The sequence below is a fragment of the Salvelinus namaycush genome, chromosome 7, assembly GCF_016432855.1.
Source record: "Salvelinus namaycush isolate Seneca chromosome 7, SaNama_1.0, whole genome shotgun sequence".
Classification (NCBI taxonomy): domain Eukaryota; kingdom Metazoa; phylum Chordata; class Actinopteri; order Salmoniformes; family Salmonidae; genus Salvelinus; species Salvelinus namaycush.
The window spans coordinates 42,523,004-42,642,769 of record NC_052313.1 but is presented as its reverse complement, the minus strand read 5'-3'; the positions used below and the strand labels follow the sequence as shown (position 1 = coordinate 42,642,769).

The 119,766-nt window shown below is 43.1% G+C and overlaps 6 protein-coding genes and 1 long non-coding RNA gene across 13 annotated transcripts; 1 reads left to right on the top strand and 6 right to left on the bottom strand.

Moving 5' to 3' along the window:
- Nucleotides 1–5,627: 5,627 nt before the first annotated feature.
- LOC120051254 (CCR4-NOT transcription complex subunit 9) lies at nt 5,628–10,169 on the bottom strand. 3 transcript variants are annotated; one of them, XM_038998018.1, is made up of 8 exons: nt 10,011–10,169; nt 8,372–8,551; nt 8,139–8,254; nt 7,896–8,005; nt 7,607–7,716; nt 6,726–6,824; nt 6,542–6,633; nt 5,628–6,292 (listed from the first exon to the last, which is right to left on the bottom strand). In XM_038998018.1, exons 1-8 carry the CDS (start codon nt 10,032–10,034, stop codon nt 6,124–6,126), a joined length of 900 nt encoding a protein of 299 aa, XP_038853946.1. In that variant the 5' UTR covers nt 10,035–10,169; the 3' UTR covers nt 5,628–6,123. The 3 variants fall into 3 exon arrangements, with proteins under 3 accessions (XP_038853946.1, XP_038853948.1, XP_038853947.1); XM_038998020.1 differs by lacking the exon at nt 10,011–10,169 and adding an exon at nt 9,534–9,788; XM_038998019.1 differs by lacking the exon at nt 10,011–10,169 and adding an exon at nt 9,110–9,464.
- Nucleotides 10,170–11,424: 1,255 nt separating this feature from the next.
- Nucleotides 11,425–17,267, top strand: LOC120051253 (formimidoyltransferase-cyclodeaminase-like). 3 transcript variants are annotated; one of them, XM_038998016.1, is made up of 13 exons: nt 11,427–11,621; nt 11,996–12,179; nt 12,554–12,682; nt 12,983–13,071; nt 13,402–13,581; nt 13,796–13,933; nt 14,095–14,288; nt 14,378–14,507; nt 14,639–14,800; nt 15,502–15,545; nt 16,281–16,419; nt 16,753–16,848; nt 17,046–17,267. In XM_038998016.1, exons 1-13 carry the CDS (start codon nt 11,568–11,570, stop codon nt 17,127–17,129), a joined length of 1,623 nt encoding a protein of 540 aa, XP_038853944.1. In that variant the 5' UTR covers nt 11,427–11,567; the 3' UTR covers nt 17,130–17,267. The 3 variants fall into 3 exon arrangements, with proteins under 3 accessions (XP_038853945.1, XP_038853944.1, XP_038853943.1); XM_038998015.1 differs by having other exon boundaries at nt 12,938–13,071; XM_038998017.1 differs by lacking the exons at nt 15,502–15,545; nt 16,281–16,419; nt 16,753–16,848; nt 17,046–17,267 and adding an exon at nt 15,073–15,494 and having other exon boundaries at nt 11,425–11,621; nt 12,938–13,071.
- A 7,286-nt stretch (nt 17,268–24,553) lies between these two features.
- Nucleotides 24,554–43,829, bottom strand: LOC120051252 (signal transducer and activator of transcription 1-alpha/beta-like). Of its 2 annotated transcripts, XM_038998013.1 has the most exons (24): nt 43,636–43,829; nt 39,285–39,412; nt 38,939–39,083; nt 38,676–38,771; nt 38,426–38,512; nt 38,229–38,307; nt 38,036–38,127; nt 36,981–37,132; nt 36,702–36,860; nt 35,037–35,129; nt 34,872–34,931; nt 34,645–34,756; nt 34,482–34,523; nt 34,058–34,141; nt 29,278–29,376; nt 28,954–29,089; nt 28,779–28,834; nt 28,584–28,675; nt 26,712–26,851; nt 26,431–26,619; nt 25,921–25,996; nt 25,653–25,773; nt 25,465–25,503; nt 24,554–25,106 (listed from the first exon to the last, which is right to left on the bottom strand). In XM_038998013.1, the coding sequence occupies exons 2-24, from the start codon at nt 39,410–39,412 to the stop codon at nt 25,071–25,073; spliced, it is 2,313 nt and encodes a 770-aa protein (XP_038853941.1). In that variant the 5' UTR covers nt 43,636–43,829; the 3' UTR covers nt 24,554–25,070. The 2 variants fall into 2 exon arrangements, with proteins under 2 accessions (XP_038853941.1, XP_038853942.1); XM_038998014.1 differs by lacking the exon at nt 25,465–25,503.
- A 9,939-nt stretch (nt 43,830–53,768) lies between these two features.
- LOC120050728 (growth/differentiation factor 8-like) lies at nt 53,769–61,709 on the bottom strand. The gene is made up of 2 exons (XM_038997292.1): nt 61,674–61,709; nt 53,769–54,155 (listed from the first exon to the last, which is right to left on the bottom strand). The coding sequence occupies exons 1-2, from the start codon at nt 61,707–61,709 to the stop codon at nt 53,769–53,771; spliced, it is 423 nt and encodes a 140-aa protein (XP_038853220.1).
- A 1,514-nt stretch (nt 61,710–63,223) lies between these two features.
- LOC120050727 (glutaminase kidney isoform, mitochondrial-like) lies at nt 63,224–84,008 on the bottom strand. Its single transcript, XM_038997291.1, has 17 exons — nt 83,605–84,008; nt 78,809–78,905; nt 78,222–78,340; nt 75,506–75,635; nt 75,310–75,389; nt 74,822–74,985; nt 73,367–73,425; nt 70,201–70,233; nt 70,027–70,085; nt 69,488–69,554; nt 69,311–69,361; nt 67,895–68,071; nt 67,409–67,540; nt 67,198–67,290; nt 66,901–66,962; nt 66,528–66,668; nt 63,224–65,439 (listed from the first exon to the last, which is right to left on the bottom strand). Exons 1-17 carry the CDS (start codon nt 83,925–83,927, stop codon nt 65,283–65,285), a joined length of 1,944 nt encoding a protein of 647 aa, XP_038853219.1. The 5' UTR covers nt 83,928–84,008; the 3' UTR covers nt 63,224–65,282.
- Nucleotides 84,009–98,330: 14,322 nt separating this feature from the next.
- Nucleotides 98,331–107,490, bottom strand: LOC120050462. 2 transcript variants are annotated; one of them, XR_005477202.1, is made up of 5 exons: nt 107,206–107,490; nt 101,696–101,791; nt 101,205–101,345; nt 100,594–100,943; nt 98,331–98,813 (listed from the first exon to the last, which is right to left on the bottom strand). It is a non-coding gene; the product is annotated as an uncharacterized LOC120050462 (long non-coding RNA). The 2 variants fall into 2 exon arrangements; XR_005477201.1 differs by having other exon boundaries at nt 101,238–101,345.
- Nucleotides 107,491–112,457: 4,967 nt separating this feature from the next.
- On the bottom strand, nt 112,458–119,465 carry LOC120051251 (NGFI-A-binding protein 1-like). The gene is made up of 7 exons (XM_038998012.1): nt 119,182–119,465; nt 117,388–118,205; nt 116,984–117,117; nt 116,488–116,659; nt 115,890–116,058; nt 115,020–115,157; nt 112,458–114,812 (listed from the first exon to the last, which is right to left on the bottom strand). The coding sequence occupies exons 2-7, from the start codon at nt 118,201–118,203 to the stop codon at nt 114,736–114,738; spliced, it is 1,506 nt and encodes a 501-aa protein (XP_038853940.1). The 5' UTR covers nt 118,204–118,205; nt 119,182–119,465; the 3' UTR covers nt 112,458–114,735.
- Nucleotides 119,466–119,766: the final 301 nt, after the last annotated feature.

Below are 119,766 nucleotides of genomic sequence, written 5' to 3'. Positions count from 1 at the left end.
AAACTGGTTTCATGAGACTCACCCCAATGCTGCACAGCACAGCACTTTTTAAGTCCAGGATCAGCAGCCTCTTTGTCCAACCCTCATCGTCCAAACTTCCTCCATTTAGCCTGTACCAGCCAGGTGGAAAGCACCAGCTCTGTTTTGCTGTGTCATGTTTTCACTGAGTAGTCAGTCTATGACTTTGTCCTCTTCTTGTTTTGAGGGGAGGAATTCTGAGGGCAGCAGACACACATGTTTTTTCATCTCTGCCATTGTTTGGAATGGCATTCCATTCACTCATTTTAGCAATCCTATCTAGGTAGATTGATGAACAATGTATAAAAATAGTTTATAATCCGCTTATCAACCTTTGCAGTGGTATTCAAACCCATCTAAAATAATGTCTGGTGGGACAAGAGTTTAATCCCTGTCCCAGGAAATGATCTCACACCTGGCCACGTTTATGACTGATAACATCATCACACCCCAAAACAAATGGAAACACTTCTGATAGCATTCTCACTGAGAAACTTTCGTTGTACAATGTGCAGTATATGGTTGGTTTGCATATTAACACACCTATCAAACCTTTGAGCTTCCAGAGCCAAAAGCAATACAAAGTTCATGTAAAGCTATTCCATTTGCTTAATCTCATTTGAATGATTCATTGTAAAACTGCGTTATTGTGATCAATAACACACCTGCCATCACAACACTCAAGCATCACTTATGCTATGCTGTTCTATTTGCAGTATGTTTAGCAATTGAGTTTCATTATTCATGTCCCCTGTTGCTAATACCTTTTTTAAGTCTTCCGGTCCTCTTCTCATACTGACACCAGTTATACACAAGTATAACATACTGTGTGTGTATATACAATACCAGTTAAAAGTTTGGACACACCTACTCATTCAAGGGTTTTTCTTAATTTGTACTATTTTCTACATTGTAGAATAATAGTGAAGACATCAAAACTATGAAATAACACATATGGAATCATGTAGTAACCAAAAAAGTGTTAAACAAATCAAGATATATATAATATTTGAGATTCTTCAAAGTAACCACCCTTTGCCTTGACAGCTTTGCACACTCTTGGGATTCTCTCAACCAACTTCATGAGGAACGCTTTCCAACAGTCTTGAAGGAGTTCCCACATATGCTGAGCATGACCTCAAACCATCTCAATTGGGTTGAGGTCGGGTGATTGTGGAGGCCAGATCATCTGATGAAGGACTCCATCACTCTCCTTCTTTGTCAAATAGCCCTTAGACAGTGTGTGTTGAGTCATTGTCCTGTTGAAAAACAAATGATAGTCCCATTGCTGCAGAATGCTCTGGTAGCCATGCTGGTTAAGTGTGGCTTGAATTCTAAATAAATCACAGACCGTGTCACCAGCAAAGCATCCCCACACTACCTCCTCCATGCTTCACGGTGGGAACCACACATGCGGAGATCATCCATTTACCTACTCTGCGTCTCACAAAGACACGCAGTTGTAACCAAAAATCTCAGATTTGGACTCATTAGATCAAAGGAGAGATTTCCACCGGTCTAATGTCCATTGCTTGTGTTTCTTGGCCCAAGCAAGTCTCTTCTTCTTATTCGTGTCCTTTAGTAGTGGTTTCTTTTCAGCAACTCGACCATGAAGGCCTGATTCACGCAGTCTCCTCTGAACGGTTTATGTTGAGAGGTGTTTGTTGCTTGAACTCTATGAAGCATTTATTTGGGCTGCAATTTATGAGGCTGGTAACTCAAATGAACTTATCCTCTGCAGCAGATGTGACTGTGGGACGGCCCTCATGAGAGCCAGTTTCATAATAGCGCTTGATGGTTTTTGCGACTGCACTTGAAGAAACTTTCAAAGTTCTTTAAATTTGTTGTAAAGTAATAATGACCTGTCGTTTCTCTTTCCTTATTTGAGCTGTTCTTGCCATAATATGGACCTTGGTCTTTTACCAAATAGGGCTTTCTTCTGTATAACACCCCTACCTTTTTCACAACACAACAGATTGGCTCAAACACATTAAGGAAAAAGATTCCACAATTTAACAAGGCCCACCTGTTAATTGAAATGCATTCCAGGTGACTACCTCATGAAGCTGGTTGAGAGAATGCCAAGAGTGTGCAAAGCTGTCATCAAGGCAAAGGGTGGCTACTTTGAAGAGTCTCAAATATAAAATATATTTTGATTTTTTTAACACTTTTTTGGTTACTACATGATTCCATGTTTTATTTCATAGTTTTGATGTCTTCACTATTCTACGATGTATTTAAAAATATATATATATACAGTTGAATTCGGAAGTTTACATGCACTTAGGTTGGAGTCATTACAACTCGTTTTTCAATCACTCCACAAATTTCTTGTTAACAAACTATAGTTTTGGCAAGTCGGTTAGGACATCTACTTTGTGCATGACACAAGTAATTTTTTCAACAATTGTTTTCAGACAGATTATTTCACTTATAACTCACTGTATCACAATTCCAGTGGGTCAGAAGTTTACATTCACTAAGTTGACTGTGCCTTTAAACAGCTTGGAAAATTCCAGAAAATGATGTCCTGACTTTAGAAGCTTCTGATAGGCTAATTGACATCATTTGAGTCAATTGGAGGTGTACATGTTGATGTATTTCAAGGCCTACCTTCAAACTCAGTCCATCTTTTGCTTGACATCATGGGAAAACCAAAAGAAATCAGCCAAGACCTCAAAAAAATATTGTAGACCTCCACAAGTCTGGCTCATCCTTGGGAGCAATTTCCAAACGCCTGAAGGTACCACGTTCATCTGTACAAACAATACTACGCAAGTATAAACATCATGGTACCACGCAGCCGTCATACCGCTCAGGAAGGAGACGTCTTCTGCCTCCTAGAGATGAACGTACTGTGGTGCGAAAAGTGCAAATGAATCCCAGAACAACAGCAAAAGACCTTGTGAAGATGCTGGAGGAAACAGGTACAAAAGTATCTATATCCACAGTAAAACTAGTCCTATGTCGACATAACCTGAAAGGGAGCTCAGCAAGGAAGAAGCCACTGCTCCGAAACTGCAATAAAAAAGCCAGACTACGGTTTGCAACTGCACATGGGGGGCAAAGATTGTAATTTTGGGAGAAATGTCCTCTGGTCTGATGAAACAAAAATAGAACTGTTTGGCCATAATGACCATTGTTATGTTTGGAGGAAAAAGGGGAGGCTTGCAAGCCGAAGAACACCATCTCAACCGTGAAGCACGGGGCTGGCAGCATCATGTTGTGGGGGTGCTTTGCTGCAGGAGGGACTGGTGTGGATATATTGAAGCAACATCTCAAGACATCAGTCAGGAAGTTAAAGCTTGGTCGCAAATGGGTCTTCCAAATGGACAATGACCCCAAGCACACTTCCAAAGTTGCGGCAAACTGGCTTAAGGACAACAAAGTCAAGGTATTGGAGTGGCCATCACAAAGCTCTGACCTCAATCCCATAGAAAATGTGGGCAGAACTGAAAAAGCATGTGCGAGCAAGGTCTACAAACCTGACTCAGTTACACCAGCTCTGTCAGGAGGAATGGACCAAAATTCACCCAACTTATTGTGGGAAGCTTGTGGAAGGCTATCCGAAACGTTTATAAATCAATAAATCATTCTCTCTACTATTATTCTGACATTTCACATTCTTAAAATAGGGAATTTTTACTAAGATTAAATGTCAGTAATTGTGAAAAACTGAGTTTAAATGTATTTGGCTAAGTTGTATGTAAACTTCCGACTTCAACTGTATATTTAACTATGTAAGTCAGTTAAGACAAAATCGTATTTACAATGACGGCCTACCCTGTAGAAAATGTAGAAAAAAGTAAAAATAAAGAAAAACCCTTGAATGAGTAGGTGTGTCCAAACTTTTGACTGGTACTGTGTGTATATATATATACACACATACATGTTGTTGTCCAAACTATCCTCTCCACTGATTCTATTTCTTCTACGTCTTCTAAATCTCTCTGTCATACCGTCTGACCACATCATTTCACTGGGTTCAGAAAAACTAAAACAAAACCATTTCTTACAAATAATTGAATTCATCCTCACCAAGAACCCTGCAACACATTTAAATAATGTTACTAATTGAGGCTTATATTACAGTCAAGTTTTTCTCTACATACAACAGTAAGTAGGCTAGCAAACATGGCGGAATGAATGTATTTACAGACATAAAATGAAGAGACAGCAGGTAGAGAGAGGATAGCTACTGACTCACCCGATGGAGGGGCATCTCAGCTGGGTCCAGGTGGGTGCTGTGCCTGTTGTGGTTCTGGAGCTTGAGACAGGGAGGGGAGCTGGCCCTGTCCCTCTGGGTCAGCTCTGACTCTGCATGCTGCTGTGGAGCGCTGAGAGAGGCAGGCAGGGATAGCTGATCCTTACTGAGTCAACACAGCGGTCAGACACACCCTCTATCCCTCCCTCCATTCATCCAACCTCATCTTTGTTTAGTTTTTTTTCCATTCAAAGGGTCCTCTTTAGTGTTAAATGGCCAGTCAGTTTGAAATGTAATGAGATGTACAAAGATCAAGTACCTGAGCCAACAGCCCAGATGTTATTACTTTAAGCTTCAGCTACACATTTTAGGTCTTCTTTTGATACATAAAAAAGGCACTATTCATTCATAAATGAGGTGAAAGGTTATGTAGGCACCCCAAACTGAACAACTGGGGTCATACTTTTCCATAAATGACTATCCCCATGTTACCAACATTACTCTACTGTATATACAGCATATCACACATCATTGTGCTTATTTTGTATACACACTGTTTAAGGACTTTTAAAGCAGAACTTAACCATGTTAACGCATTGAAATTATTTGAGATTTGTTCAAGACAAAGACAACTAAACCTGCTGCAATGAGCCCAAGTGAACCCACATGAAGAAGCTTCAAGCTACCAACAGACAGGGGGCAAGTACATCATCAAAGATGCAGTACCCTCACACTTGGCACATCAGGTCATTGTTTTTAGAACAATGCATAAGCCAGCCTAGGGGTCAGAGGAGAGTTTAAAGAGCAAAGACGCATTACTCAATGTTTTTTTTAACCTTTATTTAACTAGGCAAGTCAGTAAAGAACAAATTCTTATTTACAATGACGACCTACCGGGAACAGTGGGTTAACTGTTCAGGGGCAGAACGACAGATTTTTACCTTGTCAGCTCGGGGATTCGATCCAGCAACCTTTCGGTTACTGGCCCAACGCTCTAACTAGGCTACCTGCCACCCCAAGTTCACATGCTTTGCCACTGACAGAGAACAAGGTTGTGTTGAGCACTGAGAATATTAACTTATCTTTCTGTGACCGAGTCTCCACTCAGGTTCCAGAGCATCAATAATACACTGCAGCAGCTCAGGTTTCACATAGATGGACAGGGCCAAGGCTCAAATGGGGGGGGGGTCCCTTAATCTGTCAACACTGAAGCACACCAACACGTTTACTTGCAACCTCTAATGTACACAATACAGAAGCAGCTTGATTTCAGTTCATTTCCATACGCTAGCCTATTTGAGATGTATAAATCAATTACACATCCATGTAACTACAAAGCAGTTACTTTGTAATATGATATTACAATTAATTATTACACAAGAGAAAGTATGCCACATAAACAGTATCGCACATGTCAAGGTGTAACATTTTATTGTGCCGTCTACTTCAATTTCAGAACACTCAGTGAAGTGAAGACTCCAAATGTCCTTGAGAAAAAAAATATATATATAACTAATAGTTTGAGACCAAGTGAAAACCCATTCATACACTTCTGGAGATAGGGCAGGCGGTTTGATCTGAATGAAAGATACTGTAAGAAAACGGCTGAGTACAGGGCTTTCATTCAATAGTCTTTCTTCACAAAATAAGTGCCCCTTTGTGAGTCCGTCCGTCATTCAAACTGGTGGCTTTTTCCTGTTTCTGGAAGCTGGGTCCTTGCTGGTGGGTGTCACTCAGTGCAGCTGCATGGTAAGTGGGGTTGCAAAATTCCAGTAACTTTTGCAAAATTCCCAGGTTTTAAATAAATCTCATTTGGAAAATTCCCTGGAAAGTCTTGGTAAACGTGGGAATCATGGGAAAGTTACCATAATTGTGCAACCCTGCTGAAAAGGTAAGGGGAGCTACTGTGTGGGCAGAGGGATGCCCCTGGGGTCTGTGACTTGGCCTTCCTGTAGGTTCTTCACCAGCTGTGCCAACCAGCGTTTGGTGGTGGTGTCGTCCTTCAGGACCTGGGCAAACGTGGTGTCTTTAAGCTGGTCTGGTAGACACTGACGGAGGGCCTCTCGGGCTCTGGTGTGGGGGCAGAGGTGAGAAAAACAAAGTCATGTTAGTTATGATAGTGAGTAAGCCACTTTCAGCAGAATCTATTATCTATCAAGATAAGACCATGAACACATCCACTGTTTTCAGAGTTCCCAACATCATTTCCTCAATATGTTTTTTTGTTGTAATTCCTGGAAAATTGCTTCAAAACACTGAAGGATTGAACACAGACTAAATGAGACAAGCAACAGCAGGTCGAAGAGTTGATTTCAATACCTGGAGTTGTCTGACAGGCGTAGGTAACAGCGGACAACATGTTTCAAAAGACGAGCGGAGGGCTCTTTGGAGAGCTGAAGAACCATTTTGCCCTGAAAAAGACAGTTGTATAAAAAATTATTTAGGAGGCAACCAATGTCTAGAAAAGTATAATATTTAGAATATTGGTTAACCTTGAACTTACAAGTATCATGGCCACATGGGAGAAGCGTTCATATGTTTGGCAAATGTATGCCAGCCCTGTGTCATCAAGGAGTATTTTCTGTAGTATAAAAGTTGCTACCTGTGGAACAAAAAATGAGGGTTGAAATACATGTATCTTTAGAGATACAGAGAGCGAGATACAGAGAGCGCGAGAGAGATGCAGAGAGCGCGAGAGAGATGCAGAGAGCGCGAGAGAGATGCAGAGAGCGCGAGAGAGATGCAGAGAGCGCGAGAGAGATGCAGAGAGAGAGGGAGAGATGCAGAGAGCGAGATGCAGAGAGCGCGAGAGAGATGCAGAGAGAGAGGGAGAGATGCAGAGAGAGAGGGAGAGATGCAGAGAGCGAGAGAGAGATGCAGAGAGCGAGAGAGAGAGGCAGAGAGCGAGAGGCAGAGAGCGAGAGGCAGAGAGCGAGAGGCAGAGAGCGAGAGGCAGAGAGCGAGAGGCAGAGAGCGAGAGGCAGAGAGCGAGAGGCAGAGAGCGAGAGGCAGAGAGCGAGATGCAGAGAGCGAGATGCAGAGAGCGCGATGCAGAGAGAGCGATGCAGAGAGAGCGATGCAGAGAGAGCGATGCAGAGAGAGCGATGCAGAGAGCGAGATGCAGAGAGAGATGCAGAGAGCGAGATGCAGAGAGCGAGATGCAGAGAGCGAGATGCAGAGAGCGAGATGCAGAGAGCGAGATGCAGAGAGCGAGAGCGAGATGCAGAGAGCGAGAGAGAGATGCAGAGAGCGAGAGAGAGATGCAGAGAGCGAGAGAGAGATGCAGAGAGCGAGAGAGAGATACAGAGAGCGAGAGAGAGATACAGAGAGCGAGAGAGAGATACAGAGAGCGAGAGAGAGATACAGAGAGCGAGAGATATGTACCGTTTTGGAAAGCTCACTGCCAGACTCCATTATGCGAAGGCACAGAGGAATAATTTCTGTTGTCAACAGGAAGTTGATCACTTCCTGCTCATCTGTTTTGACCAAGGCACCTGCCAATCAAACAGAAACAAGTTATAGAGAAACATACATGACACATACTGTATTGTCAACGTAATTGGATCATTTCATTACTTAGGCAATGACAACATCAGAGAGTGAGATTGAGAGAGAAGAAAAGACAGAGAAGGCATAGCAATAGAACCACAAAAATGATATAAAGGATATTTACCGATGACTCCTAGGCTGGTGAGTCGGAGGTACTCAAATGGTCGTGTTTTGCTGACAGTGTGTAAGAAGGGGTACAGGAATAGAGGAATGTGTGCTGCCAGAAATGCCGATCTGTGAAAGACAACAGTAAATAAGTTAGACATTTCACATCATATAGAACACATCATATAGAAGAAAACACAGACTGTTTTTGTTAATCGCACTGTACAATTCAATCATGATGATAGAAAATCAAGTGACCCACCTTGTCTCTGGATGAGAGGCTACACACTGCAGAAGTGCTAATGCGTTGCATACTCTGTTGGACTGGTGAGCGGTGAGGGTCGGGGGGTTTATTGAAGGGTAGATGTTGACAATTTCCTATTTATGAAAGCGTAAGAAGAGGGTCATCATCACGTTTAGAGCCACACTCACAGAAAGGAAAATCATGCTACATCCTGCTAGAGACTAGCCAGTGAGTGATGTCCACAATCTTACCTGCAGGAGAGCAGCTATAGTTCCACAGGAGTGCCATAGCATTGGAGCCAAATCTGGCACGGACTCCCGTTTTTTACTGAGCTCAAGCAGGGCATTCTCGCGGGTCTCTGGGCTGGACAGCTCGTTGATCCACTGGTAGATCTTTTCCCTATCCACTTGGGCCAGAGCCGTGGTTACAGCCTGTTTTACAGGAGAGGTGGACACCGTGAGCTAAACTGACATTGTGTTGGAATTATTCCGTAAACAACAGGGTTAACAATGGTGTTTCTTGTCACCTCAATGAATGAATGAGTTAGCTAGTGCTAGGTAGCTAGTGCTAGGTAGCTAGTGCTAGGTAGCTAACGTTAGGTAGCTAACGTTAGGTAGCTAGCGTTAGGTAGCTAACGTTAGGTAGCTAGCGTTAGGTAGCTAGTGCTAGCTGTCTACCTAAACGGTAGCTAACAGTCAACAACATGTACATTAACGTTACATTCATGGATACGGTAACTTTCCCACAAATAGAAGTTAGCTACCATAGCTAATAGCTGGCTCATTCAAATGTGAATATTATCCAAACAGTTTGCCACATGAGGGGTTCAAAACAGCTCTGTAACAAGTTTAGCATTACAGCCAGCTAGCAACTGTACTGCTGGCCAAATTCAGGCCAGGGATTGGCCTTGTGCTAGCAAAAACAAAAGCCTTGTACTAACTATTGTTAACCTAGCTAGCTAACGTTAGCAACATATTTCGTGTACTTACTGCTCCTGTAGCCAGCATTCTATGCAGCGCTTGGATATTTTCGAAAAACGTCTAGTAAAATCTGAAAATGTGTTATGTTGTGAAAACAGAGAACGAAGCTCGCGAGAGCGCCACTGCGTTCAACCTTTCAACTCAGACGTGCCTCATGTGAAACGCCGGGAAAGTGACGTGACTATTTCCGTCTTTTTCTGTTTTTGACCACTTCAATATTATGCACATTGCAGCGGACCGACTGACAGATCTACAAATAATTTAGCACCATAAATAACTACTCATTATTATTTGTAGATAATTCAGTCAGTCACCATTTACCTACAATGCGTCATGGATTTGATGCTCTCCAACACGGCCAACATAATCCAATTCATGAAAAAACGATATATGCTATATGCATAATTATATAGGTATTTGTGGAATAATTTACCTCTACTGGTGTATTTCATGAAGGCATTCGTTGTCGTTTTTGCGTTATCGTTTTTGTCAATTTTGAGTTTGAGGTCCATTAAAAAATCGAGGGCGTTGATCCACAAACTCGCAATTGAGCTATAATATCCCATTACTACATGCCTAAATATAAACCTTAGCTACATAGATTTTTTTTAAATGTAACATTTATTTATCTAGGCATGTCAGTTAAGAACAAATTCTTATTTGCAATGACAGCCTACACCGGCCAAACTCAGACGACGCTGGAGCAATTGTGCGCCCTGCCTTATGGACTCCCAATCACAGCCGGTTGTGATACTGTCTGGATTCAAACCAGGTTGTCTGTAGTGACAGTAGCACTGTAGTAGCACTGAGATGCAGTGTCTTAGACCACTGCACCACTTGGGAGCCCCAAAATAATAACAATAATGTCAGAGTGGTAATCTTTGATAATATTCAATTTTATTATACTCACATTTGTGATGTGTGTACATAACATGAAAACCCTTTTCTGATGATCTGCATCCCACACATTGAGCAACTAAAGATTGGGTTGAGCACAAAGTGAAACAAGGAGTTAGACTTTTTCATTTTATTTAAACGATTATCTGATTTTATTCATAGGCATTGAAGTTAACGTCATGTATAGTACCAATGTATGTCAATAGGACCAGGTAGTAGGAGGAGTATTCCACTGCACCAATAAGCGCTCAAAGATTTGTCTGTTAGTGCCCAGTTCTATAAATGCTTCTCGATCCATCCAGATCCCCTCTGTAGCATTACTCATTAACCAGTCCAGCCAGCCGACTGTGTTTGTTTTGTTTTGGGGGGATGATGTGATGCAACCATAGATGGGTGTTCATTAATTGATGTTAGTTAATCCTTCAACAGTTGGCTAGAACAGTCTCTAGCACAGAAAAAGTTTCAGAAACACTGGGCTAGATAGCACAGCCTACAGCCTCAGTGGTTGCATCTTCAGTGTATCAAGACCAAAGTAGTAGGCTACATCTTGTATAAATCTAACTGATCGATCTGTCAATGTGGATCTGTCAATTGGCAGGCCGTCATTGTAAATAAGAATTTGTTCTTAACTGACTTGCCTAGTTAAATAAAGGTTAAATAAAAAAATAAACATAATAAGAATTGGCCTGCTTGATTGCTACTTAGCTGAGTAATGCTTTGATCACCTAGCTCAATGCTGATTGCTGAGGATGTTTGACCATTCGAGACTGTTTAATCCTTTGGGACAAATGTCACAGAGGCTATAATAGAGCCACTACTGCCATAGCTAATAATAACCAACATGAAGCTCTTTGATTCAGATTTAAGAAATCCTATTGGTGATGGTGCATATTATGTGTACTATTTAGGAAACGGTGTTACTGGTACCAAAATGTTCAGAAACTCTGCGTACCATAAATACAAGACATGAATACACAATGAATGCAATATGATAATGCAGCGGTGGGTCTAGATCTGTGCACCACTTCACATTTCAATCATAATTATTGGAATTCTCATCCTCTGATCCTGAGATATCATCCAATAGGACTTAGCCAAGCGTTTACTATAGCTGTGGTGAGAAAGCAGAGGTAACAGCTAGAGTGGAGAGTTCACCAGCTATCTGTCTGTCAGCCTGGATACCTCCTTTGATCATACTGGATTTATTCCTTCACCATTCGCATCCGGTGCTCCAGTATTTAAGTCTAACCTATGGGGAATCAGGGATTAGTGTCTGCGAATGTTTCATGTGAGGCTGGCACCATCCGCGCCAGGTCCTGGTAAATATTAGACTAGAGCAGCCTGGGAATCAATGCCAGCTGACCTAGATAAGAGGACAGTGGAGCAAGTTAATGATTCAACCAGCATTACAGAGGGACAGACTGCTTAAATGTCCCGTTTGGGGATGAAGAGACAGACTGGATGGGTTGGTGTGTGCTCGTGGAGCAGAGAGAAAGGGGGAATACACTTCTGCCTTAAATTGGTCTGAGTCCTTGTCTCGGACGACCCAACTCTGTGATTAGTACGCATCATGGCTAAGCTGGTGGAGTGTGTGCCCAACTTCTCCGAGGGCCGGAACAAAAAGGTGAGTGGGCATGGGAGATACAGAAAGTGGGTTACCTGTTGGCACAGCAGAAGAAAGCTGTTAGTTATAGTCTGTGGTGTGATTAACACAATGCACATGATAGCTTTATATTGGTCATGTAAGAAGACTTTCTGTCTGAAACATCGATCTTGATTACCAATAACATTCTTTTTATTTGACATTTTTCTATATTTTATGAGATCAGTGTGTCTGGAATCAAGGGGGGCTCATGGAGACTGTGAATACCTAAGCAAACAACCAATTTTACAGTATAATCCTGAATATGATCTCGAGATACCAACAAAATGTTTTCTGAATAACTGTATGTGGACGAAACAAGTTATAAGAGTCAATGTGACTTGCTCCCATTCCAGGTGATTGATGCCATAGCAGAGGCCATCTCTAGCACGGAGGGATGCAGTCTGCTCGACGTGGACCCTGGATCCTCCACCAACCGTACAGTCTACACCTTCGTAGGCTCGCCACAGGCTGTGGTGGAGGGTGCACTGAACGCTGCACGCACTGCCTTCCCACTCATTGATATGACCAAACACTCAGGTAGGAGATAGAGAGAGAGAGAGCTAAAAAGAGAGACTCTCACATGACTTAGTCAAACAGTTATGTTCAAAGATATCACACAACTCCTCTCCACCTTTTATTTTATACCTTTATTTAACTAGGCAAGTCAGTTAAGAACAAATTCTTATTTTCAATGACGGCCTAGGAACAGTGGGTTAACTGCCTTGCTCAGGGGCAGAACGACATATTTTTACCTTGTCAGCTCGGGGATTCGATCTTGCAGCAAGTCCAACGCTCTAACCACTAGGCTACCTGCCGCCCCGCCTCACTTTTAAGTGCAAATAAAGGGTGGCTAAGTACTGTTGGTAAGTTGTTTAGTGTGTTTAGTGGAATAATATGTACGTTTGTTGTAGGGGAGCATCCACGGATTGGCGCCATGGACGTGTGTCCCTTCATCCCTGTCCAGAATGTCACTATGGAGGACTGTGTCAACTGTGCCAACATTTTTGCCCAGCACTTAACAGATGTGCTGCATGTACCTGGTAGGTTTTCCTCTCTGACCTATTGACCTATAGTTAACATATTGTCCATTTGCTTAGCTGTAGACAAAGCCATAGGGTCAGTTTCAGTGCAGTGCACCTTGACTCTGTGTATTCTTTCTCATATGGTAATCATCCCCAGCTTACAATTGGCTCATTCATCCCCCTCCTCTCCCGTAACTATTTCCCAGGTCGCTGCTGTAAATGAGAATGTGTTCTCAGTCAACTTACCTGGTAAAATAATGGTATTGTTCTCAGAAAGCCACACAAAGGTGAATAAGACACATTGTCGTTTCTCCAAAGTGTATCTTTATGGAGAAGCAGCGAGGAAGGAGAACAAGAGATCTCTTCCCTCTGTCCGGGCAGGGGAGTATGAGGCCTTGTCTGAGAAAGTGAGTTTGACCTAACTTCATTGTATTCGTACCCTATGGGCAACATTTCCCTCATTGTAAAAGAGCATAGATCTGTGAAAAATAAGCTAAAAATGAAAAGCAGTACTTTACTTTACAGACGTTTTTTTTGTGTGAGAAGAACCATTTTCGGGATCCGCCCTTGTCTCACTAACACTGCTCTAGTTAAACTCCTAGGCTAGTGATTGGCATCGGCTGATGCAGAAGAAATAGACGAATCCAATGTAAAAAAACAAAGTCTGTAGCTCAAACACACAATGTTTAAGAGGGGTTGGAAGCACTAAATTATACCGTTGTGTCTATTGTCCTCAGTTGAAGAGGACAGAGTGGGCTCCTGACTATGGCCCTGCCGCCTTCGTGCCCTCCTGGGGAGCTACAGTAGCAGGCGCTCGCAAATTCCTGGTTGCCTACAACATAAACCTCCTCAGCACCAAGGAACAAGCCCATCGGATCGCACTAGATATCCGGGAACAGGGCAGAAGCAAAGACCAGGTAGGGTAGGCTCGCTACTGTACATCTTGATCGCCCAATGTCAGAGATGAAGGACACACAGCTACTTTGGCTTCGGAAGAGATTCCACTCATTTTTCGGAGACATCATTGTCTTCCTCTTCTTTATAACTGATGCTGATCTAATAAAGGCCTATTTTTGAGTCATATGCCTTGTCTGCTTCCAAAGAGAGTAACATGATCGATTTGTATTGTAGCCGGGTCGGCTGAAGAAGGTGCAGGGAATGGGCTGGTACCTGGAAGAGGCGAACATAGCCCAGGTGTCCACCAACATCCTGGACTTTGAGCTGACGCCCGTCCACGCTGTTTACGAAGAGGTCTGCAGTGCTGCCAAGGTACAACAACACAACAACAGCCACAGCTGCAAACAGTACAGCATTATTGTACAAAACCCTCTCACTGAGCTGCTGGTTTGAACCATTGACATAAGGACAACTAATAATGTCAAAATGTTCAGCCAGTTTGACACCTCTCCTCCCTTCCTTCTCCTCCCCAGGACCTGAACCTGCCAGTGGTGGGCTCTCAGATTGTAGGCATCATGCCTCTGAGAGCCGTGCTGGACTGTGCTGACTTCTACATCCAGAGAGACAGGCTCTTCATTGTGGAGGAGGAGCACAAGGTCCGTCTGGTCATCAGTAAACTTGGGCTTGATTCACTTGGGCCTTTCGTCGCCAAAGAGAAAATCATAGAGTGAGTACCAATGAGTGCACTATTATCATGGTCTAAGGGACTTTTCCCATTCTAGGTATTCAAATCTATTTCTATGGTTGTGACTCTAGGTACATGGTGGAGAGGACTGAGGAGGACAAGCGTCTGGTGTCTCTGTCTCTGCAGCAGTTTGTCCGCAGCGTGGGAGCCAGAACCGCTGCTCCAGGAGGAGGGTCAGTCTCTGCTGCCGTCGCTGCAATGGTACAACCATCATTAATATCATGTAGATGACTATATTCCCCTTATGACCTTGCCCAGCACATAGGAATAAACCAATATAAAGTATGTACAATACAAGGAGTCAAAGGTGTGTGTGTGTGTGTGCGTTTCAGGGGGCTGCTCTGGGAGCCATGGTGGGTCAGATGACCTACGGGAAGAGGCAGTTTGACAGCCTGGACAGCATCATGAGGAGACTCATCCCTCCCTTCCATCAGGCCATGAATGAACTGCTGGTCATGGTAGACGCAGACTCCAAGGCATTCAGTCGCTACATGGTGAGAGGAAAACATATCATGGAAACCTTCAGTCTGGGTTAACCGGGCTAGGGAAAGCAGGAACTATACAGGGAAAAGCTAGACTGAAATCCTAACTGAATATTTTTCACTATTGTTTCACTTTATTCCGTTTCAGAGCATATTCAGATTGGATTCCAAGCTAAGAAAAAAAATACTTAGCTAAACTTATGCCTTGAGAAAAAAGAAACAAAAAAGAAATGTTTTATTGTCACGTACACCGGATAGGTGCAGTGAAATGTGTTGTTTTACAGGGTCAGCCATAGTAGTACGGAGCCCCTGGAACAAATTAGGTTTAAGTGCCCTTGCTCAAGGGCACATCGACAGATTTTTTTCACCTTGTCGGCTCGGGCATTCAAACCAGCGACCTTTCGGATACTGCCCCAATGAGCTAACCGCTGGGCTACCTGCCGCTCGATGCGACCCCACCCGACGCGACCCTGCCCTGCCTTTTAGCGAAGCAGAGAGTCGTACAAAATATGATGAATATTTCTTCTGATGATAAAAGTTCAGGTGAAGAGCGAGTGATAAAAACTATGTTTTTGTTCCTTGTAAATGCTTACTTTGAAGGTTCGACCCAAGGTAAGATCTTGATGTTTGCTGTATTGTGACTTTGCTATGAAAATGTAGTGGAATGTAATCTTTTACTCCTGTTTTATAAGGTTTAACTTTCTCGTTTTCAGGCTGCATTGAAGATGCCAAGAAACACATCAGATGAAGACAAAAGGTGATTGCCATGCTACCAACATATGGCAGTTCTGTCGAATCCAAGATGTCAGAGAAGCATGTCATTAAAGTAGATTAATTAAGCACACACACACACACACACACACACACACACACACACACACACACACACACACACACACACACACACACACACACACACACACACACACACACACACACACACACACACACACACACACACACACACACACACACCTCTAAACAGCACAGCACGTTGGAACTGTTTCAAACCATCTTTACTTCAGATTGACATCTATGGAAACTCATTACATTTACATTTAAGTCATTTAGCAGACGCTCTTATCCAGAGCGACTTACAAGTACATACATTCATGCTTTTTTTGTACCGTACATTCTCCTGTATCCCGCCCTCACCTGTCACCTCACATCATTTTACCTGGCAAGCAACCTGGCCTATCCCTGTAAACATGTAAAGCAGGCTTTCCCAAAGAAGACGGGTTTACTGTAGTTCATTTACTGCCAGCTCACCTGTACTAACTGTACGTAAGGTGTAGTTTTGTAGTCATGGTGTAGTCTTGTCATGCTCCAAATCGATCTAATTTCTCTACTCTTCCTCTTTCCTATACCTTATACCTATCCCCACCCCTAATCCTGCTTCTACCCCTACCCTGGTCTTGCTTCTGACCTGCCTCTTCCCCTATCCCTACGTAATTCTGCCTTACCATTACCCCTATCCCTGTTCCTGCCCCAGGAGGGAAGATGCCATGCAGGAGGGTCTGAAGCAAGCCGTGGCGGTCCCACTGTCTCTGGCGGAACGAGTCAACCTGCTGTGGCCTTGTCTAAAGGAAATGGTGCTCTACGGAAACGTGGCCTGCAAGTCTGACCTCCAGGTACCGTGACTGAAACCGTAGAGAAATTGGAACTTTGCAAGCACACCTGAGTGGCTTCTATGCAGTCGTTTATTTGCTTGAGGGCAGATACCGACATGCTTTAATGACCTAACTGTGGACCATTTTGTTTCGTGCCAACTGCTTATCTACACATACCATCTTACTGGCATACCGTAAAACAGCATCTCAAAACACCAGGGCACCCATAAGTGTCTCTATTGAGTCTGGTTGCAAAACATTTTCTGACAGATGCCCCAGAGCTATGACATGCATTGTACTGTAGACAGCCTACAAAGCATCTTCCTTATATGGTTTTTATTTGTGGTGTTGCAGGTAGCAGCTAAAGCCCTGGAAACGGCAGTGTTTGGAGCCTACTACAACGTTGCGATCAACCTCAAGGGTATCGCAGATGAGTCCTTCAAAGTGTCTGTAAGTTACAATGTAGCCTATAGGTCTTTCTCGCTCCAAAATGATGTAGCCTAGGTTACAACGTAGGTAATCTATCAGTACTGGAAAATGAATCAAAACAAAAAAAGGCTCGATTTTGGTGAGAGCCAGTGGATTATTACATTGTTATACAGTTATTTCATAGTTACACTTATACACTCGTGTTTTGTGTTTTGCAGACTCAACAGAGAGCATCAGCTCTGCTTACTGAGGCCAGGGAGAGTGCTAATGCAGTCCTGGATGCTGCAGAGAGAAAAGAGTGAAGAAGTTACCACATTACTAAAGCATCACCCACTGCCTGCCTAAGCCTCAAACCAGGCTTTCAAAACCATCAATTCTCATAACACTTTACAAAATAAAATGGGTTCACATCAATAAATGCTCGATCAACTACTCCTCAATGGTACTCCTTTGCTTTATTAGGAATTCAAGAAATACTTGCGTCATGTACTGTATAGCAGCAGCCTACACCAAGCCAAGATATCACAGTCAAAGGTGTTCTAAATCACATTAAATGGAATAGTACCACAATGTTTCTTCTTCTCTCTTCCATGTGAAGCTATGCTGATAGAGTAGTATTATTTGCTTCTGAATGACAAAGTGATGCAAGGTGTGTTTCGGGACATGAACCCCGTCCATACCTCCAACTGTGTAGTACAATAACCAGGATGACATGACGGGAATAAAAGGGTGTAGTCTATCCAGTTTGTTTAAGTAAGAGAACATCCTTCACACAAGACAAGGGACAGAATCGAGAGCTGCTTGCGTACCAGTTACGGGCGTGTACACTCTTCATTTAATCTGGGTTCTATGTTCAAAATGTAAAATATATGCACTATTTATTTTAGCTTTCTGGCACATATTCAGTATTTGCATATCTCAAATGAGTATTCATTATTCTTTTGATTACATGTAATGTCTTGGAATACCTTCAGATTTTGAACAAGGAACTTTTGGGCAGGTCAATCTGTTTTATAGCCTTACATTAATATTAATATGATAAAACAGTGATTAAAAAACGTAATCCTTTGTTGCAATTTTCTTATCAAAGTAACATATTTAATCGCCGGAAATGTTTGACAGCAGCTCAGGTAAAATACCCTCATTGTTTTGTCTGCTCGACATATAACATTTCATGAACATATTTTGCCTAGCCGTGTTTTATTGATCATTTTCTTTTTGACTGCTTGTCTCTTCTAGGGGGTCGTCACCCCTCGGGGTATGACTTAGATCAGCAGAAACAGCCTCATGGTGGCCCAGGGGGACCGGGGGGCTGTCCTCCTGGGGATAAGGACCACCACTCTGGGGGGAAGAGACCATGGTCCTCCAGAGGGTTGCTACCCCCCCAGACCGCAGAGGCAGTGGTGACCATGGAGGCAGACACAGCCCTGGTGGCAGAGGTGGTGGGGATCACCACGGTTGCCATGGTGGTCACCGCGGTTGCCATGGAGATCATGGCGGTAAACACGGTAACCCTGGTCGTAGAGACCATCACAGTCATGGTAGTGGTAGGGAAAAGTGATAGCGATGGTGGTCATGGTCACGGTTGTTGAGGAGGCCATGGGCGTCGCCACAAGAGGCACCGAAGAGTAATATAGTAAAACACTTTATAAGTGAAATTCAGCCATGATTTTCTGAATTACCTTGACCCAATAACACTATACATCATCCATGTACCCATTGTATAAACTTGCTTTCAATTGTATTTGAATAATCTTCAAAACTAATAATAAACCATTGAAGCAAACTGTTTTGAAAATTGAGTTTTCCTTTGAAGATTTACAAAAATTATTGTAACAACACAAGGAACTTTATCTAATGGTTAAAATATTGTGTGCTACCCTTATTTACTCAGTAGCCATGGAGCTAACACTGACATAACCCACGGTCCAAAATAACATGATGCAGTCACCACCATGCTTGAAAATATGAAGAGTGGTACTCAGTGATGTGTTGTGTTGGATTTGACCCAAACATAACACTTTGTATTCAGGTCATAAAGTTACTTACATTTATTTGCCATATTTTCTGCATGTTTTAGAATATTTTTTATTCTGTACGGGCTTCCTTCTTTTGACTGTCGTTTAGATTAGTATAGTGGAGTAACTACAATGTTGTTGATCCATCCTCAGTTTTCTCCTATGACAGCCATTAAACTCTGTTTTAAAATCACCATTGGCCTCATGATGAAATCCCTAAGCGGTTTCCTTCCTCTCCGGCAACTAAGTTAGGAAGGACATCTGTATCTTTGTAGTGACTGGGTGTATTGATACGCCATCCAAAGTGTAATTAATAACTGCACCATGCTCAAAGGGATATTCAATGTCATTGTTTTTTTAACCCATCTACCAATAGGTTGCCCTTCTTTGCGAGGCATTGGTAAACCTCCCTGGTCTTTGTGATTGAATCTGTGTTTGATATTCACTACTAGACTGAAGGACCTTACAGATAATTGTATGTGTGGGGTACAGACATGAGGTAGTCATTCAATATTCATGTTTAACACTATTATTGCACACAGATTGAGTCCATGCAAGTCATTATGCGACTTGTTATGCACAGATTTACTCCGGAGCTTATTTAGGCTTGCCAAAACAAAGTGGTTGAATGCTTATTGACTCGAGACACTTCAGCTTTTCATTTTTAATTCATTTGTAAACATTTCTAAAAACATAATTCCACTTTGACATTATGGACTATTGCGTGTAAGCCAGTGACACAAAATCTCAATTTAATCAATTTTATATTCAGGCTGTAACACAACACGTGGAAAAACTAAACTATAGTTAAGTGCTTTATGTTTATACACATTATCGCCAAATTATGAATTGTTTCCACTTCAGTAAAGTGAGTGTACTATAGAATGTATATTTCTACTGTAATTGTATATCTTTCAAATTGACTCTATACAACAAAAAAAGTCGACAGTGCATTTGGAAGGTATTCAGACCCCTTGACTTTTTCCCACATTTTGTTACGTTAGTTTTATTCTAAAACTGATTTTCTGTTGGATTGAATTCCATTCAAAAGCTGTGTTCATGCTGGCCTGGCTGACACACAACATGACTCCTGCTGAGACTACGCCACCCATTATGGATGAATCCTGTATTAATCCACTGGCATCAAAGCAGGTTTTATCACTTCAGATATTCAGATATATCCTATTCACAGCATTTTGAATGAGGTTTCTGGACAGGGTCGTGCTTTAGGGGTAGGGGCACTTGGTACCGCAGAGAATGTGTGACTTCTGTTTGATCCATTGATGATCTAGCCATGTTTCTTTGAGTTTTACTCTTTCAAGCATCCCTTTTGTTCTGACCCATTCAACATTCAGATAAGCCGGTTCTTGCAAATGCTGTCTGAATCAGTGTCTGAGATCAACAGCACAATACAGCACTACTGAATAGGAGCCTTCTACACTAATAACGACATCCATGTTTGTATCCCTGTAACAGAAGTGTCAATGTCCTTTGAGAGTGGCTCCTCGGTGACCCTTACCTTCCAGATGCCTTTTCCAGTCATGCACAACAGAGACAGAGGTAGCCAGTCATCTAGCAGTCAGCCAATCCATAGCCAGTCCTCAGCCATCTATGCCCACAACGGCGAGTCCAGAGAAAACATTGCCTTCAGCTATCTGACGACCCACACCCCTGCCATGTTACTCTGTGTCAGCACCTACCATCAACAGTACTTGGCTATCATCCTCGCTAACAATGGTTGCTATCTTTTTCTATCTCCATCCATTATTCTCTGTCTTCATCTCTCAACAACATTGTAAGATTAGAAGCTTTTTCAGACTTTCTTAACTTTTGTAGGGAGTCTGCAGATCTGGTACCGTCTGAACAGAGAGAAGAGAGCCGAGATCTTTACTCCAAAAGTCTCCAGCCTAGCCGATGGGCAGCTCCACCGTGTCCAAGTACACCTGGAAGGCAAAGACCTTTATGTCCAGGTCAGTGATCTCTATCTGAATCTATTTCAACATAGCAAAGCATTATGCTTACAGCATAGACAGTCAGCCCACCTTGATGGCATGTTCAAGTGTATTTGGAAATGTTTGCTTTTTTCTTAAACCAGATTGACAAAGACATCGACCAAAAATACAACCTTTCTTCTGGCATGAAGATGAACACACTACGATCTCTGACTTTAGGTAAAGTCACAGGTACATCAGCAGGACATGCTGGTTTGGATGAGGAAGTGCTTAGGGCAGGATCCAAGGGTTTCATTGGCTGCCTGTCATCTGTCCAGTTCAATCATTTGACACCGCTGAAGACAGCCATTCTGAGTCGTGGAAGCTCATTGGTCCATGTTCTTGGCAATCTAGTTGAATCGAACTGTGGAGCCGTGGCTGATAGTACAACTTCACAATCAGCATCTGGTGAGTTTAATAGCATTGATGTGAATCATGTTCAGCTTCACAATATGGATTTTATTTATGTAATTTTATTAGCATACAGTGCATTCGGAAAGTATTGAGTTTTTCCAAATTTTGTTACATTACAGCCTTATTCGAAGATGGATTAAATTGTTTTTTCCCCTTCATCAATCTACACACAATACCCCATAATGACAAGGTGAAAACAGGTTTTTAGAAATTGTTGCAAATTTATAATAATAAAAAATAAATTTACATAAGTATTCAGACGCTTTGCTATGAGACTCGAAATTGAGCTCAGGTGCATCCTGTTTCCATTGATCATCCTTCAGACCTTGCTACAACTTGATTGGAGTCCACCTGTGGTAAATTCAATTGATTGGACATGACTTGGAAAGGCACACACCTGTCTATATAAGGTCCCACAGTTGACAGTGCATGTCAGAGCAAAAATCAAGCCATGAGGTCGAAGGAATTGTCCGTAAAGCTCAGAGACAGGATTGTGTTGAGGCACAGATCTGGGGAAGGGTACCAAAACATTTCTGCAGTATTGGACTCCATCACCTGCCTGATTACCTTCCCTATATACAATATGTCACTCCCTTTGGTTCCTACCCCAGGCGTTATTGTTTCTGTTTCAGATTCATGTCTGTGCGTTGTTCGTGTTTCTTGTTTTGTATTATGTTTTGTTTATTTATTAAATTATTCACTCCCTGAACTTTCTTCCCGACTCCCAGCGCACACATTAGACGGACTCCTCAGTAAAAGGCACATGACAGCCCGCTTGGAATTTGCCAAAAGGCACCTAAAGGACTCTCGGACCATGAGACACAAGATTCTCTGGTCTGATGAAACCAAGATTGAACTCTTTGGCCTGAATGCGAAGCGTCACATCTGGAGGAAACCTGGCACCATCCCTACGGTGAAGCATGGTGGTGGCAGCATCATGCTGTGGTGATGTGGTGGCAGCAGGGACTGGGAGACTAGTCAGGATCGAGGGAAAGATTAAATGGAGCAGAGTACAGAGATCCTTGATGAAAACCTGCTCCAGAGCGCTCAGGAACTCAGACTGGGGCGATGAAAAAGATATGAGAAAAGTGAGGTCGCAAGCCACCGACTAAGTCTGTCTGAGGGCCCAAACATGAAAGATTGGAGTTTATTGGTTTGAGGAAAATGAATGAATATGATATTGCTCGTGAATAACTAATCTCAAGTGTTAGTGTTGCTTTCATTGGATTTGACTGACTTTGTATTCCCAGTCCCTGCTGCACAATAAGCATTGTGTGTTTGTTGTTCATCTGTATAGGTGCAGGTGAACATCAACATTAGCTAATTATTTTGAATGTACCACAGGTGTATACTGATGTCATCAGTTTGTTTGTTTTCATTCAAGTATATCCACTTCAGCTGACTGTTGCAGGCAATGGTGATATACAGTACCAGTCAAAAGTTAGCAATTGTAGAATAATAGTGAAGATGTCAAAGCTATGTTAGCCATTGTAGAATAATAGTGAAGATGTCAAAGCTATGAAATAACACATATGGAATCATGTAGTAACCAAAAAAAGTGTTAAACAAATCCAAATCTATTTAATATTTTAAATTCTTCAAAGTAGCCACGCTGTGCCTTGATGACAGCTTTGCACTCTTGACATTCTCTCAACCAGCTTCACCTGGAATGCTTTTCCACCAGTCTTGAAGGAGTTCCCACATATGTGAGCACTTGTTGGCTGCTTTTCCTTTACTCTGAGGTCCAACTTATCCCAAACCATCTCAATTGTGTTGAGGGAGGGTCATTGTGGAGGCCAGGGCATCTGATGCAGCACTTCATCACTCTTCTTCTTGGTCAAATAGCCTTTACACAGGCTGAGGTGTGTTGGGCCATTATCCAGTTGAAAAACAAATGATAGTCACACTAAGCGCAAACCAGATGGGATGGCGTATCGCTGCAGAATGCTGTGGTAGCCATGCTGGTTAAGTGTGCCTTGAATTCTAAATACATCACTGACAGTGTCACCAGCAAAGCACCCCCACACCATCACACCTCCTCCTCCATGCTTCACGTTGGGAACCACACATGCGAAGACCATCCGTTGACCTACTCTGCATCTCACAAAGACACGGTGGTTGGAACCAAAAATCTCACATTTGGACTCAACAGACCAAAGGACAGATTTCCACAGGTAAAATGTCCATTGCTTGTGTTTCTTGGCCCAAGCAAGTCTCTTTTTCTTATTGGTGTCCTTTAGTAGTGGTTTCTTTGCAGCAATTCGACCATGAAGGCCTGAATCACGCAGTGTCCCCTGAGCAGTTGATGTTGAGATGTGTCTGCTACTTGAACTCATTGAAGCATTTAATTTGGGCTGCAATTTGAGGCTGGTAACTCTAAAAGAACTTGTCCTCTGCAGCAGAGGTAACTCTGGGACTTCCATTCCTGTGGCGGTCCTCATGAGAGCCAGTAACATCATAGCACTTGATGATTTTTGCGACTGCACTTGAAGAAACTTTCAAAGTTCTTGAAATTTTCTGAATTGACTGACTTTCATGTCTTAAAGTAACGATGGACGGTCGTTTCTCAAATCAAATAAAATTGTATTAGTCACATGCACCGAATACTACAGGTGTAGACCTTACATTGAAATGCTTACTTACGAGCCCCAAAAATGCTTACTTACGAGCCCCTAACCAACAATGCAGTTAAAAAAATACCGATAAGAATAAGAAATAAAAGTAATAAGTAATTAAAGAGCAGCAGTAAAATAACAATAGCGAGACTATATACAGGGGTGTACCGGTACAGAGTTAACGTGCGGGGGCACCGGTTAGTTGAGGTAATATGTACATGTAGGTAATATGTACATGTAGGTAAAATGTACATGTAGGTAGAGTTAGAGTTCTCTTTGCTTATTTGAGCTTTTCTTGCCATAATATGGACTTGGTCTTTTACCAGATAGGGCTACCTTCTGTATACCACCCCTACCTTTTCACAACACAACTGATTGGCTCAAAAGCATTAAGGAAAGTAATTCCACAAAGGAACTTTTAACAAGGTACACCTGTTAATTGAAATGCATTCCAGGTGACTACCTCATGAAGCTGGTTGAGAGAATGCCAAGAATGTGCAAAGCTGTCCTCAAGGCAAAGGGTGTTTACTTTGAAGAATCTCAAATTTAAAATATATTTTGATTTGTTAAACACTTTTTTGGTTACCTCATAATTCCATGTGTGTTATTTCATAGTTTGTCTTCACTATTATTCTACAATGTAGAAAATAGTAAAAAATAAAGAAAAACCCTGGAATGAGTAGGTATGTCCAATCCTTTTGACTGTATTTATTTCAATGATCAAACAATAAAGATATCATTTTAAAGATGGATGGTATCTCCCTTTATTCATTTTTTGGGGTCATTTAGTAGACACTCTTATCCAGAGTGACTTACAGTAGTGAGTGCATACATTTCCACACTTTTAACTGGTCCCCCTTGAGAATCGATCCCACAACCCTGGCGTCGCAAGTTAACCACACGGGACTGTATATAGTTGAATATTGGCATGGAAAGACATAGGAGTCCCTATTCATTCATTATACAAATGTTACAGTAGTTAGCTAAGTCTTTTATGTTCATGCACATTACCACCAAATTATTAATTGTGTAATGCATATAATAATATATAAGTGTAATGTATATTTCTAAACTGACTCGGTACCAAAAAAAAAAGTTATTTGTTCTGGAACGTGACTACTGAAGTTCAAGGAGAGTAAAGGACGGAAATGGGCTTCAGTATAAAACTAGAAAACTAAAAGATCAGGTTCCACATGTCTGTTGGCTCAGTTGCAGTCCAAGTCAGGTGTGTTCTGAAACATCTACAGAGGGATGGATAAAATGTCAACATGAGCAAAGTGTCTTTATGGATGCAAAACTACCATTGGTCAGAGGGACAAAATAAATGGCATCATGATGGCATTGAATATGCAACACGCACATTCATTCCAATCAAGAGATTGAGGCATTTTTAGAGGACGTTGCGTACTGGTTAGGTAATGGAGCAGACTACAGACAATCATGCATACGTGAGCCTCATGCTGAAAACACAAAACAAGTGTACTGCAGGTTACTACAGTAGGTACTAGTGATTATTTGGCACTATTGAAACATCGCCCACAGCCTATTATTACTAGCGAAGACATGCTTATTCGGAGAAAACGGTACCGTTCACAATACCTGAAAGTCTTCAGCTAAAAACTCTCCGAGATCAGACGCCTGAGGCGAGTAGTATGATAAAGAACAACAATGGACGAGAAATGCAAGGGACATATACGAAAATGAATGCATTGTTCAATTCTTAGGGTTTGGCATCAGACTGCAATTGAATTGAATTGAATAAACACCAGAGGGGAAGTTTAACTCACCACAGCATCAATTTCCTTTGGACCAGTCCAACACTGGAACACTGGTGCAACGCTCCTCTTCAGCTCACCGAACACGTCTGGCGACATGGGCATCATGTTGTCTTGCAGTCTAGATGGGTGACTAAAACCCATTGTGAAAATAACAGTTAAATCGGATTATAAAATCATACTCAAACCAGACTATTGCAACTACAACTAAAGTATTTTATAGCATCTTCACCTTTCACAAAATGAATATGGAGTATTATGAAGGATACTCTAGACCTACACTTCTGACACCGATATGAGTTCTGTCTTCATGTATCCTGTGCTGCTGGAACTCTCCACATCCATAGGCTCCGATGCTGAAAGATGAAAAACGGTGGACCAGCGATATAAGACCACTTGTCCCAGATCTGTCTGTGATCTATAGCCAACTCCTATGGTCATTCAATGCTATACAGAGAAAATTGATTGATCGAGAGGTTGGTCATAAAACACGACCCCGATGGTCTACCAAACAGACATCCGGGTCCTTACAGGGGCTTTGTGTACATCAAAAATAACACTATTGCTACCAAGGTGAATGATTGAGGAGCAAACTGAAGAGAGAAGAATTTTCAGCCACTCTTTGTGGGACAATGGAAGTAGATTTCAGTAATGCTTCTTTATTCTGGGACCACCCATACGTAAAATGTATGACTAAGTCGCTTTGGATAAAAAGTGTCTGCTAAATGGCATATATTATTTATTATAATATTCACAGGATTGAAAAACAAAGAGGTCACTGGCTGCTTACCCTCTGAGGCCCTAGCGTAGTACTTTCCGAAGGACTTGTCTTTGGGGATGTCTGGGTAGAGGAAGCGGAGTGGGTTCTCTGGGATGTTCTCAGCTGCCATCACCTTGTAGGTGCGGATGATGTCAGGCAGAGAGACAGCAGACAGCTCCTTCTTGGTGTAGGGCTCCACTGCATGGAATACAGGCTTATCTGCGAAACACACACATCGAAATATATCAACCTTTTAATTGTAATTGGCTAAAGGGGCGCTGTGTGTGTGGTGTGTGTTTTCACAGACTCACCGTATTGGTCGTGTTCCACCCAAGTGAATGTGATGGCTCCGTCTCTGCTACTCTCACTGAAGCGTAGCAAGAACGTGCCTGGACACTTCCCAGTCAGCAGGGCCTTCTCCCTCTCCTTACTCACAAAGCCCAGGATGCAACTGTGTGGGTGAGAAAAAGAAAATAAACAACATTTCTTAACCTCTATGTTTATTTGACAGGGGAAATTCACATTGTTCAACAATTCTGTAAATGTACAGTGCATTTGGAAAGTGTTCAGACCCCTTGACTTTTCCACACTTTGTTACGTTAAAACTTCATTCTTAAAGGGATTCAATAGTTTTTTTACTCATCAGTCTATCAGTGTTACTTGCCTCGAAGCAAGCATATAAGTTATTTAGCTAGTCTGGTAGGCTCGTGTCACTGGGCAGCTCTCGGCTGTGCTTCCCTTTGTAGTCTGTAATAGTTTGCAAGCCCTGCCACATCCGACGAGCATCGGAGCCGGTGTAGTACGATTGGATCTTAGTTCTGTATTGACACTTCGCCTGTTTGATGGTTCGTTGGAGGGCATAGCGGGATATCTTATAAGCTTCCGGGTTAGAGTCCCGCTCCTTGAAAGTGGCAGCTCTACCCTTCAGCTTAGTACGGATGTTGCCTGTAATCCATGGCTTCTGGTTGGGGTATGTACATACAGTTAATGTGGGGACTACGTCATCAATGCACTTATTGATGAAGCCAGTGACTGATGTGGTGTACTCCTCAATGCCATCGGAAGAATCCCGGGAACATATTCCAGTCTGTGTTAACAAAACAGTCCTGTAGTTTAGCATCTGCTTCATCTGACCACTTTTTTAATTGATTGAGTCACTGGTGCTTCCTGCTTTTCATTTTTGCTTGTAAGCAGGAATCAGGATATAATTATCGTCACATTTGCCAAATGGAGGGCGAGGGAGAGCTTTGTACGCATCTGTGTGTGAAGTAAAGGTGGTCTAAAGTTCTTTTCCCCTCTGGTTGCACATTTAACATGGTGAAAGAAATGAGGTAAAACTGATTTAAGTTTCCCTGCATTAAAGTCCCCGGCTACTAGGAGCACCGCCTCTGGATGAGCATTTTCCTGTTTGCTTATGGCGGTACACAGCTCATTGCGTCGGTCTGTGGTGGTATGTAGACAGCTACAAAAAATACAAATAAACTCTCTAGGTAGATAATGTGGTCTACAGCTTATCATGAGATACTCTACCTCAGGCGAGGAAAACCTTGAGACTTCTTTAGATACCGTGCACCAGCTGTTGTTTACAAGTATACATAGACCACCACCCCTTGTCTTACCAGATGCTGCTGTTCTATCCTGCCGATAGAGTGTATAACCCGTGAGCTGTATGTTATTAATGTCGTCATTCAACCACAACACGGTGAAACATAAGATATTACAGTTTATAACGTCCCATTGGTAGAATATACGTGCTTTTATTTTGTCCCATTTATTTTCCAAAGATTGTACGTTGGCTAACAGTACGGATGGCAAGGGCAGATTAGCCACTCGTTGCCTGATCCTCACAAGGCACCCGATCTCCTTCCGCGAAATCTCTGTCTCTTTCTCCTGCAAATTACGGGGATGAGGGCCTGTTCGGGTGTTTGGAGTAAATCCTTCTCGTCCAACTCATGAATGAAAAATTATTAGTCCAATTCAAGGTAAGTAATCGCTGTTCTGATTTCAGAACCAGTTATCAAAACAACTCTGCCTCGATATAAGAGAACCGAATTGAGCGTTCCTCAGCTAATTGCAGAAATTGTAATTAACAGTATGAAGTCTGTTGTGGCAAGCTATAGACACCCTTCTGCTAACTCTGAGATAATGATAATGTTCAACCGACTGATAAAGAACTAACTCACCCATCGTTCCACAGGGACAGCAGATGTCTCTTGATGAGGTCCAGGATAGCTTCGATCCACAGCCAGAAGGGAAAGCTCTTCTCACTGAGACTCTACAGTAGACAATGTGTCTTCAGATGTCTAGATGGATTACTAGGTCCTTCTATATTACAACTGTAAAGATGTTTTATTCTGTATATTGTAGTCATGACCTACCTTACAGAACTTGGTCCAGGGGATAAGGCCCTCAGGATTCCTCTGTGCTTTCTGGCCTGTTAGAAAATGTATCTAGATTAACCTCATCATGAAGTATCGGGAGTTTGTAAATCAACCAACAACGTTATTAGAAGTATGGTAACATAACAAAAGCCAATCCCCCATCGTGACTCACCCAGGAGTTTGTCGGCCAGCATGCCTAGCTGCTCTTCATTGAGTCCCCTCTTGGTGACAGAGGAGAACTGCCAGCTCAGCACCTCAGACAGCTGTCCCCAGGACGCTGCAGGAGGGCTCAGGAAGAACTTCAGGTTCTAGGACAGACCAGGGAAACGAGCGAGACAGAAAAGGAGAGCGGTGCGTTTGTGTCCTGTCCATTTCTTATCTGATTTAGACTGGCTGACGCGCGGGCCTTCTGAAAAGGTCTCTCTTGCAATGAGATTTGATCTCAACACAAATAACATGTATGAAAAGGTTCAATCGAATGAATGCACTGTACTACCTTGTGCTCGCTGGTCAGCATGTTGTACCACAGGATGGAGGCCCAGCCACTGGGCAACTGGCTGACGTTGGAGATGACCACGATGGGCAGGGAGATGGTCTAAGAAGGACCAGAGGCCAGAGAAAGTCAAAGTCAAATGAAATAAGGTCAGAGTGCTGTTGGACCTTATGAAAATGGGAGTGTAGACCTAATATAAATAGATAATAAATAGCCAGTTCAGATAGGGAACCTGAGTCCCCGCCTCAGCTGTAATTGCTAGTATGCGTTTGCTTCTTTTGCTGCATTGACGCTGCTGCTGTAACTAGCCGTTTCTCACTATGCTGCGTTTTTCTGATCTGTATTTTCTTTGCGAATGCTTGCTAGCTGTGGTTGAACCTCATTCCACATGCTCATGTGGCATGTCTGGCTGCTGAGGGGATGTCATTGACTGCGAGGATCAATCCACGTCGCTGCTCTGCTGTTGTCAATAGCGGCTACAACTAGCTAGCGAGTAGATTTGTCTCGGGAGAATTGTATACTTGGTTTGTTTGTTTCCAATGCCAGTATCGGGCAGAGTCCGTGCGCTCGGGTAACACACCCCATCACAGAGAAATCGACTCGCCTATACAGGAGGAAGTAGCCTACACTAGCCTTTATGCGTCGATATACAGCGAGTACCAATGTTTTCTTGATGACACGAGCAGGTTGGCGATTTGATAGTATTTGCGGCCGCTAATTTGTTTAGTGCAGCAATCAATCTAGATAGTAGCCTATTATGTGTCGCACGGGACACCAGACCGCTGCAAAACACTATAGTACCAGCTATACATTTACGGTGTATTCCAGTCACATTAGCTAGTGTGACTTGCACCGGCAGTCACACTTACAATTTCGTACATATTCTGACTGAAGGTGTATCATTCTGGAACCTTCCCTTATACATTTAGCTAAAAACACTCAATTTAAAGTGCAGGTCTGAAATAGTGTGCAATTACAGCTATACTTGCCGCTTCTGTTCTGAGCTAACTAATATGCAGGCATATTTCAGTATCTATTTGGTCTATTTCTTCTTGTTATCAGGTCATCATCTATCTTCTCTCAGGGCTTACCGGCTAGACAGCTCAGCTCAGGTAGACTATATTGTCGACCTATGGTTTTAGATGATCATGTCACTCTCCCTCTGCACACTCGTGCATGCACCTGCATGTTGTTTTATGCTACGTGCGTAGCCTAATCAGGATCAACCTTTCCGCTACGCTCATGGACTACGGAAAAGCCTCTCTCTCCTCTCTCAGTAGCACAAGTTTGAGTCCAAGTTAAGGCGAAGGTGTTGTAGTTGCATTGCACTTTTCTAGAGGCGGGGTCCGTATGATGGCTTTATGGGTTCTTCAGTCTGAAATACACTAAGTGCTCCTTCGCTTTAATCTTGCATGATCTCTTAAGTACTGTTTGCATTATGGACACTCACTTTTTATGGACATTTACTTTTTTCACATTGTTACGTTAGTCTTATTCTAAAATTGATGAAAAACTTTTTTCCTCTCATCAAACTACAGCCAATACCTCATAATGACAAAAAATAACCCCCCCCCCCCCTGCAAATGTATTAAACATAAAAACAGAAATCCCTTATTTACAGAAGTATTCAGACGCTTTGCTATGAGATTCAAAATTGAGTTCAGGTGCATCCTGTCTCCATTGATCATCCTTGAGATGTTTCTACAACTTGACCAAAACATTTCTGCAGCATTGAAGGTCCCCAAGAACACAGTGGTCTCCATCATTCTTAAATGGAAGAAGTTTGGAACCACCAAGACTCTTCCTAGAGCTGTTCGCCCGGCCAAACTGAGCAATCAGGGGAGAAAGGCTTTGGTCAGGGAGGTGACCAAGAATATGATGGTCACTCTGACAGAGCTCTAGAGTTCCTGTGTAGAGCTAGGGGAAACTTCCAGAAGAACAATCATCTCTGCAGCACTCCACCATCTCTGCAGCACTCCACCAATCAGCCTTTTATAGTAGAGTGGCCAGACGGAAGCCACTCCTCGGTAAAAGGCACATGACAGCCCGCTTGGAGTTTTCCAAAAGGCAAACAAGATTCTCTGGTCTGATGAAACTAAGATTGAACTCTTTGGCCTGAATGCCAAGCGTCACGTCTGGAAGAAAACTGGCACCATCCCTACGGTGAAGCATGGTGGTGGCAGCATCATGCTGTGGGGATGTTTTTCAGCGGCAGGGACTGGGAGACAAGTCAGGATCGAGGCAAAGATGAACAGAGCAAAGTACAGAGAGATCCTTGATGAAAACCTGCTCCAGAGCACTCAGGACCTCAGACTGGGGCAAAGGTTAACATTCCAACAGGACAACGACCCTAAGCACACAGACAAGACAACGAATATACTAAGATAACAGCTCATCTTGCCTCAAGCTAGGGTACCCAGTGTCATATGAGAACTACAGTGGCATGCGAAATTATTCCCCCCCCCCAGCATTTTTCCTATTTTGTTGCCTTACAACCTGGAATTAAAATGGATTTTTGGGGGGTTTGTATCATTTGATTTACACAACATGCATACCACTTGGAAGATGCAAAATATTTTTTATTGTGAAACAAACAAGAAATAAGACAAAAAAAACAGAAAAAACTTGAGCGTGCATAACAATTCACCCCCCCAAAGTCAATACTTTGTAGAGCCACCTTTTGCAGCAATTACAGCTGCAAGTCTCTTGGAGTATGTCTCTATACGCTTGGCACATCTAGCCACTGGGATTTTTTCCCATTCTTCAAGGCAAAGCTGCTCCAGCTCCTTCGAGTAGGATGGGTTCCGCTGGTGTACAGCAATCTTTAAGTCATACCACAGATTCTCAATTGGATTGAGGTCTGGGCTTTGACCAGGCCATTCCAAGACATGTAAATGTTTCCCCTTAAACCACTCGAGTGTTGCTTTAGCAGTGTCGTGCTGGAAGGTGAACCTCTGTCCCAGTCTCAAATCTCTGGAAGACTGAAACAAGTTTCCCTCAAGAATTTCCCTGTATTTAGCGCCATCCATTATTCCTTCAATTCTGACCAGTTTCCCAGTCCCTGCCGATGAAAGACATCCTCACAGCATGATGCTGCCACCACCATGCTTCACTGTGGGGGTGGTGTTCTCGGGGTAATGAGAGGTGTTGGGTTTGCGCCAGACATAGCGTTTTCCTTGATGGCCAAAAAGCTCAATTTTAGTCTCATCTGACCAGAGTACCTTCTTCCATATGTTTGGGGAGTCTCCCACATGCCTTTTGGCGAACACCAAACGTGTTTGCTTATTTTTTTCTTTAAGCAATGTCTTTTTTTCTGGCCACTCTTCGGTAAAGCCCAGCTCTGTGGAGTGTACGGCTTAAAGTGGTCCTATGGACAGATACTCCAATCTCCGCTGTGGAGCTTCGCAGCTCCTTCAGGGTTATCTTTTGTCTCTTTTTTGCCTCTCTGATTAATGCCCTCCTTGCCTGGTCTGTAAGTTTTGGTGGGCGGCCCCCTCTTGGCAGGTTTGTTATTCTTTCCATTTTTTAATAACGGATTTAATGGAGTTCCGTGGGATGTTCAAAAGTTTCTGATATTTTTTTATAACCCAACCCTGATCTGTACTTCTCCACAACTTTGTCCCTGACCTGTTTGGAGAGCTCCTTGGTCTTCATGGTGCCGTTTGCTTGGTGGTGACCCTTGCTTAGTGCTGTTGCAGACTCTTGGGGCCTTTCAGAACAGGTGTATATATACTGAGATCATGACAGATCATGTGACACTTAAATAAAGTCCACCTATGTGCAATCTAACTAATTATGTGACTTCTCAAGGTAATTGGTTGCACCAGATCTTATTTAGGGGCTTCATAGCAAAGGGGGTGAATACATATGCATGCACCACTTTTCAGTTTTTTATTTTGTATAATTTCTTGAAACATGTTATTTTTTTCATTTCACTTCACCAATTTTGACTATTTTGTTTATGTCCATTACATGAAATCCAAATAAAAATCTATTTAAATTACAGCTTGTAATGCAACAAAATAGGAAAAACGCCAACGGGGATAAATGCTTTTGCAAGGCACTGTATAAGACATACGTTGCAAAGCGCATTCTACACATGGTTCATATACACACATAGTATAGTCTTGTAATGGTAGGATGACCTAGCTGGTCTATTTGATCATGTCTCAACGGCACTTTCTGCAGTAGCGACACACAGTCGTCTGGTGTATGGTTCTGCTGTTTTGGGGGATTGGTATAGCTTGTAGGTAATTTCATATATTGACGCTTTGCTTGGGCAGTGAGCTCCCCTGATGTAACAGAGCCTATATCGCCAAGATTTGAAATATGAATTATTTAATAAATGGTTAAACATATTTCTATGTGGTGTTTGTTTTCTGAAATAAAGTGAAGCCAGTTCAGAAAAGGAACCCGAGTGCCCGCTTCAGCATCAGCTGAGATGGCACCAATTAGATGCTAGTAACGATCCCCTTTACCTTATTTGGCGTTCTATTTAAGATGACTGATTCTGCTAACACATCCTGCTGCCGCTTGCTGCTACTGCTAGTATCAGTTTGCTTCTTTAATCCCACCACCACCCCAGCCTCCACCTGTTAGGTTCTGTTTTCCTGCTTGTAGGTCATTTTATATATTGACGCTTTGCATGGCCAGTGAGCTACCCTGAAGGAGCAGAGCCTATATCGCCACGACTTGCATTATTCATTCTTAAATAAATTGTAAAAAAAAAAAAAACGTTTTCTACTTGGTGTTTCCTTTCTAAACTATATTTCAGACCACTTACCTCTAGCTTGAGCTCCAGACCTGACTGGTTGAGTTCAGATTCAAAGCAGATACAGTGCAGCTCCTCTGTCACAATGAGAGGCCCCTGGAATAACATGGTCAGACAGTAACACATTAGGGCTATGTACCAATTGTCTTGCCTTCCTCCAAAAGTCTGCACTTGTTCACTTCCCCGATTTGAAAGGAAATGACTGGTATAAGAAATATGATGGAAACTCCCTCCGAACCATACCAATTCAATGCTTTTAGATATGTGGGAAGTAGTGAACGAGTGCACTCTCAGGAGAAAATAGATATTATTGTGACGCACCCTAGGACTCAGTACCACGCTGTACTTAGTACTTCTCATATCTATCGGAATTAATTGACTGTAACTGATTACCTTGTCATTATGGGACAGTCATATAACCCAGATAGTCTCTCACCTCATTTGTTCTGTTGCCGGCTACTTTCTGCTCTTTCAGTTGCTGTGTTGAAACCAGAGAATAAACTGTAAGGAGTGATGACAGTGCAGGTCCAAACGGACAATCGGGACAACCTATTCAGATGTAATGCCCTGTATGCTATTTGTAAATTGTGCCAGCTTACCAAATGGCGAAACTCTGCAGCCAAGCTTCCATTTGACTCCTCCATATTCATAACTTTTGTGTTGGTACCCAATATGTTGAACTTACGAAACCCTTTCTTTTCTGTAACGTCCCTGGAGAGAAAATGCAATGTGCATTCCTTCTTTAGTTATGTATTCACATCACAAATTCAAGAGCAGGGCATAACAATGCACAAACACATATATTCTACCACACTCATCCACTTACTTGTCAAACAAAGCTTTCACTTTGAGTTGATAGTTGAATTCCTGGAGCTTCACAAGAAATCTAGAGAGAAAATACAAATCAAAACTCAACCAGGTCTGGACGGATTCATAGGAACTACTGACGGGAGGAACTACAGACGGGAGGTGCTGTTGTGTTTGTGCTTACCTGAGCTTGACAGTGAACTGCACCTGTGTCTTCAGCACCAGAGGTCTCTGTGGATGTGTGGGCATACAGGGCTGTCTCTCCACCACCAAGGCACTGAGAAACACCACAGACACAAGGAATTTAGAGGGGATATACTGTATAGAGGCATTTAGATATTCTTAGAGAACAAATGGGTAGAAAATACAGTATATATACACTACCGTTCAAAAGTTTGGGGTCACTTAGAAATGTCCTTGTTTTTGAAAGAAAAGCTAATTTTTTGTCCATTAAAATAACATCAAATTGATCAGAAATAAAGTGCAGACATTGTTAATGTTATAAATGTCTGTTGGAGCTGGAAACGGCAGATTTTTTATGGAATATCTACATAGGCATACAGAAGCCCATTATCAGCAACCATCACTCCTGTGTTCCAATGGCACGTTGTGTTAGCTAATCCAAGTTTATCATTTTAAAAGGCTAATTTCTCATTCGAAAACCATTTTGCAATTATGTTAGCACGGCTGAAAACTGTTGTCCTGATTAAAAGAAGCAATAAAACTGGCCTTCTTTAGACTAGTTGAGTATCTGGAGCATCAGCATTTGTGGGTTCGATTACAGGCTCACAATGGCCAGAAACAAAGAACTTTCTTCTGAAACTCGTCAGTCTATTCTTGTTCTGAGAAATGAAGGCTATTCCAATGCGAGAAATTGCCAAGAAACTGAAGATCTCGTACAACGCTGTGTACTACTCCCTTCACAGAACAGTGCAAACTGTCTCTAACCAGAATAGAAAGAGAAGTGGGAGGCCCCGGTGCACAACTGAGCAAGAGGACAAGTACATTAGAGTATCTAGCTTGAGAAAAAGACACCTCACAAGTCCTCAACTGGCAACTTCATTAAATAGTACCCGTAAAACACCAGTCTCAACGTCAACAGTGAAGAGGCGACTCCGGGACGCTGGCCTTCTAGGCAGATTTGCAAAGAAAAAGACATATCTCAGACTGGCCAATAAAAATAAAAGTTTAAGATGGTCAAAAGAACACAGACACTGGACAGAGGAACTCTGCCTAGAAGGCCAGCATCCGGAGTTGCCTCTTCACTGTTGACGTTGAGACTGGTGTTTTCCATAAATGTGGAAAAAGTCAAGGGGTCTGAATACTTTCAGCGGTCTAAGGCACTGCTTCGCAGTGCTAGAGGCGCCACTATAGACCCGAGTTCGATCTCGGGCTGTGTCACAGCCGGCTGAGACCCATGCGGCGGCGCACAATTGGCCCAGTGTCCTCCGGGTTAGGGGAGGGTTTGGCCTGCCGGGATGTCCTTGTCCCATCACTGTCTAGCGATTCCTTGTTGCGGCCGGAGGCATGCACGCTGACTGCGATCGCCAGTTGTACGGTGTTTCCTCCAACACATTGGTGCGGCTGGCTTCTGGGTTAAGCAAGCAGTGTGTCAAGAAGCAGTGCGCCTTGGCAAGGTCGTGTTTCAGAGGATGCATGGCTCTCGACCTTCGCCTCTCCCGAGTCCGTACGGGAGTTGCAGCGACGGGACAAGACTGTAAACTACCAATTGGATACCACAAAATTGGGGAGAAAAACAAAACAAAAAAAACTATAAAATAATCAAAAACACCAGCGAAAAACACAGAATGGGCCTTTAACATTGGAATACAAATGTGGTGTCACTCACTGTTCTAGGAGGTTCCGGAACAGTGACAGGGCCCGCCCCTCCAGGAAGCCTTTCTGCTGTTTGATTGGGTCGTTGTCGTATGTGTACTTCTGCTCTAGTTCCTGGAGCTTCTTCAGCTGCTGCCTCACCTGCTGCAGGCTTTCCGCCACCGCTGTGAACCTACAGGGGAAGAAGAAGATGAAGCAGAATAAGATTAATACTTTATTTGTTGGGTTCCTAAATTCATATTTTTGCGCGATCAGACAAGAGATGCCCAAAAGAATGAACTAGCCTCCTCACCAGTTCTGCAGTTGGTCCAGACATGCGTTGGGTGGTCCTCCGATACAGGAGATCTGCTGCCTCTTCTTCCACTCCGCCATCTCCTCTGAGATCAAGTCTAACTGGACCGCGTCGGCCATGTTGAGCACCTCCGCCAACTGGCCAACCACTTCCTGTGGAGGAAATTAAATAAAGTCCATGCACACAAAGAACAGTTATTATCTACTCTTCAATGTGAGCAGGCTGGTTATTGCTGGATAATACACTCTAAGGGCGTTTTCACATATAGTTTTGAGATATAGTTCTAATCTATTTGTTACATTGTCTTTTCCCCCTATTTGATCCGATTGGTTTGACATTTCCAAATGAAAAGAATTCCTCAGCAAAACCATGTGTCCATAAAAGTCATTTGTTTAAATGCTCACGTTAAATCCATTTATGATTATTATAAAGCATCACTTGTGTGTCCCGATCTTCCTATTACCTTCGCTTTGGTCTTCCAACAACATGCGGGAGGAAACGGAGCGCAATAGCTGCTCTAACTGCAACGTAAATAGGCTATATTCAGCTATATCCCCCGGTATAGACCCCCGGCTCCCCTAACCTGCATTGGATGCGCTGCTATTCTCAAAATGTTTCAGAGATCTCAAGTGATGATGCTGCGTGCATGAATTAAAATGCTGTCAAACAACCAAAAATAATGACAACCTCTTTTCCTGTGTTTTGGCTGACTGCATTCTCACCTGCAGCGAACCGCACCAGTGTGCGAATTGAATTGGACCGAGACCACCCTTTTTGAGTGAACCACTGTGCATTGTTTAGTGCCCTCCCAAGTGCGGATATAATGTTCACACCAGTCCAAAGAACCAAACTAAGGGGGTAAACACACCAGAGTTTGGAAAAAACGCACCAAACCAATTTGGTGTGAAAGCCCCCTTAGTCGCAACTCACATGTTCTGAATGACTAAAATACATGTCGTTTTAGTGGTAATTGAGGCGTAAACAAATCGGTTAATATTCACAGTACAATGTGATGATAAAACGTCACCGTTTAACCTCATCCTGACCCCTCTTACCACTCTCTGGAACTTCAGCTTGAAACACATCTCTGCAATCAGCAGCTTCTCGTGTTCCAGCTGTTTCGGTGTCAGCCCGTTCATTTCATGTTCTAAAGTGGGAGAAGGAAAAACATTATCTTACTGACTATACTTGAAACACAGCTTCCTGTAAATAGATGATCTACTACAGATAGAGAATAAAACACCTCACCTCTGTTCTTAAGGTTATTTTCCTTAAAGTCATGCTCGTCTTGAAGGTATTCCAGAGACTTTACATTCTGATCCACTTCCTAGCAAGTGAGATAAACACTTTGGATCAGATAGATGGCAAAACCTGACATGCATGAACATGTACTGCAAATCACTGACGGAATCAACATATAGTATATGACGGAAATGATCCCTCACCTGAACCCTGTTTTTCATGTCTTTGACTTTGTTGTCCAGTTTTTGTTTCTCCAGAACCATGCTAGTCTGTGTGTTTTCTCTGTCGGTCTGAGAAGAAAATACTGTTCATTTAACGCCACAGTTAAAGCATGTAAAACACTCCAATATACAGTTATGTATCACCTACAATATCTGACAGCATGGATAGAGAAAGACGTGTGGTGATTTTGTAAAAATACAATGCATGTCAATAAAAGTCTGTGTAAGGCACCTCTATGCTTTTGGCAGCAGCCAGAATCTTCTGCTCCTCCTTCAGGTTTCTGGAGATGATCATGGCCATGTGAACGGGGTCCTCCTGAAAGTGGTCCTGTGAAAGTGTGTACTTTATTACTATAAATCCCCAAAACCATTCAGACACTGGGGTCATAACCAGAATAAAACAAAAAAATAGTTATTATAGATCATTACTGTAACATCCAAACTCTATTGCTTGTAAAGGCCACTGGCACAGACGCGACTGAGCTCATACTACACCTGGAGGTTTCGCTTGATCTTGCGGATGTTGTGTTGTAGCAGGAAGTTGTTTTCCAGGGCGAAGCGGCTGTGTTGATCATCCAGCTGGGCTAGGAGGTCATGGAAACGTACTGTTGCTAAGGAGTCCTGAACAGCCACATTTTCCCTACAGTGTTTCAATCACAGGGGAAGAGATCGGATGAAGGATATGAATAGATAACAGTAGAGAGATTAGAGCTTTATTTATCCATTATACAGCAGCTTCTCAGCATCACTAAAATAGAATGGCATAGATCCGAATATAGTAGAATAGAATCTTTATTTATCTATTAAATACAGCAGACTCTCTCCTCGCATTACTGCTTACCAGTCGATGCTCTCAATCCACTTGCTGAGGTACTGTCTGATGTCCATGGGGAAGGAGTCATCGTAGAGCTGGTCGACCTGCTCCAGGTATTTAGACTCCAGTAGTTGCAGCTGGCACCACTGGGCCATCTGATCAAGGAGGAGTAACAGTGAGTTATGAAATGAGGCAATGAAATAAATTAAGATATTCATATTGTTTAAGATTGAGACAGGAACTACTATAACATGGATCAATGCACCTGGTAGCAATAACCATTAGATTTGAGACGTGTATTTGGTTACAATATGGCCTGTATCAGCTTGCTGTTCTAGGTAAAGGTCCTTCCGGACCCCTTTAGGTTATGGCCCGTAGCAAGCGACAGGATCTGTTTAAGTATTCGAGATGATCGATCTCTGTCGAGGGAGGAGCTGGTTTTTACATAGTGTGTATTTATTTCTTCTGAACACAAACATTTAAATACATGCTTTTATGTTCGCTAGAGTACAAAACTCAAAACGTGTGTACTATTCATGGTACTCTCTCTGCTGATCACGTCTGCCAGTCACGGTGTCCGTATCTAAGGTAGTAGACAGCTGGTGACATCTCGAGAGCGATCTTCGTCCGACAAACTGCTATCAGGTATCAAGTCTATTTATTTTGAACTATTTAGTTATAGAAACATGATAGCGTCAACGCAAGCTGTAAAACGACTCCCAACCTAGAACACAGCAACCTTAGTAATGTAGCTAGCTTGCTAATAAGAAGATATGTTGCTAGCTAGCAGGAGCAGGTAATGTAGGTTTATCACTAGCTAGCATGTCATTCCGGGAGTAATAATTCAAAGTAATAATTTAAGACCACAAAAATCTATTGGACAAGTAGTGTACATCTAATACAGTCATCAAGGAAGGACCCACATACGAAACGCCGCATTATCCCTGTCAATAGCTGGACTAGGATGATTGCAGAGCACCCTGCCACAGACTGTCAGAATGTTCATTTTCTAGCTCACAAATTACATTCCTTTGCTGTGATGATTTATTTGATTCATTCTGGTCTCTCACTTGATCAATTCAGCTCTCATGTGTCCTGCTCCCAGAGATCAACAAGTGCTAATCATGGGCTGATTCACAGACCTGTGAGGAGAACCCTGCTACTGCAGTTTGAACTAGCCCTGCTGTCACTATTTAGACATTGGGACCACATATACATTTGCCTGTTGTCTTTTCTTTGTGGATTTTGTCTTGGACAGTCTAGGGCATTTTAGAGTTGAAGAACACCCACTACAGATACACATGGTTGTTTGTACATTTCGAAGACTAAATTCAATGTAGAATCAGTTTAACACATGACAAAACAGATACTTTTACTATTGTAACATGCAGTGGGGAGAATTATATTGTTGTCGTCAGCAGCCCAGGCTTTTGCCATAGATGGTAGAGCTGTCGTCTCTAGACCACACAAGCTTTAGATTGCATTCTGCTAAGGTACTTGTCTCTCTCTACATCGGTTAGCTACATTAGTGACCAGGGTGGGATCTTTGATACGCCTATGGGGCCTGGGCACACAAATGCTCCTAGAGAGAAGGGGGAATACCGAATCATGCGTTGACGACAGTTCTAGTCTCTAGCAGAGGCTCGGGCTTCTGGCATAGATGGTAAAGCTCTCATGCTCTCATGATTGTTCCCTCCACAGTACTTAATATAGACTACATTGATTGGTCGGTTACACTATATTTAGATACTTCAAATACTCCCTAAGCCACCTTCGCTACTTGTCTCCATAGTCAATAAATGGTGAAAAACTATTTGTGATGATGTGCTTTGTTCAAATGTATATGCATGAAACGAACATTACCGGAAACATGTCTCACACTAGATTTTGGCACCGTCAACTTTTAGAAGGTTAGTGGGAAAGTTAATAATTTAAACAACCTAAATATTATATTCCAATGCATCCAACATTATGCAGCTCAGCATTCAACAGTGCCCTCAAAGCTCATCACTAAGCTAAGGACCCTGGGACTAAACACCTCCCTCTGCAACTGGATCCTGGACATCCTGATAGGCCGCCCCCAGGTGGTAAGGGTAGGTAACAACACATCTACCACACTGATCCTCAACACAGGGGCACCTCAGGGGTGCGTGCATAGTCCCCTCCTGTACTCCTTGTTCACTCATGACTGCATGGCCAAGCACGACTCCAACACCATCAAGTTTGCCAACGACACAATTGTGGTAGGCCTGATCACCGACACGACACAGTTACGAAAACTTAGGACACTAAAGAGGCCTTTCCACTGACTCTGAAAAACACCAAAATAAACATGTCAAAGGTCCCTGCTCATCGGCGTGAATGTGCCTTAGGCATGCTGCGAGGCATGAGGACTGCAGATGTGGCCAGGGCAATAAATTGCAATGTCCATGCTGTGAGACGCCTAAGACAGCGCTACAAGGAAACAGGACGGACAGCTGTGCCAGACCACATGTAACAACACCTGCACAGGATCAGTACATCCGAACATCACAACTGCGGGACAGATACAGGATGGCAACAACAACTGCCCGAGTTACACCAGGAACGCACAATCATTCCATCAGTACTCAGACTGTCCGCAATAGGCTGAGAGAGGCTGGACTGAGGGCTCGTAGGCCTGTTGTAAGGCAGGTCCTCACCAGACATCACCGGCAACAACGTCGCCTATGAGCACAAACCCACTGTCGCTGGACCAGACAGGACTGGCAAAAAGTGCTCTTCATTGACGGGTCGCGGTTTTGTCTCACCAGGGGTGATGGTCGGATTCACGTTTATCGTCGAAGGAATGAGCGTTACACCGAGGCCTGTACTCCGGAGCGGGATCGATATGGAAGTGGAGGGTCCGTCATGGTCTGGGGCGGTGTGTCACAGCATCAGCTTGTTGACTGAGCTTGTTGTCATTGTAGGCAATCTCAACGCTGTGCGTTACAGGGAAGACATCCTCCTTCCTCATGTGGTACCCTTCCTGCAAGTGTAACGGATGTGAAATGGCTAGCTAGTTAGCGGGTACGCGCTAGTAGCGTTTCAATCAGTTACGTCACTTGCTCTGAAACCTAGATGTAGGGTTTCCCCTTGCTCTGCAAGGGCCGTGGCTTTTGTGGAGCGATGGGTAACGACGCTTCGTGGGTGACTGTTGTTGATGTGTGCAGAGGGTCCCTGGTTCGCGCCCGAGGTCGGGGCGAGGGGACGTACTAAAGTTATACTGTTACACAGGCTCATCCAGACATGACCCTCCAGCATGACAATGACAATGCCACCAGCCACACTGCTCGTCACCATAGCAGCACCCACCAGTAGCACACGCTCCAGCAGGTATATCTCTCTGGTCACCCCCAAAACCAATTCCTCCTTTGGCTGCCTCTCCTTCCAGTTCTCTGCTGCCAATGACTGGAATGAACTACAAAAATCTCTGAAACTGGAAACACTTATCTCCCTCACTAGCTTTAAGCACCAGCTGTCAGAGCAGCTCACAGATTACTGCACCTGTACATAGCCCATCTATAATTTAGCCCAAACAACTACCTCTCCCCCTACTGTATTTATTTATTCTGCTCATTTGCACCCCATTATTTCTATCTCTACTTTGCACATTCTTCCACTGCAAATCAACCATTCCAGTGTTTTACTTGCTATATTGTATTTACTTCGCCACCATGGCCTTTTTTTTGCCTTTACCTCCCTTATCTCACCTCATTTGCTCACATTGTATATAGACTTATTTTTCTACTGTATTATTGACTGTATATATTTTTTCTCCATGTGTAACTCTGTGTTGTTGTATGTGTCGAACTGCTTTGCTTTATCTTGGCCAGGTCGCAATTGTAAATGAGAACTTGTTCTCAACTTGCCTACCTGGTTAAATAAAGGTCAAATAAATATATATATCTGTTCCAGGCAGCAGCTTGCGGTTGGCGCAAGAGGCTGTGTTTACATCGAAGATAGAAGCAGGCCATTGGCTGCCTTCATCACGAGGGGTATGTACGGGAGTTGTGATTCCAAGTTTAGCAGTTAAGCAAATTTGCCTGCGCAGACTGTTGAAATATAGTTTTTTTATGCGAAATGTGCAAGAATGGAAGGTGCCAACACATTGTATTGTCACCATAAGCATGTTTTACCGTCATATACAAAACATCAGCTCCTCCCTCGACAGGGATCGAGCAACTTCACGTTTTTCAGCTTCAGACCACAACCTAATTTCCCCGTTCTCAACACAAAAGGTCCTTCCTCGTTTCCAAACACAGACTGCAAGTGCTTTGAAGTAGTTGATTTCCTTCTCCTTTCTAACGAGCTGATATAGAGGCTGTCATCAACACTTATAAATTATAGATCGCCTTACCTTTTACTTTGACTATGGACAACAAATCACGAACGAAATACTTGAAGAAATTATGGTTTCCTGTTGTAGATCCGCTGCAAAAGTACAGTCAGGTCACTTACAACATCAAACAACGTAACCAAATATATATTTTAAAACGAATCTTATGGTTCTATCTGTAGCATAACAGCCTGATGACGCCCACATGCAGAATAATGTCTTCTCCAATAGGAGTTTCGCATATGATCAGGGTTACTCAGACTCTTTTTCGATAGCCAATCAAGACGCAGAGTTTGCTGCCAGACAAAACCGTACAGGGCTGTTCTGATAGATAAACAACCTCCCTTGATATTCTTCGCCGTCCATTTGAAGTATTTTCGTGGATATTAGAAGACAATGGTAAAATTCAGTTTTCATTAACTGTAATCAAAGATAGATTATGTGTTTGTATTTGTTGACCACATCGCAAATTTCCCCAAAACATGAGCAAACCATCTAAAGCAAATTCTTTATTATCTGCTGGTTCAGAAACAGAAAGGAAAACACACATCAGAACAGCCAAGGGTTTACCACGTGTTTTCAGGGAAAGTGAAAGTAGCTATAGCCTCTGCTGAAACTGGGGAAAAGGGCAGGGCCCGAGTTATAAATCATAGTTTATATACAGTATATATATAATATTTGTCTACTTTGACACTGACGAACTGAGATAAATACAAACGATTTGGTCTGAATTCAAAGAATAGCCCAGCCCAATGAAGCGAGAACACATATTGTACAATATTTGGAGGAAATATATATACTGAACAAAAATATAAACGCAACATTTTCAAAGATTTTACTGAGTTTCACTTCATCTGTCAATGTAAAAAATCTGTCAATTTAAATAAATAAATTAGGCCCTAATCTATGAATTTCTCATGACTGGGCAGGGGCGCAGCCATGGGTGGGCATAGGCCCACACACTTGGGAGCCAGGTCCACATACTGGGGAGCCAGGTCCAGCCAATCCGAAATGAATTTTTCCACACAAAAGGGCTTTACTAAAGACAGAAATACTCCTCAGTTTTTGAGAGAAATAAGCTTTTTGGAAAATGTATGGACAATTTTTGGAATCTTTTATTGCAGCTCATGAAAAATGCGACCAACACTTTACACGTTGCATTCATATTTTTGTTCAGTATATATATTGTAGCGACCCGCACAGACAGCTGTGTGTTATGTGTTAGGCTAGTAGGTGGTTGTGTTGTACTGACCAGTACCCAGTGTTCGCGGGGTCCGACATGTCAATCAACCTGCTATCTGCCAATCACGGGAATGCCTGGAATGTTCTGATGCCGGGCATCCTGGCGGTTGGCGGAGTGGCGTGGAGGGGGGTTGGGCAGGGAGATGGAGCATTGGAAGTTAAGACCAGGTTTAGCCTTTGTTCTCTCTCTTACGTCTGGGCTTCACAAGAGAAGGTCACGATTGGCTTGTGGGTTATCTGTCATTTATTTGGCGTGGGCTACGGCCAAACAGTAGCCTGTGTAAAGTTGGTTTAATAAACCGTCAATTCGCAAACTCAATCCTCTGTCTGGACGATTGTTAATTTATGATCTAGTCAGGTCATTACAATATTATAGGTTACAGTAGGGTACTAAATAAACTTTCCAGTGGCACACTGACTCACCCAATGATGAAGATACTGTAAGTAGGCCTATACAGTGCTGCTGTTGGGATTTGTGAGAGAAAAATAAGTTTTTCCCGCAATTGTATTCAGAAATTTGTAAAAGGCAAACTGACAGCGGCAACAAACCATATAAATATAATCCATAGATGACAGTTCCCATTCAAGTCAGGACTGGCAGCTATTACTAGCGTACCCATGAGTTTAACAGTCAAATTGCCATGGTAAGAGGTTCCAAAACCCTTCTATAGGTTATATGGCAATGCAACACGCTGTTCTATATTAGGCTAGCATGCTTCCCAAATTGCAACTGTTGGAATACCGGTAACTACCAAAATAAAGGAAACACTTGAGTAAATGAGGCATAGAAACTATTTGTTTTGGTGTGGGGTGCATCTTCCTGGCATGGTTTAGGTCCACTTGTAGAATATATGCCAAGGCGCATTGAAGCTGTTCTGGTAGCTCGTGGTGGCCCAACACCCTATTAAGATCCTTTATGTTGGTGTTTCCTTTATTCTGGCAGTTACATGTATGTGCTTTTGATCAAATAATCCACAGTTATTCTTTAGAAACGAGTGATCATCTGTGGGGAAATTATGCTCTCTGGTGTATTTTGAACATTGAGAGCGGGCTCCTATGTTTTTTTTTGTTCTGTTTTGCCTTTCGGGCCCCCTACGGGCTTGGGCCCAGGGGCTTTAGAGCGTTGGGCCAGTAACCGAAAGGTTGAATCCCCGAGCTGACAAGGTACAAATCTGTCGTTCTAATAATGATAACAAAATCCTCCGAATATTGATATAGCAATAAGCGCATCGACAATGTCATCCCCACAGTGACTATACTAACATAGCTTGTCCAAACCAAAAACCATGGATTACAGGCAATATCCACGCTGGGCTAAATGCTAGAGCTACCACCTACAAGGAACGGGACACACATGGACGCATACAAGAAAGCATGCTACGACCTCCGACAAGACGTCAAACATGTAAAAGGACAAGGAGGGAGGTGGAATCCTATTACACTGGCTCCGACGCTCGTCGCACGTGGCAGACCTTGCAGACAATAATGGATTACAAAGGGAAACCCAGCTGAGTTGCCCAGCAATGCAGAACTCCAAAACGAGCTAAATGCCTGTTTTCGAGGAATATAAGACTGTGCCTTGTGTGAAAGCCCCTGTTTTTCCAGATGACTGTGAGATCTTTCTTTCCATGGCCGATGTGAGCAAAACGTTTAACAGGTTATTAATCAACAAGGCAGCCGGACCAGACAGAATACCAGGGTGCTTTCTCAAAGTATGCGCAGACCAGCTGGCAAGTATTTTCACTGACATTTTCAAACTCTCCTTGTCCCAGTCTGCATAGCCGCAGGAAGTAGTTTGGGGGTGGTGCTGCGATTAAAAATAATAATAATTCCGCCAACCGGGTGTAATAAAAAAAAATATTTTTTTTTTTTTCATTCAGATGTTTCAGGGGATGCTGCAGCACCCCTACTTCCCGCGGCTATGCCAGTCTGTAATCCAAACATGTTTCAAGCCGACCACCATTGTCCCTGTTCCCAAAAGATCTAAGCTAACCTGCCTAAATTACTATTGCCCTGTAGCCCTCACATGTGTAATTATGAAGTGCTTTGAAAGGCTGGACATGACACACATCAACACCATTATCCCAGAAACACTAGACCAACTCCAATTTGCATACCGTCCCAACAGATCCACAGATGACACAATCTCAATTGCACTTCACACTGCCCTTTCACACCTGGACAAAAGGAACACCTATGTGAGAATGCTATTCATGGGTTACAGCTCCGCATTCAACACCGTAGTGTCCTTAAAGCGCATCACTTAGCTAAGGACCCTGGGCCTAAACACCTCCCTCTGCAACTAGATCCTGGACTTCCTGACGGGCCGCCCCCAGGTGGTAAGGGTAGGTAACAACACACTCCATGCTGATCCTCAACACAGGGGCCCCTCAGGGGTGTGTGCTCAGTCCCCTCCTGTACTCCCTGTTCACTCATGACTGCATGGCCAGGCACAACTCCAACACCATCATTAAGTTTGCAGATGACACAACAGTGGTAGGCCTGATCATCAACAATGACGAGACAGCATAAGGGGATGAGACAGCATATGGGGAGGAGGTCAGAGACCTGGCCGTGTGGTGCCAGGACAACAACCCCTCCCTCAACGTGATCAAGACTAAGGAGATGATTGTGGACTACAGGAAAAGGACGCCCCCATTCTCATCGACGGGGCTGTAGTGGAGCAGGTTGAGAGCTTCAAGTTCCTTGGTGTCCACATCACCAACAAACTAACATGGTCCAAGCACACCAAGACAGCCGTGAAGAGGCCACAACAAAACCTATGCCCCCTCAGGAGACTGAAAAGATTTGGCATGGGTCCTCAGATCCTCAAAAGGTTCTACAGCATCCTGACGGGTTGCATCACTGCCTGGTATGGCAACTGCTCAGCCTCCAACCACAAGGCACTACAGAGGATAGTGCGTACTGCCCAGTACATCACTGGGGCCAAGCTTCCTGCCATCCAGGACCTTGATACCAGATGGTGTCAGAGGAAGGCCCTACAAAATGTCGAAGACTCCAGCCACCCTAGTCATAGACTGTTCTCTCTGCTACCGCACGGCAAGTGGTAGCGGAGCGCCAAGTCTACTTCCAAGATGTTTCTAAACAGCTTCTACCCCCGAGCCATAAGACTACTGAACATTTAATCAAATGGCTACCCACACTATTTGCATTGACCACCCCCCCCCCCTTTTTTACGCTGATGCTACTCTCTGTTATTATCTATGCATAAGTCACTTTAATAACTCTATCTACATGTAAATATTAACTCAATTACCTCAACTAACCGGTGCTCCCGCACATTGACTCTGTACCGGTACCCCTATATAAAGCCTAGCTACTGTTATTTTACTGCTGCTGTTTAATTATTTGTTACTTTTATTTATATTTTTTGGTTAAGGGCTTGTAGGTAAGCATTTCATTGCAAGGTCTACACCAGTTGTATTCAGCGCATGTGACAAATACAATTTGATTTGATTTAAATAGTCAATTAATGGTACCCAAACTATCTGCACTGACCCTAGCTTGCATTGACCCTATGCATACTCACTTGACTATATATACACACCATATACTCACTCACACACAATACATTGACACTCCCACACAAAACCCATACACATAAACATTCACTACATATGCACACACACCAAAACAACACAAACACACAAACATTATTATCTATCCTGATGCCTAGTCACTTTACCCTGCCTTCATGTACATATCTACCTGAAATACTTTGTACCTCTGCACATTAATCTGGTACTGGTACTCCCTGTATATACAGTTGAAGTCGGAAGTTTACATCCACTTAGGTTGGAGTCATTAAAACTTGTTTTTCAACCACTCCACAAATTTCTTGTTAACAAATTACAGTTTTGGCAAGTCGGTTAGGACATCTACTTTGTGCATGACACGAGTAATTTTCCCAACAATTGTTTAGACAGATTATTTCACTTATAATTCACTGAATCACAAGTCCAGTGAGTCAGAAGTTTACATACACTAAGTTGACTGTGCCTTTAAACAGCTTGGAAAATTCCAGAAAATGATGTCATGGCTTTAGAGGCTTCTGATAGGGTAATTGACATCATTTGAGTGAATTGGAGGTGTACATGTGGATGTATTTCAAGGCCTACCTTCAAACTCAGTGTCTCTTTGCTTGACATCATGGGAAAATAAAAAGAAATCAGCCAAGACCTCAGTTTTTTTTTTTAGACCTCCACAAGTCTGGTTCATCCTTGGGAGCAATTTCCAAACGCCTGAAGGTACCACGTTCATCTGTACATACAATAGTACGCAAGTATAAACACCATGGGACCACGCAGCTGTCATACCGCTCAGGAAGGAGACGCGTTCTGTCTCCTAGAGACGAACATACTTTGGTGCGAAAAGTGCAAATCAATCCCAGAACAACAGCAAAGGACCTTGTGAAGATGCTGGAGGAAACAGGTACAAAAGTATCTATATCCACAGTAAAACGAGTCCTATATCGACATAACCTTAAAGGCCGCTCAGCAAGAAATCAGCCACTGCTCCAAAACCGCCATAAAAAAGCCAGACTACGGTTTGCAACTGCACATTGGGACTAAAATCTTACTTTTTGGAGAAATGTCCTCTGGTTCACAAAATAGATGGCTTCATGAGGAAGGAAAATTATGTGGATATATTGAAGCAACATCTCAAGACATCAGTCAGGAAGTTAAAGCTTGGTCGCAAATGGGTCTTCCAAATGGACAATGACCCCAAGCATACTTCCAAAGTTGTGGCAAAATGGCTTAAGGACAACAAAGTCAAGGTATTAGAGTGGCCATCACAAAGCCCTGACCTCAATCCCTATAGAAAATGTGTGGGTAGAACTGAAAAAAGTTTGTGAGCAAGGAGGCCTACACACCTGACTGAGTTACACCAGCTCTGTCAGGAGGAATGGGCCAAAATTCACCCAACTTATTGTGGGAAGCTTGTGGAAGGCTACCCGAAACATTTGATCCAAGTTAAACAATTTACAGGCAATGCTACCAAATACTAATTGAGTGTATGTAAACTTCTGACCCACTGGGAATGTGATGAAAGAAATAAAAGCTGAAATAAACCATTCTCTCTACTATTATTCTGACATTTCACATTCTTAAAATAAAGTGGTGATCCTAACTGACCTGACAGGGCATTTTTACTCTGATTAAATGTCAGGAATTGTGAAAACTGAGTTTAAATGTATTTGGCTAAGGTGTATGTAAACTTCAACTGTACCTCCATTCTTGTGTATTTTATTTCTTGTGTTACTATTTAATTTTTATTATTATTTGGAAACTCATGCATCGTTGGGAAGGGCTCGTAAGCAAGCATTTCACGTTAAAGTTTACACCAGTAGTAAATAAAATAAATACATAAACCAGTAGTAAATAAACCAGTAGTAAATAAAATAAATACAATTATTGGTAGGGTTGGAGTCAAAGGGTCAGAACATTTCTGGGAAGTTAAACCCTAGAATTTGGGGAATTTTGCTTAAATTCATCAAAAAAGTTAGCTTATCAATGTGAACCTTTTTTGTGGGATACACATAAGGCAATTCTCGGTCTTGTGACATATTTTGGTTAAGCTATCACCAATTCAATGGAATTGCAACCCTCTGAATGCACAGTGCACTCTTCTATCACATGTACAGCTGATTCTCAAGATCTTGCACACTAATGAGATGCTATTGAGCACACACTACTACACTGTCTGAGCCAAGGACTACATGCTTTCTGGTAAGTTTTGATTACAATACTGGGTGGGGTGAATATATTTGACATGAAATACATTATTTTTTGTTAACTAGTATATAGTAACCTACAGCAAAGTGTGATAAAATAATTTCTAACCTGTTAACAGTTTCTGCTAGTTAGTTTTTGCTACCATGTGGGTTTTAGCTTGCTTGAGCCTACTAACTGAGGAGTGTTAATTCACCTGTTTCCATACATGTTTAATTTTAAAACATTTATCTTACAAAGGAGTTGTTTAATCTAACTGCTTAACTATTTATCTGTACATGGAAATGTATTTTTATTTTCTTTACACATTTTTGTCTAATCTTTACAAGAATATGCCACTGGCACTATCTGATGTGTGGAGACATTTCACTGCAGCTAACGTAGAAGGAAAAGCTGTGCACATTTGCAAATACTGCAACAAAGATGCAGAATCATCTGGCCAAGTGCATAAAGTTCCCTCAGCATTCACAACCTCTGACAAAAGTCCCTCTACTTCTATTCGAGGTGAAAATGATGAACCAGACACCTTATCGATAGCAACAGCTCATGGTCCTCCTGGAATCAGAAGTTTCTTTGACTCAATGGAGGAACGTAGTCAGAAAAATGCTGATGAATGTCTTGCTCGAGCTGTGTATGCAACTGGTTCACTTCTGATGCTCACAGGCAATGTGTATTGGAAGAGATTTCTGAATGTTCTTCACCTAGCATACACCCCTCCAACCAGACATGCTTTATCTATTCATTTGCTAGATGCGGAGTTCAACAGTTCAAGTGAAGGTCAAGCAAATCCTAGAGAAAGCAGACTGTATTGCATTCATCTCTGATTGGTGGTCGAATGTTCGTGGGAAAGGAATAATTAACTACATCATGTCCACCCCTCAACCAGTATTCTACAAGAGCACAGACACAAGGGACAACAGACACACCGGTAGGTACATTGCAGATGAGCTGAAGGCATTCATCAATGACCTTGGACCACAGAAGGTATTTGCACTGATGACAGACAATGCTGCAAACATGAAGGCTGCTTGTTCTAAAGTGGAGCAGTCCTACCCTCACACCACACCCATTGGCTGTGCTGCTCATGCATTGAATCTGCTCGTCAAGGACATCATGGCACTGAAAACAATGGATATACTCTACAAGAGAGCCAAGGAAATGGTTAGGTATGTGAAGGGTCATCAAGTTATAGCAGCAATCTATCTCAGCAAGCAAAATGAGAAGAATAAGAGCACCACATTGAAGCTGCCAGCAACACCCGTTGGGGTGGTGTTGTCATCATGTTTATGAGTCTCCTGGAGGGGGAGGACTCTCTCTAAGAAATGGCCATATCAGTCTGCCGATATGGACAGCCCCATCAAGAGGATCCTCCTGGGTGATGTACTTTGGGAGAGAGTGGTAAGCAGCCTGAAACCTATAGCAGTAGCCATTGCACGGATTGAGGGAGGCAATGCTATCCTGTCTGATGTTCAGACTCTGCTTGCAGATGTAAGAAAATACATTTGTACTGCCCTGCCCACTTCACTGTTGCTCCAAGCGGAGGAAACTGCAGTTCTGAAATCCATCAAAAAGCGTGCAGACTTCTGCCTGAAAACCATACACGCCGCAGCGTACATGTTGGACCCCAAGTATGCTGGCAAGAGCATCCTGTCTGGTGCAGAGATCAACAAGGCCTATGGTGTCATCACTACTGTGTCTCGCCACCTTGGCCTGGATGAGGGCAAAGTTCTTGGCAGTCTAGCGAAGTACACTTCCAAGCAAGGGCTTTGGGATGGAGATGCAATATGGCAGTCGTGCCAACATATCTCATTAGCCACCTGGTGGAAGGGACCTTGTGAGGCTCTTTCCCCTGTTGCATCCATCATCCTCCAAATCCCACCTACATCAGCCGCCTCAGAGCACAATTGGTCCTTGTTTGGGAACACACACATACCAAAGCACGCAACAGGCTGACCAATACAAGGGTTGAAAAATTGGTGGCCATCCAGGCAAATTTGAGGCAACGAGCAATCCTCAACAAGGTTGGAAAGTGACAGTGAAGATGAGGCCTCAGAGTCTGATGCTCAAGAGGTGGACATTGAGGAGGTCCAGGGAGAAGACATGGAAGCCTGAGAGGAAGACAACCAAAGCTTTAGTTTCTAGACTAACGTTTTTGGGAGATGTGATGGATCATTGGAGATCATTCAATATTCCCTTTCTTTTGTTGTTCAGTGAAATCATCCCACGTGAAGAGTCAACTCATTTAATTAAAGTTACATTTGTAACTAAATAGTTTAAAAAATTTCTATTGGAAGGATTTCATCATTTGCAATTAACTCTACTCATGATAAGGTAAAATGTTTATGTTTCTTTCTCCATATGATATGGTAAATATATCCAATGCAAAAAATCTCCCTTTAAATGGTATTCATATTCATTTGAATATATTTCTGTTAATTCCCATATATTTCTGTTAATTCCCATATATTCCCGTTAATTCCCACAGAAAGTTTCCACCTCTGAATAATCCCCAAAATGTGCAACCTTAATTATTGGTCACATACACATATTTAGCAGATGTTATTGCAGGTCTGGCGAAATGCTTGTTTTCCTAGCTCCAACAGTGCAATAATATTCGACCATGTGCCAAATATAAATTCATTTGAGTTGATATGGTACTAGGAAAGCTCTAATGCCAAACATAATATGCCTAGCATAATCTGTAGGCTAAACTGATCACAATATAATATGATTTATAGGCCTGAAACATTTAGCTACATAAGGAACATACCATTTTTGGTTTCAATTCATGTAGGCTAATAGAATAGCTCTGTATGTGACACTGTGTTCTGAGGACCACCAAGCTGTTCCAAAATCCTGTGATCCACAATATCGGGGACATCTGTTTCAGTGCAGATTTTGCACTCCCATGACAATTGTGTTATGTGTCCTTAAATATATCTAGCAGTTCCAGCCACATTGCGGAACGAACCTCAGGGGGGAGAGTATGAGCAGTTCATGTCCTCACTCAGAGCAAAGGGCTCATGTTTTTCAAACTCCACATGTCTCTTGTAGCCTTTTATGCAAAAATATAATGGATTCTTATAAGAGGGTTCACTTTGGGATAACTTATTAACTCATTACACAACACAATGTGCGTGTGCGTTTTGTCCTGTCCTCTCATCCTCCCTCCCAGGAGCAGCCACAGTGGTCCACCACCATAGATGGTATCTTCCCATAAATGATCTGCTCCATGCGGTTGAAGTAGAGCATGGGGGACATCTTAGTTGGAGTACAACAGGGCCCTGTGGTACCCCGGGCATTAGCCTTGTTCACCAGGTGAGTGTGGGGGTACTTCTGGAGGTGCATGTACTCACACTCTCCAGAACAGTAGTTGGCCTTGTAGCGTTTGGGGGCAATGATCCAGTCCCAGCCAAAGGCCTCAAAGTCGACGGTGAGGGGGTAGCGGCAACACAGCGTCTCTGAGGACTCCTCATCACAGTCCAGGGCTGAGTCCCTCTGGGAACGCTTTAGGTTCTCCAATATCTTCACCTCCATGAAGGGTTGCTGTGAATGGAATGACAATAAGAATGAAATCCAAAACAAAACAGCACTGCAAACATCTGTCATGCCCTAACCATAGAGAGCCCTCTGGATTCTCTATGGTGTATAGGTCAGAGCGTGACTAGGGGGGTTTCTAGTTTGTATTTCTATGTTGGTGGTTTGTATGGTTCCGAATTAGAGGCAGCTGGTAATCATTACCTCTAATTGGGGATCAATTCTGGAGAAACAAAAGCTGGACAACAAAGTCAAAGACATGAAAAACAAGGTTCAGGTGAGTGATCATTTTTATCATATACTATATGTTGATTGTTTCCTGGTAGAACAATTTCATCAGTGATTTGCAGTACATGTTCATGCATGTCAGGTTTGCCATCTATCTGATCCAACACGTTTATCTCACTTGCTAGTGACATGACTTTGGAACACCTCTCGTAACCTGGGGCCTAAAGGGGAAAACTGGGTGAAAGCATGAGGAAGCTTTTTAGAGCTTTCATTTTTGTGGAACCCAGCAGGAAAGTATCCGGGAGGCATTGAGTCGGGTGAAGAGAGAGTGGGAATTGTCAGGGTCTCAGACTTTGGTTTTCATGCATGTATAAATATGCATAGCTTATCACATTGTTAATACTGTTATGTTTTTTGTTGTTGTTGCTTTCCAAGTCTTGTGCTATTACTCTCTTGGGAACCAGAAGGGGGAAGTGGAGAAACTAAAAGCTGCTCCATCTGGCAAAGAACGAGACAGCAGATTCAGCTGGAATGGCATTTTGTTGTGTGATGATAGATGGAAATCACATTGTGTGATCATAGTACAGAGGCCATAAGTCTCTGAATTTGTAAACCTCGCAGTAAATTTTTGTTAATTGTTTGTTCCATTTGTTAGTTTTTTTATTCATGTTTTATTATCATTGTTGATCCATTTATTAGTAATTTCCAAGTTTATATAAATTGAACATTAGGATGCTCTTGTTCAAGAGCAGGGACTGTTGGATTCGACATTTTGAACATTGAGATATTAAAGACGTGATAGATCAGACGCATAGTATATTAAGGAGTGAGATCTGTAGAAAGACAGAGGCTGTGGAATGTGCTGGGTGGACGGGAGGAGCTCAAAGGATTGATATAGGGAGACAGATGGACATCTGTGGACTAGGCGAAGGAGGGGTTGAGGTCAGATCCCCTGATGGGAGTAATAAGGGTTTAGTATCCTGTTGCTCTTTTCCTGTAGAACCATAAGATGTAAGGATTGGAGAGAAGGAGGAGTGTCTTAATTGGGATATATATATATCTGTGATGGGAGAAATGTTGAGTTGTCTGAATTACAGCTGTAAAGACCCTTTGGGCAGAATTAAACTTGGTTAAAGCTTCTCTAGAGTCTGAGTTATTTACTCTGAAAAATAAGAACCTAACCCTAGGAAGCGGATCAGAATATACAGTCTCTGGACTACCTTCAAGACAAGAATGACATTAAATTAAATACTCTTTGTAACTCTGGCTGCTCCGGACAGGAGGGCGACTCTGGCTGCTCCGGACAGGAGGGCGACTCTGGCTGCTCCGGACAGGAGGGCGACTCTGGCTGCTCCGGACAGGAGGGCGACTCTGGCTGCTCCGGACAGGAGGGCGACTCTGGCTGCTCCGGACAGGAGGGCGACTCTGGCTGCTCCGGACAGGAGGGCTGCTCCGGACAGGAGGGCTGCTCCGGACAGGAGGGCTGCTCCGGACAGGAGGGCTGCTCCGGACAGGAGGGCGACTCTGGCTGCTCCGGACAGGAGGGCGATGCGGGAGGCTTCGTGCCATGGATCGACGCGGGAGGCTTCGTGCCATGGATCGACGCTGGAGGCTTCGTGCCATGGATCGACGCTGGAGGCTTCGTGCCATGGATCGACGCTGGAGGCTTCGTGCCATGGATCGTCGCTGGAGGCTTCGTGCCATGGATCGTCGCTGGAGGCTTCGTGCCATGGATCGTCGCTGGAGGCTTCGTGCCATGGATCGTCGCTGGAGGCTTCGTGCCATGGATCGTCGCTGGAGGCTTCGTGCCATGGATCGTCGCTGGAGGCTTCGTGCCATGGATCGTCACTGGAGTGGATAGACACACAGGAGGCCTGGCTCTGGGAGAAGGCACAGGACTCACCATGCTGGGGAGACATGCAGGAGGGTTAGGGCTTGGCCGAGGCACCGGATGCACTGGGCCGTGGAGGCGCACAACCCGTCCTGGCTGGATGGTGACTTTGGCCCGGCACGTACAGTGCAGACGCACTGGAGACACAGTGCGCAGAGCCGGCGCAGGATATCCTGGGCCGTAGAGACGTCCTGGAGGTCTGGAAAGCAAGACTGGCACAATCCCTCCTGGCTCGATGCCCACTCTAGCCAGGCCGATGCGAGGAGCTGGGATATAGCGCACCGGGCTAAGGACACGTACTGGAGACACCGTGCGCTCCACCGCATAACACGGTGCCTGACCAGTACGACGCCCCACCCGGTAAGCACGGGGAGTTGGCTCAGGTCTCCTACCTGACTCCACCAATCTCCCCCCCAAAATTTTGGGGGGCTGCCTCTCGGGCTTCCTTGCCAGCCGTGTTCCCTCGTACCGCTGGTTCCCTTCTCCTGCTGCCTCCGCTCTCCTGGCTGCCTCCACCTGTTCCCATGGGAAGTGATCCCTTCCAGCCAGGATCTCCTCCCATGTGTAGGATCCCTTCCCGTCCAGAATGTCCATTCCTCCTTTTTTCCACGCTGCTTGGTCCGTTGGTGGTGGGTCGTTCTGTAAAGGCTGTTGGAAGGAGAGGACCAAGGTGCAGCGTGGTACGTGTCCATATTTATTAAATGAACACTGAAATAACAAAAATAACAAAGAATAATGACCGAAACTGTTCTGGCTGGTGCAGACACACAACAGGAAACAACAACCCACAAAACACAGGTGGGATGAGGCCACCTAAGTATGGTTCTCAATCAGAGACAATGATAGACAGCTGCCTCTGATTGAGAACCACACTCGGCCAAACACATAGAAATATAAAACATAGAACAAAAACATAGAATGCCCACCCCAACTCACGCCCTGACCAAACCAAAATAGAGACATAACAAAGGAACTAAGGTCAGGGCGTGACACTCTTAAACAGAGGTGAGGTGTTTTATTCTCAATCTGTAATAGATAATCTATTTACAGGTCTGTGTTTCAAGTATAGTCAGTAAGTGAATGTTTTTCCTTCTCCCACTTTAGAACATGAAATGAGCGGTCTGACACCGAAAACAGCTGGAACACAACAAGCTGCTGATTGTAGAGATGTGTTTCAAGCTGAAGTTCAAGAGAAGGGTAAGAGGGGTCATGATTGGTCACGATGAGGTTAAACAGTGACATTTGACCATGACATTGTACTGTGAATAAAAAAATGCAATGATCATTTAAATGAATTGTATACAGCACTAGTCAAAAGTTTGGACACGCCTACTCATTCAAGGGTTTTTCTTTATTTTGACTATTTTCTACATTGTAGTACAATAGTGAAGACATCACAAATATGGAATCGTGTTAACCAAAAAATATATTTTATATTTTCTAAATATATTTTAGATTTGAGATTCTTCAAAGTAACCCCCCTTTGCCTTGATGACAGCTTTGCTCACTCTTGGCATTCTCTCAACTAGCTTCATGAGGAATACTTTTCCAACGGTCTTGAAGGAGTTCCCACATATGCTGAGCACTTGTTGGCTGGTTTTCCATTGCACTGCAGTACACCTCATCACAAACCATCTCAATTGGGTTGAGGTCAGGTGATTGTGGAGGCCAGGTCATCTGATGCAGCACACCATCACTCTCCTTCTTGGTCAAATAGCCCTTACACAGCCTGGGGGTGTGTTTCAAATCAAATCAAACTGTATTTGTCACATGCGACGAATACATTCTAAGACCCATCAATGCATATGCCGAAGCACAGCATCTAGGAAACACTCCCTAGAAGTCATAAACCTAGGATTAAAACTAGGGAGGAACCATGCTCCGAGGGCTGTACTTAGTGGACATTTAAGAGTACACGTGCCCCTTATTGTTGTTCATGTAACGGTCGTCTTTCGGTGAGAGAGTAGACCAAGGCGCAGCGGGTGATGAATACATAATGCTTTATTAGACACGACGAACACTGACACGAACTATACTTGAATATTTACAAAATAACAAACAAACAACGTAGACTGACCTGAACATGCAAACTACATATAACGAAGCACGCATGAACAGGAACGAACGAACGAGACGAGACAGTACCGTGTGGTGCAATAAACACAGACACAGCGACAATCACCCACAAACAAACAGTGAGAACAACCTACCTTAATATGACTCTCAATCAGAGGAAACGTCAAACACCTGCCTCTAATTGAGAGCCATACCAGGCAACCCAAAACCAACATAGAAACAGAAAACATAGACTGCCCACCCAAAACTCACGCCCTGACCAATAAACACATACCAAACAACAGAAAACAGGTCAGGAACGTGACAGAACCCCCCCCCTCAAGGTGCGAACTCCGGGCGCACCCCTACAACTCAAGGGGAGGGTCTGGGTGGGCATCTGTCCGCGGTGGCGGCTCCGGCGGCGGACGAGGACACCACTCCATCACTGTCTTTGTCCCCCTCCTTAGCGTCCTTTGAGTGGCGACCCTCGCCCCCGACCATGGTCCAGGAACCTTCACTAAGGCCCCTCCTACATAGAGGAGACAGCTCAGGACAGAGAGGTAGCTCAGGACAGAGAGGTAGCTCCGGACAGAGAGGTAGCTCCGGACAGAGAGGTAGCTTAGGACAGAGGGACAACTCTGTACTAATGGCAGCTCCGGACTGAGTGGCAGCTCCGGACTGGGTGGCAGCTCCGGACTGGGCGGCAGCTCCGGACTGGGCGGCAGCTCCGGACTGAGCGGCAGCTCCGGACTGAGTGGCAGCTCATGACTGGAGGGCAGCTCATGACTGGAGGGCAGCTCATGACTGGAGGGCAGCTCATGACTGGAGGGCAGCTCATGACTGGAGGGCAGCTCATGACTGTAGGGCAGCTCATGACTGTAGGGCAGCTCATGACTGTAGGGCAGCTCTGGCAGCTCCTGACTGGCTGGCGGCTCTGGCAGCTCCTGACTGGCTGGCGGCTCTGGCAGCTCCTGACTGGCTGGCGGCTCTGGCAGCTCCTGACTGGCTGGCGGCTCTGGCAGCTCCTGACTGGCTGGCGGCTCTGGCAGCTCCTGACTGGCTGGCGGCTCTGGCAGCTCCTGACTGGCTGGCGGCTCTGGCAGCTCCTGACTGGCTGGCGGCTCTGGCAGCTCCTGACTGGCTGGCGGCTCTGGCAGCTCCTGACTGGCTGGCGGCTCTGGCAGCTCCTGACTGGCTGGCGGCTCTGGCAGCTCCTGACTGGCTGGCGGCTCTGGCAGCTCCTGACTGGCTGGCGGCTCTGGCAGCTCCTGACTGGCTGGCGGCTCTGGCGGCTCCTGACTGGCTGGCGGCTTTGGCGGCTCCTGACTGGCTGGCGGCTCTGGCGGCTCCTGACTGACGGACGGCTCTAGCGGCTCCTGACTGACGGACGGCTCTAATGGCTCGGGACAGACGGGCGGCTCTAATGGCTCGTGGCAGACGGATGGCTCAGAAGGCGCTGGGCAGACGGATGGCTCAGAAGGCGCTGGGCAGACGGATGGCTCAGAAGGCGCTGGGCAGACGGATGGCTCCAAAGGCGCTGGGCAGACGGATGGCTCAGAAGGCGCTGGGCAGACAGGCAGTGCAGAAGGCGTTGGGCAGACGGCCGACTCTGACCCGCTGAGGCGCACAGTAGGCCTGGTGCGTGGTGCCGGAACTGGAGGTACCGGGCTGAGGGCACGCACCTCAGGGCGAGTGCGGGGAGAAGGAACAGTGCGTACAGGGCTCTGGAGACGCACAGGAGGCTTGCTGCGTGGTGCAGGCACTGGTGGTACTGAGCTGGGGCGGGAAGGTGGCGCCGGATATACCGGACCGTGCAAGCGTACTGGCTCCCTTGAGCACTGAGCCTGCCCAACCTTACCTGGTTGCATGCTCCCCGTAGCCCGTCCAGTGCGGGGAGGTGGAATAACCCGCACTGGGCTGTGTTGGCGAACCGGAGACACCATGCGTAAGGCTGGTGCCATGTAAGCCGGCCCGAGGAGACGTACTGGTGGCCAGATATGTAGGGCCGGCTTCATGACATTTGGCTCAATGCCCAATCTAGCCCTACCAGTGCGGGGAGGTGGAATAACCCGCACCGGGCTATGAACACGTACAGGAGACACCGTGCGCTCTACTGCGTAACACGGTGTCTGCCCGTACTCCCGCTCTCCACGGTTAGCCTGGGAAGTGGGCGCAGGTCTCCTACCTGCCCTCGGCCCACTACCTCTTAGCCCCCCCCCAAGAAATTTTTGGGTAGTACTCACGGGCTTTTCGGGCTTCCGTGCTAGACGCGTCCCCTCATAACGCCGGTTCCTCTCTCCAGTTTCCTCCGCTCTCCGAGCTGCCTCCAGCTGTTCCCATGGGAGGCGATCCTTTCCAGCCAGGATCTCCTCCCATGTGTAGCAACCCTTACCGTCCAAAACATTCTCCCATGTCCATTCCTCCTTCTTGCGCTGTCGTTGCTGTCCGTTAACCCGCTGCTTGATCTGGGTTTGGTGGGTGATTCTGTAACGGTCGTCTTTCGGTGAGAGAGTAGACCAAGGCGCAGCGGGTGATGAATACATAATGCTTTATTAGACACGACGAACACTGACACGAACTATACTTGAATATTTACAAAATAACAAACAAACAACGTAGACTGACCTGAACATGCAAACTACATATAACGAAGCACGCATGAACAGGAACGAACGAACGAGACGAGACAGTACCGTGTGGTGCAATAAACACAGACACAGCGACAATCACCCACAAACAAACAGTGAGAACAACCTACCTTAATATGACTCTCAATCAGAGGAAACGTCAAACACCTGCCTCTAATTGAGAGCCATACCAGGCAACCCAAAACCAACATAGAAACAGAAAACATAGACTGCCCACCCAAAACTCACGCCCTGACCAATAAACACATACCAAACAACAGAAAACAGGTCAGGAACGTGACAGTTCAAGATGTTCCAACCTTCGTAGATGACCATCAGGGTCATATAATAACCAGGGTGGCTATAGACGGGGTAAAGTTCAACACTAAGGAGTCAATGTCATATCTTTTTCATAGCCTGAGAGAGAGAGAGAGAGAGCCTGATATTTCATTCAATGTAAATTACATTTCTTAAATCTTTAGTACTGAAATGCATACATATTACACATTATTATTGAACAATCCTACATATACATGTTTTATAAGAAATTATTTTCTTAGAGAAAAAGGCATTGGGAATTATCTATTGTAAACCACCACCACCATACATCTCTAAATCCCCATCGTCAAGATGGGACCGGTTCAGACACTGTCTCTTCCCCCCTTGATCTCCAGCGCCTTCCTTGTTTCGAATGTTTTCTTTTCCATGATATATCAACCTTCTTGCCTTTAGGCCCATGTTCTTGAAGACAGAAGCGCCCATCGACGCAAATGTTCACGATGTTGGAAAAGAGTTTCCACATGTTTGATCATTTCAAGGACTTTAAAGTAATCTCCCCACCTAAAGCTAAAGACAGGCCCAAAATAGTTGACCTCTGTGCAGGCTTTTGAAAATACATACGAACTAACTGATTTGGTGGCATTTAAACTATTGAATTCGGCACAACCTAAAATTGTCACTTTGGAGTCCGGACTATATGCCACTGAAGAGATTCTTAGGGCTTTCAAATCATCTCGCCCGCAGACTTCCTCTTCCAATGCGTACCCAGGCAGGGATGTTCCACGGAGGGCCTGTTCGATCTGACATAGAGCAAGTCTTATCTTAAGCCATTCTCTCATCCGCAACGCAGGAGAAAAACTCCCTGTTTTTGGTTGAAAATGGGTGTTGAGGCAGCCGTTTGTGAAAATCTTCACCGTTGAAAAATGTAACCCATATGTCCGTCACTGATATCCACCCCACCATTAAAACAATCAGGGGCCTCACAAAGAATGGCTTCGATGGTTTTGCCATTGTGGACACAATACACCGATAATTAGTCATGTTTTATTTCTTTCTTCTTTAGAGTCTTCTGTGGTTTATCTCTCGAGGTTTCTTGTCGCTCGTAGTGTTCACAGCTCTTTACTTATACTGACCAATACCTACCCCCCCGGAAATGACTGTTTCATATTCAAGATCACTAAACAGCAGAGACATAAGCTCACTACAACATTGCCCTACTCTTTCAAATGTTCAAACACATTCCACAGTTCAACAAGGTCACTACACATCAATCACCAGGACAGCTTCAGTGCAAACACATGTTTAACCCTAAACAGATGCACTATCAGGTTACATAAGCACTCACTCGATAGCGTGAGAACATCAGGACCGGATGTACATAAATGGGCATAACCACGTGACACATAAAATAGGTCATCAATCCCTTTTGAACACAAACCGTCGACTGTATTCTCTTTGAGGTTCATAAACTCATTCCAAGCTTGGTGAAAACTCTCTGAAAAGGGTGTTCCCGTTCAGTCATTGTATACTGCTACACAAACAAGTCCTATAAGCATGATTTACATTATTGATTATTAACACTGGTTCCTGCATGTGACTGACGAGGGTTCTTCCCTCAAAGCTGGGACCTTGAAACCCAGATCAATGTTCTGGGTGTACTGCCAATTGGTCTGAGGAGGTCACAGCCACATGCAAGAACCAAGATAGAGTGAGAGGAGATGCTGTGTACAATTCAAGGCTATCTCTTCAGACAATACAATTCTCTCACACACAAGTTTTAAATATATGAAATTATAAACTGCCACTGCAAATAAAATTACAGGAGGAATAATCGTGTAGTACTCACTGTGCTGGAAACAATTCATACTTTGGTGTTAATTTGTAACATTCATGGAATTAATTAATGAAGATAGCCAAGTCTTCACATGCCTATATTCAAGAATATAGAGTGGGAGTAAAGGGAGATATCCATATTTGAAGTTATATCATTATTTATTGTTTGATCATTGAAATGAATATTTCTCCATTGCCTGCAACACACAGCTGAAGCAGACATACATTAATGAAAACAAACAAACTGATGACATCAGTATACACCTGTGGTACATTCAAAATAATTAGCTAATGTTGAAGATGACTTGCACCTACACAGGGGAACAATAAACACTCATACGTACGAGGCTTCTTGTGCAACGGGGAAGACCAAGTCAAGTCAAATCCAATGAAAGCAACACGGAACACTTGAGATGAGTTATTCAATAAAAATATATACATTCATCAACTCACAACTTGCCTTAGTACTTTTAGCACAATAGTGTAGGGCTTGAGATTTTGATGGCAATGTCCTCTGTCATTACCAGATTTAGAGTCGCTGTCCCTCCCATAGTCAATGACACAAATACAGACTAGTTCTCACCAAACTAACCTGACTTTTCAAGTATACCCTTATGTTATTTTACACTTTTACACTCTAAACAGTTAAACAATCAATATGCCTATCTCTGCATTAAAAGTGCTCCATTAGTTGTGTGTAGGATTGTCTTAGTGTTCTGCTTTCATATAGGCCCATGAGGATAACTATTGTATCTCTACCCAAAAGAGGCATTTGGGTGAGTATGGCGAGATTTAAAGTCCACCTTTGTGGAGTTGTTCTAAACTAAAAACATTCATTAAAGTGTAACGCACTGTCTATAACTGTCTATAACTGATGATGAAATCTATGTAAAAAAATACATCTGACAAATAAGTCAACTTGTGTGACAAATCATAATAGTAACACCATTGACACTGCTGTATCCATGAAGTGATAAATCAATGTTTCGAAGGGTTTTATGTTTTGCCCTAAAATTTGACTTCGCATAGGTGGGAAACCTGTCTGTAAAGAGCACATGGCTGCTGGTTGAATTGCATTGTATTGTATTGTATTGTATTGTATTGTATTGTATTGTATTGTATTGCTCCTGAGGCGGCTCGCGTGTCATATCCTCTTTTTTAAGTCACCGACTCGACTTTATTATCAGGTGGAGCAAACGTACAGAAAAGCTTTGGCTGACACCTAAATAAATACCCCCCTTTCTACTCTAAATTAAAATAAGATTATAGAACAATCAATAAAAAAAAAATGTTTTTGTTATTTTGGAGAAAAAGATGCAAAAATGTCTAGCTATCGAATAGCAAACCAACAAAACTGAACTCATTCCACATAATGCCATACTTTCAATTCATATGAAGCTCCTGGACCTAAATCAAAAGACCAGAGGTCTTAAATCATAGACAACCTGTTCCCAGATCTGTCTGGCCTGTATAGCCAACTGTCATATACAGCACAAACAGATTTGCAACCAGGCTACCTAGAGTGAACATGTGGAATAGTTTATGTCATGCATTCTGCCTCATCAATAGAGACAAACTTAAGCCTAATGCACAGTTTATGGACTTTACCCATTTACTTCAAAAGCTGTGCCAGTGAGAGTCACTTGATTTCATTACAGATAAAATAGTATTTACACTAAATCATCTACCTCTGATATTATATTAATTTCAGGGATATACACACATTACATAAATGTACACGTTATCTTTTACACACGGTTGTACATAAAGAGAAATGTTTTGTGCACTTAAATGTAGAAAATACATTCCACATAGTGCCGACACACACTGAGAGAGTTGCGCAGTACAACATAAAAAAGCGAAGCGAAAGGAAACAGCAACCCAAAAAACTAAAAACATCTGGGAAAAAGTCAAAGGTCAATATATATATATATTTTAAACACATTGTCGTCTTTCAAATGACAGAAATACAATACTTTTATACAAAATCAACAATACAGTATTATCAACAGTATACGTGACCTACCACTGACGTGACAAATAGACCACACACTTACAGTAAGTCTTCCAGATAGTTAATGGGGCCATAGAAATAGAATGACTGGAAAGAAACAAGCCTCTCAGATCACGTAATAATAATAATAATAATAATAATAATAATTTCAATGGGAACGTCCGTTCTAGTTATTTTATTTCTATGGAAAGATAAGAGTCTTAGTTGGTTCATAGTAGGCCGTCAATGTTCTTCTCCGCTGTCTCTTTCTCTTTGTCCTCAGTGGCGCCCCCCGGTGGACTGTACTTGTTGTTGTAGTCCTGGAGCATGGTCACAACGTCGTGGTGTCCAAAGTGAACTGCCTCTTCCATAGGTGTGTTACCCCACCTTGATGGAACAGACAAGAGACATTGTAAACACTGCTCTTAAATGGACACGTTTTACATTAGCTAAGTTTCCATCCAATTGGCAACAGATTTTCATACAAATATTCTCAAATCTGCATAAATAAAATGTGTGCATTTTGCCACCTGAGACGTGTTTCCATGAAATGGACTTGTTGCAGATAAAAGGCTGTGCATGATGACGTAGTGGACATAAAAATAACTTTTGCTGTTCAATTCCCAGTACTGAATAAAAAATACAAGTTCAACTGGTTTCCATCGCATTTTCAACTCTACTGATGGTTTTGTTAGTAAATATGTTGCGTTATATAGCCAATGTGCCCGCTCTGGTTGCAGATACAGTGTTGGCATAGCCTACATGATGAGATTATTATGGACATAAAAAAAAGCAATATATATTTTTTGTCAAACGGCAGCCAAGCACCGGTCATCATGTCACCAGAATAAGACCCTGGATATTTATTGGAAAGGAGTATCAAATCAAATCAAATGTTATTTGTCACATGCGCTGAATACTACAGGTGCAGACTTTACAGTGAAACGCTTACTTACAAGCCCTTAACCAACAATGCAGTTTTAAGAAAAATACAACAAAGAAACAACAAAAAAAGTAACAATAATTAAAGCACAGCAGTAAAATAACAAAAGCAAGTCTATATACAGGGGTACCGGTACAGAGTCAATGCGCGGGGGCACCGGTTAGTTGAGGTAATTGAGGTAATATATACATGTAGGTCAAGCTCATCAACATGCACCTGTAGCCTAATAAACTGCATGCTTTCCCAAGTCGTAACGGGAGGACCACACAACATATCCTTGTGTGACTCCAAGTTTCCCATCTTGTATTTGGTTTGTTGACATTTGGAAAGCTTACTGACAAATTTGCTGTTTTCATTCGGCCTGTCGTGACATTTCTGATCCGACATGTACTCTCACAAAAAAGTGGGATGGAAAACTGGTTACAGACAAGACACTGGTTGAAAAGATGTCTTCTCGTCCACTGAAGACATAGGATCTTAGCTCCATTGACAGACACTGGGTGGTCTTTGGGGCCATTGAATCTAAACTCACCTGTCTTTGGGAACAGGGTTGACCCTGCATGCCTCCAACAGGAACTTGACCACCTCCACATGTCCTTCTGCTGCAGCCACATGGAGGGCTGTCCTGGAGTCATAGTCCCTCTGCTCCATGTCCATGGAAGACAGAGCAAACCTGGACACATTCCACAGAAGGACAGTGATGAGTACAGTACAGCAGCCAAAATAGCACACACCACCTCTAGTCCCACATGTAGACACACAGGGAAAACATACAAGGTCTCTGTCTAACACAGGGACAGATTTGGAATTTACTCTCCAAAGATGTCAAAATATGACATATTTCCTTTCATAGCTTATTTTCAAAGCCTTATTGGCCAACATGGAGATAATGCAGTGTTGTGTACCTCCTCAGTGCAGACACATCGCCAGTGTACGCAGCGAAGAGAAGATTGATGACCGACTTCACCTGAAAGACAACAGAGGCACTTGGCGTCAGTTTGCACGTCAACCACTTTCCTTTAGCACTATCAGCATCTTCCAGCGGATGGCACTGTTGCTTTAAAAAAACAAACACTCAGTCCAACGACAGCCTTTTCAAGGGAATACGTCGACTACATGTACATGGAGGCACCTTGGTGAACGTGGGGAAGTAGAAAAAGAGAGGAGAAGGAGCGAGAGGCTCCCAGTAAAACTCGACTCACCCTCTGGTCTCCGCCCTCCCTGCGAGGATCCAGCTTCTTGACAAAGTGCTTCAGGTTGTCGTAGTTGTGGAAGTTGCAAAGGGACACCAGATCCTGGAAAAGAGCAATCCCTGTCAGGCTTTCTGCTGGTTTTCTAATCATCAATCAATCAATAAATGAATTAGATCACTGACAGAGAGACAACAGAGTGAAAACTATCAGTTTCTCGTACCGTGCAGAACTGGATTCCTCGTACACTGTTACCCAGCTTGTCCAGTGGCGGGGACCAGCACATGATACCCATGACGTTGGGCACCACCAGCAAGATGCCCCCTGCCACGCCTGACTTAGCTGGAAGTCCAACCTGCCAGACAGCATAGAGGATGCGGTTAACAGGGAGTGCAGACAACAGTGTCAAAACATTACAGCAATAAATGAACAGCAGTGGATGGACAAAACATCATGGAGTAAGAAGACTTACTGCAGTGTAATGTGTAATGCTTAAACGGTGGCAGATTGGAGACACAGTGGGAACAACGACAAAGAGCAGCAGGCCAAACAGACAGTAGGAAACAATGCTTAACTAGGGGGGGGGGCTAGGAAAATAAGGGGACTGGAAATTAGAATTGTAACTCAAATCTGGTGCAAAGTCTGTTGTACATGGTCCCTGTCAAATCAACAAATACAAGTATTGAAGGAAGGAACTTGGGAGACTCACGTGGAAAGCGAACTGTCCCGAGAAGTCGTACATGCCGCATGAGTGCATGAGGCTCAGGGTGTTCCGTACCGCCTCCGGGCCCAGCACGCGCTCGCCTGTGATTGGACAGAAGCCGCCGTTGGCCAGGGTGGCCGCCATGACGCTAGCGCTTTCACAGGTCACCTCGATGGAGCACAGCTAGAGTAGAATAGAAAACTGTTCATATACCATCGGGAATAACAGCTGACAGAGAGAGAAAAACACAAACAGGATGTTTCTCCACAAAGCCCATTGAAAAGATATAGCTTCAAACTTGAACCATGTTCAGAAAAAAATGCTCACTCGATTCCCACACCAATTCACCATATATACATACACTGTCATCACAACCAGTGTGCCTATGTATTCAGATGACTCAACACTATACACGTCAGCTACTAAAGCGAGTGAAATCACTGCAACACTTAAAGAAGAGCTGCAGTTAGTTTCAGAATGGGTTGCAAGGAATAAGTTAGACCTAAACATTTCAAAAACTATAAGCATTGTATTTGGGACAAATCATTCACTAAACCCTAAATCTTGTAACGAATAATGTGGAAACTGAAAAAGTTGAGGTGACTAAACTGCTTGGAGTTACCCTGGATTGTAAAACTGTCATGGTCAAAACATGTTGATACAACAGTAGCTAAGATGGGGAGAAGTCTGTCCATAATAAAGCACTACTCTGCCTTCTTAATAACATTATCAACAAGGCAGGTCCTACAGGCACCTGGACTACCTTTCAGTCGTGTGGTCAGGTGCCACAAATAGGGATTTAAGAAAATTACAATTGGCTCAGAACAGGGCAGAACGGCTGGCCTTTAAATGTACACAGACAGCTAACATCAACATGTAAATCTCTCATGGCTCAAAGTGGAGGAGAGACTGACTTCATCACTACTTGTTTTTGTAAGAAGTGTTGACAAGCTGAATGCACCGAGGTGTCTGTTTAAACTACTAGCGCACAGCTCTGACACCTATGCATACCCCACAAGACATGCCACCAGAGGTCTCTTCACAATCCCCAAGTCCAGAACAGACTATGGGAGGCGTACAGTACTACATAGAGCCACGACTACATGGAACTCTATTCCACATCAGCTAACTGATGCAAGCAGTAGAATCAGATTTAAAACCAGGTAAAAATACACCTTATGGAACAGCGGGGACTGTGAAGAGACACACACACAGGTACAGACCCGCATACGCACAAACGCTGGCACACACGCACATTATAATATTGTTGCATGGTGGTATTGGACATTTTGTATTGTACATATGTAGTGGTGTAATAATGTTATATGATTACTGTTTTATCTTTTGTTTTGTGTGTGATGTAAGTGCCTTAACGTGTTTGGACCCCAGGAAGAGTAGCTGCTGCCAAATACAAATACTCACCTGGAAGTAGAGGTCTAAAATGGAGGTCATGTCTGTCCCCTCTGGAAAGCACTAGAAAGAAACAACAGTGATTTGATTTGACAGTCAGACAATGCCTAGTAAAAATGTCTTCAGTGATCCAGGAAAGGTACATTTGATTGATGTAAAACGTGTGCGATTGTTTCAGCTGTCGCCAACCTTCTTCTCCTTCAGGTAGTAGCCAATAGCAAAGTTCCGATCTCCAGACTCCCTCTCTGACTGGAATCTGGGCGCAGAGAGAGTTGTGTTGTTAGTTAACGGGAACATTCGGAGTTCTGTTTCAACTAAGTTCAATTCCAATTTGGTTCCAATTCTACTTCCCAAACCAGTAAAGCTATTTGTGTTGTTTGGGGGTGGGGGGCGGCGGTGCAAAAAGAAAAGCGCTGGCTATATCGGTCTGCTAACACAGGACTAGTAAAGGCCCAGTACACTACTTTTGTGAATTGTATGAATTCAGCACCCCTACTTCCCCTATGGTTTTTGATGTTGTCCAGATCAAGATGTATCTCTATGGTTGTTGTTTTTGTGGTGTTATTCTAAAGCAGAATAAAGTACTGACTGAAACTGATTATCGTACTAAAAATGCTAGTGATGAAAACGACACTGATGAATAACTAAGGCATGGCACCTGGCCAATGGTGGTGAGCCAAGGTGCTTGAACCAAACCACAACCCCAGTTCTTCGTCTTGAGAACTCACGTGGCATTGCTGAAACCCACATACTCGTTTCCTGCCAGCTTGTTCATGAAGTTCATGACCTGCAATGCAAAGTCCAAAAGGTCACAAAGTGTACCCATCATAACAAAGACGATCATCGCAAACAGTCAGCGCAGCGTCGGGCTAAACATAAAAGAACTGGGTAGCGTTACTTACATAATCAAATTTCTCAGCGTTGCTTGCCCCTTGCTAAAAGAGAAACAGAAGATCACATAAGTATGAATGACTACATACTGTATATCAAATTATATTTACAGTATATTATATATTGCCTAGCTAGCGGGAATACCTTATGACAAATTTAAATTATTCCCAGATCAAATTACCAATATGATAAAAAAATCTAGCAATAATTCTTATTAAAAAAACAGTATGTACCTTAAAGAAAATAAGTTTAGTCCTAATATTACAAATATTTAGGATTACTGGGCAATTAGCTAGATGGAGGTGAAGGAGATGAAATGAATCACTAATTCAAGAGTCAAGGGTTTTCAAATGAGAAAATAATCTACCAAAAGACAATCGGCAAAAACAATGTGTAGGCCATTCAACCAGACTGTTATGGGGATAAACCGCACCACAGGTAAATGCAATTCCTTATATCTGCAATTCTGCATAGACAGGTAGACGTGAAGTTAATCTGCAGTAGTGCAAGTAGCCCATGTACTGTAGGGGTGTCTGAGTGTCTGTTGAAAGTTAGTGATGTGATGTTTGCTCGTGTGTGGCTGATCCTGTGTGTTGTAGAAGTTTATGGATCTATATGTGCAGATTAATTAGTGATGTCCTCCCTTAATATTGTGGAACACACTGACTTCTGGGATATGTAGTGTAAGCTGAGGAGAGGAGGTACTACAGAAAGGAAACTTTATATTTAACTCTAATAATACAAATAGCACAAATATACCAGTTAAATACATTCAAACAATAAGACACAAATAATCAATAATCTAAAAACAAAATGGCATGTGTGTACTATTGTGATTTTCCCCAAAAAGTTTTTTTTACCTTTCTGTTTATTATCCAGGTTATAAGCAGTTTGTAAACCGTTTGTAAAATGCAGGTGACAAATAGCAACTACTACAACTGTAGCTTATTATATCAAATCCAGATGTTGTTCAATGGGGAAAATAATTTAAGTAAAAAATTTACCAACATCATTGACCTGTGGCAGTGGTCATAATTTCCCACAGATCTTAATGCTGTAAAATATGCAACAACAAATAAACCACAAACGAGGCTTCAAAAATACTTTACAACGTTCCCATAGTTTAGTCCCCGATTTACCATACGGGAACCACATTTTGAGAGACAGATCTGGTCTATATTACTGAATACATTAGATTAGAATGTGGGGGCATCCAATCAGTGGATTGATTATTGAGCTCACCATTAGCAACCTATACAGTGATTGGTTTAAGGTTATAATGAAGATTTAAATAGAAAGATACCACATCATTACCCTGTCAAGTCAAATGACTGCCATCCAAATAACCAAATTACTAATAGGCTACAGATGTAGGATCTTACTTTTATCACTCACAGCAGGAAAAATGCAAACTTGTAGTGTATTAAACGTTTAAAAAGGTGTCTAGGGGTTCACTTTCGGGTTCATCTCCACTTTAAAATGTCAAGACTTGATTTGTCAGAACAAAAAATGTATCAACCCCTACAAAAAATGTCCATTAATTATAATTCACATAATAATTCACATTTCCTGTCGCTGCAGGATTATTTTCCTGCTGTAGCAAACTGGCTCAAATTAAGATCCTACATCTGTATACCACTAGGTGTAATATTTTGTGTACTGTACTATATACCATATTGAGTACTTAGTGTACAGTCTGATACAAGTATCAATCAAATAAATCGTTAACACTAATTACTATAGAGTTGTTATTCCTTATAGGTGTTACTCCTATAAACTCTTAGACAGGATAATCATAGGGCACCTTTCCATCAGAGTTCAACCCCAAATCAAACCAGACAGGAAAACTCGAGGCTTCATTCAGTCACTCGGCTTGGTTGCGGTTGAGATTGAGGAGTAGCCAGGCCTCATCTATCTGGGTCCGTGTGCCATGTTACGTTGAAATATGGAGCAGAGTGCTAGTCTTGTTTTGAAGGTGTTAAGCTAGTGTCTACAACTGTCTTCATCTAAGACAGACAGTTGTGCTGTAGAATTAGCCCCTGGAGCCATAGATATGGGCTTTGGCTACATGCAGTAAGAGAAAAAGGCATCTGCGGTAGGTTGCAGCCACTAACTATTGGAGATGAAACCTCGTTTCTGCAGAGAAAGAAGAAAGAAAATCTAAAAGTAGTATTTCTCTGAATACAATGAAGGTGAAAGAGAAGTCATTTGGACAGAGTTTGTACCCGAAGCTTAGTTTAACGGCATGTGACTGTTGAAAGTTTAGTATGAAACCAACGTAGCTCCTCACGTTGATATGATAAATGGCCTGCTGCTGGGTTATGTAGTAACAACACTACAGAAGACTCATGCGCACGACGTACATGTATGTGTCACCTCTTGGTTCTAGTCGTCAGCGAGGCACCTACAATGCGTTGGAGGTGAACGCGTTTTACCCTACAATATCTCATAATGAACACACAGAGAATTGATCACAGTTTCAGCAGCAGAGGGTGCACTGCTCCCGTACAGTAAGCTATTTCTAACATCACTTCCTGACTAATAGCCAATAGCAAAGATGTTCTACTCCTCTCAGCCAATAGCCAGCCAGGTTAGCTTTGCCTCTGCCTGGTCAAAGACATACGATTTAAGCAGGCGATGGACGCACAGAACACACCCACATATTGATCTTTCCTTCATATACCAAAGCAGTTTTACCCATGATTAAAATGTACGACTTTATCTATATGGCTGGGCTGGTTAGACCAATCTGAGGCCTGTTGCCTGACACGCTAGTGCTGTCTCACACAAAGTCAGCCTTGTGTGTACTGTATGGGCTATGTGCATAACTGAGAGGCAGGCAGCTCACTGATGCTTTCAGCAAACAAATCCCCTTTCAGCGGGATGATATATAGTCTTAACCTCTCCATATACAGTACAGTGGAAGCTGGTAATCTGGCAAAAGCAATGAAGTTCCCCCTGTTACTTACTGTATTTAAAATGTAATTCAATGCAACTTTGTCACTCCAGAGGTAACAAGGTACGTACAGAATTGACTTAATGTATTATGTAGCCTAGTGTTGGTACGACTACCCACTGTACTGAACAAAGGCATGGGTCGACGTTTCTTTTTTTAAACAGATGTTTCCCCCTCCAAAAAAAACATACATTATTATCTGAATTTCAAATGTTATTTACCTTTAGGAGGGACGTGCACACAATAGCGCCGGCGTTAACCATAGGGTTATGTGGTTTATCTGTGGAAATCAGTGTATATTACATTACAACATGTTTACAAATGCAGTGGACAGAGTACACGTTCATACACAGCGAGGTTACATTTTCTTCACAATCACCACACACTACTCAACACATTCAATGTTAGAGGCAAATATGCCCAAAGATCACGTAACTTTGATGTAACTTTGAACTTGACGTGAGGAAATTAGCAGAATAACAATCAGATGGATAATGAATGAATGCGGATAGGACCACAGCTGCCTTTGTAGTCTAGAGACCATACTAGTGATATTGAGGTACATAGCCATGAACTCACAGCTCAGTACTAACTGTAGTGTAGGTCTCTTGTGTTATGCCACTTCCCCTAAACCATTTAATCTTCTTATGCAATCACACACAAAAAACAGGATGAAACAACATTCCTACCACTGGTAGCAGTTTGCATAAACGGATTAGATAACATGACCAATGGGAGAGAGTGCATCAAAACCAAAACCGACCTGGGATTTACTGAAAGCCTGTACTAAACCCGAGTCACAATCTACAGAGCTCAGACAGCATCCTTTGCCAACCAACACAGCAATCAGAGCAATGAGTTACACTGCCTCGATTTGATTTGAAACAGATAAGGCTTGATTTGAGAGAGCTTGACAACTGCTGCTCTCCATATAGCTTCTGCATGTGCTTCATACTTGAAGCCGAAATCCACAGGAAGCGAAACCTTGACGCTGTTCATGCCAGCACAGTTGCTATTGCTTTTGTTTCGTTGATGAAACGGAGTGGTAAAAAAACATCACACTGCATACGATGACAGAGGGAATGAAAACTGTGTTCGTTGTTTGAAGTGACTTCTCTGTTGTTGTTATATCGCAAGCGGACGTGGCCGTTTCACCGAGTACGGATTCCAGCTTTAATTCTAGGATCTTATCAAAGATATGATACATGAGGTTGGTGTTATTCTCCAGGTCTATGTAGACTATTGCAGATTGAGTAGAGCGTGTGGACATTGTACTGATTCTGTACCGATTCCATCCGGGCTGCACCAACACCTCTCATTAAGATTACATAACAGTACCATGGCAACAGACTGCACCACAGGCTGGATCACCTTGCATTGAATCACATGACAACCCACCCAGAGGGACTACTTTCTCTCAATCAACCAGGACAACTGCCTTGTCTAATGTATGTATACAAGATATAAATGATTCTATGACAGGACAAAATCTTTTCACAGGGTATGCTAGGTTTGAAGTAAAATAGGACCACCTGAGCAGCACTGCATTGTAACTAACACCTCTGTTGTCAGTTCTGCCTGCGACCATAGAATTACAGAATCTCATTCTGGAGCTCTGTAGGTTTTACGACACCAGCCACTCTAGTATTATATATCTTTATACGTGTGACCCTCACCTTCCTCGTTGAGGAAAAGTTTGTTGAAGCGCAGACCGCTGGGCTCTTTGCCGATGAAACGGTGCACATACTCTGTCCCGTGGTCGTTCACGGCGATGGCGTACTTCAGAGGCTTTACACACGACTGCAGGCAGAACGGGACTTTGGTGTCACCCGCTGTGTGCCTAAAGAAGGGATAGAGAGAGAGAGAGAGGAAGGGATGGAGAGAGAGAGGAAGGGATGGAGAGAGGGGATGAGTGGGGGAGAGGACCAGGAGATAAAGGCAATAAGCAAAGGAAAATGTAAACAATACGAATGAATGTCTCATTATGTAGGGTAACTAATTAGCTACTTTACAGTGTATACATTGTCAACATGCAGCTGTAAGCAGTTTGACAGGAACACTATACTGTACGCCCAAATGGAAAGTGTTCCATCTTAACTGTAGAAACACAAATGTAGGCTACTACATGTTTACTGCATGTTAAACATGATTATAGCTGCTGTACCTTTGTCCATCCACAGTGCATATGGACACGGCCCAGAGGTCCGGGCTGAACCTTGCCAGCTGGGGAATGTAGTCAGCCACCTACGCAACAAAACAGAAGGCAACATATCACTTACATAACACTTACCATTTCCATTCCCATCATCACCACCATCACCATGCAGTCTCACTGTCCCCGGGGCATCTCCCTCACCCACCTGTCCCCCTCCCAGGTTTTTGGCATTCTCATAGAGCGCGTCGATTTCGGAGGCGAAGGACACAAAGTCGGGGATAACAAACTTCTTCCTGAAGGCCTGGGTGAGCAGCACGATGTTGCTCTGGACACACCTGGGAGAGAAAAGGAGACAGTGGTGTTTATGTTAGGTACCAGAGTCTCCTTATGACTAGTGTAACACACAGAGTCCTGTGTGCTTCAGTTGGAAGAGCATGGCACTAGCAACGCCAGGGTCACGGGTTCAATACCCGCTGGGGCCACCAATAAGAAACTCTATGAATGCAAGTCGCTTTGGATCAAAGCGTCTGCTAAATGGAATATATTACTACATTGTTATTGTACATATGATACAGGGAATAGATAACTGTGAGGAATTAGCTCATAGATTTGTATAAGATGTTATATGACATCAGATATCTATTTACCCTGTCCTATCACCTGCTACTGTATGAAATCAGATATCTATTTACCCTGTCCTATCACCTGCTACTGTATGAAATCAGATATCTATTTACCCTGTCCTATCACCTGCTACTGTATAAAATCAGTTATCTATTTACCCTGTCCTATCCCTGCTACTGTATAAAATCAGAGATCTTTTTACCCTGTCCTATCCCTGCTACTGTATGAAATCAGATATCTATTTACCCTGTCCTATCCCTACTACTGTATAAAATCAGATATCTATTTACCCTGTTCTATCCCTGCTACTGTATAAAATCAGATATCTATTTACCCTGTCCTATCCCTGCTACTGTATAAAATCAGAGATATTTACCCTGTCCTATCCCTGCTACTGTATAAAATCAGATATCTATTTACCCTGTTCTATCCCTGCTACTGTATAAAATCAGATATCTATTTACCCTGTCCTATCCCTGCTACTGTATAAAATCAGAGATATTTACCCTGTCCTATCCCTGCTACTGTATGAAATCAGATATCTATTTACCCTGTTCTATCCCTGCTACTGTATAAAATCAGATATCTATTTACCCTGTCCTATCCCTGCTACTGTATAAAATCAGAGATATTTACCCTGTCCTATCCCTGCTACTGTATGAAATCAGATATCTATTTACCCTGTCCTATCCCTGCTACTGTATAAAATCAGAGATCTTTTTACCCTGTCCTATCCCTACTACTGTATAAAATCAGATATCTATTTACCCTGTTCTATCCCTGCTACTGTATAAAATCAGATATCTATTTACCCTGTCCTATCCCTGCTACTGTATAAAATCAGAGATATTTACCCTGTCCTATCCCTGCTACTGTATGAAATCAGATATCTATTTACCCTGTCCTATCCCTGCTACTATATAAAATCAGATATCTATTTACCCTGTCCTATCCCTGCTACTGTATGAAATCAGATATCTATTTACCCTGTCCTATTCCTGCTACTGTATGAAATCAGATATCTATTTACCCTGTCATATCACCTGCTACTGTATAAAATCAGATATCTATGTACCCTGTCCTATCCCTGCTACTGTATGAAATCAGATATCTATTTACCCTGTCCTATCACCTGCTACTGTATGAAATCAGATATCTATTTACCCTGTCCTATCCCTGCTATTGTATGAAATCAGATATCTATTTACCCTGTCCTATCACCTGCTACTGTATGAAATCAGATATCTATTTACCCTGTCCTATCACCTGCTACTGTATGAAATCAGATATCTATTTACCCTGTCCTATCCCTGCTATTGTATGAAATCAGATATCTATTTACCCTGTCCTATCACCTGCTACTGTATGAAATCAGATATCTATTTACCCTGTCCTATCACCTGCTACTGTATGAAATCAGATATCTATTTACCCTGTCCTATCACCTGCTACTGTATGAAATCAGATATCTATTTACCCTGTCCTATCACCTGCTACTGTATGAAATCAGATATCTATTTACCCTGTCCTATCACCTGCTACTGTATAAAATCAGATATCTATTTACCCTGTCCTATCCCTGCTACTGTGTGCGCCCACTGGTGTGTTTACTGTATAGGCTTCTCTTGCCTATAAATAGCTGCTTCCCAGATGGCTTCCAGTCAAAGCTACTGCAGCTCCTCCATGTTTGTGTAGCTCCTAGTGTGTTGTCTTGTGATCTGTATCCTGCAGGGTGGCTTGCCTACAGAGTGGTTTCTCAAGCGGTCACTGGGCTATGTGTGCTATGTCACATGGTATGTCCTAGGGTTGTAAACAGGAACAATCTTTTTAAAGCAAATATCAGCTGATCTGGAAAGGACAGTTCTAGTGATCGTAGAGATGAGTCTCTTGACAAATTGCCATTCATTATTTTTGTAACAAGGATATTTTAAAATGAATGGGATTGATATGACCTTGACAATCTGAAAGGACTAGGCTATGACATGCTTCCTTATAAAGCCTGAACTATTATGAATCATTCATGACTTGAAATGCATTGAGCAAATACTTCTAAGGAACCTGAATAAGTTATGGCCTGAACTGTGCTCAAATAAAGGAGGCACACAAATGACTAAATGATGACCAGTGCTTGACATATCAAAAGACCACTAAAGCCTTCTATTCTAGGTCTAGTGTCTAGAGTGTTCTGGAACTAACTTGTTATAGAACCCAGCTCTAGAGTGTCTAACTTCTTGAAGAAGTCTAGATAAACATTACTTCTAGCGTCTGTTCTACATCCCAGTTCTAGACTGTCTTACTTCTTGAAGAGGTGTCGGTCCAGGTTTCCGTCTGACGTGGTCTTCATGATGACTTTCAGGTTCTCCATACACTCCTTCAGCCGGGGGTCTCCGGTCCGGAGCCCTGTGGCTTTCAGCGCCTGCAGAAAGCACGGCTCGTGTCAGGGGGCTGACGATTATCATGTTAATTACATGTTTACCACACATTTATTATGTTTGTCATGCTTATAAACAAGGTTATAACTTGACAATTTAATGGCATATTACGCTATATTTCTTGAAGGATCCAATGTAAATATCAAGACTAATAAGGCCCATTGAATAAACTGCTCTTCCGTGACAGATAGTGGGAGATCAACATTTCACCATAGAAATAGAATGAATTCTAATCTAACAAGAATCTAATTCTATAAATGTCACCCCAAGCAAGGGGCCATACATGAGTGAGCTATTGCTTCCTGGTACAGCCAGAGTAGTAACAAGCCTTATATTCAGATATACAGTATAAGGCTGTGGCAGTAACCATGACACAGCAGGCACCATTGCTATACTACCATCCAACTGGCCCAACCATGTGGCTGCCTGCTTGGCTCTGGCCTGACACTCACTGTGGTGAATTTGTGAGCCGGGATTTTTTCAGCGCCCCCGGCGATGGTGTAGAAGAGCAGATCCTCCAGACTGGGCAGGATGCCTGCCTGCCTTCTCCTGACACACACACACACACACACACACACACACAGAGAGACACACACACACACAGAGACACACACACACACACAGAGTGAGGAACGGCCAGGGTTCTCTAAAGGCAATGGGGAACAGCAGCAGGGGGCCGGGATGAACTAGCTATAATACTGTAAAGGAGAGGTGGTGAGTATTTCACGTTACAGCCCCAGCTTTAAGGAAAGGGTTTGAACACTGCTTCCAAAATACCAGTCTGATAGTTCAAGGAGAGTTTAGAGATTTTATGATAGACAATATCTTGTTTGCATGGATCTTCAATCATAAATAAGGTAGACTTTGTTGGTTTTATTACAATTTAAATACACGCATATCAGTTACAAATTATAGTGTCAAGTTTTAGCTAATGCTCGGGGGCTTGACGTGAGTCATTAGCCTATTTACTGACTGGTATTATGCATAGCAGCTCCAAATCCGTTCCACTCACTCTGGGAGAGGAGAGTTAGTACAGCATGTTGGAGGTAGATAGATAGGTGGAATACTGTAGTTAGGCCTAAACGAGGTGTATGTACTTCATCATGATCCACCATACACCAAATAGGATCTCTGAGGGAGGTGGGTGGGAGCTCAGGCTCAGTCAGTCCCGCAATGCATCATGGGACAGACAGGCAATAGAGCTATAGTAACCCAGCTCCGTAGCCTGCCCTAGCGATTAAGAAGACGTCACAACGTATTAAAAATGATAAAAGGACTTTGGTAGAGGTAGAGGGTCAAATCCCCTCATCAGCTACCCAGGAATGACTCAGACTCCGGACACTGCACTGTATCTTTCAGTTTGTTGTTGTTTAAAAGGATCTCTTCCAGTTTGGAGGTTGTTTAAGCCGTATTTGTCTGTTTTGAGTCCTACTCTTAAATGATTATGATCCTGCATCATTTCCATGACAACTGTTTTGATAGGGCCTATTTGATTGTGGTCCTTGGTCATATTCCTGGAGTCATTTCTGGATGCCTGCCGGAGAGGAAAGCTGGAACAAACAGGTCCGTGGGACGGCTGGGGAAGTCAAGCGCGGTCGCTTGTAGAGGCTGAGGACACTTCGAGGTAGAGAATTGAAGAGCGAGCACTCAGCAGCCGCAAGGCTTAGCCTGGAAACACCACAGTACATCTACACGAGAATGAATGTATAAATTGAGACGTATACTTACACACCGAGGCAAAGCAAGCGGATCAAACGAAAAGGGAGAGAAAATACGCAGAGTAAGTGAGTGGCATTAGAACAAACTCAGTGACGTTGTGCGTCATCATCATCATCACGCAGATAGCCCTACTGACCAAGACACACAGATTCATGGATTAACATACGCGTTCAATACTTAGGACGCATCCAACACTGTAGAACAAAAGTGAAAACCATGGCATGGCAGAACCTGAAAAAAGAAATCATTATACCCTTCCAGCAAAGCACAGTGTAAAACAAAACATTAGACTGAGGACGTGTTTTGTGTTCAAAACTGCCCATATGGACATCACCCTCTCTGCTTCATGTCTCCAAGCCCTTGCCCTCACCCCAGGACAGTAGGAAGTCCAAACAGACAGGCTATTAGGAGGTGTGACACATCTGGACTGGTGCTGATGATGCTCCGTTAATTCATCTTCACCCAGCCTTAGCTGGTCTTCCTCCCTCCCTCCCCTCTCTTCCCCCTTCCACTGCCTCACCCCATATCTCCATGCAGCTTCGTGAGGTCAACTGTGTGCAGCATGTAGAGAGTGTGCCTCATCTGAAGCCCTGCACGGAGCCCGCCATATAGCCTAGCCCTCGGCCTCCAACAGCACGCTGCCTGCCCCACTTTTGGGGCTCTCCTGCAAAGAGAGCTTGGTATCCCTGGCCGTAGTTTCTGGAGACCAGAGGCTATGACTTGGTGTCACTGATCCTCATCATGTGTTACATCTACTGTGCTATTTATGAACTGGAGTTCAATAAGCAAAAACAAGGCAGTGTGACTACTTCAACTGTGACCAAATTAAATGAACAATATTTGCAAAATATAATTATTTAATTCATGTGTGGGCTAGCCTGTAATTCTTGAGATGACAGTAATAACATGGTCATAGGCCTAAATGCTTGCAACTTCAAGGCAGAGCTCTGGTGAATATGTTTGCGCCTGACACAAACATTAACCACCTTGATGGAGTCATTTTGGCTACCATTTTTATTTGACCCAATTTATCATCAGCCCGGTTTCACTACCTCCAAGATGCCACTGGTAAATTGGTCCGAAGTGCATTGATCATCGTCTGTTGACAGGAAGGAACCACAAAACTCAATCTGAGTCAGGGCAGAGTCCGAAGGACTCAATCTCTATTCACTCACAATATGCTGCATGCTGCACAATGCACAACACGTTAACAACGCACAATGCACAACACGCTAACACAATGCAAACCAGGGAAAAACCTTTAAATTGACCAGACTGTGTATTGATAATTCTGCTCTAGGCACAAAGCTATAGGCCTACCTTGGCTACCTTCCAGCAGAGGACCCATTTGGACAGACTAGGCCTAATGTTTGTGTTTCTGTGACTGAACCTAAGCTGACCGGGGGATGTTGTTGTTGGCAATAATGTACTATAGCTGGTTTGACACCAGCGAAAGCATATTGACTATGGATAAAACAAGAAGGGTGCCTGCTAAGCTGTGGGCAATGAGGCATATCATTACCAGTAGATGCATTTGTTTTCTGTGAAAAAGCAAACTGACTGGATGTGACGAGCCTATTCCTGGCACCATTAATAGCCCATGCCGACTCTACGCCTATCTGCAGTAAAATGCATGAGTAAACTCAGGAGTTCCTGTCCCCATTATCATGTGACTATTTTGTTTTTCTCATAAGAGGGACTCCATTCACAGCACACAGTTGACTGAGTAGGATTAGGATAGGATCCCTCTAACCCTCTGTGGGAGATTGAATCAAATTGAGCCATCAAATGCTATGTATGATTAGAAACTGGGTCTAGAGCGAGAACTCTCTTATCGTGTTCCTCTCTGGGGCTACAGTATTACTGTTCGCTGTACCAGCTCTCCCAGGGTCAAAGAGTTATTGGTGACAATGTCATGATGCTCAAATTAAAGCCACCAACTTGGGCGATAGTAGCAATGGCCAAGTGTGACAGATGCACAAGGGGATGGGAATGCTTTGGCAGCAGGGAATTGTTAGGTGAGTCATGTTTTTGCAGTGAGAAATTATGCAATAAACGGACATTACCCCAATCAGACTAGTTGGTATGGCCTAATGATTTCACATCTAAGTTGGGTGTGAGATCCCTCCATTCCTAAGATCCCACCAAGCATATTAAAGCTAGGCCTAAATGCTAGGAAACTGATCCATTGTCAACGAGACGGTCATCAGGATAATACACTGTAGCCTATGTAACGCCACATCCATTATAATTCCAAAATGGTAGCCCCCTAGATGATCCAAAATGGTAGCCCCCCTAGATGATCCAAAATGGTAGCCCCCTAGATGATCCAAAATGGTAGCCCCCTAGATGATCCAAAATGGTAGCCCCCTAGATGATCCAAAATGCCATTCTAGCAGCAAGCACCATTCGGGCCCAGTCTGCAGTGGAAGATTTGAGACTGTCTCCATGGTAATAGACTTCCAGGATTCTAAAGTGACTGACTCTGCAAGATTGGCTGAGAGGAGATTTGATCAAATTATTGGCTCATAATGGTCATTCAATAGCCTACCCTTAACACAGGTCTTTCTAAATAGCAAAGTGGTCCCTGCCACCATGGACAGCACTAATATTGAACAATTGCCTTTGGCAGAGGAGGGCAGTAAATAAATAGCCTGCCTTATCAGCTGGCCTAACACGAACAAGAACAAATACTCACTATCTGATAATATACTCATGAGATGCCAACTCAAATGGAGATGTCCAATGTAGCGATGTGTCCAGAACATACAAGTTGTTGAAACACCCAACAATTGTTATTATCATGCCATTATTACTATGCTATATAGCCTGCAAGAAACTATAGAATGACATAGGCTGTTCTGTATTCATGTAGAATGACACTCACAACAGAGAGAACAGACGGAGAGAGCTTTCTCTAGAGTTGCAGCAAACAGCTTGATGACCGACCTCCAGGTGTCACTGATGAAAAAATGAAAACCCCTTTCGGATATAGGCGAAGGCCTGAAGGAGCGTACCTGGCTTTACAATTATTCCTGCCAGAGATGAACCGTTCTAAAGTCATGTTATTCTAGGCTATTACTGTTATAATACCATTATAACGGTGCTGTTTCATAGACAATATCGTTTCATAACATCCCAAATGAATGCATAACCTTCTAAATGAATCGAGTGCATAACCTTCTGCGTGATGAATTTTATGAGGTGCGAGGCCTATCTATGCATGCATCCTCCTAGCTGTATCAGCACCACAAGCAAAAGACGCGGTATGAGGCCAGCACAGTGCAGGACTGATGTAATATGGGTCTCTTTGACTCTTCAGTTCTGAAACTGTCAGTACACACAGGTCAGGTTAACAACATCTCTAGACAAATAAGGACTGCATAATTTATTGCAGCTCATTAGAAACCAATCTAGCTTGCTAGACTCAGTCCATGTGATTATTCTGCATCGAACGTAAAGAACCTCCCCACCGGTAAGTATAATTTCATAGCTTTATCAGCGGTACCGGCTAGCTAACGGTACTCACTTCTCGGCAGCTGCCTCCTTGGTGGCGGTTTCATTGCTGGTGGCGGTGTCATTTTTGGTGTCCGTTGGCGGTGACGCCGAACCGTCATCGCTCTTGGTGGAGAGCTTCCGAGTTCCGTGGCCGTTGGTAGTGTATGGCGTAGCTCTCCATCCAACCGCATGCTGGAGACACTTTACTTTGGGCACAGATCTGACATCTGTACAGGCGGTGCTAAAGCAATACGCGACTGATGGTGATGTCTTTCTGGCTATACCTGTCAAAGGGCGCTTCAGGTTGGATTGAAACAACTCCTTGAGCACTACCGAAGACCGAAAATGTAGCATTTCAACCCTATCAAGCTAAATAGTGGAACGGTTTATAACTCAGCTAAATAAATATGAATAAATATGAAGCAATATATCCAAAATGCGTTGGGTCTTAGTCGTGAAGAATGGTCCAGTCAGGGAGTCACGATTCTGAAATGTTTTCTAGTGGACAAAAACATCTCATTCACGCCCAAATCTACTCCTATTGGCTCCTGTTAGCACGTAAATCATCCTCAGATTGGCTGGTCTTGTTGGCTGTCATTCATGCTAATTTCCCGTGTATCATGGCTTCAAATGTACCGGGTGAATGTGACCGAAGATTATGAATATACTGAGAAGATACATGTCTCTCCGCTGCCCTGACAATGGGAGTCGTTGTCCAGAAATCGGCATGGCGGGCTGTCTAGCTCCCGCCTATCCTTTCTTTGGAAAAACGGAGGGAGACAGATTTTCCGGCGAGTTGGGCTCTCTCTTCCTCTTTTCCTCTCTGATGTGACAGACATCTAGTGCTGAGCAATTAGTGCTTTTTGATGTCGCTTTGGTTTTGTTTCGATAAAAAAAATCACGGTTTTCGATTATTTATTTATTTTACATTAAAAACATTAGGAAATATGACATTACAATGATTAGAGATTTTTAATTCAATTTCCAAAGGCAAAATATTGAACATTCAATTGTCAAAACATTGAAAATTTTCCATTCTCTCTGTCAGGTCCACATAAAAAATAGGAAATAGGAAATCACTATGAAGATTCTCTGAAGCAGGATGTTCAAGGGAACATGCAAAGTTTCAAAACACTTAAATAAACTAACCATCATCTAGTCATAACCTACAGTTGAAGTCGGAAGATTACATACACTTAGGTTGGAGTCATTAAAACTCGTTTTTCAACCACTCCACAATTTTCTTGTTAACCAACTATAGTTTTGGCAAGTCGGTTAGGCCATCTACTTTGTGTATAACACAAGTAATTTTTCCAACAAATGTTTACAGACTGAATATTTCACTGTATCACAATTCCAGTGGGTCAGAAGTTTACATACACTAAGTTGACTGTGCCTTTAACGATGGTCATTATGGGAAATTCCAGAAAATTATGCCATGGCTTTAGAAGCTCCTAATAAGCTAATTGACATAATTTGAGTCAATTGGAGGTGTACTTGTGAATGTATTTCAAGGCCTACCTCCAAACTCAGTGCCTCTTTGCTTGACATCATGGGAAAATCAAAATAAATCAGCCAAGAACTCCCAAAAGAATTCTAGACCTCCACAAGACTGGCTCATCCTTGGGAGCAATTTCCAAACGCCTGAAGGTACCACGTTCATCTGTACAAACAATAGTACGCAAGTATAAACACCATGGGACCACGCAGCCGTCATACCGCTCAGGAAGGAGACGCGTTCTGTCTCCTAGAGATGAATGTACTTTGGTGCGAAAAGTGCAAATCAATCCCAGAACAACAGCAAAGGACCTTGTGAAGATGCTGGAGGAAACAGGTACAAAAGTATCTATATCCACAGTAAAACGAGTCCTATATCGACATAACCTGAAAGGCTGCTCAGCAAGGAAGAAGCCACTGCTCCAAAACCGCCATAAAAAAGCCAGACTACGGTTTGCAACTCCACATGGGGACAAAGATCGTACTTTTTGGAGAAATGTCCTCTGATTTGATGAAACAAAAATAGAACTGTTTGGCCATAATGACCATCGTTATGTTTGTAGGAAAAAGGGGGAGGCTTGCAAGCCGAAGAACACCATCCCAACCGTGAAGCACGGGGGTGGAAGCATCATGTTGTGGGGGTGCTTTGCTGCAGGAGGGACTGGTGCACTTCACAAAATAGATGGCATCATGAGGGAGGAAAATGATGTGGATATATTGAAGCAACATCTCAAGACATCAGTCAGGAAGTTAAAGCTTGGTCGCAAATGGGTCTTCCAAATGGACAATGACCCCAAGCATACTTCCAAAGTTGTGGCAAAATGGCTTAAGGACAACAAAGTCAAGGTATTGGAGTGGCCATCACAAAGCTCTGACCTCAATACTATAGAAAATGTGTGGTCAGAACTGAAAAAGCGTGTGCGAGCAAGGCCTACAAACCTGACTCAGTTACACCAGCTCTGTCAGGAGGAATGGGCCAAAATTCACCCAACTTATTGTGGGAAGTTTGTGGAAGGCTACCCGAAATGTTTGACCCAAGTCAAACAATTTAAAGGCAATGCTACCAAATACAAATTGAGTGTATGTAAACTTCTGACCCACTGGGAATGTGATGAAAGAAAGAAATTCTGAAATAAACCATTCTCTCTCCAATTATTCTGCCATTTCACATTCTTAAAATAAAGCGGTGATCCTAACTGACCTAAGACAGGGAATTTTTACTTGGATTAAATGTCAGGAATTGTGAAAAACTGAATTTAAATGTATTTGGCAAAGGTGTATGTTAACTTCTGACTTCAGCTGTACACACATACAGTGGGGAGAACAAGTATTTGATACACTGCCAATTTTGCAGGTTTTCCTACTTACAAAGCATGTAGAGGTCTGTCATTTTTATCATAGGTACACTTCAACTGTGAGAAACGGAATCTAAAGAAAATCCAGAAAATCACATTGTATGATTTTTAAGTAATTAATTTGCATTTTATTGCATGACATAAGTATTTGATAACCTACCAACCAGTAAGAATTCCGGCTCTCACAGACCTGTTAGGTTTTCTTTAAGAAGCCCTCCTGTTCTCCACTCATTACCTGTATTAACTACACCTGTTTGAACTTGTTACCTGTATAAAAGACACCTGTCCACACACTCAATCAAACAGACTCCAACCTCTCCACAATGGCCAAGACCAGAGAGCTGTGTAAGGACATCAGGGATAAAATTGTAGACCTGCACAAGGCTGGGATGAGCTACAGGACAATAGGCAAGCAGCTTGGTGAGAAGGCAACAACTGTTGGCGCAATTATTAGAAAATGGAAGAAGTTAGAGATGACGGTCAATCACCCTCGGTCTGGGGCTCCATGCAAGATCTCACCTCGTGGGGCATCAATGATCATGAGGAAGGTGAGGGATCAGCCCAGAACTACACGGCAGGACCTGGTCAATGACCTGAAGAGAGCTGGGACCACAGTCTCAAAGAAAACCATTAGTAACACATTACGCCGTCATGGATTAAAATCCTACAGCGCACGCAAGGTCCCCCTGCTCAAGCCAGCGCATGTCCAGGCCCGTCTGAAGTTTGCCAATGACCATTTTGATGATCCAAAGGAGGAATGGGAGAAGGTCATGTGGTCTGATGAGACAAAAATAGAGCTTTTTGGTCTAAACTCCACTCGCCGTGTTTGGAGGAAGAAGAAGGATGAGTACAACCCCAAGAACACCATCCCAACCGTGAAGCATGGAGGTGGAAACATCATTCTTTGGGGATGCTTTTCTGCAAAGGGGACAGGACGACTGCACCGTATTGAGGGGAGGAAGGATGGGGCCATGTATCGCGAGATCTTGGCCAACAACCTCCTTCCCTCAGTAAGAGCATTGAAGATGGGTCGTGGCTGGGTCTTCCAGCATGACAACGACCCGAAACACACAGCCAGGGCAACTAAGGAGTGGCTCCGTAAGAAGCATCTCAAGGTCCTGGAGTGGCCTAGCCAGTCTCCAGACCTGAACCCAATAGAAAATCTTTGGAGGGAGCTGAAAGTCCGTATTGCCCAGCGACAGCCCCGAAACCTGAAGGATCTGGAGAAGGTCTGTATGGAGGAGTGGGCCAAAATCCCTGCTGCAGTGTGTGCAAACCTGGTCAAGAACTACAGGAAACGTATGATCTCTGTAATTGCAAACAAAGGTTTCTGTACCAAATATTAAGTTCTGCTTTTTTGATGTATCAAATACTTATGTCATGCAATAAAATGCAAATTAATTACTTAAAAATCATACAATGTGATTTTCTGGATTTTTGTTTTAGATTCCGTCTCTCACAGTTGAAGTGTACCTATGATAAAAATGACAGACCTCTACATGCTTTGTAAGTAGGAAAACCTGCAAAATCGGCAGTGTGTCAAATACTTGTTCTCCCCACTGTATATACAGTACCAGTCCAAAGTCATTTTTTACTGTTTTCTACATTGTAGAATAATAGTGAAAACATCAAAACTATGAAATAACACATATGGAATCATGTAGTAAGCAAAAAAGTGTTAAACAAATCAAAATATATTTTATATTTTTGACTGTTCAAAGTAACCATCCTTTGCCATTCTCTCAACCAGCTTCACTAGATAGTCACCTGGAATAATTTTTCAACAGTCTTGAAGGAGTTCCCACATATGCTGAGAACTTGTTGGCTGCTTTTCATTCACTCTGTGGTCCAACTCACCCTAAACCATCTCAATTGGGTTGAGATTGGGTGATTGTGGAGGCCAGGTCATCTGATGCAGGACTCCATCACTCTCCTTCTTGGTCAAATAGCCCTTACACAGCCTGGAGGTGTGTTTTGGGTCATTGTCCTGTTGAAAAAAAAAAATATCCCACTAAGCGCAAACCACATGGGATGGCGCATCACTGCAGAACGCTGTGGTAGCCATGCTGGTTAAGTGTGCCTTGAATTCTAAATAAATCACTGACAGTGTCACCAACAAAGCAACCCCACATCATCACACCTCTTCCTCCATGTTTCACATTGGGAACCAAAAATGAAGAGATCATCCGTTCACCTACTCTGCGTCTCACAAAATCTCAAATTTGGACTCATCAGACCAAAGGACAGATTTCTAGCAGTCCAATGCCCATTTCTTGTGTTTCTTGCAAATGCACTTGAAGAAACTTTCAAAGTTCTTGAAATGTTCCAGATTGACTGACCTTCATGTCTTAAAGCAGTGGTTCCCAAACGTTTTATTATCCCGTACCCCTTCAAACATTAAACCTCCAGCTGCGTACCCTCTCTAGCACCAGGGTCAGCGCACTCTCAAATGTTGTTTTTACCAATCATTGTAAGCCTGGAAAAACACTATACGATACATTTATTAAACTTAAGAATGAGTGTGAGTTTTTGTCACAACCTCGTGGGATGTGACAAAGAGGTCTTATAGGACCACGGCACAAATAATAAAATAACAATAATCAATAATGTTGCTCTTTATTTAGCCATCTTACATATAAAACCTTATTTGTTCATCAAAAATTGTGAATAACTCACCACAGGTTAATGAGAAGTGTGTGCTTGAAAGGATGCACATAACTCTGCAATGTTGGGTTGTATTGGAGAGTCCCAGTCTTAAATCATTTTCCACACAGTCTGTGCCTGTATTTAGTTTTCATGCTGGTGAGGGCCGAGAATCCACTCTCACATAGGTACGTGGTTGCAAAGGGCATCAGCGTCTTAACAGCTCAATTTGCCAAGGCAAGAAACTCTGAGCGCAGCCCTATCCAGAAATCTGTCAGTGGCTTCTGATTAAATTCAATTTTCACAGAACCGCTTGTTGCAATTTCGATGAGGCTCTCTTGTTCAGATATCGGTAAATGGACTGGAGGCAGGGCATGAAAGGAATAATGAATCCAGTTGTTTGTATCGTCCGTTTCCGGAAAGTACCTGCGTAATTGCGCACCCAGCTCACTCAGGTGCTTCGCTATATCACATTTGACATTGTCCGTAAGCTTGAGTTCATTTGCACACAAAAAATCATATAATGATGGAAAGACCTGTGTGTTGTCCTTGTTAATGCAGACTGAAAAGAGCTCCAACTTCTTAATCATAGCCTCAATTTTGTCCAGCACATGGAATATAGTTGCAGAGAGACCCTGTAATCCTAGACTCAGATCAATAAAGTGAGAAAAAACATCACCCAGATAGGCCAGTCGTGTGAGAAACTCGTCATCATGCAAGCGGTCAGACAAGTGAAAATTGGTCAGTAAAGAAAACTTTAAACTCGTCTCTCAATTCAAAAAAACGTGTCAATACTTTGCCTCTTGATAACCAGCGCACTTCTGTATGTTGTAAAAGTGTTACATGGTCGCTGCCCATATCATTGCATAATGCAGAAAATACACAAGAGTTCAGGGTCCCTGCTTTAACAAAGTTAACCATTTTTACTGTGGTGTCCAAAACGTCTTTCAAGCTGTCAGGCATTCCCTTGGCAGCAAGAGCCTCTCGGTGGATGCTGCAGTGTACCCAAGTGGCATCAGGAGCAACTGCTTGCACGTGCATTACCACTCCACTATGTCTCCCTGTCATGGCTTTTGTGCCATCAGTACAGATACCAACACATCAAGACCACCAAAGTCCATTTGATGTCACAAAACTTTAAAAATATCCTCTCATGTTGTCCTGGTTTCCAGTGGTTTGCAGAAGAGGATGTCTTCCTTAATTGACCACCCATAAACGTAACGGACATATACCAGGAGCTGTGCAAGGCCCGCCACGTCTGTTGACTCATCCAGCTGTAACGCATAGAATTCACTGGCTTGTATGCAAAACAGTAATTGTTTCAAAACATCTCCTGCCATGTGTGAAGGATGGTTTTGTTCTCTTTTTAACATAAATATATGCCTTATAACAATAGGACATGTTAATCACAAAACATAGCGTGACTGCAGAAAAGCTGTTGCTAATCTAGGGTGTCGACTGTGCAAACCACAAGGTTGAGACAAGATGGAAAAATGCTGAATAACAAGAAAACAGGAACTGAGGAATGTGTAGGAAAAATGCTGAATAACAAGAAAACAGGAACTGAGGAATGTGTAGGAAAAATGCTGAATAACAAGAAAACAGGAACTGAGGAATGTGTAGAAACCGACAACTCAGCTCAATCTTCACAAACACCATTCCGGACATCTGAATCCTGAGTGCTGTGGGGCTGGGACCAGCCTGGGCACCACCGATAGGCTAGCAAGTTTAAACCACGCTAAGCCTCTACTGTGACAGGCCAACTCTAAAGTTGGAACTACCTCTGTCACAGTATAAAAGAAGATGTCTGTACTATTTCAGTCAGTTTTCTGCTTTACCCTGCGTGGTGATACAGTGAACCCGTAAATATGAAAATTGCATTTACCATTTATCACTTGTGTTAAATAAATATAATTATAGTATATTCGGTGACTCTGAATCACATTTTATCCTGATACCAGATTTGATTGACGCAACCCTTTACACATGTTACTGATGCGTCGTGAAACAGTGTTGTTTGATGAAGGCATTGTCCGTATATTTTTTTTTAGCCTTTTCCCCCAGCAATGTCTCAGCCATATCCGCGACAGCAGGAACAATTAAGTCCTCCAAATAGTATGGGGCTTGCCTGTCCTAGCCACTCGGTAGCTCACCATATAAGACGCTTCTAGCCCCTTCTTATTAACGGTATCTGTTGTCTTACTACTCGAAAGCCGTCTTTATTCTCGCCCAAAAAACTCCCGTGGCTTATTTTTCAAATGGTCATGTTTCGTTTCTAAATGTCTGCGCAAGAGTGAAGGTTTCCCGCGAGAGAGTAAGGGTTAATGTGATTGGATGTTAATTATTTGACTAAGATACCTGAATTTGACATTGTGTTGTTATTTCGCTGAACACTAGATGGTTTAATTGTATTTTTGGCAGTGAAATGAGGCGACTCAGGTGAGAAAAAACCTCACCCAAATGTATGTGCTGTTTGAAAATATGAAGTACAAATTTTGTAAAAAATATATTATAATTTTTTTATAATGTGTTATTATATATTATGTGTTATTTCATTATTTTGATGTCTTCACTACTATTCTACAATGTAGAAAATAGTAAAAATAAAAAAAATAAAAACCCTTGAATGAGTAGGTGTGTCCAAACTTTTGACTGGTATTGTATATATATATATATATATAAATAAAAATACATTTCTCTTCACATTCTGAGTTGAGAGAACATCACACCAACATGATGCTGGGCATACTGCTCCTCTTGTGGAGATGAACAACAAGAAGAAGATGGCCATGACCTGTGCCCTGCCTGCCTAGGTGTTGGCAGCCTGCGAGAGGCCCTCTCTGACCCCTGCATTAACTGCGCCATCCTGCCTGTGAAGGTGAGGGAAGAGCGGCTGGCCAGAGTTGAGGACCTGGATTTCACAGATAATTTACCAGCATCCGGCTTTGTTCACCGGGACCCACCCAGGGCCACCAAAAGAGGGAAAGCCCACGAAACCGACGGCGCACTGTTCTGCGTGTAGCGAGCCATAGTCTCTGCAGCTAACCCGTTATTTAAGAAGGCCCCGGGAGCTACAGCATTCTGTGTGCCACTGCGACCTTCACCAGGTTTTCTTACGGAGCTTCAGCGATGCTGGGCCGACCTGTGTGCTCTCGCCCACTACGGCAAGGAAAGAAGGACGCTATCTGCCATGTTCGACGCAAAACAACATGGGCTGGACCATATCCCTAAGGTGGATAAATGCATAGCAGAGCTGATGCTCTCCCCAGATGAAGCCCTGAAGGATGACTCCCGCTACCCCAGTCCTCGGTGCAGGGCCACTGATGAACTACTGTCACAGGCCTACAACACAGCAGGCCACATGGGGAATTCTCTCTCAATGCTCATGCTAGCACAGAACAAGATGTTCCAGCTGGAGCACACAGACCTGGACCTCTGCAACCTGAATGATGCATCTCTTCAAGTGTTTGCATTCATGGTCCAGAGAGCTAGGCAGACTGATATCCACCCTAGTTGTGACTCGTCACCAGGTCTGGCTCGCCCAAGCCCCCATGTTCAACAGCTGAGTCAGGCTACGTGGCTATGGAACCCAGAAACCAGGCATCACAGAGCCATGGGAAGACTGGTGATGCAGCCACCTCCCACCCCCACAAACAGATGCGGGGGCAGAAACTGAATGGCGGTGGTTGGCCTTCGGACGATTTACACAGCAGCACCTGACCTACTGGGCATCTCACTCCTCAGACCCATGGGTGGTGATGACCCTCTTACAAGGGTACAGGCTGCAGTTCCGACGCATCATTTTAGGGGTCAGAATTACCCCCTGAAAGCCTGCAACCTCAGCCAGGAGATTACATCTCTCCTGGAGAAGAACGCAATCACAAGAGTAAAAGCATCGGAACAGCAAGATGGCTTTTACTAAACCTATTTCCTGGTTCTGAAGAAAGACTGAGGCTCCCGTCCAGTTCTGGATTTAAAACTGTTCAATGTTTTCCTAAAAGTTCTCCGCTTTCACATGTTGTGGATGGTAGACATTCTACATACTGTAGCCGCGGGGGAATGGTTCACGTCCCTGGACTTAAAGGACTCTTAGTTTTAAGTTCCGGTCTTACTGGAACACAGAAGTTTTTTGCGGTTTGCCTTCCATGGCCAGGCATACCAGTTTGCGCTATTACCCTTTGGCCCCTCCCTGGCTCCTTGTGTCTTCACAAGATGTGTGATTGCAGCCCTGAGCTTCCTCCATCTACAGGTGACCTTCCTTACCTCGATGACTGGCTCAATCTGTGCCCCCTCTCGCAAGTGTGTGGCCGAGAGCATAGCACTCACACAATGACCCATGTCAACGCAATGTGTCTTACCATGAACAATGGAAAAAAAGCAACTAAACACCAGGCCAAAAGGCCACCTTTATTGGCATGACTCTGAACTCCCATACTATGAGGGTGTGTATAACCCCTCATCGGGTGGACAGCATTCTTCTTCTTTTGCAACAATTCCAGTTGAACGTTTTGGTGAAAGTATGAAAATTGCAACAAATTATGGGCATGCTCGCAGTGGCCTCCGCGGTGACACTGTTTGGCCTCCTGTCTTTAAGAGCACTACAAGTATGGTTCAACGACCTCCGCTTGGACTCGAAACACCAAAATCTGAGTGACAAGGGCGTGCTACTCTACTCTGCGGCCATGGAGGAAGAGAAACTACTTGACTACAGGTATTCCTCTCGGATCAATTTTAGCAAGGCGGGAAGTAGTCACAATCGATGCTTCGCTAACAGGCTGGGGAGCAGTGTGGCAATACAGGTCTGTACTTGAAGAGTGGCGCCCCTGCTGGAGGAAAAAACACATCAACGTAATAGAACTTCAGAGAGTTTCCCTCACACTTTCTGCAGGTTCTCAAAACATGTCCTGATACGATCAGACAATATATTGAAAGAAGAAGAAAGAAGCCTTCAACTTCTGCCTTCCCCGTGAACCCGGGCCCCATGGCAGCCCATTGGTCACTGCAACTTGCTCTAGCCTCACAGCAGGGAGGGAGCAACAAGCTGGCTTTGGGGGCCCAAGACTGCTGGTGACTCAGACTGTTAATGCCCAGGCCAAGCCCCTGAACCAAGGACTGCAGCAAAGTTCTGCCTTCCTAACCCCCCGAAAGGAGGCAGGAACGGTCAGCCAACATTTGGGCACAGCCCTATGCGTCAGAGGAGGATAATGGGCAAAGCCTCCGGGTCCTTGCCCTATCCTCTCTCTCGTTCGGGTTTAATGTAAGTCGTCCCTCCGCATTATTGGGGAGGCACTCCCCGATGGATTCCCTGAGTAGCAGCGCTTTTTTGTGTCTTCGTTCACATGGGAAAATGAGGGATGTGTACCCCATCCCCCCTTCGGCTATCCCCTCTCCACCTTTTCAGGTTTTAAGCCAGGAGGTCAGTCAGCATGTCTGCTCTCCCTCTGATCTCTTCTGACTTAGAGCTGGATGATATTGCCATTTGCCATGACCTACCCATTTCCCTTGCTTTAAGGCATTAGTCCTTCTAAATGTCTATTGCGTTAGCAACACAGTTTAACAAGGTCACATGGGAACCTCCTCGGTACTACAACCAGGAAGAATCATCAATCTATGTGGGTCGAGGTAGGGAGAAACCTGACACAATTCTCAGTTTTCATACGATAAACAGGGAGACAGGTTTCCGGGATTCACTTCAGAGATTGCCGTAACACACAGGGTTTCTCAGGATCTTTTGGGGGAAATCTTATAGCAACTTGGTTATATTAATATAGGAAAGTCGAGCTATAGGACAGTCAGTACAGTATTCCATTACTTGTACTTTCTGGTAGTTTGCCGAGCACCCGAGCCCCAGACTGGTACACCAAGTCCACCACGCTCTGGTGTTTTTTTCCTTCATGCAGTCGGGCACTTGTCTACTTTCCCTTTGGGATTGACTGGCTAAGGAAATGTTTGCTCTTGTTTGCCCTCCCCTCCGGGATAGGGCCAAGACAGACCAGACACATACCTTATCTATGTTGTAGGATTAGGACATCTGGGTTACCAGCATGTTTCCTTCTTCCTTTAACCCTTTCAGTCCCGAGACCTGAGCAAAAATAGGCTTTTTAATTAACGGACTTTCATTTACCTGCATGTCCAGCCCTTACATTTAGCCTCACAATTAAGTGTTTTACCATTTACCTTTCAGGACAACCAGGGCTACAAGTAGAACACAAAACAATTTGAAAAACAGTTTCATTCATGGCTTTTATTGACTAATAACAATAACAAAATAATGTCAAAGCAAAAATAAGTGCAGAAATTGTCTGCTCACTGGGAAATGAATATCCAACTAATCAGTGTAGAGAGTTGAGTTTGTGATAGAAACTGTGAGCTTATTACAGTATTATAGACACTATGTCAAGGGATGTCCTATGATCTTCTATGTAGAAGAACCCCTTACCATCTAATGACTCTTGTGTAGCTTGTGAGCGTCATAGAGCAAAACGTGCATTTTTGTGAGAGTCTCAGCTTTTCACACGTAGCTTGTGATAGTTTGTAGCTCAAACCATTCGGACTAGACAGTAGATTTTGTAAAAAGACCTGGCCCCGAGCTACCGATCTAGCCTAGCCCCCCGTTAATCACACAGACTAATGGATGGTCGATCTACGGATGCAGAAGCAATAGACAAATCCGATGGTACATTGGGTTAACTGCTACTGTATCTCACCTGTTTCAAAGGCCTTAACAGTTATAGTAGGGTAACAACCTCTGTTGTGACGTTTTGAGGGTGCGCATTGCATACGCAAAAATCAGTCTCCAATCCTTTAGCCTGTAACATGGGACAGTCTATTGTGCTTGGTGCTTTCATCTGGTTGCCTTTGTGCCGCTGGAAAGCAGGGATGTAATATTTATCTTTCTAGACCGTTTTTGCCCATCTACCCTACGCCAGCAAAGCGAGTGAGTGGGCGGCGTGCGCCATTCGTGTCCACCGTTTGTGCCTTCAGTTTGCCCTGGGGTCCTTCTGGTTACCTTGGCACCCAAACCGTACCTCTATGTCTAAGGTCAGCGGCAGCTGTGTTGTCGTGCCCTGAAGCTTATGGTTACACTCGCCGCTCTTCCCATTTAGTAGAGCGTCTCCACCATTTGTGTCCAGCATCAGTCACAGTGACTGAAAACTTTAACACCTGTGAGCGGCAACAACCCCTGCGTTTTTTGGGGCACCTCCCTGCAAGGGGAGGCCCCCTACCTCATTAATGGCCATCTTTGGATAGTGGAGGCTCTTGTATTGCAAAATATAATATCAAGGGTTACAGGCCGGAAGGTAGAGGTATGGCTACCTCTTTCGCACTGTTCTATGGCATTTCCTAATGGAAGATTTGCATTTTGGCATGTGGGAACACCCTTTGGGCTGTTGCGGTGACCTTTTCACTGCCACACCGGCAGTCATGAGTCATGTCGGCAGTAAAATTCCATGTGACTTTTGAGTCACGGTAATCTCTTCAAAGGCACTCTGGACATGCTTTGGTAGTACCCAACATGCTAACGGTCATTAGGTCCTAATGGCCTGGTACACAGGGCTCTATTGTCCCTCTAACCACTCTGACGTCAACACAATCGAAAATGACTTCAAACACTTGCTATAAAACATTCGCTATTCGGGTGCATATGGATGACGTCTTGAAAATATGATTACTTGATGAGAGAACAGCTGTGCAGCCTGAAGCAAGGAACAGCGCACAAGCTTCCTCAAATCTTCAAGAGTCTAAAGTTGCATCATGCAGCCCATATGTTTTGATTTCTACGACATTAAGGTATGTGTTATTGACAACTAAAGTTGCCAAATAACTAGAAATCTAGGATATAGGACCCTGTTTCAAGTGATCACTTTTACACTCAACATTGTCACTTCATATGCACACGCTCCAGAATGGGAAAAATATCCTTTCTATTTTATTCAGCTAAGTTCAATAATATTCTTCTTACTACAAAATAATGTCATGGGACTTAGCGCATTCGGAAAGTATTCAGACCCCTTGACTTTTTCAACATTTTGTTACAGCCTTATTCTAACATCTCTGAAGAGACCTGAAAATAGCTGTGCAGCAACACTCCCCATCCAACCTGACAGAGCTTGAGAAGATCTGCAGAGACGAATGGGAGAAACTCCCAATGCATAGCGCATAGAATTTAAAAAAGTATTGTCAGATATTACTCGTCCCAATCAGCCAGGTTTATTTTACATGGACGATACATTGGAGATAATAAGACAAGCACTGGAAACAATAGAACACTATGAAAAATCTGGGACACCAGGTCTGGTTTTCATAACTGACTTTGAAAAGGCTTTTGATAAAGTACAACTGGAATTTATATATAAATGCCAGGAATATTACAATTTTGGAGAAACACTTATAAAATGGGATAAAGTTATGTATAGTAAACCTAGATGTAAGATAGTAAATAATGGCTACTTCTCAGAAAATTGTAAACTGTCAAGAGAAAAACAAGGTTGTCCACTATCAGCAAAAATACAACTTAAACATTACCATGTAGTTTACCAATAAAATGGTCTTGCTACCATGAAAACAAAAATAGCTGTCCATTTGTGGCAAAAAAAATAATCACCCTGATTAACTCTAGTTATATCCCAGTTTACGTATTTGCTTATGGTCTTGCCTACACCTAACAACCAGTTTTTTTGCTCATATAATTAAAAATTTTTTTTGGAACAGCCAGACAAAATTAAACGGGCCTATTTAAATAATGAATATAATTCGGAGGGCAGAAATTATAAAAAACAGACCTCACTAAATGTGTCAGTTATACTTAAATCTGAACGGGTTTTCTAGCAGATTAGTAAAAATGTCTCACCCCATGTTCAAGAATGTAATCTGAATAAAGGGAAAAAGGCCATTCTCGCACTTTCGATTAATTTAAAATAAAATCTCCAAAATATTGCTATTTTTAAAACAAGCCATAGAAAGTTGGGTTGTAATTTCAGTTTAATCCACCAGAAAAGACCAAACAAATAATACAATAAATAGTGGTTAAACTCAAATACACTGATTGAAAAAAAAAAAAAAGTTAGGAATTTGTGCAAATCTGTCATCAAGGCAAAAGCTGGTTACATTGAAGAATCTCAAGTATATTTTGATTTGTTTAACACTTTTTTTGGTTACTACATGGTTCCATATGAGGTATTTCATAGTTTGTCTTCACTATTATGCTACAAAAAAAAATAAAAAATGGAATGAGTAGGTGTCCAGACTTTTGATTGGTACTGTATATATATATATATATATATATATATATATATATATATATATATATACACACATACATACATACATACATACATACACACACACGGGGGATTGGAAATAATGCAGACGATTACATTGATGGAAGCTACCATCTACACGCAATATTAAAGCTGGTCTCCCCCGCCCAAAAAAGTGTGAGAAAGGTAAACAAACTGCTTTTTTTTTTTTTTTTACAGATAAAAATTACTACGGCCTACATTGTAAACTGATAAACATTTTCAAAAAATGAAATAAAAAGTATTCTTTATTCTCTTGATAAATTGCATCTTCAAAAATGGCTTAAGGCATCCAACTCACAGATTTGAGATTTCGCACTGCTGTCAATGACAAGAACATCATCTATAGTGCTTGCGACGTTGGTTCAGTCTCTTGTACAGACACCATCAGTTTCACCATGCTGCCCTGAGATGGATGAAACCTCTTCTGATGACTTCTCCAGCATCTGCAAACAGTAAGCAAAGAGCAATATTTAGAAACAAATCATCCCAATTTATGAGAAGCCACAGCTACAGTGCATTCGAAAAGTATTTAGACCCCTTGACTTTTTCCAATATTATTTACGTTGCAGCCTTATTCTAAAATAGATTATTTTCCTCAATCTAAACCCAACACCTGAGCTCAATTTCGAGTCTCATAGCAAAGGGTCTGAATACTTATGCAAATAAGGAAACATAAAATTAGGAAACATTTCTAAAAACCTGTTTTCACTTTGTCATTTTGGGGTATTGTGTGTAGATCAATGAGGGGGGGGGGAAATAATTTAATCAATTTTAGAATAAAGCTGTAACGTAACAAAATGTGGAAAAAGGGAAGGGGTCTGAATACTTTTCGAATGCACTGCATTCAAAACATTAAGAAAACCTTCCTAATATTGAGTTGCGCAACCCCTTTAACCTGTCTCCTCCCCTTCGTCTACACTGATTGAAGTGGATTTAACAAGTGACATCAATAAAGGGTCATAGCTTTCACCTGGTCAGTCTGTCATGGAAAGAGCAGGTGTTCATAATATTTTGTACACTCAGTGTAAATTAGTATGGATATGTATATTGTAATACCACACAGATCATTCACATTATCTCAAAACATTATCACTCCCGACCGGATCACTGCGCACAAGATACATAATCATGTGTTGAGGGTACATGCACATTGACCATGACCAGGCAGGCAAACAAATGCACACGAGGACAGTGGCGAAAAAGAAAAAAAAAAGATTTTAAAAAAGCACAGGATGTAGAATCTGAATCATCCCTTTAATGCATGTAAGGTGCTGTAGTTGGCATTTAAAAACAATGACTGTATTTTCATAAACATAGGTCATTTTCCAATATCCATAATGTAGTTTACAAAAGTTCAAATCAGGAAGGCTGGTCCGAATGACCGTTTTTCACTTTGACAACCATCCACTACCAGCTATAATAACCTTAAGGCCCATCATTGGAACTCTTTTCGCCTAGCAAGGGGGTTTCAATGCCACCTGCCCAGCAAAGTGCTACCCGTCATCAGCATTTGGCTCCGAGGAGCATGGTGACATGAAGTGGTTTCTGTGAGAAGAACAGGAGGGGGTGTGTTACCCTGTGTGGCGTTTTACCTCAAGTTATCCTAACAGGTAGGCCTACATTATATTCACTGTGTTTATGCAAAAAAATTCTAGGACATAGCATGTATTGATTAATGTTAACTAGTTAAAAGATCACATTTCGGATCTAGCTAATGATTATGCCCATGGTAGATGCAGATAGGCTGATGCATTGGGTTGCCTATTTATTTATAGCCACTATGCTGCATCAGCTGGGCTACAGGTGATAATGCTTATAGCATACCTGATAAGATGGACCATGCATAGGCTATATGCTTGGTCCAAAATAATTTGACCAATATGGAATTGGGCTCATTTCTGGATGTGGAAATTATATTTTAGATTATTTTAATATATTTTGGAGTAGAATGTCCTTTTAAAAAGTCACCAGCTTAACTTCAGTCCTTCTACATACAATTTCTCAATTTCGCAACCTTTTCCTCCACTGCTACAGAAATTATGTTTGGTTCTAGTTTTAAGGATTTGTTGTACAGCTTGCTCTCTGCTGGCCTTACCTCTGGTATACACTTCCAGTGTAGCGGCTAAAAACCTAGAATGACAGGCTACTTTTGATAAGCCCCCAGGTTCATAAGGGAACACCTTTGCATCCGTAACTCAGCCGAGATCAACACAAACCACTTACATTATTCCCTTGTGTAGTTGATGAGGGCTGACTCTCGGCCAGCTGGTTAGACTCCCCGTCAGTAGCCATCTTAGATTCAGACATCACGTCCGACTCATTGGGTTTGACTTTAGCTTGAGAGGGTTTAGCTTCTTGCCTTCAGTTGTGGCCCCAGCTACAACTGGTTCTTGTTGTATCTCTTCCTGGACGTTGCTAAACGGCCAGTCGTCGTTCCTCAGGGTCTCCACGTATCTGGGAGGGGAGCATTGAGGGCCTCCCCCCCTGCCAGTGGGTTGTGGTTTATACCTCTCAGATGGGCCTGCCGATGCGCAGCAGCCCCTAATGCCGTGCCAGCTACAGTACATAAACACCTGAGGAAGATGAGGAAGATACGGCTTCAGTGATATGCAGGAAACTGGCTAAAACTGGAAAGTTACTATGACTGCTGTGTGATAGTCAGGTATGGGTACAATTCCATTTCAACACAAAAGTACATTGAAATTCTCATTCAAGCATTGAACAGGGCCATGTATTTTCTTAAGGATTTTTCAACACCAATTCTCTTTCTGAATTGTTTTAATTTAAATTTACCCCAGCCCTTGTGACAGCGTTTCAAATGTGTGTGTGCGCACCAGGATGGAAAGCACGATGAGAAGCACAGAGACCTGCCATGTGACCGGTAGGTCCTTGAGGGCTCGCTGATCCTCTGGCCAAAGTGCTTCTGAGTGCTTCTGAGTTTCCGTGAAGAAGTTGGTGATGGCCATAGTGATTGCCTTCAGAGACAGATATAATAATACGCTGTCACACTGCGTCCTATTGGAAATAGGCTAAATGTTACACAGGTTATTGGTCATCAACAGGGTTAAAGGCCATTCCATTTCAGTGCAGTCAATGCAGGAAGGATTCACGTATTGTTTACTTTATTTGGACAGGTAGAATTACAGACGGATATAGAGAGATGGGAGGCATAAGGGTTGGAGTTGGGGTTTGATCCCTGGTCTCCGGTAGGGAGTAGTTTATGTACCTAGAGCATTACCACTAGACCAAAGGCTCTGCACTTACTTCCTGTATGGCTGAATTGAAATGGAATTGTCCCCAACCCCAGTTGTCAACTACAGGTTACCTTAGCTTGGGGTACGAGAAGGATTGTTGACCTTGAGGACTTCGTAGTACATCTTACAGAGATCTTCCTGGAGAGTCATGGAACCTCTGTACCAATCTGGAGGTAAGGCAGGAAGGAGTCCAATACAGTAGGCTTCATGACAAGATAAACCAATATGCATTTCCACAGTAAGCTTACTGAAAACAGTGCAAAGTGTAACAAAATGTTTATGCTGTTGGAGACCATTAAGACCGGCGCACATTTTCTTGCATAATTAGCCGTAGTAATAATTATGGGTAAGGGCTGATTGAAATGTACTGTTTTATATGACTATCTATGTTATATCTTTCCTGGTTTATATCACTATATTATCTTAGTATGAATATATGTTTTTTTATATATCCTTTGGGATTTAAAGTAGTGTTAGGTTTAAGCTCTTTGTATGAGAAGTGAAATGTTTGTGGACTGCAGGAATGGGAACTCCCAATAACTCAAGCCCTGGCTTGACTGATAACAAGTCCTGTGATATGCAAGGAGGAGCACAGAGAAATACTGGATGATGGAAAAGTACTGAAACACATCTTTGTGGAAGGAAAGGGGTGAGAACTAAGGGTATACAATGGGCACTGCATTGAATGCATGTTCTTGGCTGAAGCACCCAGTTGGGAGTAACAAATCTAGTTTGAGCTTTGTTGCCGCCTGCCTGGATTTTGTACCAGAAATCTAGAACCTAGCAGTCGTGCTCCTCCGTGGATATTACAGGACTTCTTACCAGTGGAGAGAGGCCTTGAGTTGTTCAGACTACGCATTCCTACAGTTCACTGCAGTCCACTAAATAATTACAATTCCACTACACAAAGAGCTTAAACTGAACACTACTTTGAATCTCCAAGGTTATATAAAAAACATCTATTCATACTAAGAAGACATACTGATATAAACCTGTAAAGATATAAAATAGTCATTTACAAGCCGTCAGCCCTAACCATAACAAGATTATTACTACTGATAATTATACAAGAAAAGGTGAGCAAGTCTTAAATGGTCTCCAACCAAAGTTTCTGAGCGAGTTGAATGGTTGGAAATCGCGCTCATCGCAAAGAGAGCGGTTCGCTCCGCTATAAACTGCTCCACGCTGACAAAAACTGCTGCTCCAAATTTGCTCCATTCATTAAAAACACAATTTAACCAACCCCGATTTATTTTGTGACTACCTGGACCTACCAATTGTTTTTTAAGTATTGAAACCAAACCATATGGGTTTGAATGAAAAGTATTTGAAATAACATGAAAGGGTGAATGTAACAAGCGAGCATAATTTCAAATAGGCTACATGTCATATTAAATAGCATATAAAACACTAACTAGGTCAGGAGCCAGAAAGGAACAAAAATGTATTATTGAGGCTATATTATTTCTATTATTTCAAGGCTATAGCCTACAAATAAATACATTGCGACACAATAGGCTGGTTGTATTAAATCATTATAGTCTATAAATTGCGTATATAGACTGACGGACTTAGAGTTATATACAAATTCAACGAAAAATGGCTTAATGCCTTTGAATTCATTTTCAGAATTCCTTTTTAGAAACAACTTTGGCCAGTCTGTGGCTTCAGGCTCATGCGATGGTGCCTGTAGGGCAGGCCAGCAGTGGAGAACACTCTCCAATACTTGCACTGGGGATGCTAAACACCCTTTTGGAATTTTATTATCTCTTCATGCACCAATCATTATAGAAGAACGATGCATTAAATCAAATGTATTCTCACATTTTTGTTATGCCAAGCTCAGGTGTACATTTTTTCCCCCCATCATCTCACCGTTTAACGTACAATTCAATTTTTTTTTCTTTATATTTGCCATCTGGGTCTTGTTTTAATAATAGAGAAATCAGACCTTCCTGCTGAGTACCTGACAGACTACCATTTCTATAGGAGTAGTTAAAACAAATTTAACAATGGAGCTTTTAGTATATCAAAAAATGCTTGATATACCTCTACCGGTATGCCATCAAGCCTTGGGGTTTTTCCCAGACTGAAAGGATTTAATAGCCTCAAAAAGTTATTCGGCCTTCGCACTGATCTTTCTGTAGATTTTTTAATTTTCAATTTTTTGTATTATTTGGAAAGAATTCCTTACCATAATCTTCATTCAGCGGGAAAGGATGAGACTGAAAAGAGAACATCTGCCTAAAACAATTAGCTTCCTCTTTTAAAAAAAAGACTCCGTCTTCAGTAATGAGTGTCTGCAAATGATTTTTGTTAGCGTTCCTGTATTGGAGATTCAGGAAGAATTTTGATTTTTTTCCCTCCATATTCCATCCAGCTTTCTTTATTTTTGCAATAGATTACATTAGATCGTTCTCATGTACAAATCTCTCCCTCGCCCCCCATTTGGTAAATCCGACCACAACTCTATCCTCCTGATTACAAGCAAAAATTAAAGCAGGAAGCACCAGTGACTCGGTCTATAAAAAAGTGGTCAGATGAAGCAGATGCTAAACTACAGGACTGTTTTGCTTTCACAGACTGGAACATGTTCCGGGATTCTTCCGATGGCATTGAGGAGTACACCACACCACACTGCCTTTATCAATAAGTGCATCAAGGACGTCGTCCCCACCCAACCAGAAGCCATGGATTACAGGCAGCATTTGCACTGAGCTAAAGGGTAGAGCTGCCGCTTTCAAAGTGCGGGACTCTAACCCGGAAGCTTATAGGAAATCCTGCTATGCCCTGCGATGAACCAACAAACAGGCAAAGCGTCAATACAGGGCTAAGATTGAATCCTACTACACCGGCTCCGACGCTTGTCTTGTGGCAGGGCTTGTAAACTATTACAGACTATAAAAGGGAAGCACAGCCGCGAGCTGCCCAGTGACAGGAGCCTACCAGACGAGCTAAATCACTTCTATGCTCGCGTCGAGGCAAGCAACAATGAGGCATGCATGAGAGCATCAGCTGTTCTGGATGACTGTGTGATCACTCTCTCCGTAGCCGACGTGAGTAAGACCTTTCAACAGATCAACATTAACAAGGTTGCGGGGCCAGACGGATTACCAGGACGTGTGCTCCGGGCATGTGCTGACCAACTGGCAGGTGTCTTCACTGACATTTTCAACATGTCCCTGATTGAGTCTGTAATACCAACTTGTTTCAAGCAGACCACCATTGTCCCTGTGCTCAAGAACACCAAGGCAACCTGCCTAAATGACTACAACCCCTAGCACTCACGTCCGTAGCCAAGAAGTGCTTTGAAAGGCTGGTAATGGCTCACATCCAACACCATTATCCCAGAAACCCTACACCCACTCCAATTTGCATACCGCCCAAACAGATCCACAGATAATGCAATCTCTATTGCACTCCACACTGCCCTTTCCCACCTGGACAAAAGGAACACCTATGTGAGAATGCTATTCATTGACTACAGCTCTGCGTTCAACACCATAGTACCCTCAAAGCTCATCACCAAGCTAAGGATCCTGGGACTAAACACCTCCCTCTGCAACTGGATCCTGGACTTCCTGACGGGCCGCCCCCAGGTGGTGAGGGTAGGTAGCAACACATCTGCCACGCTGATCCTCAACACTGGAACCCCCCGGGGGTGCGTGCTCAGTCCCCTCGTGTACTCCCTGTTCACCCATGACTGCATGGCCAGGCACGACTCCAACACCATCATTAAGTTTGCAGACGACACAGTGGTAGGCCTGATCACCGACAATGACGAGACAGCCTATAGGGAGGTCAGAGACCTGGCCAGGTGGTGCCAGAATAACAACCTATACCTCAATGTAACCAAGACTAAGGAGATGATTGTGGACTACAGGAAAAGGAGGACCGAGCACGCCCCCATTCTCATTGACGGGGCTGTAGTGGAGCAGGTTGAGAGCTTCAAGTTCCTTGGTGTCCACATCCCCAACAAACTAGCATGGTCCAAACACACCAGGACAGTCGTGAAGCGGGCACGACAAAGCCTATTCCCCCTTAGGAAACTAAAAAGCTTTGGCATGGGTCCTGAGATCCTCAAAAGGTTCTACTGCTGCAACATCGAGAGTATCCTGACTGGTTGCATCACTGCCTGGTACGGCAATTGCTCAGCCTCCAACCACAAGGCACTACAGAGGGTAGTGCGTACAGCCCAGTACATCACTGGGGCTAAGCTGCCTGCCATCCATGACCTCTACATCAGGCGGTGTCAGAGGAAGACCCTAAAAATTGTCAAAGACCCCAGCCACCCCAGTCATAGACTGTTCTCTCTACTACCGCATGGCAAGCGGTACCGGAGTGCCAAGTCTAGGACAAAAAGGCTTCTCAACAGTTTTTACCCCCAAGCCATAAGACTCCTGAACAGGTAATCAAATGGCTACCCGGACTATTTGCATTGTGTGCCCCCCCCGCAACCCCTCTTTTACGCTGCTGCTACTCTGTTTATCATATTTGCATAGTCACTAACTATACATTCATGTACATACTACCTCAATTGGCCCGACCAACCAGTGCTCCCGCACATTGGCTAACCGGGCTATCTGCATTGTGTCCCTCCACCCACCAACCCCTCTTTTACGCTAACGCTACTCTCTGTTCATCATATATGCATAGTCACTTTAACCATATCTACATGTACATACTACCTCAATCAGCCCGACTAACCGGTGTCTGTATGTAGCCTCGCTACTGTTATAGCCTCGCTACTGTTCTTTTCACTGTCTTTTTACTGTTGTTTTTATTTCTTTACTTACCAAATGTTCACCTAATACCCTTTTTGTTAGAAAATTGAGACAAGATATTATGTGTGTAGCAAATCTGAGCAGGTTGATGTGTATGAGATTGGATGTGATATAGTGAGAGTGTGTACGATGTCTGTATAAGAGTAAGACTATAATGTGTGATGTCCAAATAAATAATAACACTGCCAGTTTGCATGGTTGAGTGTCTATGTGTGTAACATGTAGTGCGTATAGCCTATTCATGGTAATTGATGATAATTGTAATCCATATCGTATCACCATCATAATTACCTTTAACATAATTGAAAAACACATCCCAGCATTTCCATAGCAATTGACGGTTCACATGATCATGAAAGAGACCTTGCATTACTCTAGAGACGGCTTCACTACAGTACAAATGTATTCCGTACAATATGTTATTATTCCCCAATGCCCCTATTCCGATATCTTCCCCTTGCTTGTTGTAAACAAATACATAAAAAAGATAGACAAACAATAAACACATTATAAAACAGTTCTCGACAATAGAGAGAGGGAGAGAAGAGAACAGAGAGAAAGAGAGAGAGATCAGGTGTGTATGCATAAGTCCGTATGTGTAAGCAAGCATGTAATTGAGTAAGTGTGTGTTCATATCCACCTCATAATGTTCAGATATTTTTACAGTTCCCATACCTTCTTTTTTTTCACAACCTGAAGTCCCTGTAGAATTTAGTACAGCCACGGTGTTATGGAGCTGTCTCGGAATAGCTGTCCATCTATAAAGAGTTTGTCCACAATGATAAAGGCACGCTTACCATTCTCCCTTTGTTTTCTTTGTACCGGATACAGTCTCTTACGACGTTCGTTTATCTCCCTTGGAAATTGGTCATTGAGACCAAATTTGGTCCCTTTAAGCTCCCTTCCCCTGCTTTTGATCAGCCCCTTTTGTTGGTAGTGTTCAAATTTTGCGATGATCGGTCGGGGACCCTTGGTCTTGTCGCTCCAAGTCTGTGCACTCAGTGGAAAGCCACCTTGTTTACAGTCTCTATTGGAAGTTTCAAGGCGGATTGCATGAATTCTCTGATCGCGCCCTCTGATTTATTGGATGCGTCCTCAGGAATCCCAGATTTGTTTTTATTTTCACGCATGCTACGACTTTGTATGTCTAGTAGCGACTCCTTCATCACCCTGTTTTCCCTGAGTAGATAATCCATGTTGGAATCGTGGATTTTTACCTTGGCTGTGAGTGTTTTGTTTTCTCTTTGGAGAGTGAGAATTTCACTCTGGCTTAACTCCAAACTCCCTCTCAGCCCTGCTACCTCCTCACACAACATTTCCAGTGTTGCATGGATTCCAGCCAGAGCACTAGCCTCTACCTCAATGGTAAGTAAATCATCCATGTCTATAGATTAATCCGTTTTTCTTTTTTTTGTCAGGTTAAAGTTACTTTGTGAGTTGGTCGGATCTTTCCATGATGGGAGTATGTTGTTCCTCCATAGCATAAAGCTGTTGGTACTCGTCGATTTCCCACAAGATCTCCTTAGTATCCAGGTTGGCTCTTTACTGCAACCAGTTGTTTTACGAAAAGCGAATAAGTCTTTCCCACGACGACGACAGGTGTCTGTAGTACAGCCAGCTAGCACTCGCGGAATCCACGCAAAAAAAGGAACACAAACATGCAGTCCCAGCCGTAAAGGCTAACTGCGTCGTGGAATCCTTAGCAACAACCCTTTCGTTTGGATTAAAATTGATTTAATGAAAATGTTTTAATATAAACAACAAACCGAGTGTAGACAGAACAATGTTCTGTTGCGTGCTCTGATGACGCATCGGATCACGTATATCCGGTATCACGCTCAGAACAGATCTTACCTTTAAGTGCAGTTTTTCCATAATCTTTTAATTGTTACCTTGGGATTGTATCACTTGACATATCAATTAAATAGTGGAAACAATCCTATAAAAAGACTGTGAATGCATGTACCACTCCTAATAAATACTTTGCCTTTAAAAGATGTGTCTCTGGTCATGAAACTAAAATACAGGCTGGATGTCTAGACAAAGTCAATTCTGAATGTCAATAGATTTTTAGATTCATTCTCATCAATGACAACATTCTGGAACTGAGTTATCATCGAAGTCTGGTATTCAGGATAATCTGGTTAATGATTATATAATTGATTAAGTGGCTTTTTCCTTATAGAATGTTGACAGCTGTATAAGACACATTGTATTGCTAAGATGCTCAAACTTAACTTAATAGCTACACTCACCGACACAGGATAAACGTTTATCCCTCATGCTGGCCCTGACCAAACTGGTAAGTTGCCCCTCACTATAGCTGCACTTCTCCACATGTCCAGACTTCTAGTGATCTTCTCCACCTTGTGATGCTCTCTGAAATAGACACCAAAGTCGACATACTGTACAACCAATTATCTTGGCTAAGTAAAACAAAATGATTGTTTTGATATACTGCTCTGCTAACTAAAGTGTAGTCAGTGGCTAGCAAAGACAGAGAAAGGGGACATACATTCATAGATGGGCACACAGGTCTCTGATCGTGCTGGTGAACGGTAGCTGACAGTGCCAGCTAGAGATGGTGTGCAGAAGATTCCTGCAGGAATTTGTAGTCTTGCTGATGTCTTCTCTGTTGGTAATTAGCATTTTGAATTTTTTATAGTAAATTGAGGTGACTATATTGACAAAACTCACCTTGTCCGAGAGAGAATTACATGGCCATCAAAACGTCACGCCTGTGTAAACCTACACGAAACACAGACCTTATATGAAGTAATTCTAAAATCCCAGACCCAAAAATGAATGGGGAAAAATCGATTGAGACCATTACCGGGTTTTACCGCTAGATTTTATGGGTATTATGACGCGTCTACAGTGCCGGACTATTTGCTAGGTTGCGCTCTGAAGTTGTTTCCATCCGGAATATTAATAAAGGAACACTGTATCTTAACTCCTCCTCCACATTTACTGGATTGGTAGAACAGTGCAGAAGAGAAACTCCCCCGACATAATCTCGTCAAGACCAGAATGTGGGGGATTTTAAAGGTTCAGGAGTTTATTTTATGATTGGCTACGTTAGGTTATTTGTAGGCAGTTGGCGTGTAGCCTACACACACCAGCATTTTTTGTTATTGAATTGTAGGCTACCGGTAATTGCATTTCCCCCAAGAAATTCCTGTGATGTTTTATTGACGTGTGCAGTGATAAATAGCCATACACACTCAAATAAATAACACCACTCAAATGGGTAGCCGTCTAAATAAATGCTATTAGCATATTATTTACAATGAAACAGATTACTTAGATGCCATGCCAAAGTGTGATCCACATGCATAATAATAAAAGAAAATTCCGCATTACCGACTTCACTTGTTTTACTGTCAACTGTAGTCAGTTCTCTGCCGTAATGTCTGTCTGCCCATGTGACATTAAACTAAAGTGGCATTTTGTGGTAACTTGACAAGGAATGTCCACACACGTTTCAATTTTAATTGCATTTACCTGCAACTAGAAAATAAAGGTGTACAGCAGCCATGTACAAACGGTAGAATATTGAGAGCGATATAGCCAACTTAACATGAGAAAGTGTCCCGTTTTACTGCCCTGGGCGATGACATCACAGGAGGGTGAAGGTCACGGTCAATACTAACATCCCTAATAACAATGCTTACATGAATAGTAATACTATACTGCAGTTAAGAACAATTCAGTCGGAATTATTTGTATAGTGTTCACCGTATAACACATTTGTACAATGACCAGAATAAACAACGCAGGCACAGTTCATTGTTCCATTTGTTTGTAGAGAAAAGCTGCTTTTCACTGAAGTTAACTGAATCTGAGCATAAAATGGGCCAATCTTTCTCAAACTTTTCCCGTCGTTGATAGTGCAGACAGCTGTAGGCCTACCATCCCAAAGCATTACTTCCGCCTATTGCTCAGAGGAGAGGAATAATGTACCTTTCTAAAAGTTTAAAACCTATCCTTTGAAATTATTTTCTATTTACTGTAATTTCCATCTCGCTCATGAAAGCATTTTTTATTGTATTCTGACACCTTCTGGTCAACATGTATATTGCTGCCAATGAGTGAAATAGCATAAATGCCAGCCTATACACAAACTCAAAGCTCTCATAGAAACATAAAAATCAACAAAAATACACAAAAAACTGTGATGGTGGTGCCGAGTAGGACGAGCACAGGTCAGCACTGACAATTGAATACATGTAGAAAATAAAAAATCTATTAGGCCATGGGATAGTTTACCCAAATTACAAAGTACAAAAAAAGTATGAATGTATGTACTTGTAAGTCGCTCTGGATAAGAGCGTCTGCTAAATGACTTAAATGTAAATGTAAATGTACAAAATTACATATTGGTTTCCTTACCCTGTAAGCCAGGGGTTTCCAAAAATTTGGACCACGACTCAATATTGATATTTTAAAAAATTGCAACTCCGCCATGTGAAAAAAGTGATGTAATCAACAGCCAATGTTTACTTTTTTCATTTGTGCTATGACAGTCTATTAGTCAGTCTGGCAGTACTTTTGACAGTTTTTCCACCTGACAAATCATTCTGACAGTACTTTTGACAGTATTTCAATCTGAAGGAAGTATGGCTTGAAGTGACTGAAATGCATCAGAACGGTATTGGGAAGTTCAGAAGATCATCAGGTCGTCAGATAATTTCCCCCCCCCAGTCTGATTTAGTGCCTGGTCTTGTCCACTCTGTTCTAATGAGTCCTGCATGGTTTGTGGGCATTGTAGAGGGAAACAGAATAGTATTTTGTAGCATAAACGGTTCAAAAGATAGAGACACGTTTGTATGAAGAAAACAGAAACCTCTCTGTTTATTACAATCACTTCTAGCGTAACCCCGGTTCTATGAACCAAGCTCAATTTTATTTCAGAGTTTCTCCCGCGAACCTGATTTTGGGCCACGACCCCTAGTTTGGGAAACACTGCTGAAATAAAACCAAAGCACACCTTGTCCATTGACTGATTACAGGGTAAGGAAACAAATGTGTCATTCTGTAATTTGGGTGAACTATCCCTTTAAACAAAGCAACCTCCTGGACTTTACACTCTGATGAAAACAGTTCAAATAAAAACAAACAAAGAATTAACTAATCAATCCTTTATTAGTTGCACTATTGGAGAAGATGAGGGGATAATTCACTTGATACCCACCTCTGTTCAAGCACAGTTAGTTTCATGCTTTGTTAAACGGGGGTGATGGCGCGTTCACCAGATCACACCCACACAGTTTAGCAGCCGGGCTGAGCTCCCTCCCACTGCCTGTAGTGCCGCCGCCTACAATCACTATTGCCATGGCAACACATCAGTGACTTGCATTGGCAGGGAGGCCATCACATAGGGCTGAGACTGAGAGGATGGGAGGAAGCTACATGTGTGGGTGTTCAGTGATGAGTTGACCTGATCTCAGGAGAGAATCTGTGTGTGTGTGTGTGTGTGTGTGTGTGTGTGTGTGTGTGTGTGTGTGTGTGTGTGTGTGTGTGTGTGTGTGTGTGTGTGTGTGTGTGTGTGTGTGTGTGAGTGAGAAAGAGATGAGAGAAGCAGAGAGGGAGGAGAGAGAGCGAGGGAGTGTGTGTGTGTGAGAGAGATGGAGAGAGAGAGAGAGATGTGAAGTATGAAAATGACCTGCGTCAGTGTGAGCAGAGTGAGTCATCGGGCAGTTTCAGAATGTTTAAATATGACGCTGATGCAAATGCTTTACCCCAGACAGCGGTTCATCATTCCATTCTTTTTTAAAGAAGAGAAAGTGTTGTGGCTGGACCACATTCAGTCTGTCTGTCAGCACTCATACCTTAGAAATACCAGTGTAGGTTCTCTGCCATGGAACATTTTAGCTGTCTAGCTGTAAAAAAATACATAATAACAAAAAAAATGTAATTGTTGTTATTTTATCGCAGGACATAATAATAGATGAATATAAAATATTTGTAAAAATCTGATAACATAGAAAATATAATTTTCCTTCTTTCTGTATCAGACATATATTATATCATGAATGAGAATAACAACCGCCATAAAAAATAAAGTTTAATCATGTTTATGTGCTGTATAACAAATAAAATATATTAGTGTTTAAAAAACAGGTGCATATCTACTGTGTAGGCAAGCCTAGACTAACTCGATGCCTTACGATAACAGGGATAAGAACATGAATCAATGTACCATTAACATCTCGACCATCTATCACACTGCGGGACATGCGTTGATCTGTGAACATTACATGACACTGATTAAACCAAACCAGTACAGAAGACAGGAGAAGTCACCTAGCACAGAACAGAACAGACAGTGGGCCCAGAAAGTATGTACTTAGTACTTAAACAGCACTTACAAAAGTATTGCATTTGTTGCAGTCTTATTGAGCTAGAGAGACTATTATTACAAAACGGTTGTGACTGCGGTGACCCCGAAAAAGACCAGCGGACTCTAGAGCAAGACAGATTTACACATTGGAAACACAACATTAAACAACCATCTGAGAGCTAATTCTAACATACGAACATCTTGATTTATACATTGGTGGTCACAGGTGAAACACTGGTAGGATCTAAGACTACTAGGCTAAGTAACATTAACATCTTATGATACCAGACACGTTCACTTGTTCTCTCTAACAACAGTTATCCGGTTTTTGCTCTACACACATAAACACTGTATAGAGATTGACACCAACACTACACTGACAAAACCCTGCTTTTGGGATTAGGCAAATATTATTGTAATACTACCGGCCCGAATTGGCCCTGTCGGTCCTACACTGACATATGTATTAAAACACAACTTTCTGGAGTGCAACAATATAACAGATAGTGATGGGGAAGAAATCGATACAGTTACATATCGCAATATTATTTTGGACAATAACGCAATATCATTTTTGTGCTTGTTAGCTGTACATGCGCAAAAACTCCAGTGTTTTTCCTTCTATAGCTTGTTATCCATCTTCTTTTAAAATGGTGAGCCATCATCCTTTTGGGATTTTTATTCACATGACTGATCAAAACACCTTTTTTTCACGACTCTCTCGACCCCCATGCAGCAGACATGGCGAGCAATATGTTTGGAACATTGAATCGCAATAAAATTGCAGTATCAAATCACAATACATATCGAATCGGCACCTAAGTATCGTGATATCGTATGGCAATTCCCTGGCAATTCCCAGCCCTAATAACAGACCAGGGGCCCTACTCAATAAAATGGGTAACTCAATTAATGTTGTGTTGAGGTTCAAATGTGCATTCTTACAGTACAAGATCATGTGTTTGACAGAGTTATCAAGGAAACTCGATTTGATTGACATACTGTAGGCCCCATTCCATGTCTAGGCCAATCCAGGGGCAGACTGGCCATCTGTCATTTCGGGCAAATGCCAGATGGGCTGGTCAATTTTTTGCCTAGTGGGCCTTCTAAACAGTTTTTTTGTGCACAATTATCATGATCTGGCTAATAATGGGGGCCTCAAGGGAGAAAGAAATGGGCCGGTATGGGGGCCTTGATAGAAATGGGCCGGTGTGGGGGCCTCAAAGTTTAAAAAAAATGCCAGGGCTGATTTTTGGTCCCAGTCCGTCCCCGGGCCAACCTATCCCATAACACTGATCTGAACTCTAACTGGAGTTCTATACACAAAACATTTCTGCAGCCTCTGATTAATTTACAGTACCACTCATAAATACATACATTACATACATTAGCAGGAAGCAAAACTATAATTTCTCCTCTACAGATAGCTCTCTCTTTTCACCTCTGATTAAAACAGAATCCTCTTTACAGTACATCAGTCACCCACCGATCGAACACGACAAGCCAAAAATAGCTTTGGGGGTAAAAAGAATACCATTTTTCCCCCGTTGTTCTTTTTCATATAGCCTGATCCACCATCCTGACCCGCTGCACTCTTGTTTCACTTAACTTCATTCAAATTCATGTGGCGAAACAGAATGTAAGCTCAGGAGGTCAGGATGGTGGTACAAGGCTACTTTCCCTACCCATCATTCTTAAATAACATCATGTACATCAATAAATACATAAAGACCTATACAGCATGAAAGTTATCCTGTGAAAGGACATCCCTGTTCAGTTTTCCCCATAACTGAATCTATGCTCTAGTCTTGACGCTTTGGCAAAAACCTTAGACAAAATGAAAGAAAATAAATGCTTTTTTTGAGGCAACGTTGGTTTGTTAAGGCTCTACTGTGGCTGTGCTTGCTTTAGTATCCATTGATTCGACTGAGATAGACGCTTACTGTAAAAAGTGTAACTGATGACTAAAACCGGATGGGGGGCACTATGTGGAATCCTCTGGTTCTGATTTAATGGTCTTCCTGTCAGTGCGGTTGGCCGCTTGATGCGAGGATCCATTTTCTAATGTAAAACACAAAGGAAATATCATCAGAATAAAACATGCAATGTGTTTTCTGCTCATATACCTTTTCACTCATACTGTAGCTTGAATGTAGGCAGGTGTGTACATGCAACAGACCATTACTAATACTGTTTGTACCGTGTATGTAAGTTAATACATACGTGACTCAAGAGTGAACATATAAATTTGCCTGAGTGGTGCTGTACCTGTTGCTGGTGCTTTGGCCTCATCTGTGTTATGGTTGTTATGGTAACGTTTGAGCTCATTGGCTAGCTGCTTCCCCAGGGGAAGCTCCCCCTCCGCCACACTCTTACTTGCCACCCGCAAGTTCATTGGTCGCTCGTCTGAAAATACACATAAACACACAGACAAACATTAGGGCATGGATAAACCATTGAGATACACGCTTCCATATTACACAATCAATTCCAATGGCACTGCTGTTACAGCTGCTTAGACGATACAAACAATTACATTAACATTCTGTCTCTCAAAATCTTTGCTGTGGGCCCGAGTTTATACGCCACTCGGTGCCCAAAAATATTTTATACTCTTCTTCTCATTCAACTTGAATAAGGTGCTTTTAATAGCTTATGAAGGAGAGACAGGATGAAAGAGAGAGAGACAGAGAGGGAGGGAGAGAGACAAAGAGAGAGAGGAAGAGCGAGAGAGAGGAAGAGCGAGAGAGAGGGAGATATGAGCGAGAGAGCGAGACCGAGAGAGAAAGAGAGAGAGACGCCCCTGGGCAGCAACATGGCGGGGGAAGTAAACAGTCGTGGGAGAGTTAATGACAGGTGCAGAGAGAGGATAATTATGGGTAACATGAATATAATGAGCTGTCAGGAGTATGGGCCGTGCGAGAGAGAAAAGGATGAAGATGGGATGAGTCCCTGAGGGTTGGCTAACGGCTTAACACAGTTATGATTCCTCCTGACTTTGACACGTGTGAAAAAAACAGACACAAAATGATTCCCTGACTTATATAATACGATTTGAAGGCTGGAAATTGTGATTCACAGAGCTGGGAATTTGGAGCATGAGGATAGAGACATGCAGAAGACAGACAGTACCATTACCTTGATGCTCTGTGCTTTTGTCTACCGACGTGCCGTTGGTGCCTGGAGCCTCACTGTGGTACTTCAAAGCCCCTGCAGGTATCCTCCAGTCCAGAGCGTGTAACCTCTCCTGTACCGCCGCATCATGGAGAATCTCCATCTGTCTGGCTAACAGACGGTCCAACTGCACCTGTTAAAACACAATACATTTACAGTTCGTTAGCAACTGCTCCTACTCTTGTCAAAAACATGCCTTCAGAAATGACAGTGTAAAATAAACGTGTCTCCTGTAATGTTTACTTTATTTAAAAAAATATATAACCCCGACACCAATGTGTCGGAGGAAACACTGTTCACCTGACGACCGAGATCAGCCTGCCCAACGCAAGGAGTCGCTAGAGCGTGATGAGCCAAGTAAAGCCCTCCCCTAACCCGGATGACACTGGGCCAATTGTGCGCTGCCGTATGGGACTCCCGATCACGGCCTGTTGTGATATAGCCCGGGATCGAACGCAGGTCTGTAATGACGCCTCTAGCACTGTGATGCAGTGCCTTAGACGGCTGCACCAATCGGGAGGCCCATGTTCACATTTTATAATCCACTTTTCAGGTATGTTACCTGAAGGTTTCTCCCAACTATCTCCTCTCCTTTGGACTTGGCGCAGGCTAGCTGTTCCCTCAGTATGCCCTGTCTCATGTGGATGGCCTGCAGAGCCTCCTGGATGTCAAAGAGGTTCTCCTCTGTTTTTATCCTTTTAGGAGACGGCTCATCTCTGTCGCCGCAGCGAGACCTAGTGTGGAGAAGAAAATAAATTCAGTTTGTATGCAGAGAAACATTGAAAGATATGGAAAGCTTAGTCTGAACATGACATTAATCATAACATACGATCTTTTACATCATTAAAATTAAAATTTTACATTAAAAATTACAAATAAAAATTAAACATAAAAATTTTAATTTAACACATTACAGTAATTAGTTACATAGTAATAACCATGAGGAGAAAATGTATTTATCAAGTAAATAAGTCACCCATGCTTCCCAACTTCCCTTAGCATTGTTAACTCTAACAAGCAAGGTTGCGTGAGGTGCAGTGGAGGAGAGTGGCTCTTACTTGCTGGTCCTGTAGGTGTATTTGTAGGTGACCTCTCTGGAGATCTGCCTGGCTAGACCAAACAGCTCGTCTCTACGGGTCAGTAGTACCATGTCTCTCATACACAGCTGGGCTGCTGCTTCGTTCACTGTCAGCTGAAAGACAGAACATAGATGATAAGTCATGTTGTCACCTATAACTGTAGATACACAATTCTGTCAGTGAACTCTTCAGTTGTAACTTCTACTACTACCGACCTACTTTTAGACGACTGAAGCAAGCGCACACATTTTCTTCAGGTGATTTACCTTTTGTAGTTTTCTACCCTTTTTTGTGGAACTGAGGTTTGTCACTTTATATTGTATTGCCCTGCCACTGAGCAGACTAGCCTAGTACTGCAAAAGGATCCCATCTCTTATCCCTACCTCGTGAAGCGTCAGTTGTTTGCCGTCCCTCCTCTTCGAGTCGAAGCGTCCGTAGATGGCGCTATATTTCCTGATCTCCTCCTCTCTCCTTGGATCATCATCACTCATATCAAAGATGTGGCTAATCATCTTGGCAAGTTTCTTATTGGTCTTCAGCTGGTCTTTGACCTCCGCGGGGTCGCTCTTGGCCAGGGCCGGGGTCATCCGGTCCACACACTCCAGGACAGACTGCAAAGCTGCAGCGTCAAGTGCCTCCAGACCCTCTCGGGGGGATGACGGAGACCCCCGGTCGGACGGAGAGAGGCTCTGTTCGCTGTCGTTGCTGTGACCCGACCAGAAGCGCCCCTCGCTGCCGCTCTGCAGTGGAGACCCCCCTGACACTCTGTCCCTGGCCACTTCCAGCTTTCCTGGATCCAGACATGTCGCAGCCATGATTTTCGGCACCTTGACATGGGTCTCGCCACGGGCGCTGTTGTTAACCCCTCGCTCCGCGCTGACTGCTGTGGGTGACCCCTCGGGTAACTTATAGACTGGTATACTACACACCGGTACAGATGTCAGGGGCTGATTAAACAACGTTGGATTGGTGACCCAGTCTCGCAGGGATTTCTGGAGCCTCCGGACGTGCAGGGGCTTGCTGGCCATGCCCACCAGAGCCATAATCTCTAGGAACTCCTCCTCCCCGGCCTCACAGAGCTGCTGCACGTCATCTCCTCCCTGCTGGATGAAGGCCTCGTAGTAGTACAGCAGGTTGGCCCTCTGGAGGATTCGGTAGAGCTGCAGCTCCCCCAGGGTTCTGGGCAACACCGCCGCCATGCCTGGGAGAGAGAACACAAGACGGGATGGGCAAGAGGTTCTGCCTGACGAGAGAGTGTTGGTGTATGTGTGTGTGCATGCGTGTGTTTTGGGGAGTGGGGTGTGTGTGTCTTTGTGTTTGTGTTTGTGTGTGACTGACTGGCTGGCTGACTGACTGAGAGAGGAAGAGGCACTCCCTCCACTGACTGAGTTTCCTTTGTAAGTTCTGCAGTACTAGGGCTGCAGAAGGAAGAGGGGCGGTTAGCAGTTAGAGTCCTGTTAGTTGCTGATGGGACCACATGCCACAATCCTCCTTTGCAGCATGCGTAGGTGGCCTCTATCTCTCTCACACATAGGCCCCACTCGCTTTAGCCAAGGGATTGTTAGCTACCCATTTCTTGCAAGTTAGAGGACTATGTCACAAATAATTAAATATTGCTGAATGGCCTTTAGTTAGGTGAATAAAATATTTTGATTGTTTATATTCGATGTGAATTCAGAGAGTGTTCGCAAACAACTGCACAAACACCACCTTCTAATCCACTATTCCTCAGTTCATGACAGGTCTGCACTTGCAGTCCTTCAACTACTTGCCGTCAGAACCTCTGGGCAAAACGCAAAGCAACCTGATAAAACTCAACCTTCCACAGAACAGAGCAAATCAAGAGGCACACAAGACACCACAGTCACACAGGCGAATCAAGACAATACGATCATGGAATACTTGCACAAATCAATCTAGCTCAATAGAAAATAAAATAAATTCGTTTCAAAAACACACAACGTAAAAAGGTCAATGCAAAATGCAGTAACACAGCACCAGACTAAATGTCACTCAAAACCGGTCTTGCAAGTAAATCCACATCAGGAAGATGAGTAAAAATACCATTGTCGGCAATAATAGAACAGTGCTGCAACATTGTATCAAGGCTACAACTTGTTACATTATTGTCATAGTCCAATAACATCTTCCAACTATGCATTTTAATTGCTACATACCTGGTGAACGTTGGTCCCCGTTCGTTTCCTTTATCTAGTTGTTTCAATGTATCAGCTACAGTATAGCCTGAACTGCCATAAACTGTAACTGAACAAACTGTACAAAAATCGGTAGATCCAAAAGACGCTCTCTAATTTCCTAATAATCGCGCTCTCTGGCCTAAAAAGTCCTCGCGTTCTTTGACAACGTTTACCTTCCCTCCTTCGCCTCCTCGAATAGAAATAAGATTGTGTTGAACGTCTCTAGACGAGATGAGTGTGAGTTGCCTGCTTGCTACCCTACCCCCTCCTCCTCGGCTATTGAAATTGGGATATTCCGCGGTTGCTACAGTGCTCACTCCCACGCGCCTGCGTGACGCAAATCCTGGCGTGGGCGGACAGGGGCGTGGGAGGCTTCTGCATGGAATACCAAGCACCACATCTCAGCAGTGGCAGAGGCAGGCAGCGCCGGTCAACTGGGACCGTGTGAGTTGAGAGTAGATTAGACCCTAAAACGCCCTATAGGCTATATGACTGTACAGAAGTGAAACTGTTGACATTTCAGATGGACTAATAACGATTGGCTCATAATCATCAATGATGTAA

Coding starts and splice junctions, on each gene's coding strand:
- LOC120051254 (XM_038998018.1), bottom strand. CDS start 10,034: ATGTTATGTACACACATCACAAAT. Junction 8,552..10,010: donor TATGTACACACATCACAAAT/GTGAGTATAATA, acceptor CCTGTAAAACAG/GCTGTAACCACGGCTCTGGC. Junction 6,293..6,541: donor CGCCTGTCAGACAACTCCAG/GTATTGAAATCA, acceptor CCCCCACACCAG/AGCCCGAGAGGCCCTCCGTC.
- LOC120051253 (XM_038998015.1), top strand. CDS start 11,568: ATGGCTAAGCTGGTGGAGTGTGTGCCCAACTTCTCCGAGGGCCGGAAC. Junction 13,582..13,795: donor AGGGCAGAAGCAAAGACCAG/GTAGGGTAGGCT, acceptor TTTGTATTGTAG/CCGGGTCGGCTGAAGAAGGT. Junction 16,420..16,752: donor CCTGCAAGTCTGACCTCCAG/GTACCGTGACTG, acceptor GTGGTGTTGCAG/GTAGCAGCTAAAGCCCTGGA.
- LOC120051252 (XM_038998013.1), bottom strand. CDS start 39,412: ATGGCCCAGTGGTGCCAGCTGCAACTACTGGAGTCTAAATACCTGGAG. Junction 38,128..38,228: donor AAATAACCTTAAGAACAGAG/GTGAGGTGTTTT, acceptor CTCCCACTTTAG/AACATGAAATGAACGGGCTG. Junction 37,133..38,035: donor AGCTGAAGTTCCAGAGAGTG/GTAAGAGGGGTC, acceptor TTTCCTCCACAG/GAAGTGGTTGGCCAGTTGGC.
- LOC120050728 (XM_038997292.1), bottom strand. CDS start 61,709: ATGGGCGCTTCTGTCTTCAAGAACATGGGCCTAAAG. Junction 54,156..61,673: donor TCAAGAACATGGGCCTAAAG/GCAAGAAGGTTG, acceptor TTCCATTCACAG/CAACCCTTCATGGAGGTGAA.
- LOC120050727 (XM_038997291.1), bottom strand. CDS start 83,927: ATGCTACATTTTCGGTCTTCGGTAGTGCTCAAGGAGTTGTTTCAATCC. Junction 74,986..75,309: donor TGCACTGTGGATGGACAAAG/GTACAGCAGCTA, acceptor TCCCTTCTTTAG/GCACACAGCGGGTGACACCA. Junction 67,541..67,894: donor CGGGACAGTTCGCTTTCCAC/GTGAGTCTCCCA, acceptor GCTGTCTGGCAG/GTTGGACTTCCAGCTAAGTC.
- LOC120051251 (XM_038998012.1), bottom strand. CDS start 118,203: ATGGCGGCGGTGTTGCCCAGAACCCTGGGGGAGCTGCAGCTCTACCGA. Junction 117,118..117,387: donor AACAACTGACGCTTCACGAG/GTAGGGATAAGA, acceptor TCTGTCTTTCAG/CTGACAGTGAACGAAGCAGC. Junction 115,158..115,889: donor CAAAAGCACAGAGCATCAAG/GTAATGGTACTG, acceptor GTGTATTTTCAG/ACGAGCGACCAATGAACTTG.